The sequence below is a fragment of the Bos indicus genome, chromosome 5 (genome assembly GCF_029378745.1).
Source record: "Bos indicus isolate NIAB-ARS_2022 breed Sahiwal x Tharparkar chromosome 5, NIAB-ARS_B.indTharparkar_mat_pri_1.0, whole genome shotgun sequence".
Lineage (NCBI taxonomy): Eukaryota > Metazoa > Chordata > Mammalia > Artiodactyla > Bovidae > Bos > Bos indicus.
Window position 1 is genome coordinate 61,965,100 of NC_091764.1, and position 144,179 is coordinate 62,109,278.

General features: G+C 39.2%; 1 protein-coding gene across 1 annotated transcript; it reads right to left on the minus strand.

Annotated features, from left to right (window-relative positions):
• Nucleotides 1-25,250: 25,250 nt before the first annotated feature.
• On the minus strand, nucleotides 25,251-111,601 carry LOC109558496 (histone H2B type 1-K-like). The gene is made up of 2 exons (XM_070788768.1): nucleotides 111,241-111,601; nucleotides 25,251-25,393 (listed from the first exon to the last, which is right to left on the minus strand). Exons 1-2 carry the CDS (start codon nucleotides 111,599-111,601, stop codon nucleotides 25,251-25,253), a joined length of 504 nt encoding a protein of 167 aa, XP_070644869.1.
• Between the last annotated feature and the right edge of the window lie 32,578 nt (nucleotides 111,602-144,179).

Sequence of the window (144,179 nt, forward strand, 5' to 3'; positions counted from 1 at the left end):
AAGCTGCTCGCTTGTTCTCTCTTCTGTTTCTTTTGGCCTGCTTTCTTTGATGGGCTAAGTCGTTGTGTTTGGAGTTGCTCCATGCATAGGTCCATGTGGCAAATAGCTTAGCATTGCTTCTGGCCAACAGACTTCAAAGAATTGAGGCCCTTCAGTTTAACATCCTACAAAAAATTGAATTCTCCCAACAACTGTATGGTTAAGTTTGGAATTGAATTCCTTCCTATGCAAATTCTTTCCTTTCAAGCCTTGGATGATTGAAGCCTAGTTGGTACCTGGATAGCAGCTTGTGAGAGATCTTACAGCAGAAGACCAAGCTAAGTTGTGCCCAGATTTCTGACTTAGAGAAACGATGAGGAAAGTAAATACTATTGATTCAAGGCATTGAATTTTGGGATAATTTGCAGCAATAAATAACTAATACACTCATGGAGAATGTTGTGGAAGAAGATGGAGCCGTGATGATTCAAGTGGAATACAAGATTTACACAGACACAGCAGAAGGACTTAAAGAGGGCTAGAAAGGGGCTGTCTTTGGAAGATCCCAACTATTTTCTAACACTCACTCTGCTCAAGTAGTTTTTCTCCATCAGCATTGCTAGACTCAAACCTCAGTTGGATAGCTTGCAAATACCCTTGCTTTGCACCAGTTGTATTTCAAAGCACTTAAGTTGCTCAACCTGCTCCAATACATTTACTCCTACTGTTTTCGTCATTAATGAGGCATTCAGCTTTTATAATCTAGGAGATGACCTAAAGATCAGAGTTAATTTAATTTAAAATCAATGTACTAGAGAAGAGAGCTGCTGTTTCCAGTATCGACGTTGAACTGCAGGCGTCTACAAACTCAGGGGCAAAGAAATGTAACAGCATATTCCATGCTGCTATTTCTAGCCAGTCATGGAGTTCTACCAAAAGAGATTTTGAAAATTGATCCCCGCCTGATTTAATACTACTTTTTGGAGGCTTTTGTTTGATCAAGTGAACTGCAAAACCCTTCCTGGATTCATTAATGAGTCTTAAATTCCACTGAGTTGCTAAGACTAAGATCAATGAATCCTACATCTTTGATATTTTGGACAAAGTCACTCATGACCAAGATAATCAAAAGGCTTGGATTTATGAGCACTAGTTCTTGGAAAATATTTGTGTTTTTAACTGACTTCTATTTGCAAAGTTACTAACTCCTACTGCAGGATGTAAGAAGTCTCTGTGATGCAATACCTGGTTGTATCTAGCTCACAAAGTCGGATTTCTGATTTTCAAGGGTCTGCAGTGAGATGGCTTTACAGTTAACTGTTTTCTACTCATCCAGTCAGTCATTTGCTTATTCATACAACAAATACTTACTGCCTATCTTCTGTGCCAAGCACCATGCTACGTCTTAGAGATTAAAAATGAATAACACCATCCTTCAGTCAAAATAGACTAAAGTTTGCTATTGTAACAAGCAAACTCAAAATTGTCTCAATGGCTTACCCCAACAAGTTTATTTCTTGCTTTCCACAAGCCTTCAAGGTCCATGTGATACCTTCATGGTAGTATGGGCTTCTCTTCGTTCTAAGATGAGGGACAACCATACTGGAAAGCCTGGTGGCAATGATGAAGCACTTCCATCAGAAAGAGATATAAGTTCTTCTGTTTTGCCAGAAGACCAGATCTGGCAGAAGACTTAGGGCCAGGTCTATCCCAAGTAGAAGTGCAACCCCTAGAAGAGTTTCATTAAGAGGAGAAGCAGAAATAGAACACACTGTTGACTTCCACACACAGATTTTGTCCCCTCACACTTCCCACCCAGTTGAGTTTTGGGCAGACATGTCACAAGAATTTGTATGAATTTTTGTCAAGTCTTTAAAATATTAAACATATCTTGGTAACCTCCATTATTGTTCTCATGGACAGTCAAGAGAACATGGACTTCATGTGAGAAATGATCCATATCCCTTTCTCTGATGATATTGCAGTTCTTCACTCTCTTCTCCTCTGGCTCAGGAAAGAAAGCCTGGTCATTCCTTGAAAGTGCAGAAATGAACAAAGGAGCACATAGCTCAGACCAAGTTAGACTTTGAGAATTATATTAACTTCTCCATCATTTACTTATCTAGGTAGTCATCTGACCATTTGACAACTTTGCAATAAGCATCTCCACCATCTGCTGTGTGCTATGAATGAGATATTGATCAAAATAGACACCATTCAAACAATGTATTGAGGGAGATTGTCAAGCAATGAGCAATTACAGTGCAGTGTAGAAAAAGCTTTGCTAGAAATGTGCAGAGATCTCTGGGGACACATTGGGGGGACCCAATAAGCGGAGGCCGCTGGAGGAAATAAGGCCTAATCAAAGGTCTAAGACGTACAGAGGCGTAAGTTGGGTGAAGAGATGAATGAATATTCATCACTCATGGAAATGAGTGAATATTCCAGAAGAACAAAGGCCTGGAAGAGAGACAGAGGCAGAAGGAGAGGAAGACACATAAAGAGAGGAGAAAGAAAATGAAGCTCTTGATGTAATCAGGGAACTACCCAGAGCATAGACTCAAGGTGGGGGAGTTTTGAGAGACCAGACTAGCACCATGAGGATGAATCAGGTTTCAAAGGACCTTGTAAGTCATGAACAAGAGTTTGGGTTTTTTCCTAAGAGCAGTGGGAAACCACTGAAACATTTCAAATAGGAGAAAGTGATATTATATTCTTTGTATTTGAAGTAACAACTGCCTTTTACAAAAGCCTAGCAGTTTTTATGCTGCCAAAGACCCAACCCAATGCTTGCTCACAGCAGTCCTGGTCTTTGGCTGGTTTTCCTAGTAGGGCAATTTATGAGGGGATTTGTGTGTTTGGTATGTTTGGGAACAACAGGAGAGGCCCTAACACGAAACTGTTCTTTCCACCCTCTACAATAAACACTGAAATCCCACTCTATTCCTTCTTTTTATTTATTTATCTGTTCATCAAATATGCACCAAGCACCAGCTATATAGATGGAATAGAGGTTAGACAATAAAGAAAAGAAGGCAAGGACAAGGCTCTTGCTTTCAAAAGGCTAAAAGTCTAGCAAGGAAGATAAGATGAGCTGAATAGTATTGAAATGGAGCAGGACCCTATAGTCCTTGCCCCCTCATGTCCTTAGCCTACCTTTTGTCTGTGAAAAAACTTTAGCCAAACAATAAATCAGAGAAGTAAGAAACAGCAGAAACAAAGGAAAACTTTCAAATGAAACCAAATAACAATAGTTTAGTCATTAATCAAAATCAAGGTCATTTAGTTCCTCTTTAGGGGCTATAGATAATATTTAGTGCCATATCCTGTGAGCTGTTCTATAGATACTAAAGCCCTCACCAGGTGGAAAAAGTTAACAACATGATGACCAGAGTGATATAATTTTGATAACTGGCCTGAAGGAAATGGGAACAAACTGACCCTGGAACAGAAGATTAATTCTACTTAAAACAATCAAGATGGCACTGGTCAGACCACCACATGACCAATTTCAAGATGACTGTTAGAGCTGATTGTGCTGTTTCTACATGTAGCCTCCTCTGTCGATAAAAACTCTTGCCACTGGTTGTCAGGGAAGGGAGTCAGCCTTTGGATAGGAGTCTGTTCTCCCCACTACCAACCCCATGGCTACCTGTATCTAAAATAAAGCAAACTTGCCTTTCTACCAACTTGCCTCTTTATTGGTTTTTGAGCAATAAACAGCTGGACCTCCACTTTCAGTAAGAGTATCATGGGAGAGAGGAGAACAGAGTTATAAGAGCCCAGAGGAAGAAATGAGACTTCCAAGTTGGGGACCCCAGGGAAGGCTTTGTGAAAAAAAAGTACCACTATGGCTGGGCCTTCAAAGATGAACATGAAAAGCTTTGCTACAGAAAAGAAAACCATCCACATAACAAAAAGACAATCTACAAAATGGGAGAAAATATTTGCAAATGACACAACAGATAAGGGATTAATATCCAACATGTATAAACAGCTCATACAACTCAGCATCAAAAAACCCCTAACCACCCAATTAAAAAACGGACAGAAGAACTGAACAGACATTTTTCCAAAGAGAAAACACAGATGGCCAACAGATACTCAACATCACTAATCATCAGGGCAATGCTAGTCAAAACCACCATAAGAGATCACCTCACACCTGTCAGAATGGCTATCATCAAAAAGAACACAAATAGCAAATGTTAGCAAGAATGCAGAGAACAGGGAAGCCTCATACAATGTTGGTGGAAATGTAAATTGGTGCATCGCTGGGAGAACAGTATGGAGATTTCTCAAAAAACTAAAAATAGAACTATCCTATGACCCAGCAATTCCACTCCTGGGTATACATCTGAAAAAAATAAAAAGACTAATTCAAAAAGATACATGCACCTCAATGTTCACAGCAGCATTGTTTATAATTTTTGCTAAGATATGGAAGCAACCTAAGTGTCATCAATAGATGAATGGATAAAGATTATACACACACACACACACACACATAATGGAATACTACTCGGTCATAAGGAAAAAAATTGCCATTTGCAGCAACATGGATAGAACTGGTGGGCTTAATATTGTATGATATCGCTTATATGTGGAATCTAAAAACTACAATAAACTAGTGAATATAACAAAAAAGAAGCAGAATCACAGATACAGAGAATGAATAAGTGGTTACCAGTAGGGAGGAGAAGATAGGGGTAAAATGGGGTGGAGGAGGTGGGAGCACAAACTATTGCCTGTAATATAGGCTCAAGGATGTATTGTACAACATGGGGAATATAGTGAATATTTTGTAATAACTGTACATGGAAAGTAACCATTCAAAATTTTATTAAAAAATAAATAAAAGATGAACATGATTTTCTGTGTTGAGTTACATTTTCATCAGAAGTCTTTCAGCAATTCATGAGAAAAATTTAATTCCAAAGAGCTTAAACAAAAACAGAGCATTATTGGTTCCTATGCTGGGAAGTCCAGAGGTGGTGCTGACTTCAAGCCTAGCTCCATCCAGGGACTCAGGTTATAATCAGAGCCCAGTCTTTCCCTCTCCCTTCATAGGGCAGATTCTCTCCAACAGACAAGATAGCTCTCTTGTGGAGAGAGATGGATGGACAAGAGAGTTCAGTGTATTCATCCCATACAGCTGCTCTAACAAATAATCACCATGACAGAATAAAATTCTGTTGTTAAAACAACAGAATTTTATTCTGTCACAGTTCAGGAGGTCTGAAGTCTGAAATCAAGGTGTCAAGGGTTGATTCCTTCTAGAGGCTCTGAGGAAAAATCCATTCCATGCATCTCTCCTAGCTTCTTGTGTTTGGCAGAAATATTTGGCTTTTTTTTTTTTTTTTTTTTTTTGCTTTTAGATGCATTCCACAAATCTTCACTTCCACCTTCAAGTCATTGTCTTCTCTGTGCCTCTTTATTTAAAATTTGCCTCTTCTTTCTTTTGTAAGGATGCTAGTCACTGTATTTAGAATCCACCCTAAATCTAGAGTGATCTTTCTTGAGATCTTGAACTCAATTTCATCTACAAAGTGCTCATTCCAAACAAGTCAAAGTTTGCTTCCAAGTGGACATGAATTTTAAGGGGACACTATTAAATCCACTGAAGTGAAATGTGAAAGTGTTAGTCTCTCAGTCATGTCCAATTCTTTGCAACTCCATGGACTGTAGCCTGCCAGACTCCTCTGTTCATGGGATTCTCCAGGCAAGAATACCAGAGTGGGTTTCCATTCCCTTCTCCAGGCGATCTTCCTGACCCAGGCAGGGATCAAACCTGGGTCTCCTGCAGTGCAGGCAGATTCTTAACTGTCTGAGCAATTCAATTGCTACACCCAGAAAAGCCATCTTTCCCACCATCTATGGCACAAAGTTCTCCTCCAGTGGATCTAGCTGGGGACATGCACCAGATCTGTGATGGAGGAGTTGGCTGTGGAGTTCAGTCTCACTGGAACCACATGGAATAAGTTCTCAAGGGCATAAATATTCTACTCTCAGAAGAACAGAAGAAGACACATCAATGGGAGAATCCTGGAACAAGCTGATGAGCTTTCTGAGGGAGGATATGGCAAGGTCTTTGGAAACCCCAGGCTTCAGAACTGAATGGACTGTAGAGGTTGTCTGATCTACTGGCTTTCACTCTCTATTGCAGATGAGGAACCAGAAGGACAAGTATGATTGAAGACCTCTGGACCTAACAGTCAGTGAGGGACATTCTGTTTGAGGACAGGTGCTCCCTGACCTGAATTTGGGGAGCAAGAGGCACCCAGAGAGTAGGGCAAATCAGATGGGGACAGGCCAGCACAGATCTTCAAAACACATTTTACAATAATTCCTACAACTACCCTGCCTTAGTCTACTTATGCAGTTTACCTGTGGAGCTAAAAATTAGACCACTGGCTTTCAGGGGCTACTCTAAAAACCTGTGTTGATGTCTTGTTTATATCCATCTTCAGTGAAATTAGAAACTTAAGAATAACATGGAATTTTTAAGCTAAGTTAATTCCACTTAAACAGCTATATTTTTTTTTCCAGTTCAGTCCTTTCTACTGTTTTTTCATTCGTTTTATCATTAATAATAATACTGGAATTTTAAAAAGTTTTAATTGGAGGATAATTGCTTTACAAAATGTTAATTTCTGCTGTACAGCAATGTGAACCAGCTATAAGGACACTTCCCTCTTGAGCCTCCTTCCCACCCTGGCCCCCAATTTCACCCCTCTAGGTCATCATAGAGCTTTCCAGTTTTTTTCTTTTGGTATTTGTTAAGCTATTTTTGAAATTAAAACATGGTCATAGTTTAAGTAATTTTTTAAATTAATGTATTTATTTTAATTGGAGGTTAATTACTTTACAATATTGTAGTGGTTTTTGCCATACATTCACATGAGTCAGCCATGGGTGTACATATGTTCCCCATCCTGAAGCCCCCTCCCAGCTCCCACCCCATCCTGTCCCTCAGGGTAACCCCAGTGCACCAGCCCTGAGCATCCTGCCTCGTGCATTGAACGTGGACTTGCAATCTATTTCACATATGATAATATACATGTTTCAATGCTATTCTCTCAAATCATCCCACCCTGACCTTCTCCCACAGAGTCCAAAAGTCTGTTCTTTACATCAGTGTCTCTTTTGCTGTCTTACATATAGGGTCACCATTACCATCTTTCTAAATTCCACATATATGCGTTAATAAACTGTATTGGTGTTTTTATTTCTGACTTACTTCACTCTGCGTAAGAGACTCCAGTTTCATCCACCTCATTAGAACTGATTCAAATGAATTCTTTTTAATAGCTGAGTAATATTCCATTGTGTATATGTACCACAGCTTTCTTATCTATTCATCTGACGATGGACATCTACGTTGCTTCCATGTCCTAGCTTTTGTAAACAGTGCTGCGATGAACATTAGGGTACATATGTCTCTTTCAATTCTGGTTTCCTCAGTGTGTATACCCAGCAGTGGGATTTCTGGATTTTATGGAAGTTCTATTTACAGTTTTTTAAGGAATCTCCACACTGTTCTCCATAGTGGCTGTACTAGTTTGCATTCCCACCAACAGTGTAAGAGGGTTCCCTTTTCTCCATACCTTTTCCAGCATTTATTGTTTGTAGACTTTTTGATAGCAGTCATGCTGACTGGTGTGAGATGGTACCTCATTGTGGTTTTGATTTACATTTCTCTGATAATGAGTGACGTTGAGCATCTTTTCATGTGTTTGTTGGCCATCCATACATCTTCTTTGGAGAACTGTCTGTTTAGTTATTTGGACCATTTTTTGATTGGGTCACTTATTTTTCTGGTATTGAGCTGCAGGAGCTGCTTGTATATTTTTGAGATTGACTCTTTGTCAGTTGCTTCATTTGCTATTATTAGTAGAAAGTAATTTTTATTTTGTGTCATTTTGCTTTGTGGCCTGTATTCAGCAAATGAAAATGTTGGCAACCCCATGGTGATTTTCCATTTTTTGGACAGGGAGGGGATTTTACTGACTCATGAAATCTGAAGGTCTTAGATACCTAATCTTGACCAACTGCTTCATCTCATTAGGGTATACCCAGAGGACTTCCCTGAACATTCATTTTCTAGAGAGGAAGGTGTCCTTAATTTTGAATTGATTTGTGTTTAGAATGTTTTAAGAAAGCCCAGTTTTGCTTAGGATGAGATGAACTTTGTTAGTTGCATTATTAGTTGCTAAAGGATGTGTCACTCTTAAGTGAAGTATGCATGTGGTATCCCCTAAACTCCTGTAGCTTAGAGACCTTGCAACCATTATCACAAGTGTTCAAAAACTACAAGAAAAGACCCACTAGTTAGTCAAAGCAGCTGAGCTGGTTGAAAGCCTCTGATTCATTTGAAAACATTTACCTGTACTTTTTCAAACAGGAAAATTAGCAGGGCATTCTTCAGAGTAATTGACCTGTGAATTTGATTTTGGTTTGTTTATCCACAACTGCCAGCCATCACAGAAAGTTAGCAATAAGCAAGCTTCAGTCAAACCTCAAGGTTGGTGACATCTGTGTTGCACATCATCCATCATGCTACAAGCACTCCGATTAGAATAACATTTTGAAAGTAGGAGGATCATTGTGAATGTTTATTTATGAAACCAGTTAGACATAAAATAATTATTTCCTGGGACTTGGAAGGATGAGTTGTCTTTACCTAACCAGGAAACAAAGAGAGACTCAAAAGTGGCACACTGACCTTCCATTGGGGTCCCTATAGAGACCTGAATTTTTGTTAGGTGGTCCTGTTGGATTCACTCTCTCCACTTTCCTGTTTCCTTTAGGTGTCTTCAGTTTCTGAAGAATGAAGGAGATAAACAATGCTAAAAAGCCAGCAAAGAAAAGAAATGAGCATAATCTAGTATGTGATCGATGCCTTATCCTGCAGACCTTGAAACAAAGATGATAGCAAACATTCCCAATTCACTTACATTCACTTATTAGATTATTCACTGATTGGTTGATCCATTCATTCAGCAATCCATTAAAAATCAGAATTTTATTAGTGATTATTATATGCAAGATATTTCTGTCTTAGAGCCATAGGATAGAGAGGTAATTAAGACAGAGTTAAAGAAGGCTGAGTGCCAAAGAATTGATGCTTCTGAACTGGGTGCTGGAGAAGACTCTTGAGAGTCCCTTGGACAGTAAGGGGATCAAACCAGTCAAACCTGACTGGAAATTCCTTTTCCTGAAGGAAATCAAACCTGAATATTCATTTGAAGGACTGATGCTGAAACTGAAGCTCTACTACTTTGGCCGCCTGATGTGAACAGCTGACTCAGTGAAAAAGATCCTGATGCTAGGAAAGATTGAGGGAAGTAGAAGAGGGCAACAGAGGATGAGATGGTTGGGTGCGATCATTGACTCAATGGACATGAGTTTGAGCAAACTCCAGGAGATAGCAAAGACGGGGAAGCTTGCTGTGCTGCAGTCCATGGGGTCTCAAAGAGTCGGAAACAACTGAGTGGCTGAACAATAGCAACAAAAGGAAAGGAGCTTTTAGGAAACTCACTTTAGCCTAGTGTTAAGGAGATAGTAGTGTCCTGAGTGCCCCGGGTATGCTGGCCTCAAAAATGTTGAGCAGATTTCAGGCTTCTGTTTCAGAAGAATTTAAACAGTTCAACTGGCTGATTAAGGCTTGCTCCAGGCCTAATATCTTAAAGGAAAGAAACACAACATTGATGAGTTCTTCCCAGGGACAGTCAGTTCCCCAGGAAAGGAAAGCAGACAAGGACTAAAGGCATATGCCTGTCTAGAAAGAATGCCTGTGTGTCTTCTGGAACTGAAACTCAGGGGCAATCTCACTGGGAAAGAAGAGAAAAGAAGCTAGCTACTAACTACCCTGATTTGCCATTAATAACATTTGTACTCATTGATGTTAAGAATAATTATTGACTATTGGATATTAAAAAACAAATCTAAGCACAGGTTCAGAACCTACTCATGACCATCACTAAACTGAAGTCTATACAGACAAAGAAAACATAGCTTTTAATCTTTAGGAGCTTCTTAAACAGTCATGGAGGAATACTGGTTAAGAAAAAAAGGAGACAGTCTCAGTTTCTATTGACCTTTACAAAACACATGAGAGAAGATAAAATCTTTTCATCCATCCTTTTCATCTCATTGGAGGGATGCTTCTATCTTTTATTGAAAACAATAATTTGTTGTTGCTCAGTCACTATGTTGTGTCCAACTCTTTGTGACCCCATGAACTGCAACATGACAAGCTTCCCTGTCCTTCACTGTCTCCCAGAGTTTGCTCAAATTCATGTCCATTGAGTTGGAGATGCCATCCAATCAACTCATCCTCTGCCACCCCCTTCTTTTCCTTTCAAGCTTCCCCAGCATAAGGGTCTTTTTCAGTGAGTTAGCCCTTTGCATCTGGTGGCCAAAGTAGTGGAACTTCCACTTTAGCATCAGTCCTTTCAATGAATATTCAGGGTTAATTTCCGTGAGGATTGACTGATTTCCTTGCAGTCCAATAATAGCCACATATAATGCATACATACTTTGTGCCAGGTGCTATTCTAAGTGCTTTGCATACAAAGTTGGCAGCCTGCAACCCAGAAAAGGGTCCTCACCAGAACTTGACTGTGCTGGCACCCTGACCTTGAAATTCAGCTTCCAAAACTATGAGAAACAAATGTGTGGTTTATAAGTCATCCAGACTGTGGTACTTTGTTATAGCAGCTTAAACACTAAGACAGTGATCAAGAAAGTTCTCATCGAGGAAGTGATATCGGAGCCGCTGAATGAAGTGAAGCATTGAGCCATGTGGACAAGCGGAGGAGCAGTGATCCAGGAGCAGGTGGAGCAAACACAAACCTGGGTCTGCTCATGCCGAGAACACAGGCTCTATGTGATATGTTGGGGGTAAAAAGAGGAGTCCAATTTGGATCTTGAACTCAAGGAGTTAATAGTCAAATACAGGGAGATGGGCAAGTTCAAAAATATAAACAGTTAGGTCGATTGACCTCATGATGCCCGTGGCAGTGAGGGTTAGGTCACTGTAAGAAGACAGGACAGGGATGATCAGGGAAGACCTCCATTTGGAATCAAAACTTTACTTTCTAGAGTTAAAAATATAGGACTCCTGACCATCATATGCAGAAAACAAAACCATGGCTGTGATTGTTTCCTTTTACTTTTTCCACAAGAAAACTTATCAAGAGTGGCAGGTTATAGCTACATCTGCATATTTGTGTGATGGCCTGTGGCATCTTCTCATTGATGTGAAGACTAATGTGAAATCCATCAAGGAACAACAGACGAAGAAGCTTTGCTTCTCAAAGGTTAACCTTAAAATCTAAAACTGTCATGTTGCTACAAATAAAGAGACATTTGCTAAGAATGCCCAACTAAAGCTACCAGTAAAACTCTCTTGTCCTTTCTAGCTTTCTCTCTTTCTCTCTCATGCACCGAAGAATGATTTATCTTTTAACTTAGCCTTAATTCACAATTTCACAATTAATTAAACATCAGCCTAATCATTATATCCACAAAGCATTTAAACTGATGTTGGGAGAATGATGGGGAAATGAATAATGCTTTGAAGGTCCATTTCAAATTAGTTATTTGATTAATGAATATTCCACAAGGGTATTTGGGAGATGACCTCTGTTGATGACTTAAAAAAAGACATGTCTGTTTAGATAATGAGAAGACAAAGCGAGTTTGAGTTATCTCTGAGTATACGTTGTGTAGAATTACAAGGATTAATCCATACAAAATGTATTACTTTTCCTGTGGCTTGTTGGAGATAACATAGAATTGTAAGATCAATAAATAAAGTTTGGCATTTCAAAGATGCTGCTTGATGATAAACTGTGCGTGTGCACCCCAGACCGCTGGCTATGGTGGCTCTGAGCACAAGATGCTCACCAGAGGTTTATGAAAGAAAGCTAGGCTTGTTCCTGATAAGGCTTGCTGTGGCGCGGGCTGTTTGCCTCATAAACCCTCTATAATCCCTCCTAACACTTGACCTTTCGATTTCTTAGATGTATAAGAAGAAAATTGGTTGTCACCAGCTTCCTGTATATTCAAACAAATAAGAAGCAGCTTACCTTGTTTTGTGGTTTAGAAGGAACCTTTTCCCAGCAGTTTCATGATCAAAAACACATATTGCAAAAGGGAATCTAATATAGGTCAAAGACAACGACTGCAGCGCATGATAAGAGTAGGACTCAGAGGAGGAGGAGGTGTTTCTATCACAAGCAGACTGCCTTCTTTACTGAGAAATATGTATCACAAACCTGACATTGTAATCTCAGACAGGTACTTTTCATCCTTAATTATACTAAATCTTAAACAGCCAAGCTGAATCAAACAGGGGGAGGTCATCAGAGTCCCCAAAGGATTGGAGTTGTTTAATCATGGAGCAAATTCTGGAGAAGGTTTCATTGCTATGACAAACAACGTAGTATGTCTTTCCCTCCTGAGCTGTTTTTCATTTTAAAGCATGGAAGCAATCCTCCAAAAGCAGAATTTACATTCATCCCATAGATAACTAAAAATCCAGAGCCTCCTGGTGATAAATCATTTCTTGGGAGCAAGTTGAGAACTTGAACTCTTATATACCCCAGGGGACCTTTGGATGCCCAGCACAGGGAGTGGAAGGCAGGACCTCTAACTGCTATACACAGGAAGAGGTTGGAAGGAGACCTTCTATTGGTGCCCAATGCCTTCCCAATGTATAAAGGATGTGTTCGTATTTTCTAAAACCATCTGTTAAGCAACTCTGAATGAGTCTAATTCTGAGGGAAGAAAGGAGGCTTAGGATATGGTTCAGACTTCAAGGCTCTAGTCTGAAACAATCAAAATCTTAGATATTATAAGATCCTGGATCTAATGGTCGTATTGAAACTGATTAACTGTTCAGCTTTGGGCAAGTCACTTCATTTCCCTCCTCTAAAAATGGAGAACACAAGGTCCTCCTGTGTAGTACAAGCCACTATATTCAGCATCCTATGATAAACCATAATGGAAAAGACTATTTAAAAAGGCTATATATATATATATATATATATATATTGGAGAAGGCAATGGCACCCCACTCCAGTACTCTTGCCTGGAAAATCCCATGGATGGAGGAGGCTGGTGGGCTGCAGTCCATGGGGTTGCTAAGAGTCGGACACGACTGAGCGACTTCACTTTCACTTTTCACTTTCATGCATTGGAGAAGGAAATGGCAACCCACTCCATATATATATATAGATATCAATATAGTTATTCAATCATGTCTGACTCTTTGAGACCCCATGGGCTGTAGCTCACCAGCCTCCTCTGTCCATGGAATTCTCCAGCATACTGGAGTAGATTGCCAATCCCTTTTCCAGGGGATCTTTCCAAACCAGGGATTGAACCATGATCTCCTGTATTGCAAGCAGATTCTTTACCATCTGAGCCACCAGGGATACACATATATATATATGTAACTGAATCACTTTGCTATACAGCAGAAATTAATACAACATTGTAAATCAGCTATATTTCAACTAAAAAATAGTAATAATTTAAAAATTTAAATGGAGGAGTTTGTTCAGCTCAAAGTTTTCTTTCAGATCAAATCTCTCTTCTTCTATTCCTTTGCATGGGTGAAAAAATCATGAAGTATGGCATTGAAATTATTTGTAGTTTTTGTCACATGACCATTAGGAAAAGAGTCTACCAGCCTTTGCAGCAGTGGTTTTTTAGAACTGAGTCCTCAATTTTTGCTTTGCAGATGTCCTTTAACCTAAATCACCCAGAAGGAAGTTATCTATTACACTCTGCATTTATCTGTACTCACTTCCCAAAATTACCAGAGAACCAGGTTTCTCATATTATCTGTAGTATTGCATGATGATTTTGGCATCTTTAGGCACACAATCCTTTTGGACTTAAGATATTCTAGCTTATATAGTTTTTCTAAAGGTTATTGTCAAGGGAAAATCCTTGCTTTAATTTGGCCTTAAAAAGATTTCCTTATGCTGAATATTTTCAAGATAAGCTTACTTCAGGAGATCATTTAAAAGTCAAATGACAAGACTGGCTTACATTTTCCCTTTTCAAGTCCAGAAAGACTTTCTTGAAATACTTGGCATCTTACTCTTTGGTAAAACAGCATTCGGGGATTGCCCGGGATGCACTTTTTGGCTTCTTATCCTTTTCTCTCTGTTGTTACAAATGGAGACACGCTTGCCACTGGGATCAGTTCATAACTGACTAGGGCAGGGGGGATTTGAGTAAGTCTTCTACCTTTCCCTGGCCTTGCATTGTGTCTTCCTCAGTACTCCTTTAGTTTGGCCTTTGAGCCCCACACCAATGACTGGTTTTCTACCATTGTGCCTTCATCTTTGCCTCTTCTCTGGAGCCTCAGTACCTGGGAGCAGTGGTCACCTGGCCTTTTAACTGGTGCTCAGTGACTGCCTATCTGATATTATCTGGAATTCTTCTGGGATGCCACCTACTTGCCTGGCTTTATCAGTAAATATTAGACCTTGTTCCGGTTCATTAAAAAGTTACAACACTTTAAGAGTGCTTTCAGAAACATCCACCTGCAGGGTTCCAGGGACCAGGTCATTGTACTGATGACACCATAACTGACGGCACAGCTTTAACATCATAGGTGGTTCCATCTTCACCTGTATGCATTACAATTTTAATAATGTGCAACATTATCTTTATTCAACTAACATAAGCATTTTCCTTATCAGAAATTGGTCAATGTGCAAACTCTTTTAGTAACTGTTTGTTGATAACCAATCCCATCCTCCTGAGTCTATGAAAAGTGAACGTGAAAGTGTTCGTCACTCAGTCATGTCCAACTCTTTGTGACCCCATGGACTGTAGCCAGCTAGGCTGCTCTGTCCATGGAATTCTCCAGGCAAGGATACTGGAGTAGGTTGCCATTCCCTTCTCCAGAGGATCCTCCCAAACCAGGGATTGAATCCAGCCTCCCACATTGGAGGCAGATTTGTTACCAACTGAGCCACCAGGAAAGCCCAGAGTCTATAACAGGACCTAAATTTCACAATACCAAATGTGCCTAGACTATGACAGTCCCAGAATGGACTCATAAATACAAGTGCTGAACTGCTGATTTAATCATCATGATATCCTGGTACTTTTGCTTCCTGTCTGAAAACTGCTCCCCTCATCAGCAAGCTCACTCTGTTATGAATGCCTGGTTTCTTGTTTTAGGGCCTCTTCTTTCAGGCCCCAGGACAGTCAACTATACTCTGTTTATCCACTTGCAAATAAAGCCAAGAAACCTGATTGAATAGCATTGACATAGGGCAACTCTACTGACAGAAAATACCCTATTATTCAGAAACTGTAATCCTACCAGTTCCTTTCCAATTTTCCATTTTTTCCTATTCTCTGCCATTTTTCCCTTTCATCCTGGGCACCACCTTCTCATTAGTATCCCAGTAGGAAAGATACTTCACAGAGAAAGCTTGCTGAAGGTGTCCTGGTGGAAACCTGTTCCTCTGCATGCATTTTCATGGCTGAAATCCATGGTTATATTTGCTACCTACCCTTTATCACCTGGGCTTTCATGAAAGAAAAGAAATTTGAGAAGCAAATGTAGTAAGAGTCTAAAAAGACCAGAAAGTGTACTTAAGCACTGGATCTCCAGCAGAGCAGAGGTACTCAGGAGAGTAGGGGCAATCTTTATTCAGAAATGGACCCAATTCAGAGGGCTCTTAGTGTAGAGAAATCTCATCATTGATAATCATCACACATCATTTTTATATTGAAGGGCCATTGTGAAGTTCCTTTTTAAAATACTAAGCTTATTTTCTCCATTCTCTGAAAGTTTAAAATCAGGGCTATTGTGAGTATACCCTACCCTTAAAATCTATAGGAGGGAGAAAATGTCTCCTATATCCTAAAGCAAAGGGCATGTTTACATATACAGATAGAATACATGTGAAGAATTCTTAGCATCTTGGCATATGGCAAATGTTAAATTTGGCCTGGGGAGTAACACCTCACATGAAAAAGAGAAGTGAGGGAAACTTTGCTGTCTGGTGTTTTCAATGCAAACTTGCAAGTCAAACACTGGTGTTATGGGTGACTACGGGGCAGAAATTTGAGTTAGTATCACTTTGGATTCATTTCTCCTAGACAAGCAGGAGTCTTGTACCATTTGGATGTAGAAGGGATGAGGCAGTCCCTATCATCCCTAGGATCCTTGATTGTGAAGATTGTGATGTTGGAGGATGCTACTAAGCCATTCTTAGCAGTAACTTCTTCCCTGGACAAGTTCTAGGATATGAAGGTACAGGTGGAATTGGAAATAGAGGCAGGAGTGGCATAAATACAGTGATGTACACTTTATCTTTATGAGTTATCTTTAAGATATCACTAAGGATGCCACCGGAAGAACCGATTGAGGCACATTTCATCACAAAGTACAAAAACTTTGCTAAATTAATTAAGAATATAGAGGAGCTCATGGGACCCATTTGTAGGAGGTTCTGCTAAGTCAAGGCTATGGTTTTTCCTGTGGTCATGTATGGATGTGACAGTTGGACTGTGAAGAAAGCTAAGCACCGAAGAATTGATGTTTTTGAATTGTGGTGTTGGAGAAGACTCTTGAGAGTCCCTTGGACTGCAAGGAGATCCAACCAGTCCATTCTGAAGGAGATCAGCCCTGGGATTTCTTTGGATGGAATGATGCTAAAGCCGAAACTCCAGTACTTTGGCCACCTCATACGAATAGTTGACTCATTGGAAAAGACTCTGATGCTGGGAGGGATTGGGGGCAGGAGGAGAAGGGGACGACAGAGGATGAGGTGGCTGGATGGCATCACTGACTCGATGGACGTGAGTTTCAGTGAACTCTGGGAGTGGGTGATGGAGAGGGAGGCCTGGCGTGCTGCAATTCATGGGGTCACAAAGAGTTGGACACGACTGAGTGACTGATCTGATCTGATCTGCCAAGTTTTATACTGACCAGCTCTGGAGATGTGGAGCCTCGATATAGAATGGCTTGCTGCAACTGTCTTTTCTCTTCTTTTCTGTGGCCCAATATGACCTTAGTTTGTCCATGTTTTCACAGAGATAATTTAGTTCACTCTATTTAACTTTGGGAGTTTCCAACATCATCAGCTGGTCCAAATAGCACTGGCCAGGGAGGGACTTTTCTATGCCCAATCCCTAGCATGGTGATAAACAAACAGTGGGCACTCAGTCAATATATGTTTGTCAAATGAATGAATGAATGAATCATGACACAGCAACCCCACTACTGGCCCTATACCTTGAGAAAACCATAATTAAAAAAGTCAAATACTCTTTAAATGAATTAGAGAACTATCATTGCAAAACCTTTTTTCAGTAGTCACATATGGATATGAGATCTGGACAATAAAAAAGACTGAGCTCCGAAGAATTGGTGCCTTCAAGCTGTGGTGCTGGAGAAGACTCTTGAGAGTCCTTTCTACTGCAAGGAGATCAAACCAGTCAATCCTAAAGGAAATCAACCCTGAATATTCATTGGAAGGACTGATGCTGAAGCTGGAGTGCCAGTACTTTGGCCACTTGATGTGAAGAGCTGACTCAGTGGAAAAGACCCTGATGCTAGGAAAGACTGAGGATAAGAGAAGGGATGCCAGAGGATGAGATGGTTGGATCGCATCACCAACTCAATGGACATGAGTCTGAGCAAATTCCAGGAGATGTTGAAGGACAGGGAAGCCTGGCGTGCTGCAGTCCATGGGGTCACAAAGAGTCAGACACAACTGAGTGACTGAACACAACAACGACTTTACCCAAAATATGAGGGAAGCAGTAATCTTATGGAAAACAAAAAGTGACTTGAATGAGGAATAGACACAAATGTTCACTATTTAAGGACTTCTGCTTTATACTCTGGATGGTACTACAAGGGAGGGAGGCAGAACAGAAAAAAATAGCCATAGGTTCCCAAGGACATTGGGAATGGAGTCATTTCTCAATGAGAAGAATACGGGATGCCAAGATCCCCAAATCTCCCCCCAAACCAGCTTCACGTTCCAACCATTTCCAAAATGTCATGTCTTACAGAAAGATTTCCAGGAGAGGACCACAAAAGATAAAGACATAAAGCTTTATGAGTGTCTAAAACATTTTGCAGACTTCAAAACACTCCATAGAGATGTCCCCTGATAAAGATTCCTTCTTTGACCAAATAAGTCAGAAGCCTCTGAGCCCTCTTTGACAAAACTTCAAACTTGGCCTGCCTCCAATAAGAATTCCTTATGTTAGGTGTTTAGCAATAATTCCTTACCCTTGGTTTTCTCTCTTAGTAATTTTCTGTCTACTGACCCTCTCACTCTTCTATAAATCTCCAGCTGATGTTTCTATATTTGGAGTTGAGTTCAATCTTTCTCTCCTGTTATAGTAGTCTTGACCCCTGTTGAAATAGCTTTGAATACAGTCTTCCTTACCATTTAAAAAATTTTTGGAGTAATTTACTTTTTACATCCCTTCACCACTCACTAGCTATTCCCCACACCCCCAGGTTACCTTTTCTGCTCTCTTTGGGGGAAAAGGGAATATGCTACTTCCTGTAGCACCATCTAGAATATAAGGCAGAGATCCATAGGTCAGCGAACTTTTGTGTTTATTCCTCATTCAAGTCAGTTTTGATTTTCTTTGAAACAATATTCTTCTTCCCTGGTATTTTGTGTAAAGAGATTTGGCGGTAGTATTTCTATAATTCATTTAAAGATTATTTGATTCATTATTCATTCAACAATAATGTATTAAGGGCCCACCACTTGCTCACCATTAAATCAGATACTAGGCACAAAGAATCCTTAAAACTCATAGTCATGTCTTTTGTTTTAATTGATCTTTAGACTTTTTGAAAAATAAAATAATCCATTAGTAAAAGTGGAATGCTCTCAAGCACAAACCACTTCAACCCCACTCTCCAAGATTCTCATCTCCTGGGGAAGTTCTTACAGATTTTTCTTCAAGTCCAAATACATAAACTCAGGTTTAAGAGAGCTGGATTCTTTCTCTTGGTATTTGCAGTTAATATCTCATGGCTATTACATCTTCATTTCCTTCACTGAAAAGTTTAAGATAATTTTGATGTCAAGGGAATTTTGATGTATGGAGTGTCTAGAATACTACAAATGATCCACAAATATCTGTTGAATAAATAATGTTCCACACAGACACCTTGGCTGATTCAAGATCACCTGTTGCTCCCATGGAAACTTCTACATGTACTTTGACACCAATGACAGTTTCTTCATTTGATCTACTATTATATTATATCCTTATATGTACATTGTCCATGCTATTTGGTTACTCTTACTTTATATGTGTATCTTGTCTCCAAACTAGAATAAAAACTTCTTGAGAGTTCAAGGGTAAAGCTCACATTAGTAAAAGATGGCAACGTGCCAGTCTCTGGACTAGGTGCTGTGGATATAATAACAGCTAGTTATTTACAAGCACTTACTACAAGACTCATACTTCATCAAGCACTTAAAGGGGAATGAACTCTTTTAATCTCCATTACAGTTATGAGGCAGGTACCATGTATTGTTAGCAACATTTTACTGATGAAGAAACTCAGGCACAGAGAGGTTAAGTAACTTGCCTAAGGCTGCTCATTTAAGAGGTAGAGCCAGGTTTCAAGCCCATTCAGTCCAAATCCAGATTCCATGCCGCTGCTGAGATCTCTGTTTTATAGTCTGACTCATAATTCCCAGTTAATTAATTTGAATACATGGGAAGAAAAAAATTTTCTACCATTCACTCAATCTTAAAAGAACTGTGTTGGAGAAAATAGGTTGGCAAGTTTGACATCGTTTTAGCTGGGTTGCGTGAAGAGACGCCTGCTGTTCTGGAAATAACTTCAGCATGACACTGTGTTTTGCCAGCCTCCCAGCTAACTTTAAATCGTGTGGGTCACAACTATAAATGCTCTGTCCTTTTTCTTGTCGGGGTTTTGAATTTGCAGAGCTTACATAAGTAGATGTTGTTAAGACAAGAATGAGAGATGATTTGATTCTGGTGTATTTGCTCAGGAAAAAAGCACAATGGAGAATTAGCCCTGAAGAGAAAGACTTCTGATATCAGTTTTTCATTTTCCAGGGAATCCACTGTGCCTCTAAGCAAGTCATTTTACTTCTATCTGTCTGTTTACCCTTTCCTAAAATATGTGAGATAATCCCTGTGCCTCCTGGAAATAGATAAAGATGCTGGCTTATTTAAATATCAGAAGAAAATAGGATGAAAAATTGTATGATTACATGTTTTTGTTATACTAAACAACAGCAGACCCATAAAAGTGTAAGTGCCTTGATGTGAAGGTAGAACATCGACAAAATTAAAGTCCATTAAGGCAACATTTTGGAGGAGGGGGCTGATTAACTGCTTATACCCACCCACTCTGGATCCCAGAAGTTTAACTGAAATAGCCTTTGAGAGTCTACTGTAGAGGAATCAATAGAAAATGTCATCAGGAGGAGGCTTAACTCTAGACTTCAGAAAGACGAAATGATTCAGAATAATATGAACACACATTATTAAAAAACTAGGACATCACTATACATACATAACAAATGGTAAATTCTATGTCCATTAAATTCTGAGATAAACTACCAATTGTCCTCACAAAAAAACTAATGACAGCCCTTAATCAATAAGGATTAAGGGCTATTAAGGATAGCCCTTAAGGATTCTTATTAAGGATTCTTTATTCAGACTCTCTTAGCTTCATGTATACATTTCTCATAATCCGTTGAGGTTGGTAGTATCTTTATATTAGTCTTTACTTCTTTTTTGCAGATGATTCTCAGTCTCTGCAAAAGTGTTGGCATAAAGTTCACTCTAATCAATTCTTCATCAATTGACAGGCACATTGACACTTTCCAATAGGCTCCCCAAGACGCCTGTAGCCATGATTTGTTAAGCCCAGACTGGTGTATCTAACCCACTCTGTTCTACATACTTTCTACTGTGCTGTGTGATGAACAGACATATTTCATCACCTGCCTGGGGTCCAAGCTGAAGAAGACACAGGCTTCTTTCAGCACTCTGAAGATCCCATAACATAGCCTGAACTTGCAAACAAAAGTAAAACCAAACACCCTTAGGTCTAATGTCATTATATTTTACCATTAAGCCCAAAAGAGACTGACCCAGACTTGCCTGTGAGTGTCCAGGAGTCTCCGGCAGAAGCAGGGGTCAGCAGTGGCCTGCTGCAGGGTCAGGGGCACTAAGGGCCGCAGTGCAAGCATGGTATCTTTTGAAGGAGGTTGCCATTATCTTCATTACCTCCACCAGAGTTTGGCCTCAGGTCAAACAACAGGGAGGGAACACAGCCCTGGCCATCAACAGAAAATTGGATTAAAGATTTACTGAGCATGGCCCCTCCCATAAGTGAAGTGTCTGACTCTTTGCTACCTTGTGGAGTATAGCCCACCAGGCTCCTCTGTCCATGAGATTTTCCAGGCAAGAATACTGGAGTGGGTTGCCATTTCCTTCTCCAGGGGATCTTCCCACCCAGGGATCAAACCCAGGTCTCCCACACTGCAGGCAGATGGTTTAACCTCTGAGCCACCAGGGAAGCCCATAAGCCCATAAGCCTCCTGTAAGAACAAGACCCAGTTTCACCCTCAGTCATCCTCTCCTGTTAGGAAGCTTCCATAGGCTTCTTATCCTTATTCATCAGAGGGCCAACAGAATGAAAACCACAATCACAGAAAACTAACCAAACTGATCACATGGACCACAGCCTTGTCTAACTCAATGAAACTATGAGCCATGCTGTGTAAGGCCACCCAAGATGGACGGGTCATGGTGGAGAGTTCTGACAATATGTGGTCCACCAGAGAATGAAATGGCAAACCAATTCAGCATTCTTGCCTTGAGAATCCCATGAACAGTATGAAAAGCAAAAAGATAGGACACTGATGGATGAACTCCCCAGGTACAATATGCTATTGGAGATCAGTGGAGAAACAACTCCAGAAAGAATGAAGAGATGAAGTCAAAGCAAAAATAACACCCAATTATGGATGTGACTGGTGATGGAAATAAAGTCTGATGCTGTAAAGAACAATATTGCATAGGAACCTGGAATGTTAGGTCCATGAGTTAAGGCAAATTGGAAGTGGTCAAACAGGAGATGGCAAGAGTGAACATTGATATTTTAGGAATCAGTGAGCTAAAATGGACTGGAATGGATGAATTTAACTCAGATGACCATTATATCTACTACTGTGGGCAAGAATCTCTTAGAAGAAATGGAGTAGCCATCATGGTCAACAAAAGGGTCTGAAATGCAGTACTTGGATGCAATGTCAAAAATGACAGAAACATCTCTGTTCATTTTGAAGGCAAACCATTCAATAGCACAGTAACCCAAGTCAATGCCTTGACCAGGAATGCTGAAGAAGCTGAAGTTGAATGGTTTTATAAAGACCTACAAGACCTTCTAGAACTAACACCCAAAAAAGATGTCCTTTTCAGTATAGGGGACTGGAATGCAAAAGTAGGAAGTCAAGAAAAACCTGGAGTAACAGGCATTTTTGCCCTTGGAGTACAAAATGAAGGAGGTCAAAAGCTAACAGAGTTTTGTGAAGAGAACGCACTAGTCATAGCAAACACCCTATTCCAACAACACAAGAGAAGACCCTACACATGGACATGACCAGATGGTCAACACCGAAATCAGATTTATTATATTCTTTGCAGCCAAAGATGGAGAAGCTCTATACAGTCAGCAAAAGCAAGACCAGGAACTGACTGTGACTCAGATCATGAACTCCTTATTGCCAAATTCAGACTGAAATTGAAGAATGTAAGGAAAACCACTAGACCATGTGGGTATGACCTAAATCAAATCCCATACCATTATACAGTGGAAGTGAGAAATAGATTTAAGGGACTAGATCTGATAGACAGAGTGCCTGAAGAACTATGGATGGAGGTTTGCAACACTGTATAGGAGGAAGCAATCAAGACCATCCCCAAGAAGAAGAAATGTAAAAAGGCAAAATGGCTGTCTGGGGAGGCCTTACAAATAGCTGAGAAAAGAAGAGAAGCTAAAGGCAAAGGAGAAAAGGAAAGATATACCTATTTGAATGCAGAGTTTCAGAAAATAGCAAGGAGAGATAAGAAAGCCTTCTTCAGTGATCAGTGCAAAGGAATAGAGGAAAACAACAGAATGGGAAAGACTAGAGATCTCTTCAAGAAAGTTTGAGATACCAAGGGAAGATTTCATGCAAAGATGGGCACAATAAAGACAGAAATGGTAAATACCTAACAGAAGCAGAAGATATTAAGAAAAGATGGCAAGAATACACAGAAGAACTCTATCAAAAAGATCTTCATGACCCAGATAACCACGATGGTATTATCAGTCACTTAGAACCAGTCATCATGGAATGCAAAGTCAAGTGGGTCTTAGGAAGCATCACTACGAACAAAGCTAGTGGAAGTGGAATTCCAGTTGAGCTACTTCAAATCCTAAAAGATGATGCTGTGAAAGTGCTGCACTCAGTATGCCAGCAAATCTGGAAAACTCAGCAGTGGCCACAGGACTGGAAAAGGTCAGTTTTCATTCCAATCCCAAAGAAAGGCAATGCCAAAGAATGTTCAAACTACCGCCCAATTGCACTCATCTCACACGCTAGTAAAGTAATGCTCAAAATTCTCTAAGCCAGGATTCAACAGTATGTGAACCAATAATTCCAGGTGTTCAAGCTGGATTTAGAAAAGGCAGAGGAACCAGAAATCAAATTGCCAACATCCGTTGGATCATCAAAAAAGCACGAGAGTTCCAGAAAAACATCTACTTCTGCTTTAATGACTATGTCAAAACCTTTGACTGTGTGGATCACAACAAACTGTGGAAAATTCTTAAAAAGATGGGACTACCAGACCACCTGACCTGCCTCCTGAGAAATCTGTATGTAGGTCAAGAAGCAACAGTTAGAACTAGACATGGAACAACAGACTGGTTCCAAATCAGGAAAGGAATACGTCAAGGCTGTATATTGTCACCCTGATTATTTACCTTATAGGCAGGGTACATCATCATGCGAAATGCCAGACTGATGAAGCACAAGCTGGACTCAAGATTGCTGGGAGAAATATCAATAACCTCAGATATGCAGATGACACCACCCTTATGTCAGAAAGTGAAGAAGAACTAAAGAGCCTCTTGATGAAAGTGAAAGAACGTGCTCAGTCCATGGGGCAGCAAAGAGTTGGATGTGACCGACTGAACTGAACTGAACTGAAGGCTTTGTGGCCCTAACATCAAGTGCCTAGTAGCATCTTGACTTTCTTTTGGATAATAAAATACTAAACTTATCATGTGTATAAGAAAACGATGAGGTAAAGAGAGTAACAGGGAAGTAACTTCAGGAAGTGAAGGAGAAAAAAATGTGTGCTGCATTTCATAGCTGGTTTTGCCTTAGGATCTTGGAGGGATGACTTTCCTTTGCTGTTTCCTTCCCAGGAAATACATGTTTTGGATATGTCTCTGATATAGGGAGTTAGTTATCTCTGTTTACTTATACCCTAGTCCAGTGGCTCAATCCTTTCACAGTTATCAGGAGCTAGTAGGAATGTGAGAATAAGAGAATTATTCTACATTTGAAATTCTGTGGAATAAGAGGAATAGGTTAATTAGGAACAAACTCAAGTGCATTGACAGCATAGCTTTCTGACCAGGCTATGCTACATTTCTAAGTATACCCGCTATGCAATCATACTTTGTAAATAATGAAGGGTTATCTAAAAGCAAAGTAGCTTTTTGTTGTAAGAAGAATCTGGGTATTTGCACACCCATGGCATATAAATACATTGTTGCTGTTCAGTCACTCAGTCGTGTATGATTCTTTGCAACCCCATGGACTGCAGCCCACCAAGCTTCCCTGTCCTTCACCGTCTCCCGGAGTTTGCTCAGATTCATGTCCATTGAGTGGGTGATGCTATTTAACCATCTCATTAGCAGCAGCCAATTAAGCTCAGAAGCATAAGCACAGAGCTCAAATAGGTTTTCTTCAGTTTGTGTGCAAACAAAGCCCCTTTTCCACTTGACTTGGACCATTCTTTCTAATTTATATGCTGGTGGAACTGAGGTTTGTTTGCAGGCAGTCTCTCCTTGTGATATGACCTGAGAAGGTGCACTTAATGAGCTGTGTACATGGTGACAAGATTTGGGGGCAGATATCTGGACAATCAATCCTGTGCTGCTTGAGATGTGGTGAGGGCAAGACAGTCCTGGAATGTGATCACCGCAGCTCATCATCAGAACTCATCATTACATTCTTCCCACAGGTGGGAGGCCACGCTGTCTTGGCAAAACACGTGCTCTTGATACCATCTTCTTTTGCAATATTCCACAGAGCAATGAATGGTCCCTTCAAGTGAATACCTGAATAGAACACTTACACAAGTGGAATTGACACTGGAGTTTATCAGTATGGATTGGTATTAGCCATAGGAGGATTCCCTCAGTGTTTAATGAATGGCTCAAGGCCCCCCATGAGTTACTGGAGGTGCAGCCAGGATATTGTCATAGAGAAGCAGAGATGTTTTCAGACTTGAGTTTAGTTCCTCTGCTTGCCAGCTGTGTGAACATGAGCGAGTTACTCACACTTTCATAACTTAAGTTACCTTGTCTGCTAAACAGTGATAATATCCATGCCATAGGGTAGTATGAGTGTGGGCTTTACCTGGAGGTGTTCCTTCAGCAGAGGCTTCCTAAAATCCCCAACTTACTTTAAATCATTGTAAATGTGATCTCTTTGTAATCTCTGCTAGAAGTCAGAGAGATAGCACGGTTTGGTGATAGCCGTCAGCCCTCACTTTGGCCAGTGAGGTGCCAGACGCTATACATGCAATGAAAAGATCCAAGAAAAAAGAGTGAATTTCAGTCATATCAAAGAGGGACTGTGATGGTATAGAAAAATGGCAGATGCGCTGTGGCCAAGAGCCCATGTCAATGATTTGGGTGTACTTGTGTCCTTCACCCTCTCCACCAAACCTCCTCCAATGTCTGTGGCTCCAAACCTGTAAGCCAGGGACTATAATTACCTACCTGGATTTCACCTGGGGTGTGAGGGTTTTTCTGGGCTTCCCAGGTGGTGCTAGTGGTAAAGAACCTGCCTGCCAATTCAGGAGACATAAGAGAAGTGGATTGGCTTCCCTGAATGGGGAAAATCCCCTGGAGGAGGGCATGGCAACCTACTCCAGTATTCTTGCCTGGAGAATCCCAAAGTTGGAGGAGCCTGGTGGTCTACAGTCCATAGCATTGCAAAGAGTTGATCACGACATGCCATGGAGCAACTGTGTCTGTTGCTACTGAAGCCCCAGTGTTCTTGCCTGGAGAATCCCAGGGATGGGGGAGCCTGCTGGGCTGCTGTCTATGGGGTCACACAGAGTCGGACACGACTGAAGTGACTTAGCAGCAGTAGCAGATCACGACTGAAGCAACTTAGCACTCATGCACACATGAGGATTTTAGTATGGTGTGAAAATTTGTGTCCCCCTCAAATTCATGTTAAAATCCTAATCTCCAAAGTGATGGTATTTAGGAGGTGGAGCCTTTGGGAAGTGCTTAGGTCATGATGGTGGAGCCCTCACAAGTGGGATTAGTGTCCTAATAAAAGAGGCTTCAGGGAGATCCTTGCCCCTCCCACTGTGTGAGGACACAGTGAGAAGTTTCTTAAGTCTATGAAGCAGGAAGAAGGCTCTCACTAGATGCCAAATTGGCTGGTGTCATGATCTTGGACTTCCCAGCCTCCAAAGCTCCGAAAAATAAATGCTTGTTCTTTATAAGCCACCCAATTTATGGTATTTTTGTTATAGCACCCTGAACCAACTAAAACACCTCAATAAAACCAGCACACAGTAGGTGGTCAAGAAATTAAAGTTTCCTTCTCATCCTCTCCATTGTTAAAATGCACTTGATATTCTGATAGTATAATCATGCTACCTGCATGAATAAACATTGTTTGAGTGTAGTGTTTTTTATTTTTTTATTTATTTTTTGCTTACCAAAAAAAGTAGACTTTTATCATTCTGTCTATGGCCTTAAATAGGACATAAGAAAAACAAATAAGAAACAGTCATTTAACTTGTACTTTACTGTAATGAAACTTTTGTTTTAAGTCAGTGAGTGAAATTATAAGCATATAAAAGTTTTGCACACAATAAAAATATTAGACTTGCTACCAATAATTTCAACCTGAAAACCAAACATTTCACTTAGTCCTCGTTGTATGGCATGTTCATTTAGTGAGGCTGCTTGGAAGTTATTTTTAAATACAGCCACTTAAATCATCATGTCTGGCATACTGTCTAGAAGATGCAATGTTTCATTATCAAACAGAAACATTATGTACTGTGGCATATGAGTCATTAAAGAAACAGCAAGATATGTTTTCACCCCCAAATAATAAGGCTTGTTACTATTATTGATGATGTCTTTATAGAACCTCTTAACTGAGAATCTCAAACAACATTTTAATTGAACCACCTAAAATTCCAATAATGCAGTTATTCTAAAAGAGTTTTGTTTCCATAGTCCATGCTTTCATTTATTTAATAAGCATTTATTGAGTGTTTACTATGTGCTAGACACAGAGCTCAGCCCTGAGGACTCAGAAATGAATAAGGCTAAGACAAAACCTGTGAATCAGTCGATATGGAGACAAATTTAACTGGAAACTATTTTAAAGTCTGGTCCCTGGTGGCTCAGATGATAAAGAACACACCTGAAATGCACAATATCTGGGTTTGATCCCTGGGTTGGGAAGATCCTCCAAAGAAGGGAATGGCTACCCACTCCAGTATTCTTGTTTGGAGAATTCCATGGACAAAGTAGCCTGGCAGACTACAGTCCATGGGGTCACAAAGAGTCTGACATGACTGAGTGAGTGAATAGCAACAACAAAAAACAGAACTTGTTGGGGTGCAGATTTGAAAATAAAAAAGCAAAGATGATTTCTGGAAAACGTCATTTGGAAGAAACCAAGAGATCATTAAAAATTTTTCCTATATTCTGGTTAAGGGTAATTTTGGTTTAAGGTATGAGTGAGAGGAAGTTGGAGGACATCTCAAATTGGATTTTGTGTTTTGTTCTCTTAAAAGCTTTGAAGAAAACTATGCTTGAGAAAAGAAGCATAGTTTATATTTGGACCAATGATTCATACTCTATGTTTGTCATTTTTCCATCTATTTCAGATAAGAGAAAAGGAAATATTGATATAGTCAAATAGCAAGAAAGACTAAGACAATTAATATATGTTTCTGATACGTGTGAAAATAATTAGGTTCCTACTGTTAGAGAATTTCTTTAAAACCTTTGATTCCATGTAGCTCTGAAACCCTTAAGTACTAGAAATATATATACATGTACGAGTGTGGGTATGCCAGTTACTGTGTATGTGTAGGTGTATTTCCTGAGGACTTTTGGACTTTAATCATCAAAACACAATTCATACCACTGTCAAAGATTGCTCTTTGAATCTGTAAGCCTAAATTAAGAAAATGTTGAGACAATAATAAATAAATAAAGTCAATACTTATTTTTAAATACATTTGATAGTTTTCCATTTTTATCCTTTAAAATGTTCCTCTGACATGTGCACAACACTTAAAAATGTTAATTTGTTTTAAAGCATTACATTTTACTTATAGATACTGTATAAGAGAGTTAATTTATAATGAAAAGATGATAAATGAATAGAAAATTATATTCCATTATGTGTCCTCAATATTAACCACACCTTTTGGAAACCCAACAGCATGGATCTTGAGGACAAAGCTGAGGCATTATTGCCTATTCAGTGGACATCCCAAAGTTCAGACTTAACCTTCTTGTAGCTATCTCAACCAACAGAAATAGTTCATATAGTCATTTAACATGTATTCAAGATCTATTATATACAGGCATTGTCCTAGGTGTTAGAGATTCAACAGCGACTAAAACACAGTCTCCTCCAGCAATTCACTGTTTGTCAAGGAAGACGCTCAAAGCAAAATGAGACAAAGACCAATAGAATTTTTTGTGAGATTGTACAAACCATTCCCTATCCAGACAGGGAGTATTGGAACATCCTCTGCCTGGAATGTCCATTCCTTCCTTTTCTGAACTGGCTAATGCTAACCGTGTAAACAACACTTTTACAGAGACACTTTCTCTGTAGCTAAGGGATGGTCCATCTGCTTTAGGTTTCCATAGCACCCTGTACTTTCTTTCTTCTTTTTTAAAATTCACTATACCTTAGGAAATAGATGGGGAAACTGTGGAAACAGTGTCAGACTTCATTCTTTTGGGCTCCAAAATCACTGCAGATGGTGATTGCAGCCATGAAATTAAAAGATGCTTACTAAGGAGTAAGGAAAGTTATGACCAACCTAGATAGCATGTTCAAAAACAGAGACATTACTTTGCCAACAAAGGTCCATCTAGTCAAGGCTATGGTTTTTCCAGTGGTCATGTATGGATGTGAGAGTTGGACTGTAAAGAAGGCTCAGCGCTGAAGAATTGATGCTTTTGAACTGTGGTGTTGGAGAAGACTCTTGAGAGTCCCTTGGACTGCAAGGAGATCCAACCAGTCCATTCTAAAGGAGATCAGCCCTGGGTGTTCTTTGGAAGAAATGATGCTAAAGCTGAAACTCCAATCCTTTGGCCACCTCATGTGAAGAGTTGACTCATTGGAAAAGACTCTGATGCTGGGAGGGATTGGGGGCAGGAGGAGAAGGGGACGACAGAGGATGAGCTGGCTGGATGGCATCACCAACTCGATAGACATGAGTTTGAGTGAACTCCGGAAGTTGGTGATGGAGAGGGAGGCCTGGCGTGCTGCAATTCATGGGGTCACAAACAGTCGGACATGACTGAGCGACTGAACTAAACTGAACTGAACTGATACCCTTAGGATGATTTGTTTGAAGCCTGTCTTTCCGGGGAGCACATTTACTCCACAAAGACAGAGCTTAGGTGTCTTCTGTTTACTGCTGTCTGCCACAACTAGATTAGAGATTTCCACATGACAGATCCTTGGAAGAGAACATCAGAGGAGAGCTGAGCAATTATAAACTTTCTGAATCATGCCATCATTATTGTTGTTTAGTTGCTAAGTCGTGTTCGACTCTTCGTGACTCCATGGACTGTAGCCCACCAGGCTCCTCTGTCCCTAAGATTTCCCAGGCAAGAATACTAGAGTGGGTTGCCGTTTCCTTCTCCAGGGGATCTTCCCAACCCAGGGATGGAACCTGTGCCTCCTGAATTGACAGGTGGGTTCTTTACTGCTGAGCCACCAGGTGAACTTGCCCATTTTTATCAGACTCTGGGACCTCACCCTCAGCTTTCTGTCTGCTATCAGTCTATTTATTATCTTTTTGATACCTAAAAACTAATCCTAGACTACTGGACTGTGGGGGTCATCCAAATGGTTCTCTTTACTTTTAAGAAGCACTCGGAATCTCAACTAGTCTTCACAGTTTGGACCCAAGCTTCTCTCAAACCTCTCTTTAGAATGGTTGATGTCCCAGTTGTTACCCCATGTTTGTACTGCAGGATCCTCTTCGAGGCCTCGGTTGAGTTCTGGTTGAGTATTTCTAGTCAGAATCGGTGGTTTTGTCAAGTTACACTGCTGACATGGAGCCTGAGCACAGATCCATAAAGAAGCATCCCACATCAAAGGCTTTGTGTATGCAATTTATTTTCTTGTAATATTTAGGTTTAAATATTAATGAAATTTGTATCTGTACAAATTAGATGAGAAAACAAGGGGAGAAAAGTGCCTCCTAGATTCCCATGAGACAAATCAAGCAAGGGCACATGCTTCCTTCCACAACAGGACATGTTTTGAAATTCCCCATCATTCATATTTAAATTTGAAGTTGAGCAGCAGTGATTTCTGAACAAGGATGACCAGATTTATACAACAGGAAGAAAAATAAAGTACATTGTTAGTCAAACCAATTTTTTGGTTCACTGGAAAATTACTAAAACATCATAATTTCACCAAAATGGAATAACCAGGACAATGCATTTAGGAAATGCACATATAAGGTCCATATTAATATATTTTCACACAGGGATATATATTAAAACATGATTTCTCACATAAATTTACTTTTATTTACTCTTGCTTATTTTTGAAATTTTCTATAACATATACATTTCCAGTTATATTTTATAACCCCACCCTTAAAGAGTTAAATGAGGTTTTGCCTGAAGAAGACATTTTACTGCTAAATCTTCATTTATAGTTAGATTTGGACCAATATTGTTCAAAAAGCAAAACTAATTAATGGGAAAGTTAGATTAGCTCTTAAAGTGCTTCCTATTCTAGTCCATACTTGAAAGTAAAGATACAATTTTATATCCAAAATAAGTGAATTAGCTTGAATATTAAGTTTCTTGAAATAAGTTATCTTGTCAGCTTTCTTTGAAATCATCAAATACTAAATTTTATTTGAGATCATAGAATACTAAATATTCAAAAGAAAAGGTTAAAGGAGTTGTGATACAATTGTTTCTAAATATCTAATGAGGACACAATTAATTATTCTCACCTGGACTCCATAAAAAACAAAGAGCATACATGTTTACCCTGAGACAGTAAAAAAAAAAGGAAAAAAAATGTCTTCCCAAGAGTGACTAAAATACTAAAAAAGATTATCAAAGAAGATCCAGGAGTCACTTCTGCTATTTTTTAAATATCATCATATATTTTATTCAGATTGCAAATGTTGTACAGCTACATAAAATGCAGATGTTGTGGAACTAATATTATAAAAAGTGAGAATCACTCCCAAAGGTAACTACCCTGAAAAGCTAGGTGCATATTTCTCTGATGCTCTTCTCTAATTCATCATTATTTTAAAATGAAATCATATCATATTATTGCTCTGCAACTTGACTTTTATACTTATCAATTATCTTAATCACCTTTTCATATCAGAAATGTTATTTTCTCTCTCTCTTTTTTCTATTCTTTCTTTTTCAATAGCTGCATATAAGTAATCCATTAAAATAATTTTCTCATATTCTTAACCATTTTCATAGAGATAAACTTTTCAGTTATTTTCATCTTGGGGTTAGTCCAAACAATACTGCAATGATTATTCTTTTATGTATTTATATGTAAAATGTGCAAGTATTTCTCTAAGAAAAAATTTCCAGAAAGCTTGATATTTAAAAAAATTAAGAGAATAAAATAACTAACAGAAACTCAGTATTGTTTTCTGAAAGTATGTACCTGTGTCTACATACTCATAATTATGGTACCAGTTACAGAGAAGGCAATGGCACCCCCACTCCAGTACTCTTGCCTGGAAAATCCCACGGATGGAGGAGCCTGGTGGGCTGCAGTCTATGGGGTCTCTATGAGTCGGACACGACTGAGTGACTTCACTTTCACTTTTCACTTTCATGCATTGGAGAAGGAAATGGTAACCCACTCCAGTGTTCTTGCCTGGAGAATCCCAGGGACAGGGGAGCCCGGTGGGCTGCCATCTATGGGGTCGCACAGAGTCGGACATGACTGAAGCGACTTAGCAGCAGTTTTTAAGTGTTCTGCAAATTTAATAAAACCAGCATTCCCTTATTTTCAATTTCATTTGGATTTCTTTGATTTTTAGGGATGCTGAATAATTTGCTAGTGTTTTTTCACCAAAACCACTTATTCTTTTTCCTGTTACAGTATCCCTCCCTTCCCTTATCCACAGGGAGATACTTTCTAAGAACCCCCCCAACAAGTGGATGACTGAAACTGCAGATACTACTAAACTCTATGCAAACTATGTTTTTCCTGTACATACATAACTATGATAAAGGTTGAGTTACAAAATAGACACATTAAGAGATTAACAATACTAATTAATGATAAAATAGAACAATTATAGCAGTTATTTGAATGTGGTGTCTCTCTCCCTCAAAATATCTTACTATTTTGTATGTATTCGTGTTTCTTCTTTTTTGCAATGAGCTGTGAGTCATAGTCCAGGTAGGACAGAGTGGGAAGCTGCATGATTCCATTTTGCTATTCAGAATTTAAAACTTATGAACTGTTTTTTCCTGCAATTTTCCATATAATATTTTTGGTCTGCAGTTGAACATGAATTAACTAAAACCATGAGAAGTGAAAACACAAATAGTGGGGAATTACTGTATTTTATTTCCTTTCTTTTTGTTTGTTTCTTTTTCTTATTGATTTTTAGGAGCTCTTTATAGAGTATGGACAAAACACCTCTTTCATTAAATATTTTGTACATATGTGGCAACAATATTACTTATATTTAACTTTGTTAAATTGAGACACTTAAGGTTTACTGGTTCAAAGTCAGGGAAACACCAAAGCTTGTGTTCAGGCTTATTTTTCATTTTTGGCTACTGATAAACACATTCTGGTAAAGAACCCACCTGCCAATGCAGAGGATGCAAGAGAGGTGAGTTCATGCCCTGGAGAAGGGCATGGCAATCCACTCCAGTATTCTTGCCTGGAGAATCCTGTGGACAGAGAAGTCTGGCGGACTATAGTCCACAGGGTCAAAGAGAGTTAGACATGACTGAAGTGACTTAGCACACACACACAGACATATTCGTGCATTCTAAATCTAAGAGTAAAATTGATTTTCAGACATGAACTCTTTCTGAAAATATTTACCTCTATCTAATCTATTTTTCAGAAGCTATCAGTAAACGTTCCACAAACTCATGCGTGCCTCTTCCTATAAGGGTACTAATTGCACCATGAGTGCCCCACCCTCATGACCTTATTACCTCCCAAAGACCCCATAAAATTCCACCATGCTGGGAAATAGGGCTTCAGTATATGAATTTTGCAGGTACACAAACATCTAATCCATAATACTGAGATTTTCAGTTTTTTGTTGCTGTTGTTGTTTTCTTTTTCTCTTCTGTCTTCTCACTGCTGCTGCTGCTGCTGCTAAGTCGCTTCAGTCATGTCCGACTCTGTGTGACCCCATAGATGGCAGCCCACCAGGCTCCCCCATCCCTGGGATTTTCCAGGCAAGAACACTGGAGTGGGTTGCCATTTCCTTCTCCAATGCATGAAAGTGAAAAGTGAAAATGAAGTCTCTCAGTCCCACTAACTTGGTTTAAATCTCTGTTTCATTGTTAACTAAGTATGCAACTTTAGAAAATTTATTTACCTTTTTATGTTTTCATTGTGCCCATTTCTTCACCTGGAAAGTGGAGATTATTGTATTTCCCTCATAGGATTGTGATTAGAATTAAATGTCTGTAATGCACGATGGTGTGACCACTCACCTTGAGCCAGATATCCTGGAATTCGAAGTCAAGTGGGCCTTAGAAAGCATCACTATGAACAAAGCTAGAGGAATTGATGGAATTCCAGTTGAGCTATTTCAAATCCTAAAAGATGATGCTGTGAAAGTGCTGCACTCAATATGCCAGCAAATCTGGAAAACTCAGCAGTGGCCACAGGACTGGAAATGGTGTTTTCATTCCAATCCAAAAGAAAGGCAAGGCCAAAGAATGTTCAGACTACTGCACAATTGCACTCATCTCACACATTAGTAAAGTAATGCTCAAAATTCTCCAAGCCAGGCTTAAACAATATGTGAATCAATAATTCCAGATGTTCATGCTGGATTTAGAAAAGGCAAAGGAACCAGAGATCAAATTGCCAACATCCGCTGTATCATCGAAACAGCAAGAGAGTTCCAGAAAAAAATCTAACTTCTGCTTTATTGACTATGCCAAAGCCTTTGACTGTGTGGATCACAATAAACTGTGGAAAATTCTGAAAGAGATAGGAATACCAGACCACCTGACCTGCCTCTTGAGAAATCTGTATGCAGATCAGAAAGCAACAGTTAAAACTGGACATGGAACAACAGGCTGGTTCCAAATAAGAAAAGGAGTATGTCAAGGCTGTATATTGTCACCCTGCTTATTTAACTTATATCCAGAGGACATCATGAGTAACACTGGGCTGGAGGAAACACAAGCTGGAATCAAGATTGCCAGGAGAAATATCAATAACCTCAGATATGCAGATGACACCACCCTTGGAAGAAAGCGAAGAAGAACTAAAGAGCCACTTGATGAAAGTGAAAGAGGAGAGTGAAAAAGTTGGCTTAAAGCTCAACATTCAGAAAACTAAGACCATGGCATCCAGTCCCATCACTTCATGGCAAATAGATGGGGAAACGTTGGAAACAGCGAGAGACTATTTTTTTTGGACTCCAAAATCACTACAGATGGTAACTGCAACCATGAAATTGAAAGACACTTACTCCTTGGAAGGAAAGTTATGACCAACCTAGACAGAATATTAAAAAGCAGAGACATAACTTTGCCAACAAAGGTCTGTCTAGTCAAGGCTATGGTTTTTCCTGTGGTCATGTATGGATGTGAGAGTTGGACTATAAAGAAAGCTGAGCACTGAAGAATAGATGTTTTTGAACTGTGGTGTTGGAGAAGACTCTTGAGAGTCCCTTGGACTGCAAGGAGATCCAACCAGTCCATCCTAAAGGAGATCAGTCCTGAGTGTTCATTGGAAGGACTGATGTTGAAGCTGAAACTCCAATACTTTGGCCACCTGATGTGAAGAACTGACACATTTGAAAAGACTGATGCTGGGAAAAATTGAGAGTGGGAGGAGAAGGGGACGACAGAGGATGAGATGGTTAGATGGCAACACCAACTTAATGGACATGAGTTTGAGTAAAGTCCGGGAGTTGGTGATGAACAGGGAGGCCTGGCATGCTGCATGCAGTCCATGGGGTTGAAAAGAGTCGGACACGACTGAGCGACTCAACTGAACTAAATGCTATTAGCAAATGTGTAGTCATGTCAGCGGAGAAGGCAATGGCAAGCCACTTCAGTACTCTTGCCTAGAAAATCCCGTAAATGGAGGAGCCTGGTAGGCTGCAGTCCATGGGGTCGCTAAGACTCGGACATGACTGAGCCACTTCACTTTCACTTTTCACTTTCACGCAATGGAGAAGGAAATGGCAGCCCACTCCAGTGTTCTTGCCTGGAGAATCCCAGGGACGGCAGAGCCTGGTGGGCTGCCGTCTATGGGGTCCCACAGAGTTGGACACGACTGAAGCAACTTAACAGCAGCAGCAGCAGCAGCAGTCATGTCCGACTCTTTGCAACCCCATGTACTGTAGTCCGCCAGGCTGCTCTGTCCATGGAATTCTCCAGACAAAAATACTGAAGCGGGTAGTAAGATCCCCCTTCTCCATGGGATCTTACTGATCCCTAGGGGTCGAACCTGTGTCTCTTGCATTGCAGGCAGATTCTTTACCATCTGAGCCACCGGAGAAGTCCTCTGTGCTACTATAGATGTAAAACCCTAGATAATGTACTAGTAAATAGAGTCAAGTAATATAAAGTGAAGTGAAGTTGCTCAGTCGTGTCCGACTCTTCGAAACCCCATGGACTGTAGCCTACCAGGCTCCTCCCTCCGTGGGATTCTCCAGGTAAGAGTACTGGAGTGGGTTACCATTTTCCTTCTCCAGGGGATCTTCCCGACCCAGGGATCGAACCTAGGTCTCCCGCATTCCAGGCAGACGCTTTAACCTCTGAGCCACCAGGGAAGCTCAAGTAATATAGTAAACAAGCAATTCAATACAAACACGTATGTTTTTTTCCCCAGTGTAAGCATATTTCATTACTAGAAACTTAGAGGATTAAACGAAAATTTTTTTTATTGAAGTATAAAGTGAAAGTGATGGAGAAGGCACTGGCACCCCACTCCAGTACTCTTGCCTGGAAAATCCCATGGATGGAGGAGCCCGGGAGGCTGCAGTCCATGGGGTCGCTAAGAGTCGGACACGACTGAGCGACTTCACTTTCATGCATTGGAGAAGGAAATGGTAACCCACTCCAGTGTTCTTGCCTGGAGAATCCCAGGGACGGGGGAGCCTGGTGGGCTGCCTTCTATGGGGTCGCACAGAGTCGGACGCGACTGAAGCGACTTAGCAGCAGCAGCAGCAAAGTGAAAGTGAAGTTGCTCAGTCGTGTCCGACTCTTTGCGACCCCGTGGACTATACCCTACCAGGCTTCTCTGTCCATGGGATTCTCCAGGCAAGCATACTGGAATGGGTTACCATTTTCTTCTCCAGGGGATCTTCCCGACCCAGGGATCGAACCCGGGTATCCCACATTGGAGGCAGACGCTTTAACCTCTGAGCCACCTTTATAATACTGTTAGTTTCAGGTGTGCAGCAAAGTTATATTGATAGTGTTTCAGATTATTTTCCATTATAGGTTATTATAAAATATGGAATGTATTTCCCTACACTATATACCAGGGCTTCCCTGGTGGCTCAGCTGATAAAGAATCTGCCTGCAATGCAGGAAACCCCAGTTCAATTCCTGGGTCAGGAAGATCCACTGGAGAAGGGATAGGCTACCCACTCCAGTATTCTCGGGCTTTGCTTGTGGCTCAGCTGGTAAAGAATCCGCCTGCAATGTGGGAGACCTAGGTTCGATCCCTAGGTTGGGAAGATGCCCTGGAAAAGCGAAAGGCTGCCCATTCCAGTACTCTGGCCTGGTGAATTCCATGGACTGTATAGTCCATGAGGTCACAGAGTGGGACATGACTGAATGACTTTCACTTTCACCCTATATGTAGTAAATCCATGTTGCTTATCTATTTTATGTATAGTAGTTTGCATTTATTAATCATATACTTCTACTTTATCCTCCCCTTCCCTTTGGTAACCATAAATGAAATATTTTATGTAATACTTAGCTCAGTACCTGGTAAACACTAACTTTGGATATATTTTGGCTATTTTTATTCTTAACATTATTATTATAGATTATAGGTAGGATAGCATATAAGCATCCAAAGAAATTTTAATTTTTTGATAAATCTAACAACCTTTCTTCCTTTAAGTATATAAATTCCTATAAGTAAGGTATAGAAATAAATTTCTTTATTAAAGAAAGAATAGCTGTGTAAAGATAACTGGCAAATATCATATTCAACAATGAAATTTTAGCAAATTATCATTAATCCCATCACCAAGGATACTTGCTATCATAGCTATAATTTAACATTATCTAGGAACTGTTGCTGATGCACAAAGTCAAGAATAGTATATGAGATACAGATATCTAAAAAGAGTGAAATAATTTATTATTAACTTATGATACATATTTCTACCCAGAAAAATCAAGAGCATCAACTAGTAAGCAAATTTAATAAGAAGGGTACTGAAAAAATACACAAATGAATAACTTTTTTTCCCTATTAGCAATAACTAGTTAGAAGAATAGGGAAAGAGCTCTTACCCACAGAGGAAGGAAAAAACCCCAGCACAGAACTCAACAAGCAATGTGTAATGGCCTGCGTGAAACAAATGGGATGACGATGAGATTTTAAAAACCTGTTTAAATAAAAAAGAAATTGCTATCTGCCTGGATGGAAATAATGTTCCTTTTAAGTTATATAATGTTCCTATTAATTTTATACAAATAAATCAATAAATTTAATGAAATTCTAAGAGAACTTCTGAAGAAATTACACATCAAATAAAACTACAATTAAAAGAATATTATATTACGTGGGAAAATTTTCTCAGTACAATGTAAAGTGAGGGAAAGAGAAAAGTATATCCACTAATATGTACTGCTCCTATACAGTTGACCTGGAATGACATAGGTTTGAACTGCATGGGCCCATATATATGCAGGTGTTTTCAATAGTACATACTATAGTACTACAGAATCCATAGTTGGTTGAATCCATGCATGTGGAACCCTGCATATGAAGGGCCAACTATAAGTTATACCTGGATTTTCAACTGTGCAGAGGGTCAGCATCCTTAACTACCCCGTTGTTCAAGGATCAACTATAGTTTTAATTTATAAAAATAAACAGTAATTAAATTATTAAATTGTTTAAATTTAGTTTTATTATCAAATTATTTATTATTAAAATTAAATGATAATTGTACATTTAAAATACAGGAGCAGTACATACAAAATATCTAGAAAAAAAAATGCCACAAAATTTTAACACTGGGATGGAGGAGGAGGACAGGGATCACTGCAACATTTTCCTACATATTTTCAATTTTACACAATGAGAACATATTACTTTCTGTATTTTTTTAAAAAGGTAGACTATAGAAGTAAAATTAATAAAATGATCTTACCAGTGTGAAGTAAGTTGATGATGGCATTTGTTTTCTCTCATTCATGCTTGTACTCTGCAAAAACATCATTATCCACACTGTTTTTTGTGCAATGGATAATATACTTAATAATTAACTCTCCACAGTGTGTGGGAATTACACCTCAATATTAAGTTTTATTTCACATAATAGATTTCAGTAATGTGTTTCAGCACACAGTATAATTAGTTAATGGGGTTATATTCATAAAGACTTGGTCCAATATAGAATTATGCTCCGTTTAAAACCTCTTCTTTTTGAAATTATGCACTCTGATATGCTTGGATCACGTACACACACACACACACACACTTAAATATTCATTTAGATTATCTTAATTTGCGTCTTTCAGAGAGAGCTTTCTATTTTAATTTCTACTTTTACCTTGTGGTAGAAAAATGTCAAGAGGTTGAAAATCAGGTGAAGTTTAGAAATATTAGTAAGCCTGTTTATTAAATATTATGTCTCAGCTGCTGCTGCTGCTGCTAAGTTGCTTCAGTCGTGTCCGACTCTGTACGATCCCATAGACGGCAGCCCACCAGACCCCCCGTCCCTGGGATTCTCCAGGGAAGAACACTGGAGTGGGTTGCCATTTCCTTCTCCAATGCATGAAAGTGAAAAGTGAAAGTGAAGTCGCTCAGTCCTGTCCGACTCTTAGCAACCCCATGGACTGCAGCCTACCAGGCTCCTCCATCCATGGGATTTTCCAGGCAAGAGTACTGGAGTGGGGTGCCATTGCCTTTTCCGATTATGTCTCTAGAATAAAGTAAAAGAGGAAAGTTCTCATCTAGAAAAAAAATGTAATACATTAATTTGAAAAATTGCACTTTTATACACTCTAAGCTAAGACATTAATTCATATAAATGTTATTTTATATAATAGTATTTTTAGAGAGGATTCATCAAAATTTTTTCACCAGACTAAAAAAAAAAAGTAATTACTATCATTTCAGTTTCAATGAATGCTTTCTTTTGTATTACAAGGCATTGGAGAAACCATCTCCTAGTAGAAAAAATGAGTATGAATTCTTGTCGGTCATTAATACAAAAAATGCCTTTTTATGTTGATGTAATAGAATGTTCAAATTTGGAAGCCAAGCAAACTATATTGAAATAAGCTAATTTTTCTCCTAGTACTCCATGTTACATTTTCATATATACTATTGTATTTCATAAGAGTTTAGTAAGTTTGGAATTATTGTTGTGATGTTACAGAAAAAGAAACTAATGCAAAGATACTAATTTTGCCAAATAACAAAGAAAATCATAGCATTTAGGACAAATGCTCTGCTAATTAAAATGTATAGCCCTTTTGGTCTTCATAGTATGACTGTCTATAATATTTCTTCTGAAATTTTCAGTACATTAGTTATCTCACATTTTGAGGCATTTCCATTCACCAAACTGAAATGTCATGCAATTTACATGGAAGAGGAAAGTTTGTCTTTCTCCTTTGCAAGTAAGGAAGTTTCTTTTCAAGACTTTGCTTTTAAGTCCTATCATTTCTACTTTAAAATTATTGCACATCCATTATTTCTCTCCATCTCCATTGGCCACACTCCAAATGAAGCCCAAATCCCTCCATCTGGACCACTATAGCATCTCCTAACTGGTTTTTTCTTTCTTTCTTTTTTTTTTTTTTTTGACCTTTTAAGTAGCAAAAGTTTATTTCTTACAGTTCTGGAGGTTGGAAGTCCATGAGCAAAGCACCAGCAAATTCAGTATCTGGTTCATATATGTTTGTCTTCTAGCTATAATCCCACATGGTGGAAGAGATCTTCCTTGGTACTCAGGACATTCTTTGCAAAGTAGCCAGAGTAATTATGCTGAGTATGTGCTCGATCATGTCCTACTCTTTGCGACCCTATGGCCTGTATCCACCAGGCTCCTCTGTCCATTGGATTTTCCAGGCAGGAATACTGGAGTCATTTACCATTTCCTACTCCAGGGGTCTTCCTGACCTAGGGATTGAACTGGCGTCTCTTGTATCTCAGATTCTTTAACACTGTATCACCCATCATTGTGATTGGAGAAGATGCTTAATATGATTTCAATCTTTTTTGATTCACTGAAATTTGTTTTGTGATGTAGCATGTGATCTATCCTGAAGAATGTTCCATCTGTATTTGAGAAGTCTATGTATTCTGCTACTTTTGGAAGGAATCTTCTATACACATTCTAAAGTCCACCTGGTCTAATGTATTGTTTAAGTCTGATGTTTCTGTATTGATTTTCTGTCTGAATGATCTATCCATTGATGTAAGTAGAATCTTAAAGCCCCCTACTACTATTGCATTGCTTTCAATTACTTCCTTTAAGTCTGATAATATTAACATTTTCTTTATATATCCTGGTGCTCATTCTTTTATTCTTTACCAAAACACTCTATGTATTTGTCTCAAGCACAACACAATCAGTGGTACTTTTATGTATTTGTTTACTCATTTGCTGCCTCTCCTCCAGCACTAGGACTTAGGCTCACTAAGAGCAGGGACCTCACATGTCTCCTTTATCATTGTATACCTTACTGCTGGTAGTTCTTGGAGCATAGTGAGCTCTTGATAAAAATTGATTAAATACATGCTTTTTTTACTTGATAAACACATGGAGCCTATACAGAAAATTTAGATACATACTCTTTAAAATATTTCTAACTTCTCATGTAGATTTCAGTAATACAAAAAGCAAATTATAAGCCATAAAATAGGACAGTATTTCATTATTCTCTAAGACCAGACTTTGAAAACTGGCTTATAAAATAGTCAAAGAAAAGCAAAACTTTATTTGATCTAATTCAGCAAGAAATCTGACAGTTTAATTGCTGTAACTGTAGTGAAAATCACTTTTAAAAGATACCTTGGTTAAATAGATATTGTTAACATTAATATAATGTTTTCTTTTGATAATTAGTTTCTTGAAGCCTGTGGTTAGGAAATCTTTTTGTGTTCTAATTAGTTTGTTGTTGGTTTGTTTGTCATTTTTCCCTGAATAGCTAATTACATTTCCCAGTACTTACAGTAGACAATACATAATCTTTTGTACTTGACTATAGATTTAACTTTTTGTTTGGAGTTTTGTCATCCTATACAGACTTCTGCTTTGGGTTGCTTCAAAGAGTGATTTAAAAACGAAAATCTAGTTACCAGCCTATGTAAACTCTAATAGAGGAAATATTGAGTTGCAAATTAAATATGTTATTCTCAGAGGGGAGCACTTATCTTGTTCATACTGTACGGATGGAGCTTCCCTGGTAGCTCAGCCGGTAAAGAATCCACCTACAATGCAGGAGACCCAGGTTCCATTCCCCTTGAGAAGGGATAAGTTACCCACTCTAGTTTTCTTGGGCCCCTCTGGTGGCTCAGACAGTGAAGAATCTGCCTGCAATGTAGGAGACCTGGGTTTGATCCCTGGGTTGGGAAGATCCCCTGGAGCAGGGCATGGCAACCCATTCCAGTATTCTTCCCTGGAGAATCCCCATAGACAGAGGAGCCTGGTGGGCCATAGTCCATAGGGTGGAAAAGAGTCAGACACGACTGAGAGACTAAGCACAACACAGCACCGTATGGATGATTCTAGCAAAAAGTAAAAATAATACAAGTGGCTGTAGGAAAATAGTGTGTATTATATCCTGCTATTTTTAATAGGCATCTTCAAAGAGATAACCCCCTAAGAAGAGCTTATCTAATCTAAATTAAAAACATAAAGGGATTTCTTATAAATGAACAGACTTGCCTTTAAGTTGACATGTCAAGATTAATTATTAAAATAGCCTTTTATTTATGAAATTTTGTAAGTCAAAATACTCCAATGCATGTAAGAAAGAAAAATGAAATTAGCCAGGCAGTTTGCCACAATTAAAAAATAATACCAAGTTGCACACAGCATCTCTCTGCCACATCTTTCTTTTGCACCATTATTCAAAAACCTGGGGCTAGGGCTTTGTTCACCAGCCAGCAGTAAATATTTTGGCTATAATGTCAATGAACTTTAAAGCAAGCTCACCAAAACGGAACTCATTATTCTTCGAGGCACATCACTATTGGCATACAGTACATTCATGCCATGACTTTTCATTGTGTAAGTGGATTATATTTCTCAGAATGATTCTATTTTTTAAATGCTTAAACAGGCATGCATTTTTATTTACTGCAGACCTGAGAAGCATTGTGTGGAGAAACACATCTTTAGGTTAATATAAATTTTGTCCTTGGTGACAAGCTAATACATATTACACCAGGGAATTTGGTAGAGATTGATTTCTGTTTGTGGGTAAGAATAATTCTGGCATGTTTATTCTGCTATAAAGTTTATGAGGGAAGGGGAATAAAGAAAAGATAGATTTTTGGAGTGGTTCTAATTACAAACAGATTACAGCATTGACATTCTATGACAGTAATGGAGAAGAATATGCTTTGATTATGCATTGACATAGAATTGTGGATTAGGGACCAGTGAGCTGGTGAATAAATCGGAGGCAAGGGTGATTTGCAGGCAGATAGATTAGTATTGAGTTTTCCTAGGTTAGGCACAGCCTGATATCAAGGCAATTGTCTGCAAAATTCTCTGCCAGACTTGGGGCCTGGGGTTGATCAGAATCAGCAGATCATCTCAATAATATCAGAATAGAAGCATATTCTGCTCCATAGGGAATAAGTACTTCTGCAAGACAATAACAGCTGGAAAATGACATTTTTGGACATAAGAAATACATAAAACATAAAAACATCACTTGTCTTTCTTATTTTGGAGCCAGGTCATCAGCAGATACATGGTTTTGTCTGTTTTCTACCCTATACACAATGCTATAAAGATTCAAAATGAACATAATCAAAGTGCATCGGGCATAAAAATAAGGCTACAGGAGAAGAGGTAAAACAGTAACACAAACAAATGTATATTTTGTATGTATTTAGTTCCTAATATTTGGATACCAAGCACTGTTTTTCCCTGTAAGGGTATTAATGTGCCAAACTCTCATTTGGTGGTACATTACATAGAGCTTATCTTTTCTTCTACTACATTTTAAAAAGCCATCTGTTTCTCTCTTTTGAAATTACTTATTACGCAAATTATTTCTAATCTTTTCTTGTCCCCTTTCCTCAGATGATCCTAATGTAATCTCCTAGGGACAGATACAATTTAGTACCTCAAATTTCTACTTATTTTTATTAATAATTATTACCAAACCCTGACATTTCTCTGGAGGTTTGGTATTTGCCCCACATTTCTGTTTTGTTTTCTTTTTTGCTTTTTTTTGTGTTGTGACCAAACTTAATTTAGCAAAACAAAAGATGAAAACTAGGACTAAAGTTTTCAGTTCTTAATTTCACAAGTACCCCTTTGTGTTGCCTTAAAAAAGTAAATAAATAATAAATTAGGAAGAAAGGGTTCGCTTCAGTTGTGTCTGACTCTGTGCGACACCATAGACGGCAGCCCACCAGGCTCCCCCGTCCCTGGGATTCTCCAGGCAAGAACACTGGAGTGGGTTGCCATTTCCTTCTCCAATGCATGAAAGTGAAAAGTGAAAGTGAAGTCGCTCAGTCGTGTCCGACTCCCAGTGACCCCATGGACTGCAGCCCACCAGGCTCCTCCATCCATGGGATTTTCCAGGCAAGAGTACTGGAGTAGAGTGCCATTGCCTTCTCCAAAAATGAAATGATAGCTGCACTTAAAAACAAAGGTCAGCAATCAGCTTGTAGAGGAAACCTGCACACCATGACTGTTGTTTCCACAGTATGCTTCCCAGGTAAGGTACATGCCTTGATGGCTGTTCTGAACTAAGCACATTGTCTGAACACTGCATTTATTAAATACTTGATTCAATGCCTGCGACATTTCATGAAGTGTAAATCTAGTAAAGTTAACTCTCCTAAGTTCAATGGCTGTATTTCAGTAGATCTATATATGTGAAATTTTCCCTATTTGTACCGTAAAAATCAATCAATCATTTTACAATTCCGCCCTATAATAGGGTAATGATAACTACATGAGCTAATATCTGTTGCACTTACCCATAAAGCAGGTTTATTTTATATTCAGTATCTCATTTGATCTTCTTAACCACCCTATGAAGTGGACTTAATGAGCAGGACTTATGGGGTATAATCATACACATTTTGGTCTCCTTTTTTTTTTTCTTTCTAATTTGTACAGTGAGAAGACTCTTTCTGCCCTATCTGGAAACATGGTCAGGCTCCATAATTCCTTTGACTTCTCTTAAGTTTTTGCTAAAACTCCTACAGTCACTTTAAGACATAAAATATGATCTCAATTTTAGTATCTAATTTATGAGGGGTATTTAAGGTAAAAGCTACCTCTTCCTGAGGCTCCAACCTGGAGGTTCACATTTAGCATTTGTACCCAGGCCAGATTCTAAGAGGACTTCCACACCTGGAAACACTTATGACTTTTAAAAATAGCTTAGATCCGACTATTAAATACAAAAGGATTTTTATAAGGTATGTGTAAGATGGAAAGAATAATAATAATGATCACCTAAGTACACAATATTCATTTTAAGATATAGAACATTTTGTTTGCCTTTTGTACCCCCATTTTGCCAATGCATTTTTGCATTATGTAGCTGTAGTTCATTCATTTCATCTATAATGTTTCACTGTATGAACTTATTATGATTTATCCATTTTACTATGGATTTACATTGTGCTTTTAAATTGCATTTCCTTAACTATTTATGGGGTTGAATGTCTTTTCATATGTTTATTGTTCTTTCCTGTTACCACCTCCTGTCTTTTGCATACTTTTTCTATTGTTTGTACTTCTCTTAAAGATTTATAGGCTTTCTCTCTCTCATGTATGTATATATGTATATACATCCTGACCCCTAGTCCGTTGACGGTTATAGCAGTTAATATTTTCTCCTAGTGCCTTTGTCTTTTCATTTTCTTCATCATCATCTTTGATGAAAAGTTCTTGAACTTATTCCAACCAGTATATAAATAACTCCCTTTATGCTTTATATTTTTAAAGTCTTATGTAAGAATTCTTCTTAACACCAAGATTACAAATATATTTTCTGTTGCAAAATTTTCTGATTTGTTGATTTATTTTTGGCTGTGCTGGGTCTTTGTTGCTGCATGTGGGCTTTCTCTAGCTATGGGTAGCAGGGGCTACTCTCTAGTTCTGGGCACAGGCTTCTCATTGCAGCGGCTTCTCTTGCTGCGGAGCATGGGCTCTGGGTCACTTGGGCTTCAGTAGTTGTGGCTTGAGGGCTCCAGAGCACAGGCTCAGTTGTGGTCCCCATGGCATGTGGAATCTTCCTGGAGCGGTAATCAAACCTGCATCCCCTGCATTGGCAGGCAGATTCTTTACCCCTGGACCACCAGGGAAGTCTGCAAATATACTTTCTTACACTGTCTTCCAATATACTGTTGCCTTTCACATTTATCTATAATCTACCTGGAATTGATTTTTGTATATGGTAGGATTAAAACTCAGTGTCTTTCCTATGCATATGAATGACTCTCTCAGCACCGTTAATTGCAAGATCCACCCTTTCCTTACTGTTCTGTGGCGTCATCTCTGTCACGAGACCTCCACGTATCTGTGAGTCTGCTTGAGTAGTTCTATATTCTGCTCCACTCATCAGTTCGTCTGTCCTTGCAGTAATGACACACTATCTTAATTACCAAAGCTGCATAGTAAATTTCAACATCTTGAGTGCCACACTCCCACATACTTTTTCTCCATCAGCCATATTGTGGCTATTATTGGCTCGTTGCTCTTCCATATAGATTTCAGAATTAGCATGTCACAATTCACATAGGCAAGACAATGAATATGATGACCTTGACTCCACAGATTAAGTCAGTGAGCACTGACATCTTCACCAGGGCTTGGTAATATGTCTCAAAATCAGTAGAACAAGTCCTTCTTTCTTAACTATGGTTTTCAATGTTGCCTTGATTGGGGACATTTGTTTTTCCATATAAATTTTGGGCTAAGTTTATTGAGTTATTCAAAAGGTTCAGCTGAGATATTATCTGGATTGCATATATGTGGATTAATCTGGGGAAGAAATTACATCTCCACAAGGGATAGAACCATCAAAGTGCATAAAATGTCTCTTCATCTAATCAGAACATCTTTCTCTTTTATTCAAGTGTTAAGATTTTTTTTTCCCCATGGAAGTCTTGTGTATTCCATTTAACTTAGAATTCTTTGTACTTGTTGCTATTGTGGAAGGTTTTCATTTTAATTAAATTTTCTAGATGCTTATTGCTTTTGTAAAAATGGCTATTTTAATTTTTGTACTTTGGTCTTGTATTTAGCTACCTTGCTAAGCTCTTAATAGGTCTAATATTTTGTCAGGTTTCATTTATTTATTTATTTAAATCTTTCCTTCCAGTCTTCATTTCTCTGATTTCTTTTTATTTCCTCACAACATTGACTAGGCCCTTCAGTATTATGTTAAATAGCAGCAGGGACATTGGTCCCATATCACACTCTAAGTCCTGTTATAACATTTTATGAGACTTCAAGTTCAGGAGGAGGAGTAAGGATACCCACAGACCACTGGCAGGTCTCTTCGAGGTTATATAGTTTGCAACAGTGGGAACTATAACAGAAACCTGCATCATTTAATTCCAAATACCATGATCTTTATACTGTATTTACAAAAAAAAGAAAAATCACTAGAATTCACATTAATATGTATTGATTACCTATTATCCCTAAATAAATATACAAAGTCACTGTGGTTTTTTCAAGGAATTCATATTATAATTTCATGAGAAACACATTTAGAGTGTGTATATAATATACTACTCTTCAACTCCCTCCCCAAAATTAAAAAACAAACCCTTGGAATTTTCTTGCAAGGAGATGCCTCAAACAGATTCGTTAACCAGATGATTGAACAAGAATGCTGTCATTTTTCAAAGCATTAAATTATCCAAGTGAAATCAAAACATCAGTTTTATAAAAGGAATATTTTACTCTTTACTTGAATAGTAAGCCTTAAAAGCTAAAAGTTAGTCATTTCAAGTTTGCCCTTCTTTCACAGTGGTATTTGATTATTCATAATGAGAAGCAGTGCCTTTGAAAGTAGACTATAAGAAGAAATAGATCTTTTTTTTTTTCATTTTCCTAGTGACTGCACAAATGAAGGACCTCATTAATCAAGATGACTCTATTGAAAAGCTGACATTAGACACATCACCATGCAGTTGTCATTTTCGTTCAGTTTCATACACTTGCAAACCAAGTTTTAAACCCTTGCACCCAATCAAGAATCTAACCGCTTGTCTTCAAGTATCTGGAAAGTATTATAGGAGGGAAGGGCCTCCCAGGTGGCGCTAGTGGTAAAGAGACCATCTGCCAGTACAGGAGACAGAAGAGACGTGGGTTTGATCCCTGGGTGGGGAAGATTCCCTGGAGGAGGGCATGGCAACCCACTCCAGTATTCCTGCCTGGAGAATCCCATGGACACAAGGAGCCTGGTGGGCTACAGCCCATAGGGTCTCAAAGAGTCAGTCACAACTGAAGTGACTTAGCTCACACACTTAGGAATGAAATGCATTCAGTGAACATTTATTAAGCAACAATGAGGCTATTTGTGCCATGCAAGGCTCTCAGGTTACAAAGAAAGATGTAATCATCCCCTCATAAGTCTCCAAGGCAGAGGGAAGACATGAAGTAAGCAGAGACTTCAAATAGGAAGGAATAAGAGCTGTAAACAAGGTCTATCAGTGTTTTGAAAGTACAGATGGATAATGTACTAGATATGTATTACTACATAATATTATTGCATGTGTGTGCTATGTTGTTTCAGTCATATCTGACTCTTTGAGACCAGATTCTCCAGGATTATCCAGGCCAGAATACTGGAATGGGTTGCCACACCTTCCTCTGGGGTATCTTCCCAACCCAGGGATTGAACATGTGTCTCTTATGTCCCCTGCATTGGCAGGGGGGTTCTTTACCACTAATGCCTCATGGGAAGCCCTCTACATACTATGAATATACATTTAACAGCTTAAAAACAACACATACTTATTTTCACCCAGTTCCTGCAGGTCAGGTCTTAGTTGGATCCTCTCTAAGGTCTTACAAGGTACAAATAAGATGTGATCTGGGCTATGGTCTCATCTGAAGTTTGACAGAGGAAAAATCCTCTTCCAAGTTCACATGGTTGTTGAGAGGACAATCAATTGTTTGTAGCTGTAATAGGGGCCTCTGTCTCTTGCAAGGTGACATTGGAGGATGTCCCCCAGCTTGCTGCTATGTGGCCCTCTCCATCACTGCAGCTTGCTTTTTCAGAGTTATCAAGGAAGACAGAGACTCCAGCAAGGTGGGAACTGCAAATTCCCATAAAGTGTAACATAATTAACTACAGAATAACCACATTTTCTGTCTGCAAGCAAGTCACAGGTTCTGCCCATACTTGAGGGAGAGGATCATGAAGACAAAACAATGGTGCTCTCTGATACAGATTTTAACTCTGGTCCTAGGGTGCTAACTGAGTCCTGAAAACATGAACGGATGCTCCAGACAGAATGTATAATCTCATAGAATAAGAGAGTAAGGACTAATCAGAAACTTCAAGTAGACTTTGGGACTGCTATATGGTGGGAAGGGGGTTAGCCTGGGCTGAAAATGGATGCTAATCGTAATAACCAACTTTTAAAGCACTTACCATGGTCAATTTTTTTTCAGAGAAATTTACATGTGTTGCTTCCCACTAATGGTTACAACAACCATTGATCTGCTTGGACTGTCATAATAAAATACCATAGACTGGGGGTTTAAACAACAGACATTTATTTCTCACAGTTCTAGGGGCTGAGAAGTTCAAGATCAAGTTACCAGTGGACTCAGTTCCTGAAAGAGCTCTCTTTCCAGCTTGCAGATGGTCAGCTACTTGCTATATCCTCACCTGGTCTTTCCTCAGTGTGTTTCCTTTGGATGCGAGGAGGGAAAAGGACATCTTTGTTTTCTTAAAAGTGAGTTATCCCATCATTAGCGTCCCACCTTCATGACCTAATCTAACGTCAGTTACCTCCCAAAGGCCCCATCATCAAATCATCATTTGGGAGAGGGATGAACATTGAGTCCACAAAACATCCCATGAGGTTTCTTGTATTAATATCCCCATTTTGCAGATGTGAAAGTAGGTGTGGAAAGATGTTTAGAAATGTTTCCACAGAGAGGTAAAGAGACACCAGGTTATAAAGAAATTTGTATGCCTTGTCAAGGAATTTTAATTTATCCTGAAGATACTTAGGGAATATTTAACCTAGGGAAGAATATAGGCAGTTGTATTTATTGAAAATTTGTGTGTGCGTGTGTGTGTGTGTGTGTGCACACATGAGGGACTAATCTGAGGCAGAAGAAGTACGAATAGAGGAGGGAGCTAGTATTAAGATATATTTAGGAGGTAGAATCTACATTAGTAAGGCACTAGTTCAATGTAAACATTGAAGAAATCAGGGATGATCAGGAAGATTCCCAGCGTTCTGATTGAGTAGCTGAGTGATTGGGTGCCACTCCCAAAGAGAAGTTAACAGGTGGTGGAGTGGGTTTATAGGGGAAGAGGAGTCAGTTGCAAATTCAGTTGAGGGAACTTCAGTGAATTCAATTTTTGTTAAAGCAGGAGGTAAGGTTGTCAGCTAATGTATGGTGACTGGGGAGATGGCTGAGTGTGGATAAGGTCTGAGACAATGTGATAGGAAATTAATAAAAGGTGAAAAAATTGTAGTTATCTACTCAGGCCCAAAGGAGGTTAATGAACATGAATTTGTGGTGGAGCCTAGCATTGGGCTCATAGTCTATCTTTTATTCTGCTACCAGAAAAAAGAAGATGAATAGTGGAAGCTGTTTAAGGCTGAGGATTGGCGAGAGGGAATATCAGGAGGATACGCGAGCATTTTTACTGTGAGCATGGCACCCTGGAGGGTGGGAGGCAAATAGAGCCAGAAGAGAAAAGAGACTAGAAGAACCGGCAGAGCATTGGATGTCAACTGAAAGGTCATTGTCTTCCAACTACACAGAGAACAAAATCCAAAGACCTGACCAAGGCCCCAAATGTCCATCACAACCTTATCCTTTGTTACCTCTCCAAAAGTCCCAAGCTATATCTTGATTAATGTAATAGATCTGGTCCTATGGCATGATGTTGGCAACTGCTGCTTCTTCTGCCCAGATCACTTTTTCCCAAGTTGTCTACATGGCCCCCTCTAGCTTCATTCAGTTTTCTCTTTTCACATCGACTTCTTAGAGTGGCCCTCCTCGACCCCTTATTTAAAATAACAACTATTTTCACTATCCATCATTCATCCCCTTACAGAATTTTACTTCTTATTCTTAGTAATTGTCATTATTAGACACTATGTTATTACTCTCTTTTTATTTTCTGTCTCTTCTACTAGACTACAAAATGCTGAGAAGAGGACAAAGAATTTACAATATCTTTAAGTAATTTTTTCATATATTTCAAAAACCAAATAATTTTAACATATACTGCCAAGTCTTAGAGTCCTTCATTCATTCAGTTACTCTTCTAGAAGACAGCCACATGTAATGAATTATTGTGTATTGTTCCAGGCTCCTCATGCAAACACAAGCAAATAGAAATATACATTCTTAGCTTTCTTCTCCTTTTTTGCAGAAAAAAACACATATTACACACACAACTGGGCTTGCTCTTCTGTTGCAAGAGCACTGTTCCCAACGGTGCACAGAGAAAGTCCTCATTTTACTGTTGTTTTAGAAATTTAGAGTTTGGGGATTATTTGATTTATAGCCACCTAGAGTTTCATCATGTAACTATACCATAGTTTATTGGACATTTGGGTGTTTTCTATTTCTCCTATTTAATAAATGGGTAACTTTGTACATACATTATTTTATTGGTGTGTTAATATAGCAATAGATTAAATTCCCCAAGGTGGTTCAGTGTCTACACACATTTATAATTTTTATAGATAATGCCAAATTGCCCCCCATAGGAACCGTGCCAATTTATACTCCCACCAGCCATGTGTAAAAAACAGTGTTTCCCTACAGTTTTGCCAACAGCGAATTTTTTGCTGATCTGAAAGGTGAAAAATGTTATCTTAGTGTAGAATTTTGTTTGCCTCTCTCTGACTATGAGTAAAGTAGAGCTTCCTTTCTTATGTAAAAGTCTTTTATGCCTTTATATGCATTGTTCTTTTCTATGAACATGAAATAAAATATGGCCCTATGAGCTGTTCTGGGCAGAATGGGCATCCTTGAGTCTGCCAAAGGATGAGGATAAAACTGATGCTGTGACTCTTACTGAATATCTGGTTCTCTGCTTCCAAGATTAATGTCTGGGCATTCCAACTTGACTGCCTTGGGTCTAACTACACCCCTTGTCCTCCTGTTATTTTTATTCTATCTTTGATTCAGCTTACCTAGGTTTATCAACTGCTCTTGACTTGGGTCCACTTACACCAATGTCTCCTCTCCTTCCGCTTATTGTTGTTCAGATTTACTCTGTCTCAACTCCTTTTTGAACTCAAAGTTCTATGACCCACCATCTCCCTGCCTTTGCCCCAGAGAGTTAGGTGTTGAATACAGAAAATAAATTTTCTTTCCTCTCTTGTTTTTGTCTTTTAGCAGTAAGTGAAATCATTTGTAATTACCAAAGCTATGTGTTAGTAATTTCCTCTCTCAAAAGTGTGGACAGCTGTCATGGAATATGACTTCCTAAACTCACATGACTCTTCAACAAATCAGAGGATAACCATCACTAAAATCTTTGGAGGAGCAACTTATAATCAGTTTTTGAACCTTTGTTATGGTGTCACTGGGTGTTTTAGTAGGTTTTTCCTTTGTTCACTCTTTATATTATGAAAAACAATCCTATTACCACAAATTCAACTGAATTTAGCAAGAATTTATTGAGCACCTAGCAATGTTCTCAGCATTGTGAGAGAGGTTGTGGGGAAAATAAATGAAGTATAAGATATACCTTGCCCTCCAGGAGTGTAGGATTTTAAGGAGAAACAATATGTATGCAAATAATCCAATTAGCCCAGAAACCCACAGAGTGCAAATATGGAAAATTCAAAAATAAAATAAGTCAACTGGATATAAATTATGCTCCAGACACACTGGCGCATTCATCTGCACTGGACAAGCCAAACTTGTTCCTTCTTTAGGACTTCTATCCAAAAGCACTATCTCTAAGCCATGGCATTGCTAGCTTCTATTTCTGGTCACTCAAGACTCAGTAAGACCTTCTGTATTGACCAGTCTAAATTATCTAGCCCTCCCCAGCACCAATAATACTTTCTCTTTATTTTCTTCATACCATTCCAGTCTCTGAAATTGTTTAAATTTTTTGTTTACTTGCTCAGTGTCTTTCTTCTCCCACCAAATGTAAGTTCTGGGAAGGCAGGCACTTGGATTTACCCCTTTCTATATTCCCAAGGACTAAAACAGTGCCAGGTACACAGTTGGGGCTCAATAAATCCTTGAATTAATGAAACAAATAGACAAAAAGGATGGTACTGATACTAAGAGAGAGAAGAAACCTAAGTCTGCTGTTGTTCCTGGGTATGGCTTCATGGATGTGGTAGCAATTTAGGTAGTATTTGAAGAATGATGGCATTTCCACTGAGAAAAAAAAGAAGGATCCTAACTGATGAACCAGTTAGCTGGCAGGTGTCTTGACAGAAAGAAGATTTAATAGGCTTTTAGAATTATTTCTCTTACCTTAGAGATGTGTTGAAACCAAGATCCACTCCCAAGGGGAACAGCTGTGCTTTTCAAAGCATTGTACGTTTAAGAGTTTCCTGAGTGGTAAAGGAAGAAGAGCTCCTGTTGCCACTAACAATCCATAGAAAACCATCAGGATGCTTGATTTTTGCCAATGGCAGAATCTCCTTCCATGTACAAAAGTGTACTTATTATTAGAGGACATTATTGAAAAAATAAACCTACAAGACTCAAAACAAGGAGCAGAAGTTAAAATTCATGTCTCTGAGGATGAATTGGCAATATGATTGAGTGATTTTTTTAGAACTTATTTTCAAAACCCTGGTCAAGCTCTACCACTCAAGAAATAACCCAGAGACACTGTTGTTCTCCTTTTCCCCCTCAATCCAGTCAACCACCAACTTTCATAAAACCTACCTTCTTATAAATCTCTTCATTCCATGTTTTTCACAATGCTACTTCCTTTGTGTAATTCTCCATAGCTCTTACTTGGCTGGCTGCCATAGCCTTCTAACACAGCAGTCCCCAATCTATTTGGGGCAACAGGGGTCAGTTTTGTGGAAGACAATAGGTCACCTCCAGCTGTGTGGCCCAGTTCCAGGGGTTGGGGACCCCTGCCCTAACAGAATCTCATGCCCTCGTCTTGACTTTCTACATTGCAGTCAAATATTGATAAATTCGAAGAAGAGCCAACTCATTGGAAAAGACCCTGATGCTAGGAAAGATTGAAGGCAAAAGGAGAAGGGGATGACAGGATGAGATGTTTGGATAGCATCACCGACTCAATGGAAATGAATTTGAGCAAACTCCAGGAGATAGTGAAGGACAAGGAAGCCTAGTGTGCTGTAGTCCGTGGGGTCACAAGAGTCAGATATGACTTAGCGACTAAATAACAACAACAAAAAAATTTTAAAAAGGAAATCTGACCGCATCACACCCCTATCTAAACCTGTTGCTGCCGCTGCTGCTGCTAAGTCGCTTCAGTCATGTCCGACTCTGTGCGACCCCATAGACGGCAGCCCACCAGGCTCCCCCATCCCTGGGATTCTCCAGGCAAGCACACTGGAGTGGGTTGCCATTTCCTTCTCCAATGCGTGAAAGTGAAAAGTGAAAGTGAAGTCGCTTAGTCGTGTCTGACTCTTAGCAACCCCATGGACTGCAGCCTACCAGGCTCCTCCGCCCAGGGGATTTTCCAGGCAAGAGGACTGGAGTGGGGTGCCATTGCCTTCTCCAATTTAAACCTGTTAAGGTCCTCCTATTATCTTGTGGATAAATTGCAAACTCTAAATCATGATATTCAAGCCTATTAATGGTTTATCTCATTTTTTTCTCCCCCTAGCCTTACCCCTCAATATTCTCCTAAACTTGCCCCATCCTCAGTCACCTCTACTCTACATTAGAGACATATGGAACTGCTTGCTGGTCACTAAACCAGCAGCATTATTTCTTGATTCTGTAATAATGTAATAATAATGTAATAATACATACATTATTGTACCCTATTGACTCTGCATTAAGATCAGAATATGCCTTATTCATCTTTGTATTCATAGCATCTTACATAAGTCTGGCATGGTTCCAATGAGCACCCAATACAGGTGTTAACTTCCAAAATAAGATGTGCATCACAAATGGCAAGAAGAAACGATTGGAAAAGTCGTGTTCCCAGACACTAACAGTAGCCACCTCATAGTATCAGTTAAGAAAGTGGTATGGGGAGGGTGGGATTGAATATAAAAGTCTATGCATTCAATGCTGTGAAGGAACTGAAGACGCAGCCAAGAATAATTTTAAGTTCTTATTTTCCTAGTAAGGCGGCAGCTGGTGCCTGGCAGAAGGGGAAGACTGTTGCCATGTCACTGAACAGCAATCTTGGAATAGCCACAGAGCCAGCAGCCTAAACACTCTTCCCTGGACCAGAACAGGGCTGCAGGGAAAAGGTGGTGGCATAGCGAGCTTCAGCTGGAGGAAACAGCAGAGGCCATGGCGGCATACTGGCAGGGGAACTGCTTCTCCAGATGAACCTAGTTAATTAAGACTACTAGGGCACAAGGCCAGCCTGAAAGGCTAAATACTCCAATTTTAGTGTGTAGCTAAACACACTATTTATAAATTTTCCCATGCAAAGAACCTCAACAACACCCTTTTTTTGCTTCTCACCACCTATACCCCACTAGCCATTTAACCTTGATCTTAGTATCTGATAAATGTCTTCACCCATTCCTTCCATCCATCATTCTTTGACATAACCTTTACTCAGGCCTTCATCATTTAATCTAGACTCTCTTTGTGCTGTGCTGTGCTATGCTAAGTCACTTCAGTCATGTCCAACTCTTTGCAACCCTATGGACTGAAGCTTGCCCATCTCCTCTGGCCATGGGATTCCCCGGACAAGAATACTTAACAACCTACTAATAGATTTCTATGTACAAAAATAATCCATTCAGTCTAACCTCTGTATTCTTGGAACTGATTTTCTATAGAAGTTGAACAAGATCATGTCACCTCTCCTCTTAAGGATATTTGAGCTTCTAAGTGCTGACAGAATAAAAGGCCAATTGCTTAGCATTCTTAAGAAACTGTGCCCTTCTTTTCTCACTTGTAAAATGGCACAATAGTACTTACCTCATAAGACTCTTTGAGGATTAAGGAGTTAAAATATGTGAAACTTTAGAATTGTGTCTGGCACAGCATAAGGACCATGTTAGTATTAATTATTAACATTACATTTTGGTTAGATTTGTTTCCAAGATTCCTTGTGATCTGATTCAATCTAATTGAAGAAACACCAGAGTATATATCAGTACAGACACAGGAGTCACACTGACCTGGATTCAAGTCAAGTCCTAGCTGTGTAAGTCTAGGCAAGACACCACTTTAAGTCTCAGTTTATTCATACGCAAACATAGGAATAATAATAATTGTTGCCACAATAAGTTATTCTGATCAGTGTAGTGCAGGAAGAAGAGTTGGCAAAAGTGAGCAAGGAGGTAGTGTGTCTAAAATTTAGGAGGAGAACCAGGAAGGTTGGCTTCAATGCCAAAGAAAAAGTAAAAGCAAACTCTGGGAGACAGTGGAGGACAGAGGAGACTGGCATGTTGTAGTCCGTGAAATCACAAAGAGTCGGACATGACTTAGTGACTGAACAATAACAACAACTTCAACAGGAAGAGGGTTGGAGAAGTGATGGAGACAAAAAGCAATTGCAGCAACTTGGAAGTGTAGAAGGAAGTATATTTGAAAAAAAAAAAAAAAAGTTTCTCTGAAGACCAGCTCCCCCGAGATCTATGGGTAGATGTGAAAGTTGAGACCCATAATCACAGGTTTAGGACTTGTCACTGCCTAAGAGACATGATCAATATCCATCATAATAAACATATGCCAGGTATAACGTTATCAGGTGCCAGCTCCTGGATTAAGTGCTTTCAGTATATTTTAATCATCTCATCTTCACAACAATCCTTACAACTTCATTTTAAGGAGGAGGAATCAGTAGTTAGCCATAGAGCTAGTATTTAAAGCCAGCTATTCTGGCTCCAGAGATAGTGTATCCATGCTGTATGCTACACTCCTCAATTTACTTCAATATAACCAAAAACATTTTGGAGTGACTATATAGGATCAGAGACCACTCAAATTTCTTGGGGATGTATCAGAGAACAAGAAAACAAATGACAAAACACAAAGGTATATATTGCAGACAATCAAAATTTGTAAAATGCACATGGCTTAAGGGCTCCAACCTATTCTGTTGTACTTTTAATGTTATTAGGTATGGGCAGCATGTCAAGAACATGTATTAAAGAAAAGGTTGGTCTACTTTCCTACCGAAGGACAGTGTGTTTAGTTGTTTTCACCTATTAAAAACCGCTTTGAGTGATGGATTCCTCCTAAGAAGTTATAGTGAGGTGACACATGATATGATATTAGAATGGTCCCCAGGTGCCATAGTCTAATAGTAATTCAGTTAATACATTAGCTACTTAAGACAAGAATATGTGTTATCAACAGTTCCTACTGCATTAGAATGACAGGCAGTGACTCTCTTCCTAGTGACTAGAGTCCCTTCTCAGAAAATCTGCTTCTCTGACTATATCTGTGGGTAGATTCTATATTTCCATTGCACCACCTCCTCTACCTTTTATCTGACTGCACTTCCACTCCAGCCAATTACTTCAGTTTTCTATTGGAATAGTAGCTTAGTTGCTCAAGGACAAGTTCTCTTTAATCTTTAGGTCCTCCCCTGCTCAAGTGTGAGAACTTTGTTTTGGGTTTTTGTTTGGTTATCAGAAGTTTGATCAACACCTAACCATTTAAAACGCCTTTATGAAATCTGGTGTCATTTCAGACCCCAGGAATTACTGTCAATGTCTGCTTTTAGGTCCTCATTTTAAATATATTTAACTTGCTTATTCTTCTCCTAAGAACTTTTCAGGGTGGTCTTTTGATCTATGGAGGCTAGGATGGCAACTGACACACAGTAGCTCCTTAGTACTTAATAAATTATAAAGCAACCGATACAGTGCCCATCACAACACAGTTTTTGCTAAATGGTGTCTCTTGAGTGTATGAATAAATGCATGAACAAATGAATGAATAAACAAACATAGATGCTGGGTGTTTTCATCAGGGATAAAATGCATAAACTGCTAAAATTTCCAAGGAAACCCTGATGGGTGGTATGTTTTAAAGTCAGTAGTAGGAACTAGTTCTTTTTGATGTCTAAACAAAAAAAGAAAATTACCAGTCGACTTGAAAAGCAACTGCTTTGCATAATTATTTTATTAATATTGTGAGTGATGCTGGGCCCATTTGTTGTAAAGTGACAACCATTTCACAGAAATTGCTTGGGGCCAGTTTGGGGATGAAAAATGCTCCTTTTCAGTGTGTGCTTTCATGTGCCATCCACAGGCGCAAGGGAGAGACAAAGAGCTAACTTGGATCCTGTTTAGAAGAATCAAGCCATTATTACATACTCCAGCCTCTTCCCCTGAAAGCCTTGAGGCACAGGACTGACTACACAAAGAGTACATGACCATAATGTATAATCAACAACTGGCCAAAAGTTACAATGCTTCCAAATGAGGAATCTATGAATGTCCCGGGAAGACAAAAAAGAAATGTCACAGTCACAGTGGAATAAAGCCCTGCTCGTGAGGTCCCTAGAAATGGGGAAAACGCAACCTCTACAGTGAAGGGGAACTCTAAGCTAAAGCCAGTTGCAGCCATAACGAACCCCAGAGAGTCTTGCCTTCACCTTTTCTAGTACCTTCATTTTGACTCTTCAGGATCTGGCCTTAAGAATTCCCTTTATTTTTCACTCTTTGTCTAATGTGGCTACCTGACTCTCAATTTTGCAATTCCCATCTTGACCTCTGATGTTGGCCCCCAGCCAATTCCTGCTAATTAGTCCTTGCTCTTAGAATTCAGACACCAGGTTCAGCTGTCTAGCTTTTGCTCATTTCAGCCACAGGACACTTTCCCCTCAGTTTGACTCCATCTGAAACTTGACACCAAAGGCAAGTAATTTAAGCATTTTCTTCCTCTCAACTCCTGATTGTTTACTATCTGTCAAAAAATTAATAATAATTCTTTAGATCTGAGAAAGCAGAATTCTACTGAGAAGAGGGAAATGACTAAAGCCCAGAATAGGTCAAAGAATGTGAGAAAGGAAGTAAGAAGTAGAAAAATAATGTTTTTGTTAATTAATTTATATCCTGTGTTTCTCTAAAATAGAGTCAAAGTCATTTTCAGATACAAAAATTTATAACAAGTTTACAAAAACAGGCAAAGAAAAGACCAGCTAGAACACCTGGATCAAGCTATCAATTTGAATGATGGACAAAATATTTTAACATAAAATCTGATAAACTTGCCAGAGTTACAAATCTGGCCTTCAGGTTATCCTATACAAATTTTATTCTACTTTTAATGCTTTAATTTACATAATAAAAATTTACATTTTATTATATTGTCACCATAATAAAGTTCAAAGTTCTATCATGTTCCATTTTATAGTATCACTGCCATAAATCTCTTTTTCTTTCTTTTTTCTTTTTTTTCTTCATCATCTATGGGATAACACAAAAGAGACTGACTAGAATAATCTCAGGTTACTGGTGACAAGGTAAGGTCCTGTTGAAACCTGACCCAAAGAAAACTCTGACAAAGAGTGTGTAAACCCCAATACCAGAATCTTCAACCATCTCTTTTCTGCTCCATTTTTCCATTACTATGGAAACCTACATATTGAATCCATTAAATGGAGGAAAAGTCCCAGAAATTATCTTGTTCTGGCACCTTAGCTGGTTCTCCGTGCTTCTAAGATTTACAATGCCACCAATTATGTTCAGGTTTGTGGTTTGAACATATCAGATTATGTACAGTTTATATATATATATATATATATATATATATATATATATGGAGAAGGAAATGACAACCCACTCCAGTATTCTTGCCTGGAGAATCCCATGGACAGACGAGCCTGGTGAGCTACTGTTCCTGGGGTCACAAAGAGTTGGACACAACTGAGTGACTAAGCATATATATATATATATATATATATATATGAAAGTTTATCTATGAGAAAAAAAGCAAGAACAGAAAACTAGTTGAGAATACAGAAAGAACAAAAGTAGGAGCAGAAAAAATCTGGGCATCTCACACTACTACTACTCTGCCTTGGGGAGATATTTGCCAGGTATCTGCAGATGCTGGCGCTAGAGAGAATAGTGTGGCTATTATTGAGTTTCCAAATGATTATTGAAATTCCTCAGGATCTTAATGTACTACCATTCATTTAACATTCTCCTACGGTTAGACATGTTGGTGATCTCCAACTTTCTACCCTTATAATACACCTTTGTAGACATCTTTACTCATGAAAGCTTTTCCACAGTAAGATATTTTCTTGGAGAGAGATTCTTGGTGGAATGAGTAGCCTCAACTCTGAATTCAGATTTCCTCTCTTTTATCTTATCTCCACCATTCATCAGCTGTGTAGCTGTGGATAGGTTACTTTACTTCTCTCTGTCACTAGTTTCTTCTTTTACAAAATTAGGATAATGCTAACAGCAAATGCTATGGGTAGGTTATGAAATTCAGTTACTATATCATCTACAAAGAGCCTAGAAAAGTATCTGATACATAATAAATGCTCAATAAACACAATTATAATGTCCTACTGTGGAAGCTAAACTGAGTTTCCAGTTGCCTATGAACTGCCAAGCACAAATGCTAAGCTTTCATTATATTTATACCTTCAGGTCCCAGAACAGTGCCCCTGTATAAGAGGTACTCAGATAGGCTCCATGAGGGCAGGGACCATCTGTGCTGTTGACTGCTGAATATCCACAGCCTCCAACAGTTCTTGACACCTAACAGCACTCATTGCACATTTGTTGAATGTCTAACTATTCATAGAACAAAATGTAAGTCATTTGAAACTCGTGAGGACCTGAGCAAGAAATAGTTCATCGCATTTACTATTGTTGCTTGGAATGCTCGGAGTATGAGACTGGGAGCAAGTAAGTTTTTAGAAGATGTGTTTGTGGCAGGGGCAGGGAGGAAGGAAGTGAGGTTTGCATAAAAAAGGGGTGCAAGCTGGGGACTCAAGGCGGAGGAAGAATATGCCCAGAACAGAGGCTGCAGGCTTGCATTGGGAAGTGGAGCAAGACCATGAACTCCTGGGGAAGGGGTGGCTGTGGAGAAGAGGGGAGGAGGATAAAGGCAGGTAGAGGTGTAGAGAAGTAAACTTTGCTTGGGCTTCCCTGGTAGCTCAGCTGGTAAAGAATCCACCTGCAATGCAAGAGACCCTGGTGTGATTCCTGGGTCAGGAAGATCCCCTGGAGAAGGCAACAGCTAACCACTCCAGTATTCTGGCCTGGAGAATTCCATGGACTGTATAGTCAATGAGGGTTGCAAAGAGTCGGACACAACTGAGTGACTTTCACTTTCTTTCCACTAAGACAGCCAAAAAAATGAATAAAGTTCTTCTCCAGAACAGTTGACACAATCAAGCTGTGAAAGGATCAATTGGGTATTTTTCATTAAATTGAGGGACCGTGACCCAGTGGAAGGGCTTCCCTGATGGCTCCGCAGTAAAGAATGCACCTGCGATGCAGGAGACACAGATTCAATAGCTGGGTTGGAAAGATGCACTGGAGGAGGGCTTGGCAATCCACTCCAGTATTCTTGCCTGAGAATACCATGGACAGAGGAACCTCTGGCTCATGGGGTCGCAAAGAGTCTGACATGACTGAAATGACTGAGCACGCACGCACAACCCAGTGGAAAGAACAGGATGCAGGGGTTGATTAGAACCAACAGACTTGGTGTACAGTCTGTCTCTGCCACTCACCAGTGTGTGACTTGACAGTGAATCTGTTTCCGGACCCTCAAAATAGGACCAATACATTCTCACTTACTGGATTGTGGCGAGGGTTAAAACTTCCATTGAGACAGGGCACTTGAAGCTTCTCTGTTTAGTGCCTGGCACCTAGTGGGTCCTTAATAAATGGTAACTAGTTGTATTGAAATTAATCACAGTAATCAGGCTTCACAATAAAAACTGACATAGGGCTTATCAAACGAATTCTCTCCACCGCATGAAAGAAACATGAGAACAAGCCCAAATTAGCTTCCTATTTTCCGGCAGCAAGCAGAGGAGATTGCTGAAGGTCATAGCAGCCATCTCACAGAGAAAGAAAATGACATGGAACACTGGGTCCCTGCTCATCGGCAGTGAATGCCCACCCAATTAAGCAGATTAAACATTCACTCCTTGTGATGAAAAAGCCCCGTGCAGCTGAGCTAGGCCGCCTTCTCTGCTTCCTAGTCCAGAGCCTCTATCTGTTAAATCACCCTTCCTTTCCTTTCCACAGTCAGGAAATAATTGGCACTTGTTTAATGCCAAATTTACATTTGTTTTGCATGGGAACAAAATTTGCTTGCAAACAGCTATGTGTGTGAGCAAATGGGCATTTGTGCTGGTAAATAAAATAGACATGCAGTTTTCCAGTTTGCAGATGTATTATTCAACAAAACAAGCAGCAATAGCCTTTAATTTTCAGTTATTCCTAAGTACTTAGGCACAAATTGTAGCAGAAAAGCCCTTTTTATTTTCATCATTTATGCCTGTTCCTGAGGTTTTCACATTTGTCCTAGATGCCTATGTTATCAAAACTGACTAGATTTTTTAAAAATTTAGATTAGATCTCTTCGATGATGTAACTTATAGATTTGGCAGATATTTGCTAAGCACCTACTGTGTGTTGGTTTGGAGGGATTCAAAGATGAATTCAGAGCCTGTCTTTGGGGATATTGGAGAGTCAGGGAGTTGGGTTTGTAAATAGAATATGACCATGAAATAAAAGAATTACCCTGAGAGAGCTCTACATGACAAGTTAGGGAACAAAAAAACAGAATCATTATTTTTGCCTGCACAGTTGATAGAGAAGATATTTGATTTTAGCAGTGAAAGCAAAGAAGGAAATGGATTTCCCACGCTAAGGGAAGAGCATGGGAACTTGTGAGAATCCAGGAATCTTTGAGGGCTTTTGTGATTGAGCCTCAGTGTGTTTGGAAAAGTGTAGTGGGGCAGGAGATAGGTGGGCCCCAGGTTGGGCAGCTGGAGTTTGTCCCCTGTGAACAGATCATTCAAAACAACAAAAGTGAGAGAGGAGTTGAGCCCTGCCCAGATAAAAGATAGAGATCACTTATATCTCATTCTCAAGTTCAAGGAGACCTCCCTGACTCTGCATGTGCAGAAAGCCTTCTTGAAGGTCAAAAGGAGTGGTGTCAACCTATTCATAGGCTTCTTTGCTAGAATCCAGTTTGGCTAAGACGTACATGGGGGGACCCTCAGATAAACCAAGTACAGACTCAGACATGCAAAGCAAGATGATTGGTCAAAGGAAACCTGGAAGAAATGCCCCATACAAGTGATTCAAACTACTACAAGGACGCAACTCTTTCTCTGAGTCCGCCCATGTGGCCATCCACATGTATTCTTTTTCCTTCTAGTTAATTCTTACCTTGATTTGCTACTTCCGTGTCTTTGTGAAGATTTATTTTTACAAAGCTGACAGGCCAGGCCTTGTCACTGACCACTGGTTCCTGGTGGTCTGGCGGCTAGGATTCAACAATGTTACTACTGCAGCTGACTTCAGTCTCTGTCCAGGAGCTGCAATCCTGCTTCAAGTGACTGCAGGCTGAGGCCACCCAAGATCAGTAGTGGGAGGACATGATACTGCATTTTGAAGGGCCTAGAATGTCATGTCAAGAATCTGGACATTATCGATGCTTCTCTAACTTTAATATGCATGTGGATTACCTGGGAATTTTGTTAAAATGTTCATTTAACTCTGTGGATGTGGGATAGAGCCAGAGATACTGCATTTCTTATGAGCCCTGAAGAAGTGGTCTGCTGATAAATATTTAACAATGATTCTGGGGGCCAAGGATCAAAAAAGCATTTGCCAATCCCTTGGTGTAAATACTCCCACCATGGCCTATTTCATGCTTCTTGAAGATGAAGTTGGAAAGAGATGTATACAACCAGCTTTTCTAAGCCTGCACAAGCTGGCAGTGGTCTTCCCAGAAGGCACTAGTGGTAAAGAGCCAGTCTTTACCGGCAATGCAGGAGTCAGAAAAGATGAAAGTGCGATCCTTGGGTCGGGAAGATCTCCTTGAGGAGGGCATGGCAACCCACCCCAATATTCTTGCCTGGAGAATCCCACGGACAGAGGAGCCTGGCAGGCTAAGGTCCATAGTGTTGCAAAGAGTCAGCCACGACTCAAGTGACTTAGCACACACACACCACACATGCAAGCTGGCAATAGGACACCATTATCTCCGAGATGTTGCCCAAGCCTGCTGGCCCACGGATACCCCTTTAAATAAGAAGATTCTCATATAGTGGCTCTCAGCTTTGGTTGTCATGAGAATTAGAGCAGGATATTTTTTTTTAAGTCAGGGAGGAGAAATAAAGAAACCAGCTCCTCCCAACCCCAATTCATATAGTCAGCAAGTATTTTAAGATACAAATGGCAAAATGGTCAGAATTGCTTTGTATTTTCCCCTCTTCCTTTTTGTTCCTTTTTGTGTTTCCACTTTCTCAGTTCAAGTGCCTAAAGCTCTTATCCATTTCTCATTTTGCTGACAAATATTGGTTTTTTATTCTATTCTAACAGCCCGTAAATTCTATTTTTCTTTAAATTTTTTTCTATTTCCAGTCCTTTTAAAGAAAAAGAAAACCTTTATGTCTTCACTTCAGACTTTGGCTAGTCAGGTATGTAACTGTGTTTCAGTAGGTGTGATTATGAGTACTGTAAGCCAGCAGAGCAGAAGATGATTGTCAGAGAAAATATATTTTATTATACTCACAATCCCAAAAGAGCAATTCCACAGCACACTATGGGAGGCCATATGATAAAGGCTTGTGTGTGTGTGTGTGTGTGTGTGTGTGCGCGTGTGTGCATACGTGCACTGAGTAGCTTCAGTCATGTCCAACTGTTTGCTACCCAATGGTCTCCTGGACTGCCAGGCTCCTGTGTCCATGGGATTCTCTAGGCAAGAATGCTGGAGTCGGTTGTCATGCCCTCTTCTAGGGCATCTTCCAAACTCAGGGATCATACCTGAGTCTCTTATGTCTCCTACATTGGCAGGCAGGTTCTTTACCACTAGTGCCACTTGGGAAGCCCCCTGATAAAAGCTTGGGGTAGGTTATAAGGCAGAGCGGTGGGAATCACAAGGAAGCTCTTTTATTGTGGGAAGGAGAAAACAGGGCAGAGTCAGCAGGTTTAGGGTTGACTAGTTTGAATATTTTCAGTAGTTTGAATAGTTTGAATATTTCTGTAGCATTGGGACTGTTTCTGGTTATGTGGTACCTGCCTCTGGGGTGAATAGAGCTGATAGACAGTGGCTCAGAGACAGAGAGACCAAAAACAAAATTTGGGTTGGGAGTGTGGGCTCTGGATTGGCTGGTCTATATTTGAAAACCATGTCCCCAAGAGGAGAGCTTCTCCGAAGGTGGGTGGTGGGGGTTGACTAGGAAGGTAGGAGGTCAGGGCAAAGTGACCAAAGCTGTTATCAGATTGCCCAGAATAAGGCACGCCCGGCATATGCCTCGAGAAGGAAATGGCAAACCATTCCAGTATTCTTGCCTGGAGAATCCCATGGACAGAGGAGCCTGGCAGCCTATGGTCACATAGAGTCGGACACGAGTGAAGTAACTTAGCACACACAGAATATGCCTGTAGGACAGATGTTAAATCACCAAGTTTACAGAAGCCAGAAACATAGTTACTACAAACTCAGGGTGAGATATATATTACTTACAGCCCCTTTCTCTTGAATTTTATGAGTAGAAACATTTTAAGACAAATGACTCTCTAGTTGGTAGTCTTTAATATGTTATTATCAGCATCTCAAGTATTATTCAGTTCAACAAAATTCTGAGTTCTTGTTGCATGCCAGACAGAATGATAAGCTCTAGAGATGAGAGAGAAGTGTTCCAGGAAGAGGGAGTGATGGAGGAAGAATGAATATAACGCAGTTTTGGCCATCCTGCTCCTTCCTATCTAATGGGAGAGACCAACATGTAAACAGCTACCTAGGAAGCAAAGCAGAATAAATTGAGGCTTAGAGAATCTACAGGAAGAAGATTTAACAGGTAATCCCTGTGGGATGGTGATTGTCTCAGCTCATCTTTGACAAGAACTGTGTGGAAGACAATTAAAAGTGAAAATCACTCACAAACCCCAGAAACGTATGTTTTTCTGTGGTATTGATTGAAAGGAGGATAATTTTATCAGTATATCAGCCCTCCAAGTAGTATGCAGGGTGTTTTTGTTCTGAAAATTAAAGAGCTTAACTTGTAATTTTGTCTAGGGTGAAGGTTACTTTCTCAACCTGAGGGTCAGCTGCTGGAATGATGGAGGGCAGGTTGAAACAGTTAGAATATGTTGACAGATGTAACAGAAAAACAGCCGCGTGGTAATTTAAACCATAAAGATAAGCATTGCTCCAGAGGTGGGTGGTCCCAAGGTCGATTTGGCATTTGTGGCAGAAGGAGAAAATGGGCATAACTTTTTGTAGCTCCTCCCACCAAGAGTCTGAGCCTTTACCACCTCTTGAGTCTGAACTGTCTTCTTCTTTCTTGAACTAATAGAATGAAGCAGAATTGTTGGACAAGTTTTGAGACTACGCTTCAAGAGACTTTATACACTTTCACTGCTACTTTTAAATTCCAAATAACCATAATAAGCCTGGACTAATTTACAGGAGGATGTGAGACCGTATGTTACAGTAGAAATGGGCCATTCCAGCTGTTCTCTAGGTGTTCTCCCCACCTCTGCATGTAAACCAACTCTCCACTGACCTGGCAGCTGACCATGGATGCATGAATCAGACCAGCTGGGTCCAGAAGACCCAACCAGCTCAGCCCAGCCCAAATCTCCACCTATAGAATCTTGCGCTAAATAAATGGTTATTGTTTTAAGCAACATTTTTCGGGTATTGTTATTTAGATTTAGCAAGAGCTAGCAGATATAGCATCTTCACAATGTCACTAGGAAGTAGGTTCTTTCTACTTTTCTCTCCTGCAATCAACTGTATATTATTAGCAGTAACTCCATTACAGCTAATGCATGGCCACTGCAGCTTAAAGCATCACATTCTTATGCTTGCACCATGATTGAAAGAAAGAAAAGAGGCAAAAAAAAAAAAAAAATGAAGGTCTCCCTTACCAGTCCAGCTTTTTAACCAGGAGCATAAGCTCTCTCAGACAGCTCCTAGCTGATTTCACTTTGCGTCTCACTGGCTGTGACTGATTCACATAACCTCCCTAGACAATCTTTGGCAAAGGAAAATGAGATAGTGTATATAATGTCAGTATATATTTATGCGATGTTTGGATTAATTACGATTGTTTCATTAAAAATTTTTTTCTGTTTTTGCCTCTCCTTGCCTCTAACTATAGTCTTTAATTCACTACTTCCTGGACAGGATCAAGTTCAGTCTAAAAAAGTTATAAGATGAAGTGAGCATTGAAGGTGGGAAGAGATACTATTTAGTAAACTGGCTCTCAGTGAGAGGAAGGATTTCTGATGTTATAGGAGAGAAAAATAAGTTGTGAAAATGTGTGCAGTCTGAGAAAATGAATCATAAAACTTAAGAAGAGTCTATATACAATGAAAGTCAAGTGAGAAAACCAGTAGCCAGGAAGCTAAGAGAATTGAATCAATTTTATATTTGGCATTGGCATATAACTGGTTTGACATATGACTGGCATTTAATTTCAAAACAAAAACACATTTTCTATTAGATATGCTATCTTATAGACTTCCCCGGTGGCTCAGGCGGTAAAGCATGTGCCCGCAATGCGGGAGACCTGGGTTCAATCCCTGGGTTGGGAAGATCTCCTGGAGAAGGAAATGGCAACCCACTCCAGTATTCTTGCCTGGAAAATCCCATAGACGGAGAGCCTGGTAGACTACAGTACATGGGGTTGCAAAGAGTCGGACACAACTGAGCAACTTCACTTTCACTTTCATGCTACATGAAGGGGATGACAGAGGATGAGACGGTCGGATGGCATCACTGACTCGATGGACATGAGTTTGAGCAAGCTCTAGAGTTGGTGACAGACAGGGAAGCCTGGCATGCTACAGTCCGTGGGGTTGCAAAGAGTTGGACACAACTGACTGACTGAACTAATGCTGTCTGAACATGCTAGATGAGCTGACCCAGGCCTCAGAGTGAAGCATTTGACACTGCAAAAGTTACCTCAAGCATCTGATTTGTGTGTAGACATCTACACACAAGTTTTAGTGTGTGAGAAAGTTTTAGTGTGCATACACTTTTAGGGCCAGAAAGTTGGGAGAACAGTATTTCATGTGACAAGAAATCCAGCAGAGAACATTCAACTCATAAGATCATTAATTTGTTGGGTACCTTTAAAGTTATCATTCTGGTAGTAGAAAATCTATACAACACAGTTACTTGTTTTCTTATAGTAATATCCTTGAGAATCAAATAATCTGAATAAGGCTAATATGCAGTGTTATTTAAGAAATAATCTATAATTGGGATTCCAATAGCTTGCAACTGAGCTGTAGTAATTTTTCTATAAGAAGCTGTCAAAACAAGGAGTTTTCTATCACCTGTGGAGCAAAATCAAATACTCGGAGGCAAAGGAACTCACAAGAGCATACATTACATCTTGTTTGGGTTGAAATGAATATTCCCCTGCTCAATGCTTTTAAACAATCTGCCACCCTGGTGTGAAATGTGGGCACAGTTAGTAGACTGTGTTTATAATATGAAATTAAAAGTAATTTGACTGTGATTGAATAACAAAGAAAACAAGGAGTTTAACCCCTGAGAAATCTTAGAGAGGCTGTGATGATATGTCTTTGATACTTGAATTGAATGTAAGAAAAATTAAACTCTTCTGTGTCCCATGGTTGATGCCTTTTGAAAGAACAATGGAGAAAGAGAAAGAGAGGAAAAGGGAGGAAGGAAGAAAAAGAAAATAAAAATATGAATAATCAGGAAAATGTAGGTCTGGAAGTCAAAACAAAGTTTGAAGAACATATATCTGGGCTCCATATAAGAAACAATTTAATGAAATTTCAATCTTGGCCTCAATGGGAACAGGTTTCCTGGGGAAGTCAAGGGATGTATATGACTTGATGTATTCAAGGAAAAGGTACTATGGTCATTTGTTTGGAGTGTTACAAGTAATTCTCTTATAATAGATGGGGGTTCAACAATGTGATATTTTACATCCTTTCTAAACCTGAGAAGATCTGAGTCTCCATATATACAGTACTGATTTACTTAATTATCAGGACCTGATCTAGTCAAAACTATACATGAGCTGATAGCTTTTGCACCCAAATTCCTACTTCTTTCTTTCTGTATATCCATCACTTTATTTCAGTGTCCTCTTTCCTCTCTGTACCAATTCTCCCTGTACCTTATCTCATACCAATATACTCACAATAAGCACTGTCTCCAAAGCAAGAACAAAAAGGAATATAATTAACTCACTGCATTTTTGTGCTGGAGACTCAATCCAGTGATTTTCCCCCACCAAATGCAGTCCCATTCTAAATGGACCATAGAAGAAACCCAATGCTTAGAACAAGGGAATAAGAGAATCACTGAGTATGGTGTTCCAAATGTCAGCCTTCCTGACATGTTTCTCTGCTTACAAAAGAAACCTCCTTTTTACCCCTTGAGGAATGTGGTTGACCACCCACAGTTGAAGTCCTCCCTGTCAAAAGCTGAAGAATAGTTGGCAGTCATACAGAGGCTGCCGCTGATGAGCACTTTGAGTTTGGTTGTACAGATGGAGTAATAGCATAAGCACCTCTCCCGCTCCTTGTTTGAGGTAAACAACTATGACTCCAGGATGCTTTGGTAAAAGTAGTTTGTGCTTGATTTATACTTACTGACACATCTAATAAATAGTATAAAAACTTGCAGACAAGAGTGCTCTATATGCCACCCAGCTTCTTGGAAAAAGAACATCTATTCGGGTTCTTTGTAGATCTGCCCTAATTACATACAAATGGTATCATTTTGCCAGATATTCATGACCACATGTGAGAAGAACACACCTTATCTCAGGACCATATAAATGAAACTCGCCCCAGTGTCTTAGCCAAGTCTCATCACCTCTTGCCTGCATGCCTGTAGTAAAGTCCTAACTCATTCTTCTGCAGTCCAGTCTCTCATGCCTCTAACCACCTGACTAGAACACCATGGATCATGTCACTTTCTGCCTACAAACCTCCAACGTCACCCTGTAGCCAGAAGAATCAAGTCCAGACCCCCTAGCCTGCTACACATCAAGGTATCATATAAATCTTATTTTCCTAACAGTCCCAATTGTAAAATATTTCCCTATTGTTTACTATATAGCTTATTATATTTTCCCAGAAATGTGAACAATTGCCAGCTGGACTCTCATTCCTGCTGAAGCACTGAAAAAAAAAAAAAAGTTTTGTTAAGCTGTGGGTCTCTATTATTTTTAGATAGTTTGATCATAGTACTTAAGGGGGAAAAGAAAGCCCTTTATGATGAATTCCTTTATCATTTCCTGCCAAATATCACTTCTTTCACCTATATATATACCAAAATTCAGGCACTCTTCACTCTTTTGCTAAACATAAATAAATTCATTAATAATAATAGTAATAATAATAAATATCTCTTTGCATTTAGCATAAAATCCAGAAATACTAACATCCCACAGGGCCTTACATGATCTACATCCTTTTCATTCTCCATATAACCTGGGTTCCAACCGCACTAATTTTTTTTTTTTTTAGTTCCTCAAACCCTTGACATTTTTTCTGCTCAGGACCCCTCCCCAAACACCTTCTCTCTATATCATGCGTGCATGCGTTGCTTCAGTGCAACTGAACTGTTGTGTTGCTTCAGTTGTGTCTGACTCGGTGCCACCCTATGGACTGTAACCTGCCAGGCTCCTCTGTGCATGGGATTCTCCAGGTAAGAGAACTGGAGATGATTGCCGTGCCCTCCTCCAGGGGATCTTCCCAACGGAGGGGTGGAAGCTGCATCTCTATGTCTCCTGCATTGGCAGGCAGGTTCTAAACCACCAGTGCCACCTGGGAAGCCATCTCCCTAATACAGGTCAGGCTAATTCTAACTCATCCTCTGAACTCAGGTTAAACACAGCTTCCTCAAAGCTGTCTTCTCTACTACTCATTTAGATTTCTTTCAGGTTTCCTTGAAAGCACTTCTTATAATTTAAAATTCTAATGGAATTTGTTGGATTATTTGTGCTTATCTCCTCTTTGAGGACAAGTTTCAAGTATCTATCCAATTCCTAACTAATATATTTTTGAATGAAAAATGATTAGATGCTGAAGAATGAGTTGTAATTCAAAGCCAGCACTGTGGACACCTCCTTTTTCTTTTTTTCATTGCTTGGTTTAGATATGCTTCAGTCTTTTTCAAAATTGGATATATACCACAAAATCTTTCTTAAAGCTGAGGAGTTTTAAGAAATTTCTTGGGAAAATCATTGAAGCTTCCACATCTAAACAAGTCTAGTTAATCATTTAACCAAGATTTCCATAAATGGTCATCCATTAAATTGCTTTATAAATAGGTGGAATAATAATATTTTTGAAAACAACTTGTGTAGTTAAGTATAAACAGTACATATTGTTTATATGTTAGATATTTTAGAGTTGAGCATTTAAATATGTTATATGGAGAACCCCAGATATACACTTAGAGTTGTCTGTCTGGAAATTTTATTACAGGATAACAGTGATCCTTGTGTTTGCTCTCTAGTGAATAAAATCGAGATAGAGGAAAGATGAGTAACTGGCACTGTCAAACTTTAACCTATGGTGCAGAGATTATAGTGCCTACCATATAGTGTTGTGAGGATTAATTAAAATAATATTGGAAATGCCTAGAAAATGCTGTTACTTAGCAGGCATGTACTATTAATAAATAGCAGCTACTATTCGTATTTACTATGCTTTTATTATTGTCACCATGCCTCTTAAAGCCATATGTGAACAGTGCTGTAATGGAGCTAAAAAATCAAATAGCAATGAAGTATATTGCTGAGATGGTCATTTTTGTGCAACTGAAAAAACTTTAAAAGCTCCCCATTGCCAGTGACTCCCCATTGCCAACTGGATAAAGTCCCAGTTTCCTAGCAGAGCTTTCCAAGTACTTCACAGACAACGGTCAAAGAACACAAAGACCGAAGAGAAAATACAAAAGGTTGATAAATGCCAAATTAATATTTGGCATCACTGGTACTCAAAGTACTATAAATTAAAACAATGGCATGCTAAAATTCACTATTAAATTAGCAAAGTTAATTTGTAATAATTTTGTGATAATATTTACAGTGAGTGAATATTCAATAACAGGGAGACTTTTATGCTACCTCTGGCAGAAGAATAAGTCATTAAAATAATTTTGAAAAAATTAATAATGTATATCAGGAACCTTAAAAGTGTTCTTAACTTTTTTCCAGTCATTTCATTTATGACAATAATAATTATTAATATTTGAGTTAACTGCTATTCATCTATATTTTCTATTGATAAATAAAACCAAGGAAAATAATCCAAAAATTAGACAAAATATTTATTCAGAAAATGGTCATTACAGCACTATTTATAATGTCAAAAACTTTTTTAAAAATCCATCAGCTAAGGAAAGGTTTCATTCATTATAGTAGATTATGATTCAACCATTAAGATTACAAAGAATGGGTAACATAGAATTATGGATTAGTTACAATGTTATTTGTAAAGAAAATGTATATAGAACTGTAGGCATGATTTAATTTAATTTCAGCTATACAAACCAAGGTAAACTATTCAACATCATAGTAATCCAAGTTTATGCCCCAGCCTCTAATGCTGAAGAAGCTTAAGTTGAACAATTCTATGAAGACTTACAAATCTCCCAGAACCAACACCAAAAAAGACATCCTTTTCATCATAGGAGACTGGAATGCAAAAGTAGGAAGTCAAGAGATGCCTGGAATAACAGGCAAGTTTGGCCTTAGAGTACAAAATGAAGCAGGGCAAAGGCTAACAGAGTTTTGCCAAAGAATGCAATGGTCATAGCAAACTCTCTCCCAACAACACAAGAGATGACTCTGCACATGGACATCACCAGATGGTCAGTACTGAAATCAGATTGATTATATTCTTTACAGCCAAAGATGGAGAAGCTTTATACAGTCAGTAAAAACAAGACCTAGAGCTCTGATCATCAGCTCCTTATTGCAAAATTCAGGCTCAAATTGAAGAAAGTAAGGAAAACCACTAGGCCATTCAGGATATGACCTAAATCAAATCCCTTTTGATTATACAGTGGAAGTGATGAATAGATTCAAGGGACTCTATATGGTAGACAGAGTGCCTGAAGAACTATGGATGGAGGTTTGCAATGTTGTACAGGAGGTGATGGCCAAAACCATCCCCAAGAAAAAGAAATGCAAGAAGGCAAAGTGGTTGTTGGAGATGCCCTTACAAATAGCTGAGAAAGGAAGAGAAGTGAAAGGCAAAAGAGAAAGGGAAAGATATACCCAACTGAACGCAGAGTTCCAGAGAAAAACAAGGAGAGAAAAGAAAGCCTTCTTAAATGACTAATGCAAAGAAATAGAGGGAAACAACAGAATGGAAATGACTAGAGATCTCTTTAAGAAAATTGGAGATACCAAGAGAATGTTTCATAAAAAGAGAGGTACAATAAAGGACAAAAACAGTATGGACCTAACAGAAACAGAAGACATTAAAAAACTGTTGCAAGAATACACAGAAGAACTATACAAAAAAGCTCTTAATGACACAGTTAACCATGATGATGTGGTTACTCACCTAGAGCAGATATCCTGGAGTGTGAAGTCAAGTGGGCATTAGGAAGCATTACTATAAACAAAGCTAGTGGAGGTGATGGAATTCCAGCTGAACTATTTCAAATCTTAAAAGATGATGCTATTAAAGTGCTGCACGCAATATGCCAGAAAATCTGGAAAACTCAGCAGTGGGCACCAGAACTGGAAAAGGTCAGTTTTCATTTCTGTCCCAAAATGCCAAAGAATGTTCAAATTACAGTACAATTGCACTCATTTCACATGTCAGCTAGGTTATACTCAAAATCCTTCAAGCTAGGCTTCAGCAGTACATGAATCAAGAACTTGCAGATGTACAAGTTGGATTTAGAAAAGGAGAGGAACCAGAGGTCAAATTGCCAACATATGCTGGGTCATAGAAAAATGAAGAGAATTCCAGAAAAACAGCTACTTCTGCTTCATTGACTGTGCTAAAGCCTTTGACTTTGTGGGTCACAACAAGCTGTAGAACATTCTTAATGAGATGAGAATACTATTACCTGCCTCCTGAGAAGACTATATGCAGGACAAGAAGCAACAGTTTGAACTGGATATGGAACAATGGAGTGGTTCAAAATTGGGAAAGGAGTATGTCAAAGCTGCATACTGTCACCCTGCTTATTTAACTTCTATGCAGAGTATATCATGCAAAATGTCAGTCCAGGTGAAGCACAAGCTAGAATCAAGATTACCAGGAGAAATACCAACAATATCAGATATGTAGATGATACCACTTTAATGCAGAAAGTGAAGAGGAACTTATGAGCCTGTTGATGGGGATGAAAGAGGAGAGTAAAAAAGTTGGGTTAAAACTCAATATTCAAAAAACTAAGATCATAGCATCCAGTCCTATCACTTCATGGTCAATAGATGAGGAAAATATGGAAACAATGTCAGATTTCATTTTATGAGGCTCCAAAATCAATGTGGATAGTGACTGCAGCCAGGAAATTAAAAGATGCTTGCTTCTTGGAAGAATAGCAATGACAAACCTAGACAGTGCATTAAAAAACAGAGACTTCACTTTGCCAACAAAGGTCCATATAGCCAGAGCTATGGTTTTTTCCAGTAGTCATGTATGGATGTGAGAGCCTGGACCATAAAGAAGGCTTAGCACCAAAGAATTGATGCTTTTGAACTGTGGTGTTGGAGAAGACTCTTGATCCCTTGAATAGAAAGGAGATCAAAGCAGTCAATCCTAAAGGAAATCAACCCTGAATATTCACTGAAAGAACTGATCCTGAAGCTGAAGCTCCATTACTTTGGCCGCCTGATGCAAGGAGCTGACTCACTGGAAAAGACCCTGATGCTGGCAAAGATTGAGGGCAAGAGGAGAAGTGGGTGACAGAGGATTAAGTGGTTGGATGGCATCACTGACTCAATGAACATGAGTTTAAGCAAACTCAGGGAGATCATGAAGGACAGAGAAGCCTGGCATGCTGCTGTTCATGGGGTTACAAAGAGTCGGACATGACTTAGCGACTGAATAACAGCATCAAAAATACAAAAATTTGTTTCAAGCGTGGTAGACAGACTGGAAATAAACACACCAGATCTTAGCAATGATTTCCACCACAATGATGAGATTATGAATGATTTGAAAATGTTTCATTTATACTTTTATAAATTTTCAATTGTTTATAGTAAGTATGTACCAATATTTTTACAATTAGAGAAAACATCATAAAATTCTCTAACCAAATCCAATACACTTCTCAACAATAGCTTTCACCATTCATCTCAGATCATTTTTTTAGATTCATGTTATACCAAGCCTCTACATTCACCCATCCTGAAGCTGATTTAGATGCTGTGTTTATATACCCTACTGGGCTTCCCTGATAGCTCAGTTCGTAAAGAATCCACCTGCAATGCAGGAGACCTCAATTTGATCCCTGGGTCAGGCAGATCCTCTGGAGAAGGGATAGGCTGCCCACTCCAGTATTCTTGGGCTTCCCTGGTGGCTCAGCTGGTAAAGAATCTGCCTGCAATGTAGGAGACCCTGGTTGAATCCCTGGGTTGGAAAGATCCCTTGGAGAAGGGAAAGGCTACCCACTCAAGTATTCTGGCCTGGAAAATTCCATGGACTGTATAGTCCATGGGGTTGCAAAGAGTCGGACATGACTGAGCAACTTTCACATACCTTTCCAAGTAAAATATTTCCGGTATGGTGTTCCTTTTGTCCCATTTCCTCCATGATTCAGCCTTTGATCCCCTCCTCAGCAAATGTCTCCTCCTCAAATAAATCTTATTGGGCAGTAAAGCTAGGCCCTTCCTGTGAGAGCTCACTGCTTCCTGGACACACCTCTAGCATAGCCCACATCACTCCATCCTATGCTACAGTTTGTTAACTTGTCCACCTCAAAACAGTCAGCAATCTTTATCTCACTCCCTAGTACCTAGCACAGTGCCAGGCATGTTTGTTGGACAGACAGATAGCTGGGTAGGTGTGTGAATGGATAGAAAGACATATGGAAAATAACCTTATATTAAGCACAAAGCCACTCTGAAGCACAGAGACTGACAAAAGAGTCAAGAGGGTCTTTGCAATAAGAACAAGGGATGTACAGAGCATCTAATACTACTTGGTTACATTTATAAATACGAATTTGGCAAATAAAAGGAAATTAAGATGTAAATTCCTTCCATTAATAAGTTATGTACATTCATTTGTAGCATTTCTTTTAGATTACACATATAAGGGATATCATACAATATTTCTCCTTCTCTGTCTGACTTACTTCACTCAGTACGACAACCTCTAGGTCCCTCCATATTGCTACAAGTTGAATTTTCATTCTTTTTAATGGCTGAGTAAATAAACTTACTTACAAAACAGCAAGAGACACACAGCCTTAGAGAATGAACTTGTTGTCTCAGGGTGTGGGGGGAGGGGGTGGATAGGGGAAGAGATAGGGCATTTGGGATGGACATATATACACTGCTATATTTCAAATGGATAACCAACAAGGACCTACTGTACAGTGCATGGAACTCTGCTCAGTGTTATGTGGCAGCCTGGATGGGAGGGGAGTTTGGGGGAAAATGGGTACATGTATATGTATGACTTCCCTGTTCACCTGAAACTATGATAACATTGTTTGTTAATCAGCTATACCCAATGCAAAATAAAAAGTTAAAACAATTGGGGTAGTTTTTAAAAAAGTCATAGGAAAAGAACATAACTACCATGCTTTTGTATTTATGAGTTTGAATTGAAGGTTTCATTTCATATGTTGGCTTTTGGGGCAGGATTCACAGCTTTGCTCTAAGTTTTTAATGTGAATTTTGAAGTTGTTTAAGGGGCTCTAAGTAGAGGCCAGTCTTGAAATAACCTGTGACCAGAAGACTGGGAGATAAGGCATTTCCTTGAGTGTGATGCAGATAGCAATACTTGTCTTAATGTCCAAATATTATTTTTCATCAAACCTGTGGAAAAGTTTTCAACGTGCCCTAATTTTTACCAATGAATCTAATAGACCTGGATTAAACTTCAGGAAGATGAGAACATAAATTTCATTCCTTTCATTCCTTGTAGTATTAGGGTTCGTATTCTTTCCAGCTGTAATAACCTCTAGACTTCCATGAAATTGAAAACCTTTAAATAGCCTTTCACAACCTTTCAGTGGAGTAATGAAGTTTTAAGTGCTCACCGGGGATTTTTCAGTTCAGAAAAATCTAAGCAGCAGTAGATATTAAAATCTAATGTTTACTTCAACTCTTTTACAGCCTAATGGGTTTTTCTGACAGTGTAATTTTTAAAAGGTTGGGTTTCATTTATTAATATAGTGTACCCATGCTGGAAACCTTTATCCTTTAAGGTCTCTGATGAGAGTTTTATGGTTAAACCTTGGTTGAAAGCCAGAGGGATCAGCGGGAACAAGGAAAACAGAAACATGCAAAAGGACTTGCGAAGGCTGCCCCAAGCAGGTTGTTTCGGGTTTAGAAAATGGAGAATAGTCTTCTCTTTATGACTTAAACACTACAGGAGGTGAAAAAGCAAATGCAGGATGGAGAGCCCCTGCGTGCACATAATTATGGATGTGTGAGTCACCGGAGTTCACACAGTTACTCACAACCAAAAGGTCTGCTTTGGAAACCCAGCTGTTCACTAAACTGATGGGAGGATGCTGTTCTCTGGAGTTGCTCTACCAGGGGCCAGCAGGAGGGTATTTGGAAACCAAGGAAAAATCGCAGGGAGAGCAACAGGCGAGCCCACACTGAAGCCGAGAGAGGACGTGATTTGGAAAGATTCCACTTATACAGTGTGTGCTGAAACCAGTACGCAGAGGAAGTCTGCATGAGCTCCAACCAAGTGGTAATAAAATAACAAATGCCACTTCTCATATGCATAATGCCTCCATGTAGTTAACGGAGATTTGCAAGATAAGTACACTAGAGTGGCAAGGGGCAGGATTTATTTTCACTGACTATGATGTAGTAAAGCTACTCTCAGGTTTATATATTATCCAGCGTGCTATTTTAAATTATAAAATAAAAGTGCCACTTGAGGATGTAATTGAAAATAATATTGTAAAGTAAAGGAGCTTGATGGTCATAAAGAATAGATAGTTTGGCATGTTTTTCATCTTCACATTTCACAAATAGATGGTTTTGTTCTCGAATATTTATGTGCCTCCCAAGTTGGAATCTTACCCTAATAGATAAGGTAATTTCAGGAAACAGAGAAACTGTACTGAATTATCCTTTTAACAATTTTATAATGGTATCAGCATTCATTATAACTACTATATGAGATGTATTCATAGTTTTTACAGAATTTAAAAAATTCAGATAGGGAAAACCAAAGCTAAAATCTCTTATAATTGCAATAGCCACAGGCAAAAAAAATCAGCATTTGGGTTATAATTTTTAGTAGATTCTATTTAACATTATGTCCTGAAGATTTTTATGTATCCCCTTCTATATTAATCACATAACATTGCTTTGATTGTTCTGCAGTAAAACAATTCTTATTTTGATAAGGACCCAAATAAAAATCATTAGAAACCATGTCTCATTCTGTTCAAATGCTTTTATTTGAGTGATTAACTTTAACCTTGACATCTCAATCAAGATCTTGTCCCATTTATCTAGCCACCTTGGGATATCTCCATTTTGTGGCTACCATAAACCACATGTATAATCACTTCTCCCAAACGTCTCTCACATCAGTGACTACAGCTCTTCCAAGCATTTGCCCCATCGTGTCTAATTTATTGTCATTAACCTTCTAATCTGTATCTTTTTCTCCTAATTTCAAATATTACCCCTTGATGCCTAAGTGATTGATTAACTAATTCATTTCACTGAGTCACTCAGAAAGTATGTATTGTACATTGGCTACGTACCAGGCAATGTGCTAGACATGGGGGATGTGAAACAAAATTTCACCCTACCTTAGAAGTTGCCATTCTAGTGGGAATAGATGCTTTTAAACTGTGGTGTTGGAGAAGACTCTTGAGAGTCCCTTGGACAGCAAGAAGATCAAATCAGTCAATCCTAAAGGATATCAGTCCTGAATATTCATTGGTAGAACTGATGCTGAAGCTGAAGCTCCAATTCTTTGGCCACCTGATGCAAAGAACTGACTCTCTGGAAAAGACCTTGATGCTGGAAAGATTGAAGGCAGGAGGAGATGAGATGGTTGGATGGCATCACTGATTCGATGGACATGAGTTTGAGCAAACTCTGGGAGACTGTGAAGGACAGGGAAGCCTGGTGTGCTGCAGTCCATGGAATCAAAAAGAGTTGCATATGACTGAGGAACTGAACAGAACCCAACAATTATGAAATGATCAGTAGAAACTTAGAACAAGAAATACCTTGGCCTTTCTGAAAGACTCAGGAAAGATTACCTCTTTTAAAAATAACAATATTTTTGTGTCACATCCACCATATAAAGAGACTGTTAAAAGCCTTCTGTAGCAAAAAGTACAAAACCCTCAGTTTGGCTTGCTGCTGCTGCTGCTGCTGCTAAGTTGCTTCAGTCGTGTCCGACTCTGTGCGACCCCATAGACGGCAGCCCAGCAGGCTCCACCGTTCCTGGGATTCTCCAGGCAAGAACATAGGAGTGGATTGCCATTTCCTTCTCCAATGCATGAAAGTAAAAAGTAAAAGTGAAGTCGCTCAGTCGTGTCTGACTCTTAGCGACCCCAGGGACTGCAGCCTACCAGGCTCCTCCATCCATCGGATTTTCCAAGCAGGAGTACTGGAGTGGGGTGCCATTGTCTGGCTTAATGACTGTAAAATCAAACCCCCTCCAATCTAATTCTGCCTCTCACTTCTCTGGACCAACCCTTCACTCCAGCTAACTCACCTCTCACCTATAAATGTTGTTGATCATACTCTTCCTCACGTAGAATACCTTCCTCATTCCTTCTGATTCTCCAGCCCTATTTATCCAGGCCCATAATTTTCATCCAGACTCCCTGACATGCCAACCATTACTGATCTTCCTCTGTTTTGGCTTCTCTTATAATGTTTCCCATTCTGCTTAACTATTTTGTGTGTCTGTCCTATATCCCCAAGTAGCCTGTTGGATCCTGGAGAAATGATTTCTTTATAAACTCAGCACATCTCACAGCATTACATATGTTATATAATCTAAACAAATACTGTATTACCAGAAGAGTGAATAAGTAATTGCATAAACTATTTAACTCTGGTATATAGCCCTTCATGATTGATTTAGTATTTTGTGACTACACCACAATGCATATCATGTATAGTGTGGATTTTGTGTAATTGTTTCATATATGTATATCCTTACCATCTACTTAGAGAGACTCAGGGAAACTCATAGTCAAGGAGCCTAACTTGAATTGGCTGAGCATTTGACAAATATAAAATGAATGCCTACTGTGAAGTGCCAGACACTGCAAGAAATATTAGGGAGTCACTGGTGGGCAAGATTGCCATGATGCCTGCCCTCCCTGGACATACAGTCTGTGATGTGATAAAGACTCCATCCAGAGAGACATGTGTCATCATTGACTCAATAGACCTGAGTTTGAGCAAACTCTGGGAGACAGTGAAGGACAGGGAAACCTGGCATGCTGCAGTCCATGGGATTTCAAAGAGCAGGACAGGACTGAGCAACTGAGCAACAACAAATGGTGCGAAGCAGAATCAAACACAGTCTAGAAAGTCAGTAAAAGCTTCCCAGAGGCAATGACATTTAAAGTATATCCCGACGGAAAATGAGTCAACAAAGTAAAGCGTAAATGGCAGAGGAAACAAAAAGCACAAAGGCTGGTGGACAAAATGAGCACGTCATATTTGAGGACCTACAAAAAGTTCAAAATGACTAGAACACAAAATGAGAGGGATGAAAGATGGAGCTGCAGGGGTCAGTGAGGGTGAGATCATGGGATAGACTTTGACATTGACCCTAAGGGTGTTAGGAGCCTTTTAAGAGTTTTAAAGAAGTGGATGACATGAGCATCTGTTCTCTAGAATGTTCTTTAGGCAAGGTGGAGGATGAAGGGAGGAGTAAAGATTAGTTGAAAGACTGTTGCATTAGTCCAGGAGGACGCTGATGATAGGCTAGACTACTGGGGGTGACATTGATATGGAAATTACAGAACTGTGTCAGAGAAGCCATGGAGAGGACATGGGGTCAGGACATACAAGGCACATAGTTATTGGACTTGGAAAACACAATGTTTCTTGAATCAAGCAGATTTGGTTCCAGTTTGGGTTTTTGTTCTGTGGGTGACTTGGGCCAAACTATTTTGCCTTTTCTAGACCAGTTTCCTTATCTACAATGGTGATTTGAGTTGGTTCATGGAAGCTGGTGCAAAGGTGATTTCAATAAGACAATATAGACAATTCTACTTCACACTTTGTCTAGTGCATAGGAGATCCTCAGAAATCGTTAGTCCTTTTTCTTTCTTCTCTCCTCCATATGTGAGAAAACTATGCTATCAAGACAGGTATCAGATCTCTAGCAAAATCTTACTTTATACAGCCTTTCATTGGAAAGATTTCTAGGACAACTATTTAGCTCTGTTCTGTGTAATATCTACCTGCATAATAGCAGAGGCGTATGCACAATTAAATAAGCCAAGTGCTACTGACAGATACAAAGCATAAGGCAGGAGAGAGGAATGGGAGGGATGGAGGAAAGCACAGAGAGAGAGAGAAAAATGGAAAATACAAAAATGAAAAGGAAAAGCATGAGTTTATAGGGTGCTCAGAACTTATCACCTGGATGCTTTCTTCATTTCAATCATAAATTTATACAAGAAGAGAATTTGCTTTGGGAAAGATTGAAAGTTTGCAAGGGTGCAAGCTTTCAGCAACTTACAAAGAAAGATATTCTTTTAGTGAAACTGTTTTTGAGCCTAACCCAGATGGAGCACATGTTTATATTTGAAGGGTTGTTTCCAGCATTTATTTATCACTCCAGTAAAATGTTAGTTCCACATAAATTGTCCAGTTTTAAATTTCAGATCAGTAATTTAAACCTTGTGGCAAAATAGTGTAATTACCAGAGTGACTACATTAATCTTTTATTCCAGTAACTGTGAATTTCACTGGACTCTTTGTCATTCTCTGCTTACTCTCTATCCTGTGTAGCTTTGAACTTTCCTGACTATGTTGGTTGTCCCAGCAACCCTTTCTTTGGGAAATGTTTAGATTTCTAGCTTTCCATAAAAATCCACTTTATCCAATAAAGTTCAAGTATGCACATGATCTGAAATCAGAGTGTCCCTCTCCCCTATACCTGGTGGACACATGACCCAAGCTGGTTGAATACAGTCTTCCTAAGGAGCTTGACCACAGCCATGAGAAAAGAGGTGCTCATTTCTATGAGATTAGGAGCTGAAAGGGCAAGCCGACCACAAGAAAAGTATCCATCACCTCCTCCTATTGTTGAGTTATATGAACTAATGTGGTCCCTTGATTTTTGCTTAAACATTTTGTGCTGGCTTTCCATCACGACCAAAAACAACCTGACACTGCTTTTATGTTCTGCTGCTAAGTTGCTTCAGTCGTTTCCGACTCTGTGTGACCCCATAGATGGCAGCCCACCAGGCTCCCCCATCCCTGGGATTCTCCAGGCAAAAGCACTGGAGTGGGTTGCCAGTTCCTTCTCCACTGCATGAAAGTGAAAAGTGAAAGTAAAGTTGCTCAGTCATGTCCAACTCTTCCCGACCCCATGGACCGCAGCCCACCAGGCTCCTCCATCCATGGGATTTTCCAGGCAAGAGTATTGGAGTGGGTTGCCATTGCTCTTATGTTCAGTAATACATAAATGCTTACACATAGGCAAAAATATTTGCTAAATGACACCTAGAACTGTTTTTTTTTTAATTCTATCTAGACCAACCCTTTAACTCAGTTTTATATCTTTCTCAAAAATGTCAATTTGACAGAACTTTAAATAAAGCTGTTTTCACTCAACATAAGCTATAGGCATTTACAAAAGAATATTTGTTGCTATATAGATTCAGGATGTGGAGAAGGAAATGGCAACCCACTCCAGTGTTCTTCCCTGGAGAATCCCAGGGACGGGGGAGCCTGGTGGGCTGCCATCTACAGGGTCGTACAGACTCGGACACGACTGAAGCGACTTAGCAGCAGATTCAGGATGTGGAAGAACCTGTGTAGCTTATTGGAAAGAACACACGCTTTGAAGATAGACCTGGACTAATATGATTTCATCAACCACCTTATAATTTTATAATTTTTCACATGTATTAATATCTATGTTAAGCCTCAAATTTCTCATCGATAAAAGGAGAGTGACAATGTATCCTCACTTCAGGGAAGATTAAACGAAACTCCATTGATAAAGTATTAACACAACCACAGGGATGAACTTGGAGGGTATTATGTTAAGTAACATAAGTCAGTCAGAGAAAGGCACAAATGGTGTAAGGTATTACTTATCTGTGAAATCTAAAAAATACAACAGGGGTCCCAGAATATAGCAAAACAGAAATAGAGTCACAGATATAGAGGAAAAACTAATGGTTACCAGTGGGGAGAGGGAGAGCAGAGGAGCAAGACAGAGGTAGGGGACTAAGAGGAACAAACTACTACGCGTAAAATAAATAAGCTACAAGGATACCGTGTACAACACAGGGAATATAGCCAATATTTTATAAAAGGAATATAACCTTTAAGTAATTTTAATCTCTATGCTGAATAAAAAAAAGTACTAATTCCTAGAGGGTAAGGAGTCAATAAAAGACTGTTACATTCCTTGGCCCCAGAATGATATCTGGCACACATTGCATGTTTTGTCACTATCTGAATCAGATGGAAATATCTGGTACCTGTGAGTGTTCATCATACAATAATCAGTATGATTGTGTGATGATGATGATGGTACACACGGGCTAGCAGACTGAGTCACATACCAGAAAGAAAGTGATCTGGTAACCTCACAAGAAAACTGTTGAAGCTATTCCCTACTCAAAGCAGACTCCTGACATCATGGAAGCTGACAAGTAAGTAGCTTACTAGAATACTTCTTTATAACCCAGAACATAAATGAAAGCCATACTTTTTTCATTAGTATTAACAAGTAATTGGAGAAGGAAATGGCAACTCATTCCAGTATTCTTGCCTGGAGAATTCCATGGACAGAGGAGCCTGGTGAGCTATGGTCCATGGGGTCACAGAGAGCCAGACACAACTGAATGAATGAATAATAATGAGCACGCACTGAGTACTATGTTAGATGCTAGGACTGTGATGAGTAGTAGCAATGGTAGCATGATTAGTAACAGGTCAGTGTTCTGAATGTTCTCTTTGTCCCAGGAACTCACTCATTTGTGCACACCACGTGTTTTAGTTCATTCATTCTCCCTAAAGTTCTGGCACTGGCAGTACCGTTATCATCACGGTTCTCCAGATGAGGAAACTGGGACATGGAGAATTTAGAGAACTTATCTAAGGGTAGACAACTAAGTGGAGCCAGAACCTGAAGCCTGTTGCTCTGGTTCTGGGACCCACAGCTACTATGTTTTAAGATCCTTAAATTGTTTTTAATTGATGTACAGTTCACTTACAATATTGTATTAGTTTCAGGTTTATAGCATGGTGATTCAAAATTTTTATAGACTGTACTCCATTTAAAGTCTATTGCAGAATATTGGCTGTATTCCCCATGCTGTGCAATACATCCTTGCAGGTAATTTATTTCACACATAGTAATTTGTACCTCTTAATCCCCACCCATATCTTATCCTTTCCCACTCCCTCTCTCCACTGGAAACCACTAGTTTGCTCTCTGTGATATTCAGATCTTAAAGAGCCCTCAGAATGTGAAGACTAGAGGATGTGGTCTAATAGTAGACATGAGGAGGATAGCGTGCAGTGGAATGGTGTTTTCTTTATCCTAAAGAATGAATAAGACATGGAAGGGTATATCAGAACTCAAGCTGGATTTTCTCAGCTTAAAGACAAGGCCAGATCGAGAAACAAAGTGAAGGTGTTTTCAAGATCTTCTCCTCCCTGCAAGGCCTTTCCAACATGCTCTGGCCTCCTTGGACACAAGGGTCCCAGAATTATCCTTCCTTCCTCCCTTTATCCTTGTCCCCATCACATGCGTTTTTGTTAGTGAATATTTACTCTTTGAATATTAATAGTTTTTACTTAATTCTTGTGAGAGATTGGAGACACAAATTCACACAGGTGTTGAGGATTAATCGTCATTCCATGGTCTTTCCCTAAAGTAATGAATCTTATTTCTTTCCACTTAAACCACTAAATAGTTCTCTAACTATTCTTCCAGACTTCAGTCTCTGCTCCTTTATTTTGGACACAGCCCAAAGGCTAAGCTTTTCCAATGCTGCTTTGAGTGACTTTCCGATTCCAAAATTTATGGCTGCCCATTTACAACAGAAAAAAGTTCAAAAAAAAAAAAAAAAAAGAAAGAAAAAGAAACAAAGCATATGATGTTCTCAACATCTACCTCAATCAATCTTTTGGATGTGTTTTCTGCCATGACCTTACACCTATTTTACTGTTTCCTATACACATCCATGTCTCTAGCCTCCTCACTGTTGCGTATACTCTTCCCTAAACCTAGAATCATCTTTTTCTCATCTCTTGCACTCAGTTCATTCATTTACATTTTTTTGAGCCTTTGCTACAGGCCAGTCATATTCTGTGTGTGTTAGTCACCCAGTCATATCAGACTCTTTGTGACCCCCAAGGACTGTAGCCCTCCAGTCTCCTCTGTGCATAGAATTCCCCAGGCAAGAACACTGGAGCGGGTTGCCATTCCCATCTCCAGGGGATCTTCCCAATCTGGGGATTGAACCTGGGTCTCCTGCCTTGCAGGTGAATTCTTTACCACTTGAGCCACCAGGGAAGCCCTGTCATATTCTAGGCCCTGAGACTACAGCATCAATCAAGTGGGACAAGGTATCTACTTCCATGGAGATTTCATCCTAATGAGTGAAAACAGTAAACAAATAAACACAATAATTTCAGAGAGTGATAAGTGCTCTGAAGAAAATAAAGCAGTGATGTGATAGGAACTGAGTGGGAGGTGTCATATCATTGAGTGTTCAGGGGAAGATATTTCTGAGTGGCTGATGTTTGATCTCAAGAAGGAGTCAGCCATGTGTAGATCAGAGAGTTCCAAGGAGAGAGCTCAGCAAGTACCCTCAATATTCAAATATTATCTACTTTTGAAGGCCTAGTTCAGAAGCAACCTCAGCCTCAAACTTTCTTTTATCTTCCACCTGAATTTCAGTCCATAATATTTTTTCTTCTTTGCCTTGCTCAATACTTTATGCCTTAGTTGTTAGCTATTTATACACAAATCTTTCTACCCTATTAGAATTTCCAGTTCTTTAAAATATGCTCTTCTTTTTATCACCTCTTGCTGCTGCTGCCAAGTCGCTTCAGTCGTGTCCGACTCTATGCGACCCCATGGACTGCAGCCTACCAGGCTTCTCTGTCCGTGGGATTCTCCAGGCAAGAACACTGGAGTGGGTTGCCATTTCCTTCTCCAATGCATGAAAGTGGAAAGTGAAAGTTAAGTCACTCAGTCGTGTCTGACTCTTAGCGACCCCATGGACTGCAGCCCACCAGGCTCCTCCATCCTTGGGATTTTCCTGGCAACAGTACTGGAGTGGGGTGCCATTGCCTTCTCCCATCACCTCTTATGCTTTACCAATAAATGTCCAACTAGTCAAAGCTATGGTTTTCCCAGTAGTCATGTGTGGATGTGAGAGTTGGACTATAAAGAAAGCTGAGCACCGAAGAGTTGATGCTGTTGAACTGTGGTGTTGGAGAAGACACTTGAGAGTCCCTTGGACTGCAAGGAGATCCAACCAGTCCATCCTAATGGAGATCAGTCCTGAATATTCACTGGAAGGATTGATGCTGAAGTTGAAAGTCCAATACTTTGGCCACCTGATGCAAAGAACTAATTCTTTGGAAAAGACCCTGATGCTGGGAAAGATTGAAGGCAGGAGGAGAAGGGGATGACAGAGGATGAGATGGTTGGATGGCATCACTGACTTGATGGATATGAGTTTGAGCAAGCTCTGGGAGTTAGTAATGGACAGGGAAGCCTGGTGTGCTGCAGTCCATGGGGTCGTAAAGAATTGGACACGACTGAGTGACTGAATTGAACTGATGCTTAGTGCAATGTTAATACAGACACTCAAATATTTCTTGAATAAGAGAATACAGGAATGAATGAGTGAACAAAGGAAAAATGGTGGAATTTTATTTCACTTGTGGAAGTAGGGATACAGAGTCTTGGAAGACCTCAAAAATTGCCACAAAACCTGTACATGAAACTGGTTCTTATGGAGAATAGAATCCTCCAATTTCCAGCTGGCCCATTTTAGAGTAAGTTTGAAATAAATTTTTTGTTTCTGATGAGTGATTTAAGCTTCTGTCTTTCACAGGGCATGCTGAGTTTTTCTGATGGGGTAGACTCCAAAGCCATAAGGAAATTCTCCAAAGATGTGGCACAGTCTGGAGCCTGGGCATGCTTTGATGAATTTAATCATATAGAGCTGGAGGTAATTGTAGTACCAGTTTCTTAGTAAAGTTGGTATTCAGTGAAAGTGACAAGCCTGACAACTTCATTAACAGTATTGACATTAAGCAACACTGACTGTATCTTACAGTTAAATAGAGAAGGAAAAATTACAATTTTGGTACATTTTAATCAAACTCCGCTGGAAGTCCCTGTCAGATTTGTCCTTGTTATTTCTTGTGCTTTTTCCAGCGTGCTCTTCCTATAAGTGTTGCTGGGGAGATGTTCCTCTCCCAGCCCCCTCTCTGCATAGTAACCACGGGAGGTTCAGGAGGAGATGTTGCATAGTGTTCACAATAGATTAGCTGTGAGCGCTCTCTCTCTGGCATGCTACCTGCCACTCACAGTGTCCAACAGACAGTTGCTAACTTTCATCTGCGGAATGCTCACAGTCAAGGAAAGATGCCTTAACGCGGTGTTTGTTACCTTTCTAGAACCGCTTCTGCCTTTAGATATTTTCCTGTAGGCTGAAATGCCTTTGTTCTTGACTGAGAAAGAATCCTGAATAGAGAGTTAATTTCACTTCCCCAATTAACCTAAGAAAATAAACGTGGAGAAATATAGCAGGAAACAGTCTATAAGACAGAGGAATGACACAATTAGTGTGTCATGTTTTAGCAACAAATGCAGTCCAAGGCTTAAAAAAATAGTTGAATTTCTATTCAAATGTCTTGTTGAAATCACATCTTTTTGAAGTGGTGCGAACATGCCTTTAAAAATACTATAAAGGATTTTTTCATTTTTCCATTTCATATATTTACCTTATGTCTATGACAATAATGCATTTGGTAAGAAGTCACCATTTTGACATCTTTCCTTTGAAATGTCTTTATTTTATACATTTGCTTCTTGTCAGTGTTTTGAATATGTCATCCCTTTGAATGCGTTCTCTGGGCTTGTGCTTGTGTGTGGTATCTAACAAACAGCTCTTCAAGGGACGTTGTGAAATTATTTGGCATCCAGACTTAATTTTTAAAGTCGCCCAATAAGATTTGTATATAGTTTTAAGTTTTACTCGTCCTTTATTATCCCTTTTGCAATGCAACTTTTCCCCCAACACATCAGTAACCTTTGACATTGAGCCCCGTCTGCCTGATCATACACTGAAAATTGGTAATAATGAATCCAATTCGCAGGGGGAGTTGAGCTGTCACCTAACTTCCCTGAGACAGGGTGTCATAGGGATAATGCCAGTGTGTCCACAATGACATAGTTGGGTCAGCACTATTGGGATATGACCCAATTTTAAGAATGTCCCTGTCAGAAGGACAGTTTGGTTTCCATCAAGGAAAGACATGCTCCTATATAAAATATGAATTGTATACTCAAATAAAACACATAGGAAGAAGTGGCTGTGTGAAATCTTTTTATGCCTTTGTGCCGTTTTCCTCTTACCCTCTGAAGAGTTCCCACAGGACCAGCACTAAGCTTCTCTTCATTAGAACCCAGATTTCAATTTAAATTTTAATTAGAATAGATGACTAGAATACTTACCATTCTCTGTAGTTTCTGCATAAAGCTAATCAGCATCTAGAAGCATGCCCCGTGTTTTCATAAAAAGATTAGGATCTTATTCCACAAAGATTCACTGCTATCCATAGAATTATTTTATATCCACCATACCACTATTTTTGTGGATGAGTCATTTTTGGAAGAAAATATTGCGTTTCCATTTATATAGTCACAAAACCCAGCAGAAAACTTGATTTTAAATATGTGCAAACCTTCCATTTTTATAAGATCATAGCTTTACTAATACACATCCCATAAATCCCCAGAACCGCCCACCCCCCACCCAGTACTTCAAGTGTAACTTTGAATATTGTAATATTTTCTACAAAGTAAAAGGAAACGTTAGTAAGCACCCTATACATGCTATCTGTAACCCAAACTGGTTCCATGATAATAAATACAGATCTGAGTGATCACATTTAATGACTATGTAATCAGCACCTACATTTTTGCACTTTACAGTTTACAACACAATTGCACTCACTCATTCATTCACTTAGCAAGTATTTACCTTTACCGAGCTATTCTGGGTCAGGGACTGTTCTAGATTGGGAGGGTAGGAGGCAGATTCAGAGTGAATAAGACTGACAAAGCCTGACCACATACTCCTTACATTTTCTCAACTGGTTAGAAAAACTACTATCCAAATTTTACAGACTGAAAGAACTCAGGCTCAGAGAACTAGGCCACTTGTCTAACATTATCACACAGCTGAGTGCCCAAGCTAGGACTTACGTCTACGTGTCTTCTCTCCAAGGTTAATGTATTAGATAACGGTAAAAATAGGTACGAAATTCAAGGTTCTCCTTAAGATAGTTCTTTGTTCCTACATGCTTACTATAGAATAAATTTATCTTAAAATCATAACAAATACCAAGAACAACTCAAGTAGAAAAGAAGAATAAAATAAAACATGGCCATTCTCTGGCGCAACTGGTGCTTCACTCCTTCTTAGCTAACTTTGTTCCCTCCAAAAATGAAAACAACTTGGACATTTATGGTTATTATAAAATTTATGCTTGCTGTTTGCTATGAACTGAATGTTTATGTCCCTCAAAATTCTCACATGGAAGCACTAACCTATAATGTGTTGGTATGTGAAAGTGGGCCCTTTGGGAGGAAGTTTGGTTTAGATAAGGTCATGAGGAGGGCCCCCATGATGGGCTTATTACCTCTGAAAGAAGAGGAAGCGGGACCAGAGTTCATTCTCTCTGTATCTCTCTGTCTCTCTTCCATGTGAGGTCACAGTAAGAAGGCGGCCATCTGCAAGTCAAAAAGGGGACCCTCACCAAGAACTGAATCTGCTGGCACTTTGATCTTGAACTGCTCAGCCTCCAAAACTGTGAGAAATAAATGGTCGCAGTTTAAGCCTCCCAGGCTATACTATTTTGTTTTAGCAGATAAAGTAGGCTAATACAGTTATAAAAGAGAAATCAAAATATTGAAAAGAATGGTGAAATATAAAAATAATAGTTTCACCATCCAGAGATAACATTATTGCTCTATCTCAGTACACATATATCCATATATTTATAATTATTAAAATATGATCAAACTGTAAATATTCCATGTTAATAAATATAGGTCCATTTTTAAAGACTCTATAGCATTCCATTCCGGGTAATATCATAATTTATTGAGCCCTTCTCCATTTAATGGACATTCAACTTTTAACTAAAAACAGCCAAAGTTAATATTCTTTCATAAATATATAAAGATCTTTATATATTGTCCATCCATTGCCATTGTATAAATTCTTAGGGGTGAAATTGATCGGGTATAATCATGGACATATTTTATTAATCATACATATGTCAATTTATAATTTCTACCAACAGAGTATGGGGCACCCATCCCTCATGCTGTTATCTGATAAGCAGAGGAAAAAGCTATAGCAATGTTGTTCTTTTTATGTTTCCTTTTTCCCTCATAACAGATTAATACACACACATTATAGAGAATTGAGAAAAGTATGCCATGCAGCAGCTAAGCCTGTGCACCACAACTACTGAACCTGTGCTCTAGAGCCCAGGAGCTGCAGCTCCTGAGCCCACATGCCCTAGAGCCTGTGCTCTGCAACAAGAGAAGCCACCACAGTGAGAAGCTGGCACATTGCAACTAGAGGAAAGGGTGTAGCAATGAAGACCAAGCACAGCCAAAAAACAGATAAATAAAATTATTTTTAAAATTAATAATGGTACATCCAAGAGGTAAATCAACATTCTGCCATATATCTTTACATGAATTTTAATGTCATAACTTTTTAAAGTTGTGCTTATTCTGTAAACATACTTTTGTGTTCTTCCTTTTTCAAACTAAACCTTTTAATTGAAAGAATTATGTATATAGAGAAAACTTTACAAATCATAATGATGAATTTTTGCAAAGTAAATGTATCTATGTAACCACCATCCAGGTCAAAACCAGAACATTATCAGCCCCTAACTTCTGCCCACAGGAAGTCTCCCTTGAAGTCCTTATCAGTTAAATCCCCCTAGAAGTACCCACTATTCTCACCTCTATTACCATAGATTAATTTTGTCTGGTTGTGAAATTAGATATTGTGTTCTTTCATTTCTGTTTTTTCACCCAATCTATATACCCACATTGTTGCATGTAGCTAGCAACAGTCTATTCCTTTTAATTGTTATACTGCTATATTATTACAACATTGTACCACTTTTTATCTTTTGTGGTGATGGATATTTGAGTTGTTTCCAATTTAAGTTAACATAAATAATACTATAATAACATTCCTCCTTAAAATCCCCTCCATCTTCCTTTTCTGGACCACCTGATTTCCAAGGCCTACTGTACAAGTACCACCCTGGGAATTCCATTTGCCCCTGTCCCTTGGCTGAATTCTTACCTGGATTCCATAGCTTCCTCATTCTTGATTTAATTTCTTATCTTTATGGATTCATCTCAGGTAGCTTCCTGAAAAAGATGCAAATGAAATACATTTTTTGATGTCTCACAGGTTGGAAAACATTTTCTCTTTGAATTGTAAAAGCATTGCTCCACTTTTTCTAGCCTTTTATGTTGCTAGTGTGAAGTCCAATATCATTCTCATTCTAGATCCTCGTAATCTCCACTGTGTGTTGGGAAATTCTGTGATACTGTGCCATCTAGTATATTTTATCCCACTCAGTTGGTTCTTTCCATGATTATACGTACATTTTTCAAATCCGGGAAATTGTCATCATTATTTCTTCCATAATTTCTTTCCCTCTATTTCCCTCCATTTCCCTCCTTCTAGCATCATGACAAAAAATATTACCAACTAGTTTGTATTTTGTTTTAATTCTTGGGAAACCTCCTGAACCTTAAATCATTTTTGCTTTTCTTTTTGGAAGATCTCTTAACTTTATCTCCAATTACTCTATTGATTTTTTAGAATGTTGTGCTAATTTATTTTTAAAGTCCAAAATTTTCTATTTCTTAAAGTAGCATCCTGTTTTTCTTTTATTTATTTAAGTCAATAACTTGCTGTTTCTTATTCATTTTTAAATTTTGTTATACGTTTTTATTTCCTTTACATCCCCTTTTAAGCTGCCTTTTTGTTTTGATCTCTTTATGTAATTAGAGAACTTCCTAAAAATCTGTGGATTATTGGCTATCTGTTTGTATTTGAAAATAAAGCACTAAAAAGCCATGGGCTAGTTTGACAGTTAGTAGATTTCACTGTAAAGTTATTGGGAGTGGTATTGGTGATCCTCTAATGTTAAAGTCCACAGATTTTTATTCTTGGGAGATTCTGTTTCCTCAAAGAGGACTCATTTGTTGTCTTTGCTGAAGGGTATAATTCTTATAGCTAGGATTCTGTAAGCAGGGGCATGAAAGATGCTGCTTTTCTCACCATTGTGTATGCGTGTGGGGAGGGAGGTGGTGGTGAGAGGTATGTATAACTCCAGGACTCACAGGAGTTTCACTTCTCTAACGATATTGGGCAAGTCATTAATCTTTCTGAACTTCAGTTTTCTTATCAATGGTAATTCCTATTTCATAGGATGCTATGAGAATTAACACCCTATGAATGGGATTCCTTGCTGTCTCAGATCGTAAAGCATCTGCCTGCAATGCGGGAGACCCGGGTTCGATCCCTGGGTAGGGAAGATCCCCTGCAGAAGGAAATGGCAACCCACTCCAGTACTCTTGTCTAGAAAATTCCATGGATGGAGGAGCCTGGTGGGCAATAGTCCATGCGGTCACGAAGAGTCAGACACGACTGAGCGACTTCACTATGAGAATTAAACCAGATACCGTGCATATAATATTGAACATATAGGTTATATAGAACCCAATGAACATTCTAGCAGTTATCACTTTCACTGTTAGCATTACAATTGCTATTATAATTATAATCAATTTCACAATGGCAAGAATCTTCTTGGATATTATCTCGCATCTCTTAGCAAACCAACTTGCTGTAATGGTAAAAATGAGAAAGAGAAAGTATTAAAATCATATTGTCCAGATTATATCACAATTTATTTTAAAAAGTCTCATCCAGGGACTTCTGAGGTGGCCCAGTGGTTAAAAATCCACCTGGCAATGCAGGGAACACTGGTTTAATCCCTGGTCTGGGAACAAAGATCCTGCATGCCAGGCTCAGACAGTCAAGAATCTGCTTGCAAATGCATAAGACCTGGGTTTGATCCCTGAGTCAGGAAGATTCCCTGGATAGGGAAATGGCTACCCACTCCAGTATTCTTGCCTGGAGAATTCCATGGACAGAGGTGCCTGGTGGGCTACAGTCCAAGGGATCACGAAGTCAGACGTGACTGAGAGACAAACACAGCAACCTACCAATGCCATGGGGCAACTAAAATCATGGGGCCATTAGGTCACTTATTCATAAGACCAGCAGTTTGCAAATATTTTCTATAAATGGCCAGATAGTAAATATCTTAGGATTTATGGGACAAACTCTCTCTGGTACATTTTATGACACAGAACCACAAAAGCAACCAAGGACAACTCATAAACAAATGGACACAGCTGTGTTCCTAATAAAACTTTATTTAAGAAATAGGTGGTGACCTAATTTAACTTGAAGGCTATAGCTTGCCAACTCTGCTTAAGAAAAATGTCTTCTGTTGAAATGCTCTAGTGGGCTTGCTGCTGCTGCTGCTGCTGCTGCTAAGTCGCTTCAGTCGTGTCCGACTCTGCTGGACCCCATAGACGGCAGCCCACCAGGCTCCCCCGTCCCTGGGATTCTCCAGGCAAGAACACTGGAGTGGGTTGCCATTTCCTTCTCCAATGCATGAAAGTGAAAAGTTAAAGTGAAGTCGCTCAGTCGTGTCCAACTCTTAGTGACCTCATGGACTGCAGCCTACCAGGCTCCTCCGTCCATGGGATTTTCCAGGCACGAGTACTGGAGTGGGGTGCCATTGCCTTCTCCACTTGTCATCAATCTTCACTTACAAAACACACATTGAAGGATAAAATTATTGAGAATTTCAAGATGGTAACCACACAGAATTAAATGCCAAAAGGGGGGTCCTATTTAATTGTGGAGCCCTATACAACTGCATTGGCCACATCCCAAGAGGCCAGCCCGGCTGTCCTTTCAGCTTGATCCCTCGCTGAAGGAGAAGGACCTAAGGATCCCCACTTCAAGAAGTTTAATAAGAAGTCAAACTCAGAGTATCAAACCCAGAGCCTCTCCTACACCTACCCATCTTTTTTTCAAACTTCTTCTCCAGAAAAGACATTACATCTTGGCCAAGATTATGAATTTGGCCAAGAATTGAATTGGCCTTTAACAAGACAACCCTTAGTTCTGAATTGTCTAAATTATTGCAGGGTAAGGAAATGCTAATGGACTCAGCCCTTCAACATTGCATCATTCTATTATTTTTCATATATAACATTTATTCCTATTTTAGAAGTCATATAAGTGAACTTCAGGAAGTTAACCACCCTTTCACTGTTTATTCTGTGCTAGTAACACTGGGAAAGGCACTATGGAGTTAGGGTGGAGAGTTCTGCCTGACTGATATACAATTGTACTTTAAGGATTAGCTTTATGGCCTTATGTAAGATGCTGCACTTTTAAAAGTCCCCATTTTCTCATCTGCAAAATGGGTTTGATAACATCCAATTCACAGTATCACAGTGAGGATGGCAAAAACATGACATGTGTACAGATCTTGGCACATAGTAAGCTATGCACTGCTGATAATACCAGTCATTATTATTGGGAGGTGGGGGGAAAATGTCTTCAGTATGCATGTGTGTTAAGTTGATTCAATTATGTCTAACTCTTTGCACTGTATGGACTATAGCCTGCCAGGCTGCTCTGCCCATGGATTCTGCAGGCAAGAGTACTGGGGTGGGTTGCCATGTCTTCTTCCAGGGGATAAACACAACCCTTAAACTGCAAGATTACAAGTTTCAAGGGAGAATAAGTTCTAAACAAAAACTGCGAAGCCAGTCAGTAAATACACAGAGCCACAATAACACGACAGATCACATGTGTTATAGGAGTCGTAACGGTGGTGTAGCAGTTTCTCATATGGATTTGAGATACTTGTCAGAGAGTCTTTGCAGGCTCTTCCTGAGTCTGCTGGCTCTAAAGGTAAACACTTTTACATAATTTTCTTTGGGGCAGGGAGGGGCACACAATTTAAACACAAGGCCATTTGGTGGCTTAGGGATTTACAATGGGGCAATTATCTTTGTGGGTGAAATGTGAATGTGAATGCAAGCAAATAATGTAATACATGTACCTACAGTAAATAATAAAAATCAGGAAATGTAAGTGGTTTCTGGATATTGCCTTACTGCTGCCATTCAGCCAGCATTAGTTACAAGCTATAAGCTCAATGGGGAAGAGGAAGCATCCTCATAAAATAAACATTTGCCTGTAAATTTTCCAGTTGAAGGAGAGGGCAGCTCTTAGCCTGGCTACCTCCACTGCACATGACGATTAGTGAATCATACCGCCTGGGTCAGCCTAAAATTGTCTTATAATGAAACTGAGATATAATAGGAAGGTATGCTATTTTTGTATTTCCGAAGAAAGAGGCCTCTCATACAGCTGTGCTCCTGTGTTGAAAAGTGACCCTCAAAACAAGAAAATGATACAGGACCATCTAAGCTCTGAGATTAAAGGAGGCAAGGAGACAGTCTTGCTTCTGCTTCATGAAAGGATGTTCTCACAATAGAAATACCTCTATGGTTACCAGTAATAAGAAAAGATCAAATCAATCCTCTTTCCCTGAACTGTGATGATCTTACACATGATTTTAAATATGGGAGCCCTACTTACCTCATCAAGTTGATTTTATTTTTGACTTCAAAAATTATCTAACTATTCTTACAGTGTCCGTGTATAAAAATACAAATGTCTGCTCAGTTCTGTAATGTCCTAGCAGAGTACTGGAATTTCATTTAAATGTGGAAGATTAGAATGAACAAAACTTGCAAATTTCCTAGTGGATCACAAGGCCTGTTATATGCTTGAGGATACTGTTACATAAGATGTTTATATCTGACCATGAAGTGTATATGTCTGTCCTCTATGTCCCCAGAAACTTGTCTAAACATGTTGGATTCTCGGTGAGAATAGAGGCCATTATATTTTAAATGTGTATGCCAACACTGTATTTGTAAATGTCAGAAATTCACTTCTATTTCTGTTAGTTTCTTATGGCTGCTAAAACAAATGATCAGAAGTTTAGTGGCTTAACACAACGTAAATTCATTAATTCTGGAGGTCAGAAGCCTATAAATAGGTCCACAGGTCTACATTCCATTTGGAAGCTCTCAGGGAGAATCTCTTTCCTTGCTTTTTCCAGCTTCTAGAGGCCACCTGTGTTCTTTGATTCATGGTCCCTTTCCCTCATCCTCAAAGCCAGCTGTGCAGCATCTTCTCTTTTCTCTGACCTCTACCCTCCCTCTCACAAGGACCCTTGTGACTACATCAGACTCACCAGCATAATACAGGGTAATCTGTCCTCCACAAAATCTCTCATTTAATAACATCTGCACATTTTCTTTCACAGATTCACAGGTTATAAGGGTTAAGGCTTTTTTTTTTTTTTTTAAATATGGACCACTTTTAAAGTCTCTATTGAATTTGTTATAATATTGTTTCTATTTTCTGTTTTGGTTTTTTCCCTGCGAGGCATGTGGTATCTTAGCTCCCCTATTAGGGATCCAATCCGAACTCCCTTAATTGGAAAGAAAAGTCTTAACCACTGGACTGCCAAGAAAGTCCTGGTTCCGGGGATTAGAAGGGAGGCATCTTTGGGAGGACATCAACCATCATACTACCATGTCTGTCATCACCACAGCTCTTTTTTCCACTTCATGCTTAAATGTTCATAAGACTTTATATATCAGCATATAAAAAGTTCAGGATTCTTCCATGGCTTAAATAAATAAACAGACCCTCTCTTGATGGCAAATCTTCTACTATCCACCCTTCCTTATCTTTCTTCCTATTCATAGCCAGGTAACTGAGCACACTAGCTACCCTACCTCTAAGACAACTTTCTTTTTTTCAGTCTTAAAATCTTCACCTGCTGCTGCCTGACACCTGCCCCCACCCTCCATCAGTGTTTGGCAAAAGTCAGCAACGACACTTCCATTGTCAAAATCCTATCCTAACTTAACTTCTCAGTAGCATCCCATACTAATGATGCATCTTTTATTCTTCAGACTCCCTCTTCCTTGGATCTCATGATGGACTTCTGTTGTTTTGTCACCCAGGACTTTATCGTGGTATGGGTCCTTGATTTTCCTCTAGGGAACCACTCCTCTCTCCCTCAGTTTCAGTGGTGCTACATTTACCCCAGTGACTGGACTGGGCATGTGACTTAGGCCTAACCAATCAGAGCATCATCTGTGCTTGGCCACCAGTGATTGGTTCAGGGACAGGTAAATGGCCCAATCCCAGCCAGTGAGATGCAAGTTAGTGAAGAGAGAGACTTTTTCCAGCAGGATTATAGAAGCCAGCAGCCAGTTTGACACTGACCAGAGTCTGTGAATGAAGCCAATATGGAGGAGAAACATAGAAAAAAGAGAAGAAAAACCATGTTGTGATGATTTCATCTCTTGATTTAACCTAGGCTGAATTCTACCTCTGGGGGCTTTGATTATGTGAGCTAGTATACTCCTTTAAGTTGCTTAAACCAACTTGAACATTTTTTGGTCACTTTCAACAGAGTTTCGCTTGACATGATTGCCACCATGTCATCTCTGAGGGAAGAGTAATTTAATCCCCTCATCACCCACTGCAGTTATTTTCTACAATGTACAGATGGAAAAAAAAAAAAATCCAAATCACTTAAATGGGAATTCTGATCTTTTCTGTCTTCAAAGAAAATGAAATGGATTTAACTTGTAATCTAGACCACCTAATGCAAAGAACGAATTCATTGGAAAAGACCCTGATGCTAGGAAAGATTGAAGGCAAAAGGAGAAGGAGTGGCAGCTAATGAGATGGTTAGATAATATCACCAACTCAATGCACATGAATCTGAGCAAACCCCAAGAACTAGTGGAGAACAGAGGAGCCTGGCATGCTGCAGTCCATGGGGTCACAGAGTCACGCAGGACTAAGTGACTGAACAACAACTAGAGCTCTATGTCTGAAAATATCTCCTTTTTAATTTTCCTTTCTCTCTTAAATTTCTCACATACTATAGCAGCTTGGAACCTCTCCCACTCTAGACAACTGACTCCCAACAGACTCCCAACTTCTCTCTTATAACTGCTTCCTGTCTCCTATCCCACAATCTTTTGTGAGTGCAGTTGGCTCTCATTATCCATGGATTCAGCATTTGCGAATTCAACCAATTACAGCTCAAATATTTTTCATATGCTTAAGGGACTTGAGCGTCTGTGGGTTCTGATATCTGTGGGGCGGATTCTGGAACCAATCTTTCTTGAATACAGGGGAATTGTATTTTTCCCCTCTTCATCCTCGAGCCCCATCATCTCTCAGACCAATGAGCATGACAGGCCCTCTCTTGCTGCCCTGTGGTCAGACTCCATAGGAAAGACCACCAATCCCCCCAAACCTCAATTTCTCCACACAGTGCCAGGGAGCTCCTGAAGGGTGAAGTTGTTTTCTGACTAATTCTTAGTGAAGAAGAAATCTTATTCTTTCATTAAATTCAACAAACATTTTTTGAGTATATTTGGAATAACTTGTGTGTGTTGAATCTATTTTTTCAGCTGCTCAGTTTATGAAATCTGAATACGGATCAAGTGTTTCCCGTGAACAGTGCTTAGCATAAGCACTCAGAAAATAACTGTTCTTATAGAGTTTGAATTTTACTTGAGGCATACAGATGAAAAAACATAATAAATAAGCAAATTACATAGTACACTAGAAAGTGATAAGTAGTATAGAAAAAAAATTAGAAAGGATGTTTGGAAAAAATAACTTAACTCACCTTGAAATAAGAGAGAGAGTTTCACAGAGATTGCCCAGTTAGTAACTGGAAGAGTTCCATGTCTTTTCCCTACACCATGCTGCCCTAATTAAAACTTATTGTAAAGTCATTATGTATTAATGGTAATATATGAAGGCTTTTAAATTACAATCATGCTTCTAGAATACATGGCCAGAATAACTTGGGAGTGTGCATTCACAGGGAGAAGGCAATGGCACCCCACTCCAGTGTTCTTGCCTGGAGAATCCCATGGACAGAGGAGCCTGGTGGGCTGCCATCTATGGGGTCACACAGAGTCAGACACGACTGAAGTAACTTAGCAGCAGCAGCAGCAGTGCATTCACAGGGATTTTTTTTTTTTTTTAAATTCTCTCTTTTTTTAGTGTACAACACTAGATTTCTATTCTATATACACTCTATAAATACCAGACACATTTAAAATCAATTCTAGTAGTAATTTTGGATTTTACCCAATATTTAAAAGAATAAACATTTGATTGTAGAAAGCACAAGTGTTCTTTATTGGAGAAATATGGGATAAATGAGAGACTCAGAAGACCTGAGATCTAGTCTGGGTTCTGCATGTTTGGTCTTAGACAAATTATTGAGCCTTGCCTGCTTACTCAGTAAGGCCTTGAGGGAAGGGTGACTTCCATACTTAATAAGTGTAAAGTGTTGGTTGCTCAGTCATGTCTGACTCTTTGTAACCCCATGGACTGTAGCCTGTCAGGCTCTTCTGTCCATAGAATTCTCCAGGCAAGAATACTGGAGTGGGTTGCCATGCCCTTCTCCAGGGGATCTTCCTGATCAAGGGATTGAATCCTTGCATCTATCTCTTGCATTGCAGGCAGATTCTTTACCATCTGAGGCACCAGTCAATCCCCCACTTAATAAGAGGTCCTCCAAAAATGACAAGTCTGTGAAAGCACATATAAACTTGAATATTCAATTTAGAAATGAATTATTTAGATACATGTTAACTACCTGTTTTTTAAAAATGCCATAAAAATGTGTAAGGGGAAAATTCTAATTTGATCCCCCTGTTGGTGCCTATATGCAGTGGGCTGTATTCTCTACTCTGTTACATGGAAGGTAAGATCTCCCTTTCTCTTTTAATTTTAAAGAAATCAAAGGGTGAAACTACCACTGCTTCCCTTTATGCATTAAGTCTCATTAGTTACTGTAAAGTTTTACTAACATTAGAATGGTGCCAATAGACTTGTTCAATACAGAGTTGCCACAAACATTCAATTTGTAAAAAAAAAAAAAAAAAAATGTAGTATCTGTGAAGCTCAACATACCAAAGCGTAATAAAATGAGATATGCCTGTATTTACTATAATATAGGCCCTAGTGAAACAAGCAATTGTTTCTCTGTTTCATTCATGGCTCTGTCCTCAGCACCTAGTCAAATGCCCAGTCACATAGTGGTTACTCAAAAAAGAGCTGAGTTTCCTAGATGAGCTGGAAGACTGAGAGGCAGTAGGAGCAGAGACCATGGTGAAAGGGCAGACCACAGGCAGAGCAGGAGAACACGGAGCTTCCTCACTGCCCTCTGCCCACGAACTGCTTTCCCACTGACGAACGATGATTTATTTCTTTTACGTATAAGATGAGTTCAGTTGTCCCCTAATCTTTGAGTCTGGCTTTTCAAATGGATGAAAATGAGGTTCCAGAGAACATCAAAGCAAAGCAAATACCACATTGGATGAGTCAGCCTGAGCCGATTAGAGTCGACAGTTGAGGAACCTGATTATGAAACCTGATTATGCAGCTGGGGCTCAGGGTGTGGTCAAGGCCCCTTTCATCGGGCAGTGAAAATCTCACACAACTGAAAATACACAGTAGAGTCAATATATGTCCATCTCCACACAGAATTAGTGCCAAAACTGAACATTAGCACATTTGCATTCAGCTTTTAAAAAAAAGAAAAGAAGGAGAGAGAGAGAGAAAGGAAGGAAGGAAAAGTACGGAGCAGCTCTCTAGATCTCGGTCCCATGCGGTGCTGAATGCAACACTTTTAGGGCGCACAAGGCACTGCCTTGCTGTGAGAGCCAGAAAGGACTTACACAAAAGGAAGGTTAAACCCCAGGAAACAAGGAAGGGCATGAACATCTAATTTCCTTCGATTTGGCACAATGCTAAACAAAACCCAGCAAGAACTAAAGTGCACAGGACCACCCTGCAGCAGGGGAAGAGAATCTAACACGTATAAACAAGCATCTTTCAGAAACTCCAATTTTGTTTCTTAACAGTTTGTAGTTGAGGCATGGAAATTTTTAGTACTGATTTATTTATCCATACTCCCATCCATTTAATAAATTCAAATCATGTGTCCTGGGCTGGGGTAGGTACAGGATGTAATAGGTAACCAAGATATGTTTGTCTTTGTGAGGACCTTCACTCTACATGGGAGAGATAGTCAAAAAATGAATAATCAGATTCTAAGCCCTTTTTTTAAAATGGGTAATTCTAGAAGTCTAGTTTCCTGGGCCTTCTGTAACAAACTGTCACAAACTTGCTGTCTTAAAACAACAGAAATTTGTTTCCTCACAGCCTTCAAAGTTAGAAGCCTTGAAATCAGGGTTTCAGCAGGGACGCAATTTTTCTAAAGATGCTGGGACAGACTGAAGGCAAAACAAGAAAAGGGTGGCAGAGAATGAGATGGTTAGATAGGGCCACCAACTCAATGGGCATGGATTTGAGCAAACTCCAGGAGATAGTGAAGGACAGGGAAGCCTGGTGTCCTGCAGTTCATGGGCTCTCAGAGTTAGACAAAACTCAGTGACTAACAACAAACTATAAAGACATACAGAGTGAACACAAGTGACAGCAAGCAGCTGTCAGGGTAACCTGCATCTAGGTGGTAGCCTGAGTAAAGAAGAGCAGTGAAAGATGAGGCTGGAAGTGGAGGCAGGAGCCAAACCATGGAGGCATCATGGCACACCATGGAGCTTGAGCTGTTGGTCAGAAGTTCAGCTCATGTTTTCACAGCTGTCAGCTCAACTATTGGTCAAGTGTTGGAGTGGCTACACTCCATGCATACTGAACTTCCAGCTTTTCAAACTGGACATGCTCACTCTCACCTCTAGGTTTTGCTTCGTGCTCTTTATTCTGCCAGGAATGCTGAGTATAAATAAGGAAAATAAGACTTAGAGTGATCATGGAATCAGGACACAACCCCAGATGTTCTGCCTCCAAAATCACTTATTTGTCCAAACTACTATATTACAGCCCCAAATAAGACATTGCAGGTATAAATGGTAGGTTTTGTACCTGCATGCTATATTTGAAAGTAGCTGAAAGCAGCAAAACTTCAAATAATAGTGACAAGAAGGGGGTTTTTCTCTCTCAAGTAAATGAGGAGCTGGCATGGTATCTCTGCTGTCTAAAAGTCCTCAGGACTTTCCTGATGGTCCAGTGGTTAGGCCTCTGTGCTTTCACTGCAGGGTACACAGGTTCAATCCCTAGTTTAGGAACTAAGACACCACATGCCACATGGCAAAAATAAATAAATAAAATCCTCAGTAACCAAGCTCCTTCCACTCCCTTGAGTATGGGCCTGTCCTCACAGTACAAAGTGGCTGCTAGAAATCCTGCTCTCAGGTCTCTGTTGCAAGCACAAGAAGGGATGAAAAGAAAGAACAATGGACATAGGGCACCCACCAGATGATATGTAAGGCAAGCTTGTGAAAGCCACCCCTGACATTTCTGTGTCTTTCTTAGGCAAGAATGCCCACCTTCCCCTAGCCCTCCTGTCTTTAGTAGCAGGAGTCAGGAGAAAGCATCACATGCTTCAGATGACTCTCTCCTGCCCCTATCTGTACATCACTATTGGCAGGAATGAAGAGGGGATCCTGGAGCTCTGTGTACTCCTAGCTGAACATCACGCTGCCCTCATCTAATCACTCACAGTCTCACCACCACTCTCTGCCCTGTCATCATCTCAGCACTCCTGTTACCCTGTATATATATATATATCAGTCACCACAAGAGCCCCTGAATTCCAGGCTAGGCTTCATCCTCAGGACTCTAATTCCTGCTCAACTTTATGGACAGTGAGGGAACACCCACCTCATCTGTCACTTACTACCCTCCTACCTTGCTTCATTTTTCTTCATAGCACTTGTCATGACCGGAAACAATGTCTTTTAACTTGTCTCTTTCTTCCTAGTAGACAGTAAACTCCATGGGAGGCCAAGGTAGGGATTATTGGAATTTACTTTATTCTCTGCTCTATCTCTAGACTCCAGACCACTGCAGGTGCTCAGTAACTATTTATTGAATGAATGAATGAATCTCCCTGGTCAGCACTTATTCACACAACAAGACCTGCAAGGGAAACTAGGAGATATTGTCTTTATGCAAGTGATCATAAGCTTTGCTAAAACTTGGAAGGAGGCAAGAATAGGAATCGTGGAACAATCAGTAACCCCTACTGGAGAGAGCATCTGCTAAGTGATCTTACATAAACCTTATAAATAAGTTTTTGGAGAAGGAAATGGCAACCCACTCCAGTATTCTTGCCTGGAGAATCCCCATGGCTAGAGGAGCCTGGTGGGCTATAGTCCATGGGGTCGCAAAAGGGTCAGACATGACTTAGCGACTAAACAACAAATAAATAAGTTTACCTTCACTAAAATAAAACATAGTAATATTTTATGTTTTATATTATATAAACAAAATAAAAATGTTTAAAATAAAATAAATAAAAATACATAAAATAAATAAAAGCATGCAAAAATTATGTGACTAATGAGTTTTGGTGGCAGAAAGCCCTGTCAGGAAAAAAAAGAAAAATAGATATATACATAGATCATGAGACTGAACTGTGCATGTGAGCAAACTGGTGCTCAAGGAAATGACAGAACTTACTCTGGGACAAGGAATTCATTAAGTGTCAAAATGAGAGCCAGAACTTTAGGCTTTGTGTTCTCCCAGATATACCATGGAAGTTCTTGTCATTCAGTTGGGTTGTTTTGATTTTCCATAGACAGAGACATGTGGGGAGAGAGAGATGACTCTATTTGTGGTCAGAAAATCCATATCCTTCCAACAGGACTAAAGAGTAAGAGGTGAAGACAGCTCAGGAGAAACGAGAGGCCAGGAAATTCTGAATTTGTAAGCTCTTATGTTTAAGGTGAAAAGACATCAAATGTTCCATTAATGACTGTTGAAGTCAAGCTAGTTCTAGATTTCATTCTGTTAATCCAATACCATATCTGCTATATTATTTACTTATTGAATATTGCATCTATACATTTAAATGTAACCTTTTCACAGAGTCCTAGATAAATTTCCAGGTTCATTTGTGTTAGCTAATTGCCTATACATTTTTGAAAATGAATTAAAGAAAAAAAAAGGAAGAGTCATCTTTCTATATTTTCCAGATCCTCTCATAAGATATAAGTGTTATAGAGTATTGATGATTTTGCTGGTGATGTGTAAGGCTGAGCCAAACTCAGCTTTCTCTGGTTCAGATGTTGAGTCTAAGGAAGTGCTGACAAGCAGGAGTTAAAAAAAAAAAAAAAAGTTGGCACTTCTTTTGGTAAGCTATTTGATATGTGCAACCATTATTATTTCAGAAAGAAGGATGGTTTCCTGTAACAGATCCAATCCTCTCTACCCACCCCACCACCACCACATCCACATGGAACATCATCACCCTGCCTGAAGTCCTGAAAGCAATTACCACTAAGAAAGAAGCTCTAGGACCACTTGTGTCTTCATGCTGTGAAGTTTACAAAGAAAGGGGACAAGGGCTTTCCAACACAGGCATCTGATCCCACCTCATCAAGGAAGCAGGATTTGAGTGGTACTACCATAGCAAGAGAATGGAGACCTACTCCAGTATTCTTGCCTGGAGAATCTCATGGACAGAGGAAACTGATGGGCTACAGTCCATGGGGTCTCAAAGAGTCAGACATGACTGGGCAACTAAGACACTTTGCCATAGCATTTTATTTTCCTTACCAGAGTCCTTACTTTGTTACACAGTAATTCCTCCACTATTAGTCTTCACCTGCCTGCTATGCGCCCTGTGAGGGAAGGGTCTGTCTCTGTTTTTTCATCTAGTTATCTCCAAATCTTCTAAAGAGCCTGGATATTCAATAAATATTATTTTATTCAGTGAATTCAATTCACAGCTAAAAGTAAGAATGTGAGGGTTAAAGTAAGTGGGGGCATGCAAAGCATCAAGGTTAAGGAAGGACTATGTTAACAAAGAAAAAAATGGTTGAATATAAGCTCAATAAAATGTAAACATCTGCCCACTGAAATTTAGGTCTTCGTAATCAGATGATCTCAGTTTGTAACTTATTTTTTTAAAAATTTAAGGCAAGATATATTTCTTTAGCATGCAAACTATATAAATCTAAACAACTTAAGCTTTTGTTGTTATGGCATTGATTTGGGTCAGTGTCATTTTAAGCTTCACAGGAGATAGAAGCATAAACTGGTTGTCATAGAAATTAGGAAATGATTCAGATTCTTAAAAAAGCTTGATTGGAATTTGGAACTGACTTGCAATTCAATATATTTTTAGTTGATGTTGAAGCCAAACTCAAAATGAAATCTATCAGTTAATTAAGTGTATTGAAGAATTTTTAATTAGATTTCATCAAAAGAATTGCTGTGATGAAATAATGGTATCCTATTTAGCACATTTTCTCAAATTTCTCTCCCTATCTGCCCCCCACCACCACTTTACTCCAGCTTTTCCTAACCCTTCAAACAAGAAGAGACAAAAACAAATAAAATAACCTTTATGCATTTATGGGAAAGCTGTAACTTCCTGCCTTATTTCTTACAGGTCACTTTTGTTGTTCAGTCACTAAGTCACGTCCAGCTCTTTGCAACCCTGTGGACTGCACCACTCCAGGCTTCCCTGGCCTTCACTATCTCCCCAGAGTTTGCTTAAACTTATGTCCATTGTGTCAGTGACACCGTCCAACCATCTCGTCCTCTGTTGCCCTCTTCTCCTCCTGCCCTCAATCTTTCCCAGTATCAGAGTCTTTTTGAATCAGGTGGCCAAAGTATTGGAGCTTGAGCTTCGACTTCATCATCAGTCCTTCCACTAGAGGTATTTTCCAGAAAGTAGTGTTTGGAGACAAAGATTGCTGCAAAGTCCTTCAAATGTTTGAGTTCCACCCCAGCCATCAGTGTTAGAATCCTGAAATTCTAAGGAGTAGGTGACATGAAAGTTGGTTAACTTAGCATTTATATTTATATACATATATAAGTTATGAAGATATAGATTTCTATAAATATAATGCTAAATTTAAAGATCTTATGTAAACTTTGTGTTTTTACTTTTACTAAATGTCTTTATAAAGACAGCATCCTTTATAAAGAGACTATCCTGACATTCTAAATATATTAAGTGTATAATTATAGTCACTCTGCTTTTTGTTCATATTTACAATTTCTTCTTTGCTAAATACTTTTCAGTAGAATAATAGCTAAAGTCTCTTAAGCTCTTACTATGTTTTGGACACCATAATATTTATGTACATTGTGGCATTTAATTGTCCCGACCACCCTAGGCATAGATACTACAATGATCTTTATTTTACCCAAAAAGAAATTGAGCACAAAGAGATTAAGTGACTTGTCAAATAAATGACAAAGTCTTATCTCAGACTCCAAAGCCTTCACCACCTCCCTTAGTTCTAAGAAATGCTTATAAATTTGTAAGATCTGGTTAGAGATAATATGCATAATAAAGAGCCTTTTATATCTTTATAATGACCATTCATTTTGTGGCTTTATGACTTTTAGAGTGGTTCTAGCTAGATTCTGAGTCCCTCTTCTGTCACCTCCCCCCTTTGCATCCTTGTCCTGGGTTACCTGTCCAAAAGGTCAGCTTTACCTAATAACTTTCTGATAAAAAAAAAAAAGTCCCTTCTCTACCACCCATTTTGCCTTCTTTTACATTTCCACTAGAAAAATATTCCCAAAGGAAATAACCATAATGCCTGTACACAAGAATAAGAAGAAAGAATTCTCCCAGTTGTCAAGAAGTGTACCATCACTTTTAGAGCAGCTGGGATCTGCTTAGATAAAATTTGGGGATCTGAGTTGTACCTTGAGTGATTGCATGCAGCCTTCATAAAAAGGAAGCCTACATACAAGCTTATGCTAGGTCCTACTTTGAATTAAGCAACATTTTGAAAAATTACATACAATAGTTTTATATTGACAAGTACATGAAATGAGAATGGTGTGTGGATCCAGATCGCCCTTTTATTTTGATAGAGTCATCCTATCTACTGCACCATGTCAGCAATGTGCATTTCCCTAGTCTCTGGTTTGATGGTTTTCCCTCTAGGTTTATCTGTGAACTAGGGAAAAAAATAAATAAATAAAGCCACAAGCAATGAAAGAACTCTTATTATGAGATGCATCAAAAAGAGTCTTTTTTTTTTTTTTTAAGTATAATGAGAAGTATTCAGAAATGCAACCACTTCCCAATGTTTCCTTCAGTTGTGACAGAGTTCAACTGGAGTTGAAAGACATGAACAGGACAGCCAACTTTTGCTCTCTGACTTGCATGGACAGAAAAACTAAGTGGATTTATCCTTTAACTAGCACTCCCCTAAGCACTGTTAAGAGATAAACTGAAAGGTATCAAATTTTTTTAGAGTTTATTTGAGTGAAAATCGACTGGACTCAACACCAAACCCAGAAGTGGTTAGAGTACCCTGAAGACAGTGGCCAGGGATAAGACCCTATGTAGAGAAGGTACAGGAGCAAAGCAAGGAAATTATTTGATTGGCTATGGTTTAAAGCCTAGCTGGCTCTGATTGGTTGTCTCTAGGTTTCAATTTCATAGCCTTGAAGCAATTACAGGCTTAAGTTTTACTCTGCTACATAGACAGCCTAGCAACAGCCACACCAGTCTAATGGCCTCCTGGGTTAACAAACTAAACATGGCTGAAATCACTTTTTTAGAGAAATGTAATACATCTTGCCAAACAGCAAACTGAGCTGGAAGAAGAGGATGGAAATGAATTTGGAGGCAATCACACCTGAGCAATTCTAACCAGCCTGGAAAAAAAATTCTGTCATATTTCAAAAGATCTTACAAAAAGCTTTCAAGTTCTTGCAGACTCTACAATCCATGTTAAAAAAGAAAACAAAACAAAAACACTCACCTACAGTAAATTGTGGCTTCTATCCAATTAAAGACCTCTATATGTTAATTTTCACAGACTTCTTAAAATTTTTAAGCTTTTTTAAAGTAAATGAAGACAGGGAACAATATATATCCATTCTCTTTGTTGAAATTTTCTAAAATTAAAGATTTTTAAATTTGAATTTTCCTTGATTTTCTTTCTTCAAACCAAATCCATTTAGGTTTTGTTCTTAGAACAAGTACAACTGAAAGAAAAATTTAGATTAAAATGCCTTAGGTTGAAGTGCTTTCACTAAAATGTACCCCATTTCAGAAAATACTTTTGGCTTTTATTTACATTTGAACACTCTTGTAAATTAGGGGTTTTTTTCCCCCTAAAGTGGCTTAAAACTTTTGCATCATAAAATGCCAATCCTTTGATTAGATACTCAATCCCATATGTTAAAAATGAGCTTCTGATAAAAGCAGCTTCTAAGAAGCTTTTCTAGACTATAACTATAAAAAAAAGTCCATTTGCCTATTTAGCTTGCCATTGCTGAATAAGGAAAAGTTATAAATGTCATCAAAAGACAGACTATTTGTTATATTTTCCCATCTGCTTACTACATTGGTTATTTGAGTCTCTTGTAGGTGTAAAATGCTCTATATTAATAAATTCAAATTATGTCTGTTGTCTTGTACAAACACAGATGTCATTTTTGCAGCTTGAACTTGTTTAAGTTCACAAAATAAAATATTAAAAAAATAAAAACATGAATTTTGAATTGAAAGAGAGAAAAATAGTAGTAAGCATGAAAAGCCCATGTTCAACTTTTATCTGTTCATCTCTTACTCAACATTTCAATTTATCACTAACCTCCACTGCATAAAATACTTTTAAAAGTTTTTTTTCTTTGGTATGATGGCATCAAATGTAATAATTTCTTATCAACCTTTATAATTACAATGACTCATTCACAGATATTTAAATTCAAAACCAGAGTGAATTTTTTTTTACTTTGTTTATGAAAATTGAAACAAGCTAGGGCATTGGTACACAGGCCAACTGATCATCTGTCTGTTCTTAGCTTTTTGTCTAACAGTGATCAAACAATGATTTCATCAGAAAATGAGCAGTTTGGTTAGACCAATCAACAAAGCCTAAAATATACTCTGAGGACACAGGTCTCAGGTATTTCTTTTCAAAGCAATATAGAGTAATAATACTTCAATATGACTGCAAGGAACTTCAATATCAAACTCTGGCCTTGCTTGGGAACCTACCTCCAAGCAGTCCTCTCCCTGTTTCTTTGAGATTCATATTGGACATATTCCAGCTCATTTTCCAGAGCCATGTCCAGCAGCCAGAGATGGGGAGCATATTGTAAGACTGCATCTTTTTTCTCTGAGTGTGAATTTACACTTTAGGATCACTTTGTCCTCCTGGAAGATGAAATTGATGATGATAACCTTTATTGAGCACTTACTGTATGCCAGGCACAGAACTAAGAAATTTTTATTATTAATGTTTAATCTTGATGACAACCCTATGATACAGATATTATTGTTGCCATTTCCATTTAACAGATAAGGAGAAATAGAAACTTAAAAGCCTCAGCCTTCTCTGAGATCATACCCTTATTAAATGAGATAATCAGAACCACAACCCAGATTTGGCTGAGTCCAGAATATATGCTCATAACCACTATAAAAAGTGAAAGTAAAAAAGTAAAAGTGAAGTCAGTCAGTCGTGTCCAACTCTTAGCGACCCCATGGACTGCAGCCCACCAGGCTCCTCCATCCATGGGATTTTCCAGGCAAGAGTACTGGAGTGGGGTGCCATTGCCTTCTCTGTTAACAGCGGCTAGGCATATTATATTTACTTGGAGCTGGTATACTTGTGACAGCCTTAGTGCCCTCGGACTCGGCGTGCTTGGCCAGCTCCCCAGGTAGCAGCAAGCGCACAGTGGTCTGGATCTCCCTGGATGTGATAGTCGAGCGCTTGTTGTAATGCACCAGGCACGATGTCTTGCCAGTGATGCGCTCGAAAATGTCATTGAGGGAGGAGTTCATGATTCCCAAGGCCTTGGACGAGATGCCGGTGTCCGGATGGACTTGCTTCAGCACCTTGTACACATACACAGAGTAGCTCTCCTTGCGGCTGCACTTGCGCTTCTTGCTGTCCTTCTTCTGGGCCTTGGTCACAGCTTTTTTAGAGCCCTTTTTAGGGGCAGGAGCAGACTTAGCCGGTTCAGGCATGTCTATAATGACAACACCCAACAACACAGAAAGATCTTGAAATAACCACTATACTATATTGATTTCAACTATTTCAGAAATCCAAACCCACTGGGTGTTAAGGTTCAAGGATGTTTTCTTGGTCATTTCATTTGAGGCTCATCTACTATTTCTTATTATCACTGACAAAAGCCCTGGATAAAGTCAAAACTTCTATGGTTGCTGAGCTCTTTGGACTTATGTGTTTTGAAATTAAAGGAAAGATAAATCCTAGTTGTTTCTTGGGTTTACTATAGAACTTGATAAAGAGTCATCAACATTTCTGCCGAGATATTTATCATCTTGGCAACTCTACAGAAGGAGATGATTTTGCCTTCAACAAATTAGATTTTCCTCAAAGGTATATATGAAGTAAACACTAAATGTCCCCAGTATCATTGAGGTTTATTTTGGCACAGCTGAGCTTATGTAGGGAAGTACAGAAGAGTTCAAAATCGTCTTCTACAGTGGCTGAGGCCCTGAACAAAATGGGAGCCCACTCTCACACCATCTTCCCAATTTCCAAGCATTCGAGACTATACTCTATGTCCAGATATTCATAGCTGTCCTCACAGTCCCCTGCCCCCTAGCCCTACAGAGCTCCCTCCACCGTGGTCTTAATCAACCCTCTTCACCTTGGAGCTACAACTTATATCGTATCCTCTTAGAGCCCTGCTAAATATGAAGTTACGGAATTCCAAACTTCAGACATGAATAAGATCGTACATATCACTTCCCAAGCATCTCTTTGATGCAGATAAGAAATCTAAAACTTGGACACATGCCCCAGATCACCCAGTTGCTGAGTGGCAAGGGTGGGGGAAATGCTACATCTGCCTGAGGACTCTCAGTACAGTGTTCTTTGCATTGGACCATGTTGTCACCTCCTACTCCATGCTGTCAACCAGTTAACCCCTGAAACTACTCTGTAACATAAGTCCTTGTGAACAACACTTCTCTTTCCTCTCCAATCACCTTTGTGTTTCAGCAGGGGATGCTTTTGAAGACAGGAATAACAAACAACTTTAGTGATTTAAGAAGCTCCAGGCCTAAACAGTCCATTAGATAGATAGCCTTCTGGGCAAACAGCACTTCTATTCATTGTTAAGACACATTCATCAATGGTTGTCTTTGGTTTGGCCCAACCGAAACTCTAGAAAGATCTTGGAAAGGCACAGCTTATTATAGAATGAATTATGAGATCAAAAGCAAGGATTGTGAGAAAGCTTACAGAATTTAGGATTACTCACCCTGAAGAAGAAGAAAAAGCAATGAAAGCTACTTTCGGAATCGCCTTTGGTCAAGGGGATTTATAATACAGAAAACAGTGACTTGTCTTCCATGGTTAGGATGCACAAAGAGAAATTGGGCTTAAAGTGCAGCAAGATAAATGGATGGCCCCACTGAGTGTCAGTGTGGTCAATTAGATAGCCTCTGGAGGCTTTCTATAAGCTTGACTGCAAGAGGGGACCTTGACCTGCACTATGCAGAAAGCCCTCTTATCAGAGGCACTGGAGAAGCGTGTGTCTATAATGGTCAAGCCAGGCTCTCTGCTGACGGCAGAGGCATGCACTGTGCAGTCTTGAGTTTCCCCACAATCACATTACCTAGAGTTGATTTTGTTTGCTTTATAACTGCTGAGAAATTGTGAGGAATCACCTACCACACACAAGCTTCTATCATGTGGGCAATGAAGCTTCTATTGTCATTGACAAAGGGATCAAATTTCATCCTGTCTCAAAAAGAGAGTCCAATTTTGGACCATAATCTGGTTAAAACTGCTCTCTGCAAAGAGGTTTCTAAATCAGTTTCTTTCCTAGCACAGTGGGATAAGATCTGCAATTCTCCTCTTTGAATTACTCTGGCCGTGCTCTGGGAAGCACAAAGTCAATCTTCATTGCTACCAAATCTGAAGGTTAAGTTTCCAGGCAAGAAAGGAGGTGATGCTGAAGCCATGATCAATCAGTGATGTCAACCTGCCAGAAGTAACTTATCATGGTACAGGTATTGGACATTTTAGTGTGTAGCCTTCTTTTTTTCCTCACTCCTGAGAGTCTGACATTCAGTCACTTTATTTATTTTTTCTACTTTGTTGGAAGAACGATGCAGAGAACAGAATTTATGATCTGACAGTGAAATGCTTTTTCATTACCATCATTGCTTTATTGTACACTAGTCCTACCAGCGTTTTGTCATATCCTTTTGAAAATTTGCAACTTTTCCAAGGTTAATTGTGAGTTTGTTGGAGCACATGTAAATCACCAATTCTTTTTCTTCAGTTGAGAGATAAACTCTGGTTTCAAGGTAGGAGAAGCTTTTTTCATTATTCATTCCAAATGTGAAATGGCCGTTAGTTAGTTCATCTAGTTGATCTTAAAATCAAAGTCATCTTTTCAACACCTAATCCTTTATAGATAGGCTAGTGAGTTTCCAGTTGGTAGGAAAGTGAATTATCCTCTTTAGCAAAGCTTCTTCTGTGTGGGTTGTGGGGATGGTTTAGGTATTTAGATTGTGATTCTAGTGTCTAAAAATACTCTTTCTTAGAGAAAGACAAATATTGTATATTAATGCATGTATATGGAATCTAGAAAGATAGTACTAATGATCCTACTTGCAAGGCAGCAAAGGAGACAGACATAAAGAACAGAATTTGGACATGAAGGGGAAGGAGAGGGTGGAATGATTTGAGAGAATAGCATTGAAACATATACATCACCATATATAAAATAGATAGCCAGTGGGAGATTGCTGTATGACACAGGGAACCCAAAGCTGGGGTTCTATGAAAACCCAGAAGTGTGGGAGGGGGAGGGGGTGGGAGTGGGGTTTATGAGGAAGGGAACATATGTATATCCATGGCCAATTCATGTTGATGTAAAGCAGAAACCACCATAAGATTGTAAAGTAATTATCCTCTAATTAAAAATTTTTAAAAAGAAAGTGTTAAAAAAAAAAGATACCCTTTCTTACTGCTGCTGCTGCTGCTAAGTAGCTTCAGTTGTGTCCGACTCTGTGTGACCCCATAGACAGCAGCCCACCAGCCTCCCCCATCCCTGGGATTCTCCAGGCAAGAACACTGGAGTAGGTTGCCATTTCCTTCTTCAATACCCTTTCTTACTAACAATCCAAAATTAGAAAGTCTGAACCATACCAAATAAATTATAGTTGCAGTGGAGAAGACGGAGAAAGAGACTGAACAATGGAGAATAATAAGAGATAATTCTAAGTACAAAAGAGGTAAATTCATGTTTGTCATTTTGATACAAGTCTTCCACTGTATACTGTATCATTTGATACAAATCTTCCCAATTTTACCTGACTTTTTTGACAGTGACTTAATCTACTGGGACCACCATAACAAAATACCATAAACTGAGGGAGCTTAAGCAATACAAATTAATTCTCTTACAGATTTTTAAGCCAGAAGTCTGAGATTCGAGTGCCAGTACATCAGAGTCTGGTGAGGGCCTTCCTCTTGACTTTCAGACAATTCATCTTGGTGGTGTGTTCACATGGCTTTACCCCAGTGAGTGCATGTGGGAGAGAAAGATCAAGCACTTGAATGTCTTTTCTTTATAAGGGCACTAATCCTACAGTAAAGGTCTTACCCCCATGACCTCATCTAACCCCAACTGCCTCCCAAAGTCTTCATTTCCAAATACTCTTTATACTGGAGGTTGCATGTACGTTAAGTTGCCCGTCATGTCTGATTCTTTGTGACCCTATGGACTGTAGCCCGTCAGTCTCCTATGTCAATGGGATTTTTCTAGGCAAGAATACTGGAGTGGATTGCTATGCCCTCCTCCAGGGGATCTTCCCAACCCAGGGATGGAATCTGCATCCCTGATGTCTCCTGCATTGGCAGGCAGTTTCCTTACCACTACCATCACCTTAGAAGCTCAAAATAAAAATTTGGAGGAGATATGAACATTCAGTCCATAACAGACAGTAAAGCTAAAGTTCAACTAAACTATGAATCATATCCAAAAAAATTTTGAATTTTTACACAAATCTTCCTTGTGTGTTTCCAGTCTTTTAAGGATCCTTCAAACATCCACATCCTCCATCCCCAGACCTGTACCCCACTGGCTGCTTTCAGCCACATCTTCATTCTTCCAGGCGGCTCCAGCTCTTCCCTTCCTGTCTTCCTCATCAAACTGTCAGTTGTCACCCCAATCAGAAAAAGGGCAGCAGGCATGATCAAAGGAGTGATCAAGCTGCACTTTGAGTCATTCCTTGGCAATATTCCTCCTCCTTATTCTTCATGTGCATCTCTGCAACCTGTCTTGCATGGTTCTGACTGATCTACTCTCTCTGGCTCATCAAATATAAGACTCTGCATAGTTCCCAAAGCCTTAGCAGCCTGGGAGAAGAACTGCATTATGGCTTACGTGGATAAAATGCCTTATAACTTACAATGCTTTCATATATACTAATTTGTATGATCCTCACTTTTATAAGATATTTACCTTGATGACACAGATCAAGAAATTAACATCAAAGAGTTGAATCCCTTGCCTGAGGACCATGGAAAGTAAGTAGTGTGTTCAGGACCCAACTCACATTCTCCCAACCACATCTCCAGGGCCCTTCCAGGACATCAGAAATACCTCAGAGAACAGCATCACGAGGTCAGTAAACCAGCCAAATGTGGTTTCCAAAGCTTTCTCCACAAACTGTAATCATGATACAATAAACTTTTTGTTGTCCAATTATTCTAAAATGGGCTTCCCTGGTGGTTCAGCAGTAAAAAACCTGACTGCAATGCAGGAGATGTGGAGACACCAGTTCTATCTGCCCTGGAGGAGGAAATGGCAACCCACTCCAGTATTCTGGGAAATCTCATGGACAGAGGAGCCTATGGGCTACAGTCTATGGGATCACAAAAGAGTCAGACATGATTGAGCAACTAAAAAACAACAATGCCTGGCACACGGTTAATTATCTATAAATATAATAATAATATCTATGGGGACTTCCCTGGTGACTCAGTCAGTAAAGAATCTGCCTGCTAATGCAGGAGATGCAGGTTCGACTCATATTCCAAATGCTTTTAAAACATAAAAACTAGCAAATTTTACTAACTGAAATTCTATAAAGGAATGTGTACATGCTAAGCCACTTCAGTTGTGTCCAACTCTTTGGGACCCTATGGACTGTAGCCCTCCATGCTCCTCTGTCCACGGGATCCTCCAAGCAAGAATACTGGAATGGGTAGCCATTCCCTTTTCCAGGGGATCTTCCCAACACAGGGATTAAACCCAGGTCTCCTGCATAGCAAGTAAATTAAGGATAGACCTAACAGAAGCAGAAGAGATTAATAACAGGTGGCAAGAATACACAGAAAAACTATACAAAAAAAGTCTTAATGACCCAGATAAAAGTGACGGTGTGGTCACTCCCCAAGAGCCAGACATCCTGGAGTGTGAAGTCAAGTGGCTTTATGAAGCAATACTATGAACAAATCAGTGGAGGTGATGAAATTTCAGCTGAGCTGTTTCAAATCCTAAACGATGATGATGTTAAAGTGCTGCACTCAATATGCCAGCAAATTTGGAAAACTCAGCAGTGGCCATAGGACTGGAAAAGGTCAGTTTTCATTCCAATCTCAAAGAAAGGCAATGCCAAAGAATGTTCAAACTACTGTACAGTTTCAAGGTACAAGGTACATGCTAACAAGGTAATGCTCAAAATCCTTCAAGCTAGGCTTCAGCAGTATGTTAACCAAGAATTTCCAGATGTACAATCTGGGCTTAGAAAAGGCAAAGGAACCAAAGATCAAATTGCCAGCAACCACTGGATCATAGAAAGAGCAAGGGAATTCCAGAAAAATATCTACTTCTGCTTTATTGGCTACACTAAAGCCTTTGACTGTGTGGATCACAAACAAACTCAATGGACATGAGTTTGAGCAAACTGTGGGAGATGGTATGCTGCAGTCCTTGAGGTCGCAAAGAGTCAGACACGACTGACTTGTTGAATAACAACAATAAGCTGCCACCACAGGCTTCTCTTAGTTTCACTCTTTCCATCCAGCTGCCTCCAAGGAGGAAATGTTTGTTTTTTTAAAACTCCTAGTGCGTTCCCACGGAGAAGGCAATGGCACCCCACTCCAGTACTCTTGCCTGGAAAATCCCATGGACGGCAGAGCATGGTAGGCTGAAGTCCCTGGGGTCGCTAAGAGTCGGACATGACTGAGCAACTTCACTTTCACTTTTCACTTTCATGCATTGGAGAAGGAAATGGCAACCCACTCCAGTGTTCTTGCCTGGAGAATCCCAGGGACGGGGGAACCTGGTTGGCTGCCGTCTATGGGGTCACACAGAGTCGGACACGACTGAAGCGAATTAGCAGCAGCAGCAGCAGCAGCAGTAGGTTCCCAGCATTAAGCTATATTCCACATGAGAATCATAGGGTATCAATCAAGGGAATGCATTCTGAAGCTGGACAAACCTCAGTCCCAAACCTGACTGTGCCACTTAACCATGTGACCTTGAGTTTATTAATTTTCCTTTCCAAGCCTCAGTTTCCCCATTTGTTAAGCTGGAATAAAAGCAATAGCTAGAATGATTGTGAGGATTAAACTGACTCGTGTAAAGCACACAGCACACTCTCTGCCATGTGGTAAATACTGCCTGTCATCATTATTGTTGTTACCAATTATTGTTCAAAGATAAGCAAGATGGTTCCTACCTCAGAAGACTCATGACATAATGGGAAAAGTGAAACAGGCTTAAATAACGCTAGGGCATGATGATTTCGGAAAGGAAATGGAACGGGGACATAGATTTTCATCCCATAGCTCTCTCTCTGCTGCTGCTGCTGCTGCTAAGTCGCTTCAGTCGTGTCTGATTCTGTGCGACCCCATAGAATTCCCAAATGTCATACCCTCTTGCCCTAAGACTTGGCAAAATCCTCACTGATATAAACCCCAGTACCTTTTTCCCTGGAAAATAAAAATTTTAATGCATGAACGTATGTCTGCAGAAATGGTAAGCATATGGGATAAAAATTCAAAGCAAAAAAAAAAAAAGTATAACAGTTTAGGACTCCAGCTTGATGTACTGTTGCAATTCACAGCCTTGTCAGTCTGTTTTATAACACCATTGCTCAAATTTGTGACAAAGTCCCAGCCCCAGAATCCTAGAATGAAGAAATTTGGCATGAGGTAGGCTTGTTTACAGTCTCTTCTTGTGAATATTTCCATTTAGAAGTGTCTTTAGCTGGGGTTTCTGGTATAGGCACCCCTGATTATAAGCAGGAAAGTAAAAATACTGAATCTCAAGACAGAGTGGGGCAAAAGTTAAGTTGGGTCTGAGATAATCTCCCTATGCCCCTCCCACTTGCCCACCTTTTGGAGATGTTCCTTACAGAGATGTAAAGCCAGCACGGCTGGTTTACCAGGCATACTTGTATTTTCTCTTATTTACCAAATACTTCTCAAGGACCAGGAGCTTCTTCAGATAATTCATAATGAGTTAATATAATCCATTAGCCCTCATAACAACCCTACGAGATGGAAGCTTTTACTGTTCTTAATTTACATATGTGGAAACTGAGACACAAAGAAATTAAGCAGTTTACCCTAGGGCACAGAGATGGTAAATGATGGGGCTTGAATTATAAACCTAGACAGGCTCTGAAGCTCATATTTTAACTTCTGTATTGTTTTTATTGTTGTGTTGAGTCACTAAGTCGTGTCTGACTCTTTGCGACCCCATGGACTCCAACATGCCAGTCTTTCCTGTCCTTCAGTATCTCCCAGAGTTTGCTCAAACTCACGTCCATTGAGCCAGTGATGCTATCTAACCATCTCATCCTCTGCCACCCTTTTCTCGTTTTTCCTTCAATCTTTCCCACCATCAGAGTCTTTTCCAATGAGTCGACCCTTACCCTCGGGTGGCCAAAGTATTAACCTCAATGCCAGTGTTTATTTGTGGGGTGTTGGTGTTGCTGGTTTTTCACCTATGACCACGTGCTATTTATGAAACTAGTGTTAGAAGTACACTGACTGCGAATGTGATTCGGGTCTCTTTGGGGACACCTGACCTGTATAATTTGAAAGCATTAATGTTCCATCTTAAGAGTTAAACTTAATTCTGGCATATTGGCTTATAAGGATTAAACCTTTCCTACTGAGATACTGATAGATTTATATAGTTCAGTTTTACAATAACATGAGTTCTAATGCAATTAGGTGGTCTTCATTCTTACTAGGTTTGTGATGTGTGATCTTAAATTATAATTGTATGAATATGGGAACAAATAGGGAATACCAGATATTGAACATATGGCTTCTTTTCATAACAATTTAAATTGGAAGTCTATATAATTTTTCATTTCTCAAATCCCCCTTTCACACTCAAATTGCAGAGCCAAATTCTACTTTAAAAAAGGTGATATGCGGATAGATATGACAATTCAGCTGTTTTTAATATTTGTTAGAAGGGGAAGCAGTATATTCATTTAATGCCTTCCTTTTCCTGCCACCGTGAGATAACCTGAATACCTGAATTCAATTTGGCAATTAAGAAACATTGCAGCTCTAGTATGTTATGGAAAATATGTCCACTGCATGGCCATGAACTAGCACTAAGTAGGTATTCAAAACATAACTGATAAATGAATAGTCTCAGAGATTCAAAGATGAATATAATTCTTCCCTGCCCTCCAGTAGCTTGAGTTCAGTTCAGTTCAGTCACTCAGTCCTGTCCAACTCTTTGCAACCCCATGAATTGCAGCATGCCAGGCCTCCCTGTCCATCACCAACTCCCGGAGTTCACTTAAACTCACGTCCATTGAGTCAGTGAGTCATCTCATCCTCTGTTGTCCCATTCTCCTCCTGCCCCCAATCCCTCCCAGCATCAGAGTCTTTTCCAATGAGTCAACTCTTTGCATGAGGTGGCCAAAGTACTGGAGTTTCAGCTTTAGCATCATTCCTTCCAAAGAACACCCAGGACTGATTTCCTTTAGAATGGACTGGTTGAGTCTCCTTGCAGTCCAAGAGACTCTCAACAGTCTTCTCCAACACCACAGTTCAAAAGTATCAATTCTTTGGTGCTCAGCTTTCTTCACAGTTCAACTCTCACATCCATACATGACTATTGGAAAAACCATAGCCTTGACTAGATGGACCTTTGTTGGCAAAGTAATGTCTCTGCTATCTAGGTTGGTCATAACTTTCCTTCCAAGGAGTAAGTGTCTTTTAATTTCATGGCTGCAGTCACCATCTGCAGTGATTTTGGAGCCCAGAAAAATAAAGTCTGACACTGTTTCCACTGTTTCCCAATCTATTTCCCATGAAGTGATGGGACCAGATGCCATGATCTTCATTTTCTGAATGTTGAGCTTTAAGCAAACTTTTTCACTCTCCTCTTTCACCTTCATCAAGAGGCTTTTTAGTTCCTCTTCACTTTCTGCCATAAGGGTGGTGCCATCTGCATATCTGAGGTTATTGATATTTCTCCCGGCAATCTTGATTCCGGCTTGTGTTTCTTCCAGCCCAGCATTTCTCATGATGTACTCTGCATATAAGTTAAATAAACAGGGTGACAATATACAGCCTTGACGTAATCCTTTTCCTATTTGGAACCAGTCTGTTGTTCCATGTCCAGTTCTAACTGTTGCTTCCTGACCTGCATACAAATTTTCAAGAGGCAGATCAGGTGGTCTGGTATTCCCATCTCTTTCAGAATTTCCCACAGTTTATTGTGATCCACACAGTTAAAGGCTTTGGCATAGTCAATAAAGCAGAAATAGGTATTTTTCTGGAACTCTCTTGCTTTTTCGATGATCCAGCAGATGTTGGCAATTTGATCTCTGGTTCCTCTGCCTTTTCTAAAACCAGCTTGAACATCAGGAAGTTCACGGTTCACATATTGCTGAAGCCTGGCTTGGAGAATTTTGAGCATTACTTTACTAGCGTGTGAGATGAGTGCAATTGTGAGGGAGTTTGAGCATTCTTTGGCATTGCCTTTCTTAGGGATTGGAATGAAAACTGACCTTTTCCAGTCCTGTGGCCACTGCTGAGTTTTCCAAATTTGCTGGCATATTGAGTTCAGCACTTTCACAGCATCATCTTTCAGGATTTGGAATAGCTCAACTGGAATTCCATCACCTCCACTAGCTTTGTTCATAGTGATGCTTTCTAAGGCCCGCTTGACTTCACATTCCAGGATGTCTGGCTCTAGGTCAGTGATCACACCATCGTGATTATCTGGGTCGTGAAGATCTTTTTTGTACAGTTCTTCTGTGAATTCTTGCCATCTCTTCTTAATATCTTCTGCTTCTGTTAGGTCCATACCATTTCTGTCCTTTATCGAGCTCATCTTTGCATGAAATGTTCCTTTGGTATCTCTGATTTTCTTGAAGAGATCTCTAGTCTTTCCCATTCTGTTGTTTTCCTCTATTTTTTGCATTGATCACTGAAGAAGGCTTTCTTATCTCTTCTTGCTATTCTTTGGAACTCTGCATTAAGATGTTTGTATCTTTCCTTTTCTCCTTTGCTTTTCACTTCTATTCTTTTCACAGCTATTTGTAAGCCCTCCCCAGACAGCCATTTTGCTTTTTTGCATTTCTTTTCCATGGGGATGGTCTTGATCCCTGTCTCCTGTACAATGTCACGAACCTCATTCCATAGTTCATCAGGCACTCTATCTATCAGATCTAGGCCCTTAAATCTATTTCTCACTTCCACTGTATGTTTTGTTAAATATATTTGAGAATTTTATGCTGTTTACGTTCTTGCTGCTGCTGCTGCTAAGTCGCTTCAGTCGTGTCTGACTCTGTGTGACCCCATAGATGGTAGACCACCAGGCTCCCCCGTCCCTGGGATTCTTCAGGCAAGAACACTGCAGTGGGTTGCCATTTCCTTCTCCAATGCATGAAAGTGAAAAGTGAAAGTGAAGTCGTTCAGTCGTGTCCGACTCATAGCAACCCCAGGGACTGAAGCCCACCAGGCTCCTCCGTCCATGGGATTTTCCAGGCAAGAGTACTGGAATGCCATTGCCTTCTCCGTATGTTCTTGCAAATATGTTTAAATTTCAATTTCTAAACACTTGCTGCTTGTATGTAAAAATACAATTGGTTTTTGAATATTGAGTCCTACAACCATGCTAAATTCAATTAGATTTTCTTTTTGTAGATTTCTGAGGATTTTTCATATATAAATTCATGATTGTATAAACAAGACAGTGTTACATTTTCCTTTCCAATCTGTGTGCATTTTTTTCTTGCTTTACTGGACTTATTAGGACTGATTAGTACTTTTTCCAACAGAAATATTGACTATGGGCATCCTAGCTTTATATCTCATCTTAAGAGGAAAGCATTTAGAATTTCACCATTAGTATGATGCCTGCAGGTTTCTTTTCTTCACAGATATTTTTTATGATGTTGAAAAAGTTTCTCACAATTCCTTGTTTTCTACATTTTTTTTTTAAAAGCCATGAATGGGTATTGAATTTTATCAAATGCCTTTTCCTACTCTATTGAAATTAAAGCATTAACAAAATGTTAATCTGTTAGTATAGTGAATTATACCCTGGTCCATCAGTTGGTAAAGAATCTGCCTGCAATGCAGGAGATGCTGGTTTGATTCCTGGGTCGGGAAGATCTGCTGGAGAAAGGCTATCCACTCCAGTATTCTGGCCTGGAGAATTCCATGGACTGTATAGTCCATGGGGTAGCAGAGTCAGACATGACTGAGCGACTTTCACTTTCATAGTGAATTATATTGATTGGTTTCCAAATATTTAACTGTTGAATTTTTTTGGAATAAATCTCAGTTGATCGTGATACATTATTTTATACAATTTATGTAGTGCTGGATTTGATTATCTTGGCCTCTAGTTTCTTCTCTTGTGATGCCTTCTTTGTCTAGTTTTAATATACTGGCTTCATGAAATGAATTGGAAACTGTTCCCACCTCTTCTGTAAGAGTTTGCAAAATTGGTATTATTTATTCCCTGAATGCTTGACAGAATTCATCAGTGAAACCACTAGGGCTGGAGTTTAACTTCGGGGAAGTTTTAAAATACAAATGTCATTTCTTTAATCTAATAGATACAGGGTTATTCAGATTACCTGTTTTTCTCCTCAGGCATGCTTGGTGGTTTGTCTTTTTCAAGATTATCCATTTTGTGTAAGTTGTCAAATTTATTGCCATATTTGTCATTTGTTGTTCTTTAATGTTTATAGAATCTGCAGTGATGTCCCTGTTTTAATTCTTAAGGTTGGTAATTTCTGTCCTCTCTTTTTTTCTGGATTAGTCTAGCTTAAGTTTTATCAATTATATTGACTTTTTTCAAAGAATCAACTTTTGGTTTCACTTATTTTTTATATTTATCTAATTCTATTTTGTTATTTTCAGACTTCCCTGGTGGCTCAGATGGTAAACAATCCACCTGCATTGCAGGAGACCTGGGTTGGAGACCTGGGTTTGGTCCCTGGGTCAGGAGGATCCCCTGGAGAAGGTAATGGATACTCACTGTAATATTCTTGTCTGGAAAATTCCACAGACAGAGGAGCCTGGCAGGCTCACTGGTGGGTCCTAGTTCACAGAGTCACAAAGAGCTGTATACAATTGAGCCACTAAGCAAGCATGTGTTTCATTATTGTGTATTTATCTCTATTATTTCCTTTCTTCTGCTTACTTTGGGTTAGTGTGTGTGTGTGTGTGTGTGTGTGTGTGTGTGTGTGTCTGTGTGTTTCTAATTCTGTATAGTTAAAGTTTGGATTTTTTTTGAGACCTTTTTTAATCTCTTCTAATATAAATGTTCCATGTTATAAATTTCACACAAATTTGGCAACTCTGTTGCACAAATTTTGATATATTTTCATTTCAACTCAGTTTAAAATGTTTTGTTTTCTCTTGTGATTCATTCTCAATCAGTTATTTAGAAATGTGTTATTTAATTTCCAGTTAGTGATATTCCCGATGTTTTTATTTTGTTGATTTTTAATTTAATTCATTTTTATCATAGAATATAATCTATGATTTCAAGCTTTTCAAATTTATTAATGAGTTATGATCCAACATATGCTTTGCCTTAACAGAGCTGATCTCTATAAAGCAAGTTTGCTATGTAAAAGAATACGTTCGTTTTTATTTAGAATAGATATTGCCTACTTTCCATAAAAACACAATTTGTAATGCCATTTTCCATACTGTCTTTATTGTAATATGTTATCAAATTATATTTTCCCATATATTTAGTAAAATATAGTATTTAAAATTTTTTTGCATCTCCCAGTCAAGTTCAGGAAATTTTTTTAGAAATTAGCATGCACTGGGATGACCCAGAGGGATGGTATGGGGAGGTAGGAGGGAGGAGGGTTCAGGATGGGGAACACATGTATAATTTTTTTTAAATTAAAATTGAAGAATGATTAAATCAGATCTTTACATAGTTTTCATAAAACATCAGTCTAGGAAATCTAATTTATTACTAAGACAAATGTGAAGATTTTATAGCAGTTTTTGTGAAAACATTTTTTTCAATATTCATGTAAATATACCTTAACACCAAATGTAAGCAAGTCATCAGTTTGATATGTATTAAGTTTTGTCTGAAGTACTTATACATTTCATTTATATGTATGTCTACCACGTTTAATCTTATAAGTATTTTAATTTGTCTATAAAAGATAAATAAACATGAATTTTTTAAAAATTGAAAAAAAAATAAAAAAAGAAATTAGTATGCATTTATATTTGTTTATGACTTGCTTGTCAATGTTCTTTATCCAATGCTATCTTTTAAATGTAAAATTTCAAGAATTTTCTTGAGTCTTAAATTTGACACTATTATTTATGGAACTGAGACATTTTTACCCTCATGTTTCTTTTACACAGTAGCTAAAACAAATATATATGTACATATATATGTATATACATGGACTTCTCTGGTGGCTCAGATGGCAAAGAATCCGCCTGCAATGCAGGAGACCCAGGTTAGATTCCTGGGTCAGGGAGATTCCCTAGAGAAGGAACTGGTAACCTACTCCAGTTTTCTTGCCTGCAGAATTCCATGGACAGAGGAGCCTGCTGGGCTACAGTCCATGGGATTGCAAAAGAACTGGACATGACTGAGTGGCTAATAGTGTAGTGTATGTGTGTGTGTGTGTGCACGTGCGTGTGTATTTACTACTTACAGAGTGTACATATATTTTTCCTCCAATCCTTAAAACAGTCTTCAAGTGACATATATATTTACCTATGTACCATCAGTATGTGCCTGGAACTAGATTTACAGCATTCAAGTTGCAGTTGAAGAAACTGAACTAATCAAGTCATTTGCTGAAGTTTACATAGGAAGCCAACTGCAGAGCTGGATTTGGACTTAGGTCTGTCTATCCCCAAAACCCATGTCTTTATCACTATGACATGCAGCCTCTCTTAACTAAAGAAAAAGTTCAGATTGCCAGTGGCTTTTTTTGTTAGTACTATAATTATAATTGTATGCTAAAAGATAATAATGATGCATTTATATATGAATGTTGAAGCTATTTTACCATAGGAATCATGAAATTCTACAATCAAGAAGTAAAGTCATCTGATCTCAAGTATTCAGAGCCAAATTCAATCCTCCTATCATTATCCAAAGATCATACCTAGTCTATCCCACCCATAGTGTTTGCTGTCTCTGTGGACTCAAATTCTTACTAATTACTATGCCAGTTCCTTTCCTTCTCATGCTAACTATAGTTTTAATGGAAAAATACCAGAGAGTTATCTATAGAAGGTCAAGGTCCAAGAGCCTGTACTGATTCATGAAACATGCAATCACAGTTTCCACTGCAGGCCACGATCTGTATCCATTTAGATGAGCCTCAGGAGTTGGAGAGTTGAAGAATCCCATTTGGCAGAATGGCAATAAGTAGCCTTTCAAAATGCTTTACGTGCAATCATTATTATCTTAAATTCTGGAAACAGAGTGAGTAAAAAAGATGCTTTTCCCATTATCCTTATTATCTCCATAAAAGCAATTTGTGCTGGGTTGTCATTTTAGAAAATTGTGCATTTCAAATACATCTGGCCACTGCCATGCTTCCTTCATTATGTAATGGCAGATGACCTCCGCTCACACTGACATCTTTCTAATGACATTCAGTCCACCTCATTAACACGGGTTTAGGATGATATACTTACAGCCTCTGTAGTTGGTTGGGTCTCTCCAGATAATTAATCCTAGTTAAGAAGTTTATCTCTTCCCTCAAGTTGTTGCTATCAGTTAGAGTACTTAATAGTTTTGACCAAAACAAAAAAAAAAGGCAACCACATCATTCTTGACTCTACAGAGCAAACAAAAATAATACGACTTTGTCCTGTTAAGATCTGTTGGGTGATGGTATCCACTCTAAGGGCTTCTCAACTGTGAATCAATGCCAGGCACTATTCTAGGCTCTAGGACACACCAGCGAACAAAACAGCAATAAAAAAATTCCTTCATGGAGCTAATATTCTAGAGGGAAAAATATATGTACCTCATTTTATTATGCTCCACTTTCTTGCACCTCACAGACATTCTATTTTTTGCAAGTTGGAGTTTTGTGGCAGCTGTGCATCGAGCAAGTCTATCAGCATTATTTTTCCAACAGTATTTGCTCACATCATGACTTTGTGTCCCATTTTGGCAATTTTTTACAATATTTTAAGCATCTGTATTATATTTGTTATGGTGACCTGTGATCAGTAATCTTTGATGTTACTATTGTAATTGTTTGGGGGCGCCACAAGCCACACCCATATAAGACAGCAAATATAATCAATAAATGTATGTGTTCTGATTTCTCCACCAACCAGGTATTTTCTCATCTCTTTCCCTCTCCTTAGGCTTCCCCACTCCCGGAAACAAAACAATATTAAAATTAGGGCAATTAATGACCTTACAATGGCCTCTAAGTGTTAAAGGAAAAGTCATACATTGCTCACTTTATTTTTTTTTTATTTTTAAACTTTACAAAATTGTATTAGTTTTGCCAAATATCAAAATGAATCTGCCACAGGTATACATACATTGCTCACTTTAAATCAAAAGTTGGAAATGATTGATTTTAGTGAGAAAGGCATGATGAAAGCCAAGATGAGCTGAAAGCTAGGCCTCTTGCTGCAAACAGGATGATAAGATTGTGAAACAGCTTTATTGCTAATATGAAGAAAGTTTTACTGGTCTGGAGAGATGATAAAACCAACTACAACATTGCCTTAAGACAAAGCCTAATAAACAGCCAAGTCCTAACTCTTAAATTCTGTGAAAATAGAGAGAGGGTGAGGAAACCACAGAAGAAAAATCTGAAATTATAAGAGGTTGGCTCATGAGGGTTAAGGAAAGCAACTGTCTCTGTAACATAATAGTGCAAGGTGAAACAGGAAGTGCTAATACAGAGGCTGCTGCAAATTATACAGAAGTTCTAGCTAAGATCGTTAATAAAGATGACTATACTAAACAAAGATTTTAAAAGCAGCTTTCTATTGAAAGAAGATGCCATCTAGACTTTCATAACTAGAGAGGAGAAGTCAATGCCTGGTTTCAAAGCTTCAAAGGACAAAATGATCCTCTTGCTAGGGGCTAAGGCAGCTGGTGACTTTAAGTTGAAGTCAATACTCATTTACAAGGATCCTTAAGAATTATACTAAATCTACTCTGTCTATGCTCTACAAATGTAACAAGAAAGCTTGAATGACAGTACTTCTATTTGCAACATGGTTTACTGTTGAGAACTACTTAGAAAAAGATTCCTTTCAAAACTGTTCACTGAAAATGTACCTGGTCACCCAAAACTCTGATGGAGATATATAACAAGATTAATGTTGTTTTCATGCCTGCTAACACAATATCCTTTCTGTAACCCATGTATCAAGGAGTAATTTTGACTTTCAAGGCTTATTGTTTAAGAAATACAGTTCATAAAGCTATAGCTGCCGTAAATAATGATTCCTCTGATGGATCTGAGTAGAGTCAACTGAAAACCTTCTGGAAAGAATTCATCCTTCTAGATGCCATTAAGAACATTCATGATTCATGGGAAGAGGTCAAAGTATCAACGTTAGAAGCTATTGAAAGAAGTTGATTTCAACCCACATGGATGACTTTTAGGGGCTCAAGACTTCAGTAGTGGAAGTCACTGCAGATGTGATAGAAATAGCAACAGATATAGAAATGAAGCCTGAAGATGTGACTGAACTGCTGCCATCTTATGATAAAGTTTTAATGAATGAAGAGTTGCTTCTTATGAATGAAAAAAGAAAGTGATTCTTGAGATGATATCTACTCCTGGTGAAGATGCCACAAAGATTGTTGCAATGACAAGAAAGGATTTAGGCCATTACCTAAACTTAGTTAATAAGGCAGCAGCAGGGTTTGAGAAGACAAACTCCAATTTTGAAAGAAATTCTGGTGATCTAGTTGCTAAGTCCTGTCTGACTCTTGCGACCCCATGGACTATATCCCACCAGGCTCCTCTGTCCATGGGATTTTCTGGGCAAGAATAGTGGGGTGGGTTGCCATTTCCTTCTCCAGGGGATCTTCCTGACCCAGGGATTGAACCCATGTCTTCTGCAGTGCAGGCAGATTCTTTATCAACTGAGAGACCAGGGAAGCTGGGTAAAATGCTATCAAGCCTCACTGCATGCTACAGAGAAATCACTCAGGAAAAGAAGAGTTAATCAATGTGGCCAACTCACCAGCTGGAGAGATAAGAGTTTCAGGTTTGATCCCTGGGTCGGGAAAATCCCCTGGAGGAGGGAATGGCGACTCACTCTAATATTCTTCCCTGGAGAAACCTATGGACAGAGGAGCCAGGCAGGCTACAGTCCATAGAGTCACAAAGAGTTGAACACAACCGAAGTGACAGTGTGCATGTGACTTCATTGTTGTCTTAAGAAAATGTCACAGCCACTCCAACCATCAGTAACAGCTACCCTGATCAGTTAGCAGCTATCAATATGGAAACAAGATCCTCCACCAGCAAAAAGATTATGCCTCCCTGAAGGCTCAGATTTTGTTCAGCATTTTTTAACAATAAATTATTTTTAAAATAAGGTATATACATTTTTAGACAGAATGCTACTGCACACTTAATAGACAAAGGGTAGTGTAAGCATAACTTTTATATACACTGGGAGACCAAAAAATTGTGTGACTTGCTATATTGTGGTGATCTAGAACCAAACCCACAATATCTCTGAGGTACGCCTATGAATATGTCCATTAAAAAAAATATGGTTCCCAGCTCTGTCATTTACAAGCTGTAAGTGGTTGTAAGTTACATAAGCTGCAAGTTACATAAACTCTTGTTTTTCTCATCAGGGTAGTGATTATAGGTAAGGTGGTTATAAAGGTGGAAAGAGATAATGTATGTAAAGTATTTTAACACAAGGCCTAGAACAAAAGCCCTTAATATAAATGAGATTTATTATTGTTATTATTACATTTCTGTTCACTGCTATTTTCATAGACATTGTACACAATATTTTTTAAAAGGTATTTTATATACTCTCAATCTAATCAGTCAGATGTCCACAATCTAATTCTCTGTTTAATTATATCTGATGAAATTTTAGCCATGTCCCCTCCCCGATATTATCTCTACTCAACCACACCGTATTTTCTTTATTTTGTTTAAGTCCTTGTTAACTTAAAATGGATCAGATATATTCTCCCAAATCCAATTTGTTCAGCACAAAGTTAACTTTCCTGTGCATATAACGCAGGTCCCACAAGAGAAGGATGTTGATGTTGTGGGTGATCCATGGAGATGGAAGCAGTCATGAGAATCAACAGCACCATGAAAGCTCTTGCAGACAAATAGTCAAATGCATCACAAGGCAGGATGCTAAGGGACCAATCAACTCAGAAACATTGATTCTGTCACTTACACTGCTTAGAGGAAATGAATGATAAAAGAAAGGGACAATAACAAAAAGCTCTTATTTAAAACACTATGCAAGAATGGGTAGGGAGACATGGGATGTTCTTAGAGCATTCAAACAGAATTCATAGATCTGTGCTTCTAGTCTTCCCTCTGTTCCAACCCTGATGCATGGCACTGAAAACATCAAATATTCTCTCCATGCTCAGTCATAAAATCAGGCCAGGGCATCCTAAGCTTCCTTGTTGCTTCTAAATTGCTGTTAATCTCCGCTGCATAGTTATTTTCGAATGAGAAACCTATACAAATAGAATTTTTAAAGATAATTTCCTTTTGTCTTCGTCAATAATATGGGGAAAATAAGCCTTACCTGACAGGATTGCTATGAAGGTCAACTTGAAAAGTGCATGTAGAGCACTTACTATGATGTCTGGAATATTGTAGGTTCCCAGTGTGATGCTGCATCATGTCATGATGATCCTGACAACATGAAATAATCAAATGAAAAACAGTGTGTCTTTAAAATAAACTACCCAAAGACAGAAGTAACTGAAGGAATGTAGAAGCAAAATTAAAATGCCTGGGTAGACAGATTATGAATACTGCTGGTTCGTTTTTCTATTTGAGAGACAACATAAGGTAATGGTTTGACTCATGGCTTTTATTGACACTGAAACCAGCTCTTTCATCAACTGTGGGACTTTTAAACAGATTTTGTATCCTCTCTGTAAATGAAGATGCAACGATACTTCCTTATTAAGATGTGAGCTTATATGTCCAAGGCACATATGAAGCACTATTTAAGTGTTTGTTAATTAAAATACTTTCCAAATCTGTAGTCATGGACATGCTCACTCCTAGCAAAGGACAAAAGAGTAAAGGAAAGATATATCCATTGAATGCAGAGTCCCAAAGAATCTCAAGGAGAGATAAGAAAGCCTTCCTAAGTGAGCAATGCAAAGAAATAGAGGAAAACAATACAATGGGAAAGACTAGAGATGTCTTCAAGAAAATTAGAGATAACAAGGGAATATGTCATGCAAAGATGGGCACAGTAAAAGACAGAAATGGTATGGACCTAAGAGAAGATATTAAGAAGTGGTGGCAAGAATACACAGAAAAACTATACAAAAAAAAGATCTTAATGACCCAGATAACCACGATAGTATGATCACTACCCTAGAGCCAGACATCCTGGAGTGCGAAGTCAAGCGGGCCTAAGAAAACATCAATACAAACAAAGCTAGTGGAGGTGATGGAATTTCAGCTGAACTATTTCAAATCCTAAAAGATTATGCTGTGAAAGTGCTGCACTCAATATGTCAGCAAATTTGGAAAATTCATCAGTGGCCACAGGACTGGAAAAGGTCATTTTTCATTCCAATCCCAAAGAAAAGCAATGCTAAAAATGTTCAAACTACTGCACAATTGCACTCATCTCACACGTTAGTGAAGTAATGCTCAAAATTCTCCAAGCTAGGCTTCAACAGTGCATGAACTGATAATTCCAGATGTTCAGGCTGGGTTTAGAAAAGACAGAGGAGCCAGAGATCAAATTGCCACCATCTGTTGGATCATAGAAAAAGCAAGAGAATTCCATAAAAACATCTATTTTGGCTTCATTGACTATGCCAAAGCCTTTGACTGTGAGGATCACAACAAACCGTGGAAAATTCTGAAAGAGATGGGAATACCAGACCACCTTACCTGCCTCCTGAGAAATCTGTATGCAGGTCAAGAGGCAACAGTTAAAACTGGACGTGGAACAATGGACTGGTTTCAAATTGGGAAAGGAGTACATCAAGGCTGTATATTGTCACCATGCTTATTTAACTTATAGGGAGATACGTCATGCAAAATTCTGGGCTGGATGAAGCACAAGATGGATTCAAGATTGCTGGGAGAAATATCAATAGCTTCAGTTATGCAGATGACATCACCCTTATGGAAGACAGTGAAGAGGAACTGAAGAGTCTCTTGATGAAAGTGAAAAAGTTCGCTTAAAACTCAACATTCAAAAAACGAAGATCATGGCATCCAGTCCCATCACTTCATGGCAAATAGATGGGGAAACAGTGGAAACAGTGAGAGACTTAATTTTCTTGGACTCCAAAATCACTGCAGATGGTGACTGCAGCAACAAAATTAAAAGAAGCTTGCTTCTTGGAAGAAAAGCTATGACCAACCTAGGCAGCACATTAAAAAGCAGAGACATTACTTTGCCAACAAAGGTCTGTCTAGTCAAAGCTATGGTTTTTCCTGTAGTCATGTATGGATGTGAGAGTCGGACCATAAGGAAAGCTGAGTGGTGAAGAATCAATGCTTTTGAACTGTGATGTTGGAGGAAGACTCTTAAGAGTCCCTTGGACAACAGGGAGGTCAACCCAGTCCATCCTAAAGGAAGTCAGTCCTCACTCAATATTCATTGGAAGGACTGATGCTGAAGCTGAAACTCCAATACTTTGGCCACCTGACGTGAAGAACTGACTCACTGGAAAAGACCCTGATGCTGGGAAAGATTGAAGGCAAGAGGAAAAGGGGACAACAGAAGATGAGATGGTTGGACAGCATCACCGACTCGATGGACATGAGTTTGGTAAAGCTCCCGGAGTTGGTGATGGACAGGGAGGCCTGGTGTGCTGCAGTCTAGTAGTAGTGGTAGTGAAAGTCGCTCAGTCGTGTCAGACTCTTTGCAACCCCATGGACTGTACAGTCCATGGAATTCTCCAGGCCAGAATACTGGAGTGGGTAGCCTTTCCCTTCTCTAGGGGATCTTCCCAACCCAGGGATCAAACCCAGGTCTCTCGCATTTCAGGCGGATTCTTTACCAGCTAAGCCACAAGGGAAGCCCAAGAATACTGGCGTGGGTAGCCTATCCTTTCTCCAGGGATCTTCCCAACCCAGGAACTGAACCACAATCTCCTGCATTGCACGCAGATTCTTTACCAACTGAGCTATCAGGGAAGCCCATGCTGCAGTCTATGGGATCGCAAAGAGTCGGACACAATTGAGCAACTAAGCTGAACTGAACTGACAATGGAAAGGAAGGAATATTGTTTTTATGATGAAATGATTACTGCCCCTAATTTAATATTGTTTTTCCCATGCTAGACCCTGTTTGAAGAACTTTATGTGGATCAACTAATCCTCACGATAATCCTGTGGAATAGGTACTATCATCATCAGAAGTGAGAAACATCCAGAAGGAGACAGTCCTGGTGTCTTCAGTGTCACCAAAGCACAAGGTTGAATCTGCTCATTCCTGTATGTCTCCCCTGGTTTTCTGGCCTCTGCAGACAGCATATCTTGGATCTCAGTTGCCCAGAAGCTGAGCTGCTCTGGGTGAACTGGGACAAAATTAGTCTCACCTTCTTGTCCTTTTCTCTTCTTGGTGCCTGCTGAGGGATCTAATTCACATGCTCCTCTTGTTTTCCTCTTATCAAAACTAACTCTCTTTTCACGTTCTCATGTTAAGACAAGTGATAGGCTGATAGTCCAAAGACTTGGTTTGAGACCTCCATCCCTGGGTTGGGAAGATCTCCCTGGAGAAGGAAATGGCAGCCCGCTCCAGTATCCTTGCCTGGAAAATCCCACGGACGGAGGAGTCTGGTAGGTTACTGTCCATGGGGTGCCAAAGAGTCGGACATGACTGAGCGACTTCACTTTCACTTTCACTTTTCTATCTTAAATGCTGTGTATTTTGGATAAGTTACTGGATGCCTTAGAGTCTGAAATTCATGTGTAAATTTTAGTCCACTCAGAGTTTCTGAGCATTTTTGTCAGAGAGAGGGGAGAGAGGAAGACTGGTATGCATTAAGACAATGAATGCATGTTGTCTCAGAAAACTGAAAGGAGGACACTGGTTAAATCACCAACGTTCACTCTACCTCTGGGCTAGACTTGGAATGGCAAAGACCACCTGAAATTACCAGCTTCCATCTCCTATGGTGCTATACGTCAGTATAGGGAAATGCACTTCTAAGGGTCCAAGGGTCCTAAAATTCAAGGTTAGAGTTTTGACTGTTGATTTCCTCTAGTTGGGTGCAACGATTTTCATTAGGCAGAGTACCCAGTGATTTTCACTGTGATAAAAGCCTGCAGTGAAGATTTTCAGTGTCTTATGCATATTTGCTGCTCCTAAGGAATAAAAGGAAAGAGAAGCCGTCTATAGAGGGATGTTTATTTGCTTTCACTGACTTTTATCACCCAGAATAATCCCAGTTTGAAAGTCTCCAGCCAGAAGACTATCGAATGTGATAATAAAAATGCTTGCAACATTTATTTTCTGCTTTTTCAGAAACTGGCTATTTTGACCCTATTTAGAGCAATATTAGTGCTTTCAGAAAAATGCTACTAGGTGACATGCATGTAATTTGGCCTACCACTTTAAAAATTACTCTAACTTATAGTTTAGGAACTGTTGTGTTTATGGCATGACTTTAAAAAAAATAAGGAATGAATAAAAAGGCTTAGTGGAAAACTACAAATTTCTTTTTACCCGAGGCATTTTAAGCTTGAGAAAGTGAAAGAATGCATTTGTTATTTTGATCTTTTACATACCTATTTGCCTTGCAGGTTGCATTAGTGATTCTTCAACATCTACTAAAATTGCTAGCAGTTATGTGTATGAAGACATTATTTCTCAGCCATTTCTTTGTCCAGCTCCTTATGAAGGAGACATTCTGTTGTTCTGGTTCAAAATATTAGAATCAATTGGAGTTAATTGTTTTCCATATCACCAGGTAAATATCTACTCGGTATAAAAGCAGGAATGGCTGCATTTTATTGAACAACTCTCCAGATTTTCTGCTGCAAGAGCTGCATATATATTATTTATAAATTCCCAACAACTCTGCAATGCAGTTACTATTACCCCCACTTCACAGAGAAGAAAATAGAGGATTTGAGCACCTAAGATGCTTGATTGAGATCACACAGCTAGCAAGTTATAGAACCTGGAGTCAAAGACCAGATTTCTCTTCTTTCTCATTCACCATAATTTACCAAGCCTGTTTAGAATAAGAAAAGAGAGCCCTGCAAAAAATAATTGATATGAAATTTCCCAATGCAAAGATGCGTCTAAGTTTCTCTAGTTAGAGGGCATTGGCAGAGTAGAGTTAAAATAATTTGGGCTTTGAAATCTACTAGACCTGGATTCAAAATCGGCTCCACCACTTGACAAGTATGTGGCCTCAGAGAAGTTACCTAATATCTATAACATCACTTCATTAAATTGGGAAGATTAAATAAGATAAATCTCATAAGTACTGAATGCATTATTTATACCTAGTGTGGACTTAATAAGTGGTATATCTCTTTAGCCTACTTTTTTTTTTTTAAGAACATAATTCTAAACTGCCTAAGCATGTAAGTATTCTAAAGTAGCTGTCTCATAACTTGCCAAGGTCACAATTACTGCATTTCTTTTGTTTTGTCACTTATCAGCAGGAACATAAACCACCTTTTTACAGGGATTTGTAGGATTTGTAAGAGGACCCTCTTACAAATCATGCATGTGTGAAAAGAAACAATTCTTTTTTTTACCATCAGAAAAATAGAGGCCACTTTCCTTCCTCAGATGCACAAGGTTTCTATTATGTGAAAGTAGATTGAATGTGAGTCCAACAAGATTTGGCACAGGGTCTAATAGGAACTGAAATGGAACTGGGACTCAACATGATTTATCACAGTAATTTTTATAAATACCAAAATGGAAAACTTTGTTGTGCTGGAATGAAAAAGTGAATTGACTGTCCCATTAACGATCCATCAGTACTTTTCATAGGTCATTTGAACTGAACCAAAAGAATGTTAAAAGAACTTGAAATGCTGATTTCTATAACTACTAAACAAAATCTGACCAACACCCATAAACGTAATAGGATTAGGCAGCAGCTGCTTTGAATAGTGGACAAAGTTGCTTTTCTAAAAGATGGTGGAGAACTGTATTTACTGGGTCCAGGAAGAAGTGTCCATTGAATTCACTGAAGAAGTTCATGAGAAGGGAAAGCTTGGCAGAGCTGAGGGTGTACACAGGCCAAGACCAAAGTGCTATTTGCAGAGAGGGCTCTCCAGGGGGGACTCACTGCTCTCTCCCAAACGGAAAAGCGCGTGAAGTTCTGTGCTATGCAGAATTTTCTTTTTGTTTTTTTAACTCTTTACCCCACTGTACTTTCTGGCCAATTTGCAATGTTCTGCTGCATGGAATGTTTAATCTTCTCAGTCCCATACTTTTGTCATAATTAAGTTTTGAAATGACAATGTTTTCATGAATATCCCACTAGAATAGTCTTTCACTCTAACTGCTGACTTTAAGAAACTCGATGACATTAGGAAGTAAAATCTATCTGGATTCTGCATAGGCATTTATGTATTTACACAATGTTAGTGAAGCAACATAACTGCAGTTTTCTTCTGGCCAGCTGCTCTGTCAGAATGAGGATGATGCATAGCTCTTTCAAATGCCTTAGCTTACAGGGGAATTTTTATACAAAGAAAGGAGAGAGAAAACATTTTATTGGGTACATATGATGTGTGGGATTCTATACTAAATGTTTTACTCAACCCTCTTCATTATCTGTAAGATAATCATCATCTACATTATTCATTTGAAAAAACCAAGGTTCAGAGAGGTTCAACAACCTATTCAAAGCACACAGCTAATTAATAGTATATTCTGAGCTGAACTCAGATATTTGAATCTAAGCCCAGACTATTACAGGAAGATAAAAGTACACTTTAAAAGTACACTGGAGTCAGAATACTGAAGTCCAGCTAAGGAATTTATACTTTAGTATTTGTTTTGTAAGTGAGAGAAAATTATTCAAGATAATGAGAAAGGAAATGTATGAGTTTTCTGGGCTCTCTCAACCCAAGTCTGAGTGCCTTTCTTTTTTCTGTATTATCTTCATCTTGTTCATGGAAAACCTATCATTTCAGTCATCTATACTCTTCTATCTTATGCAGAAACTTCTCTTATTAACTCTGCTTAATAAATCGAGAAAAGAAAGTACAAAGAAGTAAAAGAGTTTGCCTAAGGTCAAAGCTAGGCAGAGATAGAATTAGAACTCTGGTCTCTCTGGACTCGTTCTTAATCACAGAGCATAACTCCGTGCATCTATGTATATAAATATGTACAGTAATAAGTATTTGAATATAGAGACCCATATGAAATTTCAGCTTACTATAAACCCCACTGTAAAAATTTTTTCAAAACACTATATATTTCAGGTAGGGAATATCCAAAGTGCCACGATGACCTATAACATAAAGAGATCAGCAAAAACAAAGGAATACAAATAACTGTTGCAATCACCAAGCTGAAGTCATGGGATGCGAAAGATTACTGAACTCTTTCACAAATATCTTAACAGGAGTGCCTCTGTATTGATGCTGACTCTTCATCATTTTTCTCAGCTAATATCATTGCTGCACAGAATATCATAAAGTTTAGAAATAAAGAAAATAATTTGAGAATGCTCCACAGGAAAAAAAAAGTTCATTTCAAGGAGAAGTGGGTTTTTTTTTCTACTCGTTTTTGCTTCATCATGGCACATTAACTTGATGAAAATTTCCCTTGTGGATATGAGGAATTGTTTTGACCCTATGTACTTGTGTATTTATTTTGATGGCTCTAAATTTAGCAAAGCATTATTGTCATCATTGATCCTAGAGAATTATTCACCTGTTAGTGAGTCAATAGCTGTATGAGTTTATGGTATCATGAGAGATATTGACTGTCAAGTTTATTTACAGTAATTGATAATTTTTAATTGTTCTCTGTTCCTATTTCTAAAATAGCTAAGCAAAGATGATCACAGGGTAAAGAAACTGTGCATATAAGTGAGAGGGGAAAGGGGTTAGGGTTGTGTACTTGAGTAGACATGCTGCTGTTCAGTCGTGTCCGACTCTGTGTGACCCCAGAGACGGCGGCCCACCAGGCTCCCCCATCCCTGGGACTCTCCAGGCAAGAACACTGGAGTGGGTTGCCATTTCCTTCTCCACTGTATGAAAGTGAAAAGTGAAAGTGAAGTCACACAGTCCTGTCTGACTCTTAGCGACCCCATGGACTGCAGCCTACCAGGCTCCTCCGTCCATGGGATTTTCCAGGCAAGAGTACTGGAGTGGGGTGCCATTGAGTAGAAATAGAACATGCCTAAAGGCCCCTGCCGTGCCATGCTAAGTCACTTCAGTAGTGTCCAACTGTTTGCGACCCCATGGACTGTTGCCCACTAGACTTCTCTGTCCACAGGATTCTCTAGGCAAGAATACTGGAGTGGGTTGCTGTGCCTTCCTCCAGGGGCTAAAGGTCCCTAGAATTGTTCTAATGCTGGCAAAACCATAAGTAACCCACAGGATCCGAGCAGACTGTTGTCTCCCAAGGGAAGTGTGCCCTGAGTGAAGTGGTTCCCTTTCTTCCTTGTCTCTCCATCCTGACTTACCTCCACCACCTTTCACAGTAGATGACCTTCTTCCTATAACAGTGGCAGATACAGAGTATGCACTCAATAAGTATGTCAAATTACTGAATTATTTCATGAGGGTGTTTCCGCTTTTTTACCATGAGCCCCTTAAGTATAACAATGATGTGTGTATATGGACTTTGCATGCCTAGAGGATTACTTCCTGCCTGGATCTTCACACATGCTCAGTGGATGTTTTTGAGAAGTAGGATGGGAAAAGTAAGACTCTGAAGACAGTCAGCCTGTGTTCAAATTCTAGCTCTGCTATTGACTAGTCTTGTAACCTTGGGCAAGTTACTAACTGCTCTGTGCCTCAGTTTCCTCATCTGCAAAAATGAGATAACAGGGAACTTATACGATAGCTGTGAGAATTCTATGTGCTTTTATATGTAAAAATACATAATTTTTTTTTCTCCAGTGCAGATGGTCCTTGCAGGTAATGACCTGCCTTCAGGTAATGAACCCAGATTAAATTCTTCCTATCTTGTAATGCCATCATCCTAAATACCTGGTATCTAAGATTCTATGGAAGGGGAAGAAAGAGGATGATGATATCTGGAAGTTTTTCTTAGCACTAGGCCTGGTAATGACAAGCAAACCATTCTCAGGACTCATCCTAGATGCCAGGGGACTGGCTAACAGAGCTATCCTTACATGCACTGGCATAAAGTGAACCAGTTTAACATTCTCTCTGGGCTTCCTAGGTGGCACTAGTAGTAAAGAACCCACCTGGCAGTGCAGGAGATGTGAGACACCTGGGTTCGCTCCTTGGGTCAGGAAGACTGGAAAGACTTAAATAGAGGCTAGCAATCATTTATAAGGCCAATGCTCTAAAATCTTATAAGTAGGTGTTAATAGCTGCGTAGTCTAGTTTCAGTTGTTTAAGTACCACTGTTTTAATTTTAAATTCAATTGTTTTCTACATGGCCCTGTAGGTAATTCTGGCACCACTCTGCCACCATTGATGTTTCCAGTCCATCTGAGGCCTTTAAACCTGAGGTCACAAAGACCTACTGAGGGAAGGCCGGTGACATACACGAACAACAGAGCAGAGGTGGTGGGACTGCAGGGCTCTGCGGAGCAGCACCTGCTCCGCGAGGCCCCAGAGCAGCAGTCAGCAGGAACACCGTCCCAAACTGGCCCAGGTCTCCAATTTTCCTAATCAAAGCCAAAAGTTCAGCTTTCTATGTGAAATCTTCCAAAATTAAAATGTTGGCAACTACTTTAAAACCCAGGGTAGGCAAAATATATGTTTTCTAATGAAAGAATAGACTTTTCAATGAAATGTTAAGGTAATATGTTAAGCATATTACCTTAAAGAAATCTGTGAAAAGGATATGTTGATGTTATTTAAGAGAGTGAGTGAAAAATGCCTGAGAAAATGGTATGGAAGCAAGACAATTAAGGTGTATAAAGAAGGCAGTCAAAGGGTGAAAGCCTATTTTACATGTCTGTCCCCACACCGAGCCCAGAGTATGGGTCCGATTCTGGGTCCGATTCTGCCACTCCATCCCCAACTGTGTTCTTCCTGACATGGGGTTATGACCCCTATTATAGGATGGTGGTTAAGTGCCTAGACTCTGGAACCAGTCTACCTAGGCTTAAAGACCAACACTACAACTTAACTGGCTGTCAACCCAGTTCCCCCATTAGTAAACTGAGGATACAAGTGGTATCCATTTCAAAAAATCGCTGAGTGGTGACAATGAGCAGCTACTGCTGCTGCTACTAAGTCGCTTCAGTCATATCCGACTCTGTGCGACCCCATAGACGGCAGCCCACCAGGCTTCCCCGTCCCTGGGATTCTCCAGGCAAGAACACTGGAGTGGGTTGCCATTTCCTTCTCCAATGCATGAAAGTGAAAAGTGAAAGTGAAATTGCTCAGTCATGTCCAACTCTAGCGACCCCATGGACTGCAGCCTACCAGGCTCCTCCATCCATGGGATTTTCCAGGCAAAAGTATTGGAGTGGGGTGCCATTGCCTTCTCCGGACAATGAGCTAATATGCATAAAATACTTAGAACAAGCCTCATGTGTAGTAAGTGTTCAGTATACCTTAGCCATTACTTTTTTTCTTATTACCTCTGGCTTGTGGGTTGAATTTGAAAATTGTGCCTCCAGTTTGCATTTTTTGCTTTAAACCAGAGCAATTGGGATTCAAATCAGAAAGCCTTTAGCAGCCTGTTAAATGAATCATTAGCAAATAGCCTAGCTTCCTGGGAAATGCTGGGCACTTCTTGCTTTGCTAGGCCCCACCCTCTCCTACCCTCTCTCTCTGCTCCTTGCTTTAATACAGCTTCCACCTGGCTCTTTTCTGTGGTCATAGCTCACATTTTCAACTCTAGCCTTACTTTTTGCATTGACAATTTATTTTTCTGCTTTGAACTCAATCTCCCCTAGATAAATTGAGTTCAAAGACCACCATGTCCCCTGACCTCTCACCCCTTTTGGCCATTACTACTGATTACTGGCCTGCCAAGCTGAAACTATCAGAAGAAATAAGATGTTAGGCAATTCATCCAAAGTCATGTAGCCAATAAGGCAAGGAACTAGGGTTTGAACCAGATTCCATGACTATAATCAGGGATCTCAAACTTTCAGCCATACTGCAGTCTATCTCTATTTTGCTGAAGCAGAAATTTGAGCCTCAAGCAATGTGAGGGGTAGCTTATGAGAACAAACCACTTAAATAGGAAGTCAACCTCACCTCAGGAGTTATATCTCAAGGAGCCTTTGCTGTTCTAAGATCATTATGGAGGTGTACAGAATTCCCGAGCAGTGACAAAAGCTTTATTTTTTACGACAAATGTCCATACAGTGAAAGATCAAGTTTTAGTGAAAGTTAAAAAAATGCATGCAGTTAGAATCAGTAAAAGATTTGCATAGGAAGTTGGTGAATCTCAACAGAATTAAAAGGAGATTCATAAAGATCTGAATGTTTCTCTCAGCAAAACCAAGATTCTACACACAGAGTCAAAAAATGATGTCTCACTAGCCAAGTCCTATGATTTTGGGGAGGAAAGATGTTATTCAAATGTTATTCAAAAACACTTGAGATCTGTTAAATAGAATGTTGACTCTCCAGTATACCTCAATTGGCATTCTCTTTTTTTGAAATTTGGGCTCACTGGCTTTTATATAGAATAAATGAGTGTGAAGATTTAAGTTTCTATACATAACATTTTGTATTCCCCCTAAAGATACCCAAGACTTTCTTGGTGGCTCAGATGGTAAAGAATATGTCTGCAATGCAGGAGACCCGGGTTTGATCCTGGGTCAGGAAGATCCCCTGGAGAAGAGAATGGCTACCCACATCCAATTCCATGGACAGAGGAGCCTGGCAGGCTATAGCTGTGGGGTAAGAGTGTGACATGACTGAGCAACTAACACTTTCACTAAAGATACCCATTAATTCAGTTATCCTATTGCCTAAATAACATATAATAGCCATTTTAAATATTTTAGCAAAATGCCTTTTTTTTCCAGGAATTTTTAAGCTTATCTTAAAAAGTCATGAGCCTGTAAGAATGTTGTTTGAAGATCAGTGAAAATCTTGTTGGTTCAGATTCAGGCTTACTTCATAGAGTTTACATAGCATATGCCAGGAACAGTGCTAAGAACTTTCACAGACATTTCATTTCTTAGTCACGAAAATTCAATGTGCTTTAATAACATTATCCCCATTTTACAATTTTGGAAACTTTGATTCAAAGAGGTTTAGTCTTTTCCCAATGTCACACCACCGGAAAATGGTAGATTGGGGTTCCTACTTAAGTTCAGGGCTTTTCACCATTTCATGCTGCCTCCCTTAAAAGCAATTTTCCAAAAAAAGTTAGCTAGAAAAGTATCTATCCATTAAAAATGATTTCATTGTCCCTCCATGTACCTTGTCATGACTGGGGTGGAGGAGAGCATCAGTTGTTTGAAATATGCAATAACAATTCCTTGGATAGTAGTTCTAATTTTAGCTTCCTGAGGACCCTGTTTCTTCAGGCAATGACTAATTTGCATGGCAAGTTTACCTCTGAACGAGACACTAGAGTTGAATCCAAGGACATTTAGAATAGTTTCACAGGATGGTTTGGTTTCAGAACTGCATAAAAACTTGCTAAAAATTCTGCATTTATGACACACTATTTATTATATACTTAACCTTTTAATAGTTTTCAAGTGTCTACTGAATTCTACTTCAACACAATAACCATTTATATTTCATAATGATAATGGCAAGAGTGACTTTTTAAAGCTCATTTAAAACTCTTTATTCTTGATAATATCCTTTGCCACTACTTGGCCATTCTCCTGCTAGGTTTTCTAAAAGTATTAAAAAGTGTGGGATCATGACCCAGGTTTAAATCTCATGTCATCAGATGCTTCCATCTACTACCCTCCCTGGTGCAGTCAACTACTAACACTTAGTCCATGTTCCCTAATTTTCTGAAGATTTTTACTCCTAACTCACTGTCACATCCTCCAGTGCCACTTTATCACAATTCTTGGTGAAGTCTGTAGATCAGAGCCTAGTCAGTAGTAAATACTATAGGCTTTGGGGGCCAAGAGACAAAACAACTTGCTTCTACAACAGAGCAGAAAACTCTTGCCTGCCCCACCCACCCTTTCTTGAATTCAGAATCCACTGTCTTCATTTAGAACACTTCCCTCAGAGACCAGACCCTCCCACCTCACTAAGGTGTCTTAGTCTTTATTGGTTCCTCATCTCCTGAACTTCTGAACTCTTAAATGTCCCAAAGTCATTAGGCCTCTCCTACATCACTGTTCTGGGAATCACATCCAGACTCACAACTTAAAATATTATCTTTATACCAACAACATCCAAATTTGTACTGTACTCTAGATTCCTTCCCTGACTTCAGATTTTATTGGATCTAAAGATCAACTTGAGAACAGCTGACATCTTAACAATACTGTTGTCCATAAACATGGCATAACTGTCTATTTATTTTTTTTAATTTTATTTTATTTTTTAACTTTACAATATTAGTTTTGCCATACATCAACATGACTCCTCCACAGGTATACTCATGTTCCCCATCCTGAACCTTCCTCCCTTCTCCCTCCCTGTACCATCCCTCTGGGTCATCCCAGTGCACCAGCCCCAAGCATCCAGTATCATGCATCGGACCTGGACAATATACTAACACATATATATGGAATTTAGAAAGATGGTAACAATAACCCTGTATACGAGACAGCAAAAGAGACAC

Excerpts from the sequence above, each read along its gene's own strand:
- LOC109558496 (XM_070788768.1), bottom strand. The coding sequence starts at position 111,601 with ATGCCTGAACCGGCTAAGTCTGCTCCTGCCCCTAAAAAGGGCTCTAAA. Across the intron at positions 25,394-111,240 it reads GGGCACTAAGGCTGTCACAA|GTATTCACTTGAAGGGACCA; the intron begins GTATACCAGCTC and ends TGTTCTATTCAG.